Genomic DNA, 111,819 nt, shown 5'->3' with positions numbered 1-111,819 from the left:
AGCCTATTAGCATGTAATTAATGGTGAGTCCGAGGAGTGGTGTGTGTTCACACCCTTTGCTACCTGTGCAGGTTTGCCTCTGGGTTAACGCCACAGATGCACTTGTGTGGGGTCCACAGCTATCCCCCCAGGCAGTTTTTGGTCCAAGCAACCACATCCTTCTGCACTTTGCAGAAAGTAGCATGTGGGCATTGTCCATCATTTGGAAATGTGACCCTCAAGGGTAATCAGTTGGCCCTGATGAGGACCTCTTGCCAGCCAGGCACTGCTCGGCTGTCCAGAGCGATGGGCAGCATCACTGCCTGTTGTGCTCTCATTGCAGGGCATAGAGAAACCCTTCCCATGGGTTCTTACTGGGTTACAGGCTCATTTTATTAAACACCGCCATGAGAAACTGCCAGGTTCCCTCCCCTGAATGTCTCCTCAGCCCAGCCTTAGGGATAATTGTCTCCCACATTAGTTTTCATCAAATTAAATGTGGGAGGAGGATCTGAACAAGCAGGGGCTCCAGCCTGAGCACGGTGTGTACTTGCTGGCATGAGTGCAGCCCGTGGAGTCGGATTTTGCACCGGGAGTGTTTCAGGGGGGTAGTGTGGAATGTTGGAGCTGGGACAGCACCGTGTATCATCCCCAGGGCAGGCTGAGGGCCAAATTCTGTGCCTCCAGGCAGCCAGGCACTACCAAGCCTTCTTCTCAGAGTCCAGCTGCCCTGTTCTCGCATGTTCTGCTTCCCGCAGCTGCCGTTCATTAAAAGTTAATGCCTGGTTCTCAGTTGGTGCTGAGGTAATGCCATTCATCTGCTGACAAGCCTTTATAATTTATTGATGCCAACCCAGATGTGCCTCTGTGACCCATTGTCCTGCTCGCAAGTCCCACCGCCCTCAGCTGGGCTAATTCCAGCAGGTCACACTGGAGGAACGAGTGGGTGAACCATGTGTACCGAGCTTGGAAAGAGCAGTGGGACACCACGCACGTGTGTACGGCTGTCTGCGGCAGGAGGGCTGTTCTGCAGGGGCTGCCTGCTTCACTGACCACGATGGACCAACCTGAGCATCCATCCCAAGCTGGGAGCCCTCCTCTGCCTCCCCTTGAGTTCCCCTGGACCTCAGAGGAGCTCACCCAGCACAAGGATCAGCTGCTCCTTCCAGCAACACTTGAGTCCTGCTGCCCCCTCACTGCAGGCACAATCAGCCTGAGCAAACCAGGGATGTGGTATTGCATGCTTGTGTATGGTCCTCTCATCTCAAGTGGCTTCCTGATGCCTTTTGTAACCTGCTGAGGCCTCATTCCCCTGGTAACTGTCCTTTATTTATTGCTTCTTTCATGCTTAACAATATCTCAAGGGTGGGTGTCAAGAAGATGGGACCAGACACTGTTCAGTGGTGCCCAACGACAGGATGAGGGGCAATGGGCACAGACTGAAACACAGGAAGTTCCATCTGAATATGAGGAGAAACTTCTTCACAGTGAGGGTGACAGAGCACTGGAACAGGCTGCCCAGAGAGGTTGTGGAGTCTCCTTCTCTGGAGGCATTCAAACCCACCTGGATGCAATCTTGTGTGAGCTGCTCTGGTGAACCTGCTTTAGCAGGTGGGTTGGACTAGATGATCTCCAGAGGTCTCTTCCAACCCCAACCGTTCTGTAATTCTGTGATTTTTCAAAATTGCCTTTGTCCTGCCTTAACTCATCCCTCCCTGTGCTTGTGCTTTGTCTCTGCTCAGCCTTGGAAGACAGCAGGACTCCAGCTTTGCTTAACTTCTCCTCTACTACTGCCTGTCCTAACAGAGATGTCTTTGTTGAGAGGTAAAAGCATCTAAAGGGACTTTGGCTCTTTCCCGTGTAGAGCATCTTCACAGATTCCCACATCTGCTAGAAGCACACAAGGTGTTTCACGTCTCCTCACCCCCTCTCCACCACAGCCACTCTTCTACCAGCTTCCTTAGTGTGAAACCCCTGCTCAGAAATGTTAACGTGGCAGTTGCCTGCCCTACAGGGCTCCTTCCTGAACACCAGCAACCACCTAATGCTGGGAGGGTGAGGGGATGTCAACCGTCCTAGGGCTGTTGCCTCAAGCTGTTCAGCAGGGTCCATGTGACACAGCGGAGAGCCAACAGCCTGAGAAAGAAACAACTCCTGAAACAGTCACCACGGAGCAGGAGTGTATTCAAATGTATTCCTAAATAACTGGGTGCAAATTACAGATCTGAGCAGATTTAAATTGATGAGCTGAATTAGGCATCCCTTGAGCAGGAAGAATTAACATGATTTAGATCAATGCAACACTTTACTAGATTGTTTATTTTTCAAGCATTTTCTCCTAACTATTGAGGGATTTGTTAATTTAACAGCTAATGCTTCGCAGTTTACTGGGTGCAACTGTTGATCTCAAATTTGACTAGTGAAAAATCTGTTTTCTGAAACCTGCAGAGTAGGGCTGGCTGATGGGTCGAGGCTGGAACATGCAACTGGGGGTGTTCATCCAGATGGCCAGAGATCACAAAGCGCAGACCAGTCTCTGACACAAGACACTGACGTGAGATGGATTTCTTGGAAATATGCTCTTCCACACCTTAAAATAGCACAGGCTCCTCTGTTCCTTCCCCTCTGCTGCAGGGTGTCAGTGCAGAACTGCAAAACATTCTACATTTGGCTGGAGCTAATTTAGCCTTCATTTTACAAAAACCACGCTAATCCCTCCATTTTATAAAGAATACGCTGCCTGCTCAGTTAACTCTGCAGCAGAAGAAATTCTTCCTTTGTATTTTTAGCAGCAAATAGCAGCTACCAGGCACCAAAGTTTCGCGCCGCATTCTACACCGCTTTCCCAAAATGGGTAAGTCTCTTCACCCAGGATTGTGGGATAAAAGAACTGCAGCTCTATAGATCCAAACAAAGCAATCTCACCAATTAAGTGCTTTGGAAACAAAGCGCAGGGCAGCACGACACATCCCGAAGCGGCCAGGAGTAAAACAAAGTAAAAACCAGGCAGAATGAAAAAGGCTCATGTCTCAGGCTCCCCCCTTGAAGCTTTGTGTGGCTCTTCCACATACACAGCCTTCAGAGGTGCTCAAAGCCACCTTGGAAAATAGGTTTGAGTTGAGCTCTGTGCAAAAGCCCACTGGGAGTGGAACCTGCACAGAGGAATAATGACTGGTTTATGTTCTTTCTAGGCAATAGTGGAGGAGTGCAGGACAATGCATTTGATGACTCTCTCTAAACAGAACCCAGAAGTAAGCCCCAAAAATGAAAGAGGTTCCTCATGCACAATTTAGTTTGAATTTTTTTTTACTCTCAGTAACAATATAATTTATTTTTTAAAGTAAATTAATCCACCCTTCTTTAATTATGTAATGGTTCTAGCAAAGAAAAGCAGCAGGTACAGTTGGTAAAGTATTTTCATTTGAGCTGAATTTCACACAGTTCCATGCAGATACAGTGCCAGAAACTTCTTGAATGTGTCTGGCTGAAAGCCATATATTCCAGTGGGCTTCTGCAGAGAAAAAAAGACACGGATGCTCAGTTTGCAGTGAAGTGATTAATGTAGACAAACAACAGCTTTAAATACGCTTGAATAAGACTCCAGACATGGCAGCTTCCAAATCATGCTCTCCCTCCCCAGACAGGCTTGTGCGTGGGTACTTCCACTGGTGTAAATCTCAGATGGCAAAAAACCCCTTTGCCCATCAGACACCCTCCCAGCGTAACCACGGCTGACAGCGCTGTGCTCCTTATTTACTGACAGCTGCATGTAAGCGCTGCCTTCATCAGAGCATCAGTTGATTTTAAACAAGCGTATGATGAGCTGGTAGATTACAGACAGGGATATCTTTACATTGAAGCTCGTGTTAGGCTCGGCATGTGGTGTGCACACTATGCGGTACATCAGCGCTACAAATACTCCCCGTCAGTAACACCTGAAGTAAGAACAAGGCTGGTGCCTGTGTCAGGTTCCTTCAGCTGGTTTAAAACCCACGCTGCAGCTCTACGCCAGCTCCCAAACCTCCAGCAGAGGTGAAAGGGTTGGATTTCCAGGACAGTTTCCCAAGTTTCACTCTGGCTTGCTTACCGTAACGACTCTCTTCTTGACTTCTGGAACACACTGGGCTTTTTCATACAGGTTCTGATCAGAGTCAACCCAAACTAGATTTTTTATGCCATCATTAGAGACAAGGTCTGTTGTATTTAACTGGAACACCATGAACTGGAAGAGCTGACCATCTGTGCCAATGCTTTGCACCACTATTGGCTGCTCCAAAACCTTGGGATCATTCTAGGAAAGAAGCGGGGGGGAGGAGAACGTTTAAAAAGGCAGTTACTACATAAACGGTACGAGTACTTGCTGATTCTGCATCTTCTCCTTGGTTTAAAGCCAGGATTTTAATAAATGTATTGTTACCTTGCCCAGAAAATTACTCTAGTCAAACAAGTTCTGAATGTAGATTTTGTATTTTAATTAAAATTCCTCCTTCAGCCAGCAATGAAATATCAATTTACATACTGAGCTGTGGGGTGGGTTAGACTTTTACAGTTGAACCTGCTCCCTGGTTCCTACCCATTACCACTCCAATGCGTGTTACACCATGAACTCACTCACTACTGAGAGATCTCTTTCTGGATTAGCAGAACCATACCTGAAGGTCAGTTAGACCTCTGGAATGGGAAACTGAGGGTTGAAAACTACTGTAATATGCCACGTCAAGGGAATTTCAGGACTCTTTCCACTAGCTGCAGCTTTAAAGAGAGAACAAAGGCCCAGCAAGTCAGCAGCAGCCTCCCATACATACCCCGTACAGCACCTTGGCCTTTGCCAGCGCGTTGCCGAAGGCAAACATCAGCATTTTAGCACGAAGTTGTTCTGGTCTGAACCTGTCGGTACGAACGTTGGCCGATTCCAGGAAGAACAGAGTGTGAGGATGAGAGTACGGATAACCATCTCGAAAACCTAAATGGCAGATCATCATGCCAGGAATTGCTTGGTGAGAGACTACACAGCCAATGTTTTCTCCCACATTTTCAGGATCTGTTAATCTGCCAGGATTTCAGTTCTTCTCCACAGCCCTGCTTAGACCACAGTGTACTCACCACAGGTCTGGAGCGCTTGCACTGCCCATTGTGCCCAGCTCCCCTGTCCCCTCAGTCCCATCCACCCCCTCCCCACAGCTGTCTCGCAGAAGGGCAAGAACATCAACTTAACCCAAACACTTCGTCTGACAGAAAATTATTATCAACAGCTAGATGTACCTGTGTTGTTGAGCTCTTTGTACACATTCACTTCCTGAAGATCAATTGTAGGAGAAATGGGATAGAAGGTCTCCAGAACATGTGCTTCAGTGGCCAGTATCTCCTCCTTGGAGGCTACTGGTGGTATTGGGGCCATAGAGTTCATGAGTATTCCATTCAGGCCTCGGACCTGAAGGAGGATGGATTCTGGGGAGAGAAATCAGGCTGCATTCAAACATTGCTGAAGTAAGACCATGGAAAGATGTATGTTTCCTTTTGGGAAGCAGCATTCTAGCGAATCGTTGTTCTGCAAGGCTCACTCTCTACCCCTCACCTCCACACTCATCTTAAATAGTGGCTCAACTGAAGGTTCTTCTTTTAAAATAACAGTGTTATTTGCTGGGTTTAGTTTCTTAACTAAATGTACTTAGAAAAACAAGAGTAGAGATTTGGGACGCAAAAAAAAACCCAATGAGTTCTAAGACACTCTTACACGCTCTTGTCATCTTGTTTATATTGTCTAATACCCAATAATCTTTTCAGGGCAAGTACCCTGCCATCATGCAAGGCTGCCCATGCTTAGAGCGCTATTTAAAACTGAAAGAATTACTTGGTTCCAGAAACTGTTTCATTTTTTCCAGGTCTTCAGCCTTAAAGCCAGCGGCTTTGTTACCCCTCTTATGTTAATGAAAAGAGCTAAATGCTTCCACCACAGCAGCAACTAACCTCTTTCCCATGTAGCTGCTATCTTGTAGTTTCTAGACAACATTCTTTTCGTCAGAGAAGGATACTTCATGGACATTAACCGACATATATGTATCAAGTCTTCAAATAGTACTGGGCTTTAGAAGGAGGAAAAAAAAAAAGTTACATAAAAAATGTTATCGTAATGGGATGCAGATGGTTCTGGGTCATGAATACTGTTACGTTGCTACACATAAAACATATAATAGCACAACATTTCCAAACAGTTAACACAGATGTTGGATTAATATCCCACACGCCAGTCCTGTTGCAAGTTGGCAGAGGTAATGCTTACCATTAGTTGCTTAAAAAACTGACATTCTGCATCAGCTAGATCGCAGGTTGAAACACAAACCTGGGCCAGAAGAAGCTTTAATGTAGATGATGTGTTTACATTGGTGCTACTGTCAATATTTAGAATTGTGCTTTGTTTTGGTTGCTGTTGTTTGTTTTATATTACAAGTTGACAACCTGATACAAAGGGTCTAACTGTTTTGCACAGCAAGTGAATTTCTCAACAATAGACCTATGTATGTACTTTCTTTGCCCAACTCTGGATCTTAAGTTACCTCCTTGATGACCAGGCTATCCAGAAGCTGTAACAACGCAGGCGATCTTCCCTATGACCTAAGACTCACCAATAATGTTCTCTCCTGGGAGCAGGTTCTCTTGTGTCCCAGAGCCGTGCGTGTGAGATCGCCTGCTTCACCCTCTCCTCGTGCTCCTCCAGCCGGTGAGCCGGGTTGTCAATGATGCTGAGCACCGACGGGGGTAAACCTTCCACCAGCTTTGTCTTGGTGAGCCACTGCGCTTGCCGAACTCCTTGAAACAGGAAACAAGAACATGTATTTTTGAGGTTGTTGGTCAGGCTGCCAGCACAATAAGTTGGTTCACGAGGCGGGTGGGCTCCATGTTTTTATACAGTATGTGAGAGCCTTGGCTGGCGGTGAAGGGCAAGTGCTTGAAGATGCTGCGCAGTGCGGGGCAGCGCTGGAGGCAGCGCGGGGCGGCCGAGGAGGGGCAGGGGCTGCACACCGGTACCTCCGCAGAACCACAGACTGCCTGGTGTTGGAAGGGACCTCTGGAGATCATCCAGTCCAACCTACCTGCGAAAGCAGGTTCACCAGAGCAGATTGCACAGGATCACGTCCAGGGGGGTTCTGAATGTCTCCGGAGAAGGAGACTCCACAACCTCTCTGGGCAGCCTGTCCCAGGGCTCTGTCACCCCGGCAGTACAGAGGTTTCCCCTCAGACGGAGGCGGAACCCCGTGTTCGGCGGTACCTTCCAGCATGCGGACGCGCTGGTGGCAGATGAAGCAGCCGCGCTCCTTGCGCAGCGGCATCTCCTCGTACCGCGGGCCCGGCGAGTGCCACGGGTCCCGCCAGCCGCGCTCCCAGGGCGGGAAGCGCGGGTGGGCCAGGCCGGGCAGGAAGTGCTGCCGCCCGGCGTAGGTGATGGTGTCCAGCTCCACCTGCTCCCGCACCGGCCGCCGCTCCACCGCCCGGGCCAGCACCTCCGGCGGCGGCCCGCGGGTGGTCCATGGCGTGCGCGGCAGCGGCCCACGGGGACGAGGCGGCCCCGAGCGGGTGAGGATGCCGCGGGTGAGGGTGAGGCCGCAGCTCCGCGCTGCTGTCCCCGCCCGCCCCAGCGCCATCGGCCCCAGCGCCACCGGCCCCGCCGCCGCCGCCATCTTGGCGCGCGCGACCCGGCGGGAGCGCGGCGGGCGGGCTCACGCCCCCCATTGCTCCCTGCGCTGATTGACGGCGGTGGCAGCCAATAGCGCTAGGAACCGGGGATAAGGGAGGGTCGATAAATTGCTGGGAGGTGGTGGCGGACGAAGAGTGGATGCCATGTTGGTAAGTCAGGAGGCGGATGAGGGAAAGTGCTTCCCCTCTCCTCCCGGGGAGGCGGGGGGGGGCAGTTGAGAGACCGGCCCTTGGCGGGCGGGGGCTGCCGGGGCCTGCAGAGCCGCTGTGCGGAGCCTGGCCCAGGGCCGAGTCCCAGGAGCCGCTCCACGCTGAGCGGGGAGACTGGGCTGCTGGAGCCCCGGGCACGCACAGTAAGTGCTCGGAGCTCTCAATATGGTCAGCCCCGAGCCCGGGGGTCTGGGCTCCTCTCGCAGCCCTCGGGAGATGCTTTGGGGAGCAGAACCGCTCACCTTTTCGTTCCCTCTTCTCCCCCTATCTCCATCAGGATAACAGTGTTCGTGTTGCAGAGGTAAAGGCTGGCTAATTATTCACCTTGAAAATGAAGCTGGTCTAAGTGCTAAGTGTTCTCTTCTGCAGTGTCACCACCTGTGGCTCTGTAATTTCCTCTGGACCTCCTTTTGTTTAAATGCTACAGATACAAATGCGTTGGGACCAGCACTAAGTTAACTTGTGCAAAAGCAGCGGAGCCCCTGATCGATCAGCGTCCTGAGGGGTCTGAGCCCAGCTCTGGAGCCAGCTGCTGCAGGGGGATGAAAGTGACAGTGCTGGTCGTTCTAGCCCATTTCTGTGTGCCTGCGTTTAAAGCCAAACTCAAACCTGCTCATGAACAAACTGACTGTGCCTGCACCGTGTTCACCTTTCCTCTCTTGGCTCCAAGCCCCGCTTCCAGCTTGCTGCTTTTCCCCCGCTTTTAAAGCAGCGCTCGGGCGGGCCATGGCAGTTGGGGTTCGTTATCTGTTCTCCTGGACCAAGCTGCAGATTTTTAAGGTGTTTCTGTTCCAGGTGACCAGGCTGCTCTTTGGTTAGAAATCATTGCAGGAGCAGGAGTGAGGGTGTGCTGCAGCTACTGAGGCAGCTCTGTCTGGGCAGCCTGGTGTTTCTGCACCAGACAAGGCAGAACCAGCAAACACTTGAACAAAAATGGAGCGTTGCAACTGCCAGATTGGCTCACAGGTTTTCAGTTTCCTGAGTCCCTTGAGATACACGTGCAAGGTTCTCGAGAGAGGTTTCACAGTCCTTCTCCAAATAATGCTCCAGTGATGAGCACGTGCTGCTCTTCACCATGCTGGTTTTGATGTCGGGCTTGTGTTTTGCAGACAATGAGTGGAAATGAGGATGACTGGCTGGCTCTCAAACCCCAGGAACCTTCTCCATCCCAGTGCTGTGGCAGCGGCTGCAAACCCTGCATCTATGATGTGTACGAGAAGGAGCTTGCACAATGGGAAAGCGCCAAAGCAAAGCAAGACAAAAGCTTCTTCATGGAAAAAAAGGAGCAGGTCAATTTGTCACATCCTAGAGCTTTGATTGTGCGTGTTAGCATGTGGAGTTTTGGTGATGGGTCAGGGATGTGGCAGTAGATTAAAGCAGTGCCTTAAGAGAAGGCTGTAGAGGCCCCCCACACTCTGTGTTCACAGCTACCCTCCCCCTTGCCCGCTCTCGCCGTGCTGTAATGTGATTTTCCAAGTGTTGGGTTTTCCCTGGTGTTGAATTTCAGCCCGGGCTCTGCAGCTCCTCCTTGCTGGGGTACCCCAGCAGCCAGGGCCAGCCTCTCTGGGAAGTGGAAATAGGTGAAAGGTACAAAACATCACAATTTTCTCTGCTGCCAGATTCCTTGGAGAAGCTCCATTTCCCTGACCTTTTTCTTATTTTTCTGTTTCTTTTAGACTTGTGCTTTGAAGATGAAAAAAGTTGCATTGTCTGTGGTGGAGTTAGTTGTCTTCAGAGCATAATTTTAAGCTTGATAGGGCCCTTTTACATAAGATTAAATATGCTGGGTCGAGCAGAAATGATCAGTGTTGAAATAGCGAACAATATTTCCTGTTTGCAGTGGTCATCAATAGGTTTCAAAGTTGCCCCTAAAGCTGTACTCAGCTCTTTTAGCAGTATTATTTCTGTTTATTTCCAGAGAAAATTATTGCGGTGAGTCATAATACGATGACCTTGCTGTAAGGTGTAAAAATGTAATTTAAAAACAGAGGGAAGGAGGGGAAAATGCAAGATCCCAAAGTGCATGCTGTAGAACATGATAATGAATCAGCAGAGAGCTGAAATTTGCGCTGGGCCCCAGCATTTAATACGTGTTCTTCTGGAGTCCTGAGTATCTACAGCACTAAATTAGCGCACACGTTTGCTTCCAAGGAAAAATGAAGTAATAAAAGACACCATCTAACCAAGTAATTATTTATTGTTGTTCTTGCAGAGCAATAATTCAGAACTGAATCCAGATACATTTACTGCATTCAACATAAGCTCAGTGGAGCAGCTAACAGAGGACACCTACCAGTACAAATTTGAATTACCGGGAAATAGCAGGCTGCGATTGAGTTTAGGACAACATATCGTGTTAAGGTATTATTCTCTGAGCTAGTTAAACAGTCTGCATTATGTAACCTAATACGTAGCTTTTTGTCAACAGACAAAGGCTTCATACCATGCAAATCATAATTTCTATACTTCCAGAATGACACAGATGAAAGAATTTGTGAGCTCATTAGCTCTAATAATTTTATGGTAAAAGCCATTCCAAAGCTGTATTTTTCTGCAGCATTATCCTTGCATTGGTGGGTCAGAAAGAACTAAGTGTGATTAAGAGAATCCATTTGCAGAAAGACAGAGTCAAAGAGAAGATGTGACAACAGATAATTTCATAGAATCACAGAACGGTTTGTGTTGGAAGGGACCTTCACAGCTCATCCAGCGCCACCCCTGCCATGAGCAGGGACATCTTCACCCAGCTCACGTTGCTCAGAGCTTGTCCAGCCTGGCCTGGGATGTCTCCAGGGATGGGGCATCCACCGCCTCTCTGGGCAACTTGGGACACTCTCTCACCACCCTCATTGTAAAAAATTTCTTCTGCATGTCTGGCTTGAATCTCCCTTCTTTTAGTTTAAAACCAGTACCCCTTGTCCTGATTTAACATGCCCTTCTAAAAAGTCTCTCCCCATCTTTCTTCCATGCTCCTTTTAAGTACAGAAAGGCTCCCCAGAGCCTTTTCTTCCCCAGGCTGAACAAGCCCAACTCTCTCAGCCTGTCCTCACAGTAGAGCTGTTCCAGCCCTCTGATAATTTCTGGGGCTCCTCTGACCCCTCTCCAACAGGTCCATGTCTGTCCTGTGCTCAGAGCTCCAGAGCTGGACACAGAACTCCGGGTGGGGTCTCACAGAGCAGAGCGGCAGGATCACCCCTCTCCACCTGCTGCCCACACTCCTTCTGATGTAGCCCAAAATACAATTGGCCTTCTGGGCTGCAAGTGCACGTTGTTGTTGGTCACGTCCAATCTTTCATCCCTCATTACCCCCATGTCCTGCTCCATGGGGTTGCTCTCCATCCCTTCATCCCCAGCCTGGATTGATACTGGGGATTACCCTGATCCAGGTGCAGGACTTTATACTTGGCCATGTTGAACCTCATGAGGCCTGCTTCTTGAGCTTGTCCAGGTCCCTCTGGATGTCATCCTGTCCCTCAGGTGTGTTAGGGTGAAGACAATGAGCTATGTTTACCCCAGAGCTCAGTATTTTAGGCCATGTATCTTGGGGTAACTCAGCACCTAGGTTTTTTCCCCCCAGTGTCCAGGTACCCTCTGACTGATTTCTTGCAAAACAACCCTCCTGTGCGGTTTATTGCTTGCCAGAAAGGAGCCACTTGGGAAAAGTTTGTCTCTCTCAGCCATCTGTGGTGATCATTGCCAGACAGAAAAAGTCGTGTTATGATGCCATTGATCTGTATCTGTTGACGTTATTTGTACCTTAACAGCTGATGTGTACAGCTGGCTGGCTGCTGAAAGTACGCGCTTCTCCCTTCAGCCCTCTCATAATGCAGCAGAGGAGAAGGTTCAGTCACTTCAATCAATTACTGTAGTCAGTAGTAAAGAGTGGGGTGGATATATTCTGTGGAAAGAGAAGACTTACAGGAAAACACAGTGCATATTGACAAAACCTCAGGTAAAGGCTGTGCCCTGTCTTTATTTAATTACCAGATGCTGTCTGAACACAGAAAGGAAGGTAGAGCCCAGCCCAAAAAGTGATGGCAAACTTACATAGAATAATTTTAGATGGAAAAGACTCTCAAGATCAGAGTCCAACCATTAACCCAACACTGTCAGTAAACCATGTCCCTAAGAACCTCATCTCTGCATCTTTGAAACCCCTCCGGGGATGGTGACTCCATCACTGCCCTGGGCAGCCTGTTCCAATGCCTGACAAACCTTTCCAGGAAGAAATTTTCCTAATATCCAATCTAAACCTCCCCTGCTGCAACTTGAGGCCATTTCCTCTTGTCCTATTGCCTGTTTCTTGTGAGAAGAGATCAACACCCTCTGTGCTACAACCTCCTTTCAGGCGGTAGTACACAGCGATAAGGTCTCCCCTCAGCCTCCTTTTCTCCAGGCTACACACCCCCAGTTCCCTCAGCTGCTCCTCATCACACTTGTGCTCCAGACCCTCATGAAAGCATTTTCTCTCCCCTTCATGACTCTCGCATGTTTGGCCATTTCTCACAGCTCAAACACCCTTCAGGAATGTTCCCGTGACCCGAATATGTAGTACAACTGGGACCACCACTGGAAGGACAAAAGATACGTTTAGCCACTAATTTTTTCCCTGGATTTTTCCCTCTGGAAGAGAAACATGTTGCATCTGTGCGCAATCTGGGCTGTTGGGAAGAGAACCTGCTGCCTCCCTCTTCTTCCCAGAGAACTGCAGCAGTTTGGTAATACCAGTCAATGACCTAAGTCACAGTGGGTTCCTGTATTTCTCTCCTCAGAGGAGTGGTGAATGGTTTGGAGGTCCAGAGAGCCTACACTCCGATTAGCCCAGGGAATGCAGAAGGTTACTTTGAAGTTTTCATTAAAGTAAGTAAGCCTTGACAATATGGGTTAGAATCTAAGGTGCCAGGGACTGTTTTCTTTAGAAACCCAGCATGCTGTCAGCACTTCAGGTGAGACACTCAAATCCCTCATGGACTGTTCTGGTGTTGTTTTGAAGTAGTTGTGCTTTGCTGATAAAAATTGCAGTTTTTCCCACAAAATTGCAAACAGAAGAAGGTGACACACAAACAAGTGCTTTGCAGCATAAGCTCCGCTAATCACTTGAGAGAACCTCTTGAGGGGCCCTGTCATCACCAGTATGGAAAGAGCCTGTTCCACTTCCCCCATTTCATTTTGCCTTTTCAGTCTGTCTTGGAAATTGTGCCCAGTTGAACCCCCGATTTTGGGAAGTCTTCACCCAACCCTTATCCTACCCTCTGTATTTTGCTTTAAGAACACTCTTGAGAAAAATTCTTCATTTTGGTGAAAAATGTAGACAGAGAGCAGGCAGCTGTTTCTGGTTTGCAGGCAGGGCTTGGGAGCTGCCTGCAGTCTGAGAGGTTCCTGGTGACCCACGGGGCAGAGAGGGGACCCACTGGCACAGGCTGCAGCTGTTGGGGTGGATGGAGTGGCAGAGCTGAATTTTGAACAAGTGTCCTGGCCCTTCTGGAGACCATGACAATTAAATGGATTAGATGGGAGAATTTGGATGGAAATCTGTCTGAATAAAGTTTGAAGGGCCATTGGGAATGGTTACTTTGTGTGGAGAATATCATATTGAAGAAAAATTTTCTGAAACTGCATTTGTATGTCACTAGTGATTCCTCAGGGCAGACACAGACTTCAGTAGAGGTGTGAAATTCTGAGTGCTGGGTGTCCCAGGTGCCCTGCAGAGAGTGACCGCTTGTTATCTGCCTGTCTTCCAGGATTTCACATTTTGGGGGTTTATTTTACATTCAAACGCAAACCCTGCTCTTTAGAGAAGTGTACAGCTTCTATAGGATACCCGTGGGAGGGTCATTTCACCAGTCTTGTGGCAATTGGTGTGTGGTAGGGGAGAAAAATGTTGCATTTGAGCTGCTTTAATAGAATATGTTCACAGAATGACTGAAATTTCATGTATACTTGCTTATTGCTCACCGGTTTTGCATTTCAATAATAATAGTAATGATTGTAATGATACCTTTCCTTTATATAGAACCTTTCATCCCAAAGGGAGCTATAGTTATTCTCTGGCAGTGACAAAAGAGGTTGGTAACACCCAGTGCAAAGCAGCCATTTTTATAACTCACTCTGTAGGTTGTGGTATATTTCACACTATTCAGGCAATTTTTGAAAGTACTATATTATTATTATTATTATTACTATGCAATCCAAGCACTGTTCAAACCCTTCTGTCTCCTGTTATTACAGCATTGTACTTGTGATACTACAGTTAAGAGTGAGGGAGTTGCCATTTAGAGAGCATAACCCTCTTTTTGAGTGATTTTATAATGTTAGGGTTTCTCTCCATGTAAAACTGGGTGTAGAAGTTTTCCCCCAGGAGATAAGTATTTTTTTCTTTTTATTTAGAAAAAAATAATTTAAAACCCACTCAGTCACTTTTCACTTCAATTTTTGGAAATAATTCTGGTGAAAGAAGGGTTGCTTTAGTTTTCTTTACCGTGGTTCATTTGGAACAGGAGATAAGTGGGGCTGACTTTTCTGCTCTTGCCTTGGGTTTCCATATACGTTTGAAGAAAGCAGATACAAAATACTGCTGCTTTGACACAACTGCACATCCTCTGCGTGAGACCTGGTACTTGCCCAGAGCCCTCTGAACGTAAAATGTTTTCGATGGTAATTCAGAGCCTGGATGTCCATACATTATGCATTTACCTTTTGAATGTAACTACTGGTGCTAATAATTCTTAATACTTCAGGTATCTTCTTTAAGTGAGGTGGTTAGGAGGAGAGGAGCATCTGTGTTCTTTATTAGCTCACTCTGCTTCCAGGCACAAAAGCACACTCACTTTTTCTTGGTCTCTCTGTGATTCACAAACTTTGTTTGCCTGCAGTGCAGCTTGGTGGCCAGCCAAGGCACCGGGGTGTGGAGCTGGGCTTCTGTCCTGTGCGCGTGCAGAAAATACCCCAAAATAATCTGCTTTTGTATGGGCTGGTGTCTTTGAAGGCTTATATCACGTCTCATCTTTTGACCTCTGGTTGTGTTGCTCTTCCTTGGGCTTATCAGTGGCGCTGCCTCATGTGAGGCCAGTTCTCTGCTGCAGCTGTTGGGCTTATCTGCTCTTGCTGTTGGGAGCAGCCCTTGTTCTGCGGCCAGATCCCGTAGGCTGCAGCCATTCTTTTGCTCACGTTTGTTCTCATTAACTGTAAAGTGATCATACATATGGGATATACATCTAGCACACAGCAACAAGACTACTGGGATGAGCCCTTCCTTTTCCAGCCTCTCCTTCTGTGTTTCTAGCAAGCACCCACCCTTTCTCATCAGCCGTGACTGAGGTTAGCGTTCCTGCAGGAAAAAGCCTAGATGATATTCTATGTGCCTGGTAGAAAACAAGGCAGTTTTTTGCTAATGTTTTTCTTCCATGAGGGCCACGTTAACTTTTTTTAATGTGAAGGCATCCCTCAGCATCCATATGATCTTCTCTGAAAACAAGAGGTTTATTAAATGAGAAACCTGACTTTGGGTCACTAATTGTATCAACACAGCATCTGAGAGACTGAAATAAAACCAGAGCTGTGCAGTGTTTATAGAACTAGTGGTACCCAGAGGGTGTTTCCAGATCCCAAACCCTGAGATTTGGAGAACGTGTGAAGGCTTGGACTGTGCTTTGCATTCAAGACACCCTTCTCTGTGTGCTTTGTAAGCAAGAACTCTGATAAGCTTTTTCCAGTTTTGGAAATTCAGACTGCATGAGAGTGGGTTGTTTTTACATTATAGTCAAGCTGGAATGGATCCAATATGATTTAATTTAAATGTTTTGTTTTGGGTATAACTTTGAGTTATTTTTCAAGTAGAATGATCTTTCTTTCTTTTGAAACACATGAAATGTTGGTGGTTGTATTTTTTTTACCCCCTTTTTGTTTAAATGTAGATAAGTTTATAATTGACTTTAAGCTGGGAAACTTTCCAACAGAGTATAATTATTCTTTTCTTTTGTGCAATGTTTTCTTTATTAGTGCTATGAAGCTGGGCTAATGTCACAATACATAAAAACGTGGAAAAAAGGAGACACAGTCTTTTGGCGTGGGCCATTTGGAGGCTTCCCATATCAACCTAATAAGGTTTGTTCCCTGAGAGGCGGAGGATGTTTCGGGTTGTGGCAGCCAGCTTTGTTTAATATTCTAAAGGGAAGACATCAATTTGATTACCATTTTCATTATTATTTTAGGGACTTCCTGGGTTACTGTACAATGTTGCAGCCTTAGTAGTCAATTGGAGAAAGTACACCTTATTGAACTGCAGAATATTTAAGAAGGAAGAGAGGGAGGTGGATGGGAGACTGGAAAATACCAGCAAGACTCTTTGTTCATTGCTTGCATTAGAAGTTCCTCATGTGTGTAACAAAAGGAGCTTAACTTTGCCCCCACTGAGTGTGGCTGATTTTTTGCCTTGTTTGAACCACATTGTTGTTTTGTGACAAGCACAAGCGAAGGGGAGGTGTTGATCTTTTTCTCTCGTGGGTATTCCCTGAACTGTAGCAGCTCTAGTGAGGTGTCATGTCACCCAGCTACTCTGCAAACCTTGATCCCACCTGCTGATACCGGGCTTGCTGCAAAGAAAGGCAGATCCTGTGTCAGGGAAAGGCTTCTCACACATACTAATTTGATTACTTAATTCTGACCTTTCAAATGAGGAGCAAAATTGAAACAGTGGTCATTAAGATCCCAAGGCCTTTTTTTTTTGTGTTGTTTTTTTTGGGTTTTTGTTTGTGGTTTTTTTTTTTCCCATAACAAAAATAAGGCTGTAAAATCCCAGTGGCCAAGCTCTGTGCAGGGCAATTGTGTTCTGTTCCCTGGAATGCTCTCTCTGCTGTTTTAGGCTACTGTTCCATTTTGTTCTTAAAAGCTTCCTGATAATTTGGGACAGAACATGGCAATCGTTCCTACAAGTAGCTGCGTTCAGGGGCTGTTTGGGTGATCTGTGCACATGCAGTTTGCAAAGCACCTGGGTAATCTTTAAAACAACTTGCTATAGAAGAACTGTTTATTACAACAGAGGTCTCAAATATTAGTTTCATAGTAAAATCTTCCTTTATCGTCATTTGCTGCCAACAAAGTAGGATTCAGATTTGGGCTGATCAGATCCATTCACAATAAACTGCCTAGTTAAAATGGAGCGTGAACAGCCTCTGAGGGCTTAGTAGGGGCTTAAATCCCAGTTGTGGCACTGGAGCACTGGCTGGCGGCTGGAGAAAGTGCTGGGAACGTTCTGTCCCCTACACACCGCACCTTACTGCCTGGACATCTCTATTGTGAGCAGAGTGAATGTCCCCCCTTGCAGGCGGGAAGCATGATGGGCTGCTGGTAGCTCTTTGAGAAAAGTGAGGTAAGGCGCCAGGAAGATACGGATGGAGAAGAACCCATTTCCTCCAGAGAGCATTCAAGGTGGTACTTAGCAGCATGTGAGGTAAACACAGGGATAATTTCCAGTGGGAAAACAACACACAGTGTACCGCAGAATTGAAACTGAAATATAAATTAACTGAAATCAAGGCTAAAGTTAGAATAAATCATTATATTTGGGTAAAATCCAGTTTCATTAGATTTGATATATAAACCCTGAAAGTGCTATCTGTAATCCTTTGCAGAAAAATACATTCTGAGATTTGAATTTACCAGTTCATGACCATCTGACATGTCCTCTCTCAGGGGACCCTTTACCAGTGTGGCAGCGAGGAGGAACTGACCGTGAGCACATCTGTTTCCAGTCACCACAGCTCATTCCAAATTCTCTGTTTTGTTGTTAGCACGGAGAACTCCTCATGCTGGCATCTGGTACCGGCCTCGCACCGATGCTTCCCATCCTCCAGTCCATAACAGATGATGAAGAGGATGAAACCTTTGTAACTCTTGTTGGCTGCTTCCGTACCTTTGACAAAATTTATTTGAAATCTCTTCTCCAGGATCTGGCTCGATATTGGAACATCAGAATATTTTATGTCCTAAGCCAGGTAAATAAATGGATATGGAACATGTTTTGGAGGGTGCCGTGTGCTGGATGAGCCTCTGTCTCATCTGCTTTTCCATCAGTGGGATCTTGATTCTTTCCCAGTCATCAAGGGTATTTTGTGATGCAGTAGCTGCTGTTCTTAAATCTGTTTTATGTTCTCACACTGCTACCAATCTGGGGAATTTTGGGGAAGTGACCGTTGCTGCTTGTCCCTTTTTACCTCCTTGCTACCTGTTCTGTTGGGCTTGACCCACTGATTCGTAGTCAGTGTTGATCATTCCCCCCAAGTTTGGGCACTTGTTGCTGCACCTAAACATTTCTACAAAGAAAACTTGGCTCTGGGAGACTTACAGCAAATGAACTGTTTTTTCTTTCTTTCTTTATACCAATGCCTTAATCTGTGCTTATCTTCCATTCACTGCTCGTGGCTAGAGCTCTCTTCTTCAAGTACATCAGCACCGACTTCCCAGCAATTATTTTTCCCAGCTGACCCATTTTTAAACTTCTTAAAGTTGTTTCCCCTTCTGCAAAATTACTTTTTCTGCCAAATCCATGGGATGAGGGCATTCCTCTCAGTGGTCTTACATTTCGAGTAGTCTTTTTCATTTCCATTTGGTCCCATTTGCCTGTGTTCTGTGTGGATTTGGTGGCTGAAAATTATTTCCTTCAGAAATGAGGATTCATTGCAGGGAGGATATAGAAAGAATTATTTATGCTAAGGGAATGAATCCCACTGCATTTTTTTCGTTTCTCAGATGAATAATTTTCTTGTATTTCTCATGGTGGATCAGCCTCATCCATTATGTTCCAGATACGGCCTCGGCAGGTTGAGGCTGGGTACAGAGAAAAGTATGTGAGACTTAGGCACCCTCTCAGCTACTTTATAGGAGTGTAACCAGTGATTTTTCTTTGGTGTTGTAGCTTAAATATCCTTTTCAGGACATTGCTGTCTCCAGAGCATGAGGAGATCCTGAAATTCAATCAGTGAAGGGCAAGAAACCCACCTGGCCCCTGTCAACACTGTGTGTCCCATGTGTACATCTCTCCCTTTCTTCTCTTTGCACATTTGTTACAGTCCGACACTGACTTGTGCATCTTCCCTTTTAGGATGAAATATCTGTCTGTCTCACTACTTGGCTCTACTGCCTGTCACCATCTGAGCACCTTCGACTTCTAATTAATAGCAGTAGGGGAGTCCCTGCTGGATCTAGCACTGTGGAATGTAACATTTCTCATGGGATCAGAGCTGTTTTTGGAGCTGGGCTGGCTTCTTTCAGTTTTGGTCGAGGAGACTGAAAGAGACTTGGGAATGGGAGAGGCAATAGAGAGGAATAGACTTGGGACTTAGGAGTAGAAAAGGTGCACTGGGAAGTGGTTCTCTCCGGAGAAGGTTCTGCAGTATTTATTAGTGATAGTTCCGCCCTGGTTTTGTTCAGTCCCCTCTGAGTGGCCAGGTCCCGTGTCAGGGAGAGATTTGATCTGGTCTTTGGAAGAGAAATAGGCGTCTTGGGAAGGATCAGTTCTACCCAGATGGAGCCACAAGAGTGAAAAATGTCCAGTGTGGTACCCTGGGGGGAGGAGGGAAGTTCGGCATTAAACAATCAGTTGTCCTTTCTAACGTGGTTCATTGCAAACCTTTTGCCTTTTCAGGAAACTTCACTGGAAAAACTTCCTTGGAGCTATCAGAAAAACACATACATTGGTCGTCTAAATGAAGATTTGATGAAGACTATAATAAATTCCTGTCGAAGAAAGCCATTTGTATTAATCTGTGGCTCTTCTACATTTAATGAAGATATGAGTAGATATTTGAAAGCTGCAGGAATCAAAGAAAATTCCTGTTTTGTCTTTTAGCAGGATATTCCTGACCTGAGGAACCTTAAGCTGAGCCTTGGACATCCTTGTTTTTCCACAAACATTGCTCAAAAACAGTCATCTCAATAGACCGAGTTCCTTGTGCATATACTTTCAAAGGCCTTTGGATCAAATATTTCTCTCCAGTACGATTCTCACTCTTGAATGTGTTTAAAGGATTAGGTGCAATTCTGGAGTGGTTGCTACAATCACCCACACCTCAGGAAACAGCATGTTGATGTTAATGGGAGTCTTTACGTGCAATTTCAAGAGGCAGATCTCCTAAGGGTACTAAAAAGCATCCAAGCACACAGGTCTGCTGTGATACAAAGATGAGTGACTTGATTGTGTCCTGTGAGATATCCAGAGGAGGGGTTTAATCCTTGGGGAGAAGACTGCCTGGCCAAGGGAACAGCGGAGTGCTGGCCTGGCATTCTGGAGTCTGTGGGGTTCATTTCAGTTGTGTCATTATGTGACTGGGTGGTGCTAGATAAGTCACTTCAGCCTTTCCATGCCCCAGTTGCCCTGTCAGACACTAATCCAGAGGAGATGGTACCGATCTCTGGAAAGAACCTTTCCAGCCATGTAGGGAAAAGGCTGTACATGGGGGTGGAATTCTATGCTGCCCTTCTGCCCACCCTGATCCTCAACTGTTGAAATGTTGCCAGGTGAGAGAAAGAACATGTCCTAAAATTCTGTGTGGGAAAGCATCTGGGTTGTAGCTGCTGTCAGGGCAGATGATTGGTTTTTTTATCATGTCCCCTAAGTGTTGTATAATAGCCCTAGTTCATTAAATTGAACTTCTTTTCAAACAAACAGCTGTTCCTTTTTGTCACAGGACTCTCACAGGTGCCCAAGGAGTGACGTAAGCCACGAGAACACCACCTGAGGAGTGAAAGCATCATGGGGCTTTGCTGGACTGCTCCCTTGTGGGACAGGGGACAGAGCTGAGGGTCTGCCCTGGGAGGTGGCAGCCCCAGGACTGCCTGGCCCAGCATCCAGCCTGGGTGCCTCAGCCCTTTTCTGCTCTTTCAGTCCAGGATGCTGCTGCCTTTCCTCCAAGATACCTGCTGTCCACTCTTTTACCTTCTTAGACCATGGTGTTTACTAATTACACCAGGAGATAACAGCCTTTCTACACACCTTTGTGTTTTCCTGTTCATTTCCAGTTCATCCTGTTTTGGGGTTTTCCAGGCTGTGACAGATGATGTTTTTGTCTCATTTTGTCTCGTTTTGTCTTATGTTGTCTCGTAAGCTGTATCAAATAGTACTCCATGCACAAAGGAGATGTAGTTTGAAATTACTCAAAATAAGCAGTGCAAACTAAAGTGATGGCTGATTTACATGTTGGAAGGAAGCACAGGTTCATTTCACATCAGTGAGATTTGTCTCCCGTTACCAAATGCCTGGAATTAATCCCATGTAACTGCAGCTTGTATGTATCAGAGCAAGGGCTGACAAGAAAATGATCTTCCTAACCCTAGGGTTTTGGCTTTTAATGCAGAGAGGTCCAGGGAAGTTGTCCATGGTAGTTCTAAGAAATGCTCTCACCTCCCATCCAAACCATGTTTCAGCTGCCGTCAGCCACTGGCGTAGCGGAGATGCTTCTGCACAGCCCAGGGCTGATAATTAGTTGCTTTCTCTGGTCGCTCTCTCTACTTTATCTGTAGCTAGGAACATGGAGAAAATATTTTCCTCTGATATTACACACTCTGAAAACATTACTTATATGCCTCTTGCTTTAAATATTCTGCCTTTTTGAGATTTTTACAGAGGCCTGAAGTAAAACTTGACGCTCCCTTCGGAAAAAGTGACGACTTTCTGCACAAAAAGCCGAGACTGTTCCTTTAAATGCAACCCCAATATGTCTGGGTATTTCAGCACATATGGGCCACACTGGTTAAACCCTACCCAGCTGGTCCGGCCGTTCTGCCGCGAAGCCTCTCGTCTTTGTTCGCGGCTGAGAGGGAGGGTAGTGAGAGACGGAGCAAGCTGTGAGTGCTGCGGGTTGCAATCCTGCGGCGGCGGCTGCGGGCAGAGCGGGAGGAGGTGATGCAAGCGGATGGAGGGTCTCTGCGAGACATTCTCTGTGGGGGAGACCATGTCCTTGGAAGTATGGGCTCAGAAGGGGCCTTTAAACTGCCCATGGGCACTTTGTTTTCTATTTTCTGCCCTTCTCTCCCTTCCCCCTCCTGCCCTTTGTCGTTTCTCAGGCTGAGTCTCGCATGAGTCTCCACTTCCCAGCCCCTCAGCCCCTTTCAGAGGCTTGTGTGAGGCTCCTGCAAAGACAGGGACCTGGGGTAGAAAGGCTCTGGGGCAGGATTTTCCCTACCAAGGGAAAAGAGGAGGCTTCCTTCCCTTTGGAGGCCCAGGAACTACCCTGCGGTGGCAGATTTATAGGAAAATGGTGATGCTCTGGGTTATCAGGGCATCTGCGGGGCTGGAGGTGGTGGGGCTGCTGGCACCCTGTTTGGCTGGTGAGGTGCTCCGGTGCAATGGCCACCCCCTGGGAAGCCCTCGCTATCAGCACAGCGCTGTGCTGGGGAAAGGGGCTTTGCTTCCTTTCTTCATCTTCATGTGCAAACTAAATGCCTTCTTAATTTCATCTCATTATTTCCTGCCTAAATAATTCCTGTTTCTCCTGGGGACCGTGTTTAAACCTTTGATCTTCTCTGAAGTCTCACAGTCCTGATCACATCCTTTCTATTTAAATGAATCAAATGCCTTTTTTGCTCATGATTTATAAATTTGCTCACAGAGGAACAGAGGCAGCCCTGATACAGCACACCTTGAAGACAGAGCACCCCCAGCCAGACCTCAGTGTGGAAGGACCTGCCTGGCTCCTCTGCCCACTCCATGCCGCATCTCATCCTTCTCCTGCCCCTCTCCACCCTCCTCCCTGGCTGTGCCGCTGCCCAGCAGCATTGCCTGGGCTTGGTCTCTGCCAGGGATGGCCACTCCAGGTCAGGACAAAAGTGAATGTGCCAGCGGTTGATGGATGGGGTCTCCTGGGAGGGGGACACAGCTGCTGTGCTGCACAGCCCCAGCCCCCTGTCTCCTGGGGGTATCGCTGACACTCGACACAAAGCAGGACTGCAGAGCGCAGCTGGAGGGATGGAGAAGAGCCACCATGTAGGTACTGTGTCTCTGACACTGGCTCCATGCTGGCTGGGATGTGCCTTAGTGCTGAGGCTCGCAGTGGAAGGGCTTGGAGGATGGTGGGTGTTGCTGGAGATGGATGCAGAGATGGTGAATGTGTAGCGACGGAGAAGTGGTGCAGCATGTTGTCCCTAAGGCTACAGGATGGTGGCCAGGAGGGCTGAGCTCTTCTGGCTGAGCTGGAGCTGTGGTTATGGAAATATCCAGGAGAGGCCCCTGCAGCACAGGCCATGGGCCAGAGCTCTCCTGCTTCTTTGCTGTGGGCTCTGGCCCTGCATGTGGTGTACAAGGCACAGGGACAGACCTCCTCTCTAAGCGCATCAGGGCAGTGGCTGATTAAGCTCTGCAGTGTCCCTGGGAGGTCTGTAGGAGATGCACCAGCACCTCAGCCGTCTCCCAGAGCCTGCACTGGAGCAGAAACTTTGCACAGTGCCTGGGGACAGGGACAGCTGCCTGTCATTTCCTCACTCTAATGTGTACTTACTCCTGGTGCTAGTGGGGCGATGGAATGCCCAACACCCCAGGACAGGCACCCTGATGTCCCCCACTTCAGCTGGGCTTCTGGCTGGGATGCCCCAATGCTTCCACCAGCCCTCAGTGTAGCTCCAGCAAGGCTGGGCAGTGAGGAGAGAGCCTGTACAAATATTATTGTTGTTATTGTTACCCATAAATATATGCAGACACTTAATGACCTTGGCAGGGAGCATTTCCTGGGGATTCATGACCAGTTGGTGTTAATGGTCCTTAGCTGCACCTCAGGCCGTCAGCTCCTCCCAGCCCATCATTAATCCACAGGAAATGTCTTGGGCATCGATCCTGATTGTTTAATTAATAAAGGCAACTTGTCTCCCTGCCTGAGATTTACAGATATTCACTACTTCTTTCCCTGCAGCTTTGAAGGTGCCTTAAAAACGCCCAGATCCCTCACACCAGGACACCCTTGTGGACTTTTGTTTCCTGGCATTCATTTGGGTGTGGGTGATGGCAGCAGGAAGGTCTTTTCTCTCCTGGGTGGGAGGGAAGGAACTGAAATCTGCTGGGTTTGGGGTGTCTCCAGCTAACGCAGCACAGCTTCAGCTGAGTGCATCCAAGAGCCTGGGCAAGAAGGAGCATGAACCAACATGAAAGAACATGGTAATTCTCCAAGGCCTTAGCAGGTTCTGTAATAATCAATGGTTTTTGCCTGAGAGCCACAATTCATCTCTAATCTTCCTCGGGGGAGGCAGGATTTGCGATCTTTAGTGCTGGCGACTGCCGCTTTCCCAGGCTGCGCATCCCGCTGAGCCCAGGCACTCGCTGCGGGGATGCTGACCTGGCAGCGACGTGGAGACGCGGCGGCGTTTAAATCCTTTTTGCTGTTTCTTTAGCCTTTACTACTGGTTGGCTCTGTGCAGTGGATGCTGTAGTATAAATCATGTTAATTCTTGAGGTGTTTTTCTGTGGTAAGTCTGAAATTCTCATTTTGGTTCACTGACTTGCCTGGTGAACTAAATTATTTTCATAGCCCCTTAAGGGCATATTGTCAGCCCAGACTTAGTGCCGTTATACACCATATCTGAAACATTAATATCTCTTCTAAATATAGTGTATTGACAAGGTATCTGATATAGTGTAAATCCTTAGGATATTTGATCCAGATCATTAAAACCAAGTGAAGGAAGGGAGGAATAGATCAAGTTACCTTGCCGCTCTTAATTCAAACAAGCAATGAATTATTCATTCTGCTATTAATTCTACAGTCCTCCTGCTTTTTATTTATTTCTCTATTTATTTTTTTCCTCCTAGACAGACAGCTTCGAAAGGATGCTTGGGTGCTGGTGAGGGGAGATTTGCCTGGCAGAGGATGGAGTGCGCAGGGGCAGGATGCCTGGCAGTGCTGGCCGTGCTCTGCAGGGCTCTCGGGGATGCTCCCAGCAGAGGTAAGAGCCCGGTCTCAGCTCCCAGTGGGGACCCTGGGGCTGATGGGCATCCGTGGTCCATGGGGAGGAGAGGGCTGTTTGCAGGTGCTGTGCCTGCTCTGGGGTGCGAGCGGGTCCCAGCTCTCAGCCCGTGCAGGGACAGGGGCTTGCTTGGGGCACAGGCCACCCTGGGGAAAGGAGCTAGGATCTGCAGTCGCTACAAGTGTGGGACACCAGCGAGTGCTTGAGTTTCTGCTTCATGCTTATTTTACTGAAGACTGCAGGAAGGGATTGTCCTGTTTTGGTGAACAGGTGCTTTGCTGAAGGGTTAGTTAACTTCTGGAGTTGTGCATGCCTATATAAATATGTATATGCACACACATATATGTGAATTTATGTATGCGTGTGTGTGTTGCTGTGCATGTAATAAAATCTTCACCTTACGTGGATAAAACGCCCACAGGATGCAGGGCAGGGTTAGCAGACAACACAGTAATTTGGGGGACAAAGTAGGCCAGGTCAGCCTTGCAACTCAGCTGGTGAGTGATACCCCTTGCGCCAAATGGCAGGGCCATTCTCAGAAATCCAAACCCTTCCTTGGCCCTGGTGCAGGTGCTCCTGAGCGGCAAGCAGCCACCCTGTTTCCCGGTGCTGCCTGCTCACCCCTCTGCCTGCACCCATCTAGGCTTCCCAGAGCACCCTGAGGTTCCCAACCCTTCATCCATCTACCTGCCCTGGGGCTACTTACCCCTCCTACAGGCTCCCCTCTTGGATATTTATCTCAATAACATTATTCCTTTAGTACCAGCCTCCTATTACTTTATCCCTGGCAATTAGCAGGGTGATTTTTAGATCTGGCCAGCTTTGCTGCTTGTGGAAACACCCCCTCACACCCCTTACCCATTTGCTGAGGTGCTGCATCACACGCATCTGCAGGACCCCCCCATGGCCAGGAGGCCACCACACCAGCGGGTGTGATGAACAGCAATGCACGCTGGCTGACTATTGATTTGCAATATACTTGGCCCAGATTGATGGCAGTGAGCGCCCAGCCTTCCTTGTGCCCTGGAGGCTATGCAGGGTCTGTGTCCCCACCAGACATGATGTATGTGCCTGCTATATCAGCCTTTTCACCCCAACCCTAATCAGACTGAGGGGCAGGTGGCAGCGTCCCTCTTCCTCAGCCTTATTTTATAATAGCTATGTCTCAGTAGAAAGATTTCATTAGAAAATCGATCCCTACGTGTGTAACTCACTGTTGAGTGCTTTGAGCCTTTCACCCCCATTTCTCCCAGCTTGAATTCACCAATATCACCAGAACATCAGCAGCAGGAGGCACGAAGCTGAAGGGCTGGGTAGCTGTGACACCTGAAACTTGGTCCCTACTTTCTTGTTCGCAGCAATAAATAGAGGGAGACATGGTGCTGTTGCTGGTAGGATAATCTCCTGGGCACAGCTGAGCCCTGCTGCAACCAGACCATGGGGCGGTGTGGGGATGGTGTGGGGAGAAGTGGGTTACATGGAGGGATGAAAGGTGATGTGGGGGGGGACATGTGTCCTCTGGGGACAAAGGGTGGCCAAGCCCAATGGGCATCTACAGGGTGCTGGTGTTTCAGTAGTGCCAGTGGTGGGATGGAACTGGTGCTGTGCACCCTGTCTCCGTCCTTTTAGGCTGGAAAGGGGACATCACATCCACCTCTGTGTTCTCCAGGCATTAAATGTGGAGGGGTGCTCTCAGCACCCTCCGGCAATTTCTCCAGCCCCAACTTCCCAAGGCCGTACCCCTATGAGACGGAGTGCACATGGCTGATCGTGGTGGCTGAGGGCTCCTCTGTCCTGCTCTCCTTCAGCCACTTTGAGCTGGAGTACCATGCTGCCTGCGCCTATGACTACCTCCAGGTCTACAACGGGGCCACCCGGGACCAGGGCAACCTCCTGGGCACCTTCTGCGGCCGCAGCCCTCCCCCACCCTTCTCCTCTGCCTGGCACGTCATGGCTGTCATCTTCCACTCCGACCGACACGTGGCCAAGCGCGGTTTCACTGCCGCCTACCGCAAAGGTAGCAGGGAGGGGTGGCGATGGTGGAGCATCCATCTCTCCATACTCCCCCACCATCCTCATCACCCATGCCTCCTCGCAGATGCCTGTGGCGGGCAGCTGACGGGCCTGTCTGGGGAGATCACCAGCCCCCGCTACCCCGAGAGCTACCCTAATGATGCCGAGTGCCGCTGGACCATTGGGGTGACTGGTGGCAGCGGCCCCCTCACCCTGGTGTTCGCTGACTTCCAGGTGGAGGGTGGCCAGGGCTGTGGCTTCGACTATGTGGCCATTTTTGGCGGCCCCACCACCGCTGCCCCTGGCCTGGGACGCTATTGCGGCAGCGCCCGCCCACCCCGCACTGTCTCCTCTGCCCCACATCTCCTCGTTCTCTTCAAGTCGGACTTCAACATCGGTGGCAGGGGCTTCAAGGCCCATTTCTACTCAGGTGCGGGGTCTCAGGGTGGTGGGAAAGACATGGGGATGGGTCCCCAGGGTGGTGGTGGTGGTGGTGGTGATGCTCTCCCGCAGCAGCAAGTGGAGATGAGAGCAGAGGGGAGCCCTTTGGGGAAAGCTTCTGAGATGATGGTGGGAAGTGTAAATCACCACTCAATGCAAATGGCATTGTTGTGGCTATCCAAGGCTCCGGGTTGTCTTTCTCATGAACAAAAGCCGCCCTTGCTCTTGCTGTTCCCTGGGGATCTGAGTTTTTCCCATCTGTTCTTGTAGGACTTTGGCCAACTTGGGTGTTGCCATCTCTCAAAACCGATGGCTGTCCATCGGCAAAATGCAGGGCTGGGGAGCAGGGGAGTGGGGGGCAGAACATGCTTTAGCAATAAAACAAGTGATGGCTCAGCCACCAGCTTGTCCACATCCAGAGGGCTCTAGGTTTGGTTTAATTTTTTCCTTTCCCCTTTTCCCATGAGCAGGTGAGTGCCAGGAGGTGTTCACCACCATCAAAGGGAATTTCTCCAGCCCTCGGTACCCCAACTTCTACCCCAACAACCTCAAGTGCCAGTGGAGCATCCAGCTGCCGCTGGGCTACCAGATCAGGGTCTTCTTCTTGGACATGGAACTGGAGGGTCGGAGCAGCCTCACGGGCAGCTGTGATTATGACCACCTGGCCGCTTTTGATGGCAGCACCGAGAACGGGTCCCTTCTGGGGCGGTGGTGTGGGTGGGAGACCCCAGCACCCATCACCTCCCACAGCAACCAACTGCTGCTGGTCCTCCACACCGACCGCAACACGGCCAAGAGAGGCTTCTCCATCGCCTACGTGGGAGGTAAGATCTCATTTGGGTGCTCTACAGCATTTCATTTCCATTGGGACATGCCTGAGATTCTGTAATTTCCAAAGGACCGTGCAGTGAAGATACTTGTCTGCAGGAGCAAGTTCTGCAGCTCTTTGGGGATGGGGTGGATGAGATGTGGTGAGTGAGTCCCAGCTCTCTCAGGCTGCAAGATGTTCATGGTCCAGTTTGTGTTTACTATTTAAGAGATGCTTCCTGGCTTCTCCTCCTCACATCTTTGCCACTGCTGTGCTCTGCTCCTCTCTTAGGGTGTAAAAGAGACAAAACCCAGGGGTTTTTAGGGGATCAATGCCCCAGGGGAGGCGACCAGCTCAAGCATCGCAACCTAGCTCCCCAGGATGCTCCAGCCCTGCTGGCACATGAGCAAGCAGATATAAAACACGGAGTCTCCTCCACCACTGGATGGGCAGGACCCCCAGGACACAGCACTCCCAAACCCATGGCCAGCCCTGCCCAGCATCTGCCCCATGTCCCCACCAGTGCATCCATAGCTGGTGGGAGGAGCGGTGTGTAACCTCTTTCCTACATTTGCCAACCTTTGCACCTCAAAAGACACTGAATTTATGGTGTTCATTGTGTTTCAAGATAATTACATCTGAGCTGACCTGTGTGTCAGGGGTGATTCAGATGGGCAGCCTTGCCGGTGGCCTGCAGACAGAACAGGGATGCTTGACCAGCAGCACAGGAGCTGGGGGTGCCTGGCCCTGGATTTCTGAGCTTTTCTGCCTCAGTAGCAGAATCCCTCTTCATTTCCAGTGTAGCAGAAGGGATTTTTGGGGTACGTGGCTCTAGGAATAAGGAATGGGATAGATTTTTGTCCTGAGCCTCTGGAGGGAGGTTGTACCAGGCATCTAGAAGGGTTTTAGTGTGCGTGGCAGGGCTATCCCTGTCTGTATCCTGCTTATCTCTGTTTTACAGCAGCATACAGGGAGGGAAGTCTTGGCCTCACTGTGTCTGGTCATGGAGAAACCCTGTTCCTGATGGAAGAGATCTCCCAGTTGCCCAAGGCTCCTGCATCCCCCGGTACACACTGGTGGCTGTGTTGGGGGAGGACAAAAGCTGAAGGGTCTGGAGCACAAGTTTTATAAGGAGCAGCTGAGGGAACTGGGGGGTTCAGCCTGGAGAACAGGAGGCTGAGGGGAGACTTTATCGCTGTCTACAACTGCCTGAAAGGAGGTTGTAGCATGGAGGGTGTTGGTCTCTTGTCCCACGTAACAAGCGAGAGGAAGAGAAGAAATGGCCTCAAGTTGCGCCAGGGGAGGTTCAGATTGGATATCAGGAAACATTTTTTCACAGAAAGAGCTGTCAGGCATTGGAACAGGCTGCTCAGGGCAATGCTGGAGTCACCATCCCTGGAGAGGTTTAAAAGACGCATAGATTAGGTTCTTAGGGACATGATTTAGTGACAGTGTTGGGTTAATGGACTTGGTGATCTTGACAGTTTCTTCCAATCAAAATGATTCTATGATCTGGACACAAAACTGAGCCTCCCTCCATGATGCTAAGGCTGCACACTATGTTTTCCCAGTGATATGGGCATCTGTTTGCAATTAGCAGCCTGCGTGGCACATCCAGCACCTGCCAGGCTGCTCTCACTGGGCGCATCGGCCTTTCCCCGCCATCGGCTGCCTCAGGAGCCCTAGGTGGCAAAGGGGCACCTCAGCCTCCACATCCACCGCTCTTCAGCCATTCAGATATATTCCTTTTTGGCCCATGGAAGTGTGTGACTTGGGCTGGGTATGCGTGATTTATGGCCATTTGAATGAAAGCCTTCACACCAGCAGAGATGATCCATTTTCTCCTTCTCCTCCTCTTGATCTAATGCACTTTAGTTATTTGGTAAATCTTCTAATGGTTTTATAATGCACTAAGTGGAGCCAAGTGACACTATTTTTTTTTTTTAATCGATTTTATTGCCTCTTACCAGTTTCATAAGGCAAAGATTCAGAGGAAGCTGGAATAATTCAGTAATTCATACTGCCCAAGTGGTTGGTTCAAGCTGAGCAAGGATTAACTTTAAAGTTAGGAGGAGGGGACATTTTTCCTCCCTGCTTCTTTTCCTGCTTGGAGACTTTCTGCATTCAGAGGGGGCAAATACAGCATCAGAGGCAGAATGATGGAGAGAGGCTGGGTTCCCCATTGCCTTGCTCTTCATCTTGGTTTCATAGGCAGCTCGACAGCAACTCCAGCAACTCAGGAGGTTCCACTTAAATACGAGAAGAAACTTCTTCTCAGGGTAGGTGACAGAGCCTGGAACAGGCTGCCAAGGGAGGTTGTGGAGTCTCCTCTGGAGACATTCAAAACCCGCCTGGACACATTCCTGTGTGACCTCATCTGGGTGATCCTGCTCTGGCAGGGGGATTGGACTGGATGATCTTTTGAGGTGCCTTCCAATCCCTGACGTTCTGTGATTCCCTCCATGTACCAGCTCCCCATCAAAAATAACATCCTGGGGGTGGTGGAGGGCTGATGATGTTTGGGACAGGACCTGGGCTGGGCCAGGCCATGCCCAGGAGGGTGTCCCAGGGCTGGGACCTGGGTCACCCTTCTCCAGGGATCATGTGGCAGCCATGTGGCTGCATCACTCCAGGGTGGACAGGCGTGTGGTAACTCTGAAATACATCTCCTCCCTTTCAGTGCTGCCTCTTGCAGGGGTGTTGTAGCATGTTGGGAAGCTCTGTGCCCATATCAAGCCATCAGCAAAGCTTTCATGGTCTGATTCTGGGCAGCAACTCAAATGTTTTGCTGGCTTTGTACTGATGGAGAGTGGCAGAAAGCAGAGCAATGCCTGGGAGCCAATCATGTCTGACCTTGTCACACAGCAGGGCTAAAGTTAATATATAAAATAATGCATTCCACATTTCGGGTGTAGCTCCTTTTTGCCTGAAAACTCGTCTCATCACATAAGTCCAGGTATTGCAAGATGCACAGCAAACTCATGAGGCCAATGTCCCTGGTACTCTTAGCGCCATCAGTCGCCTTGCTCATGTGTGATGGGGACAGTGAGCTCGGAGAACAGCTGTGGCTCTGCCTGTAGCTCCAGCAGTCACTGCAGCCTGGGGAAACCCCCTCCCGATGAACCTTCACGTGGACCTTCTTTTCTATCCCAATAGTCGTGCCCATCAACATCAGCTGCACCCGGACAGACTTCCACATCCAGATCCCTGTGCAGTCCCTGGTCCAGCTGGAGAAGAACAGGATTTATTTGGGGACACCCTCCTGTGTGGCCCAGGTGGTTGGCAGCAACTTTAAAATACACACCAGGTTTGACACCTGTGGCACTGAATCCCAGGTACGTGGTGAGCAAACCTTCCTTTAAAGCAAGCGGAGTAGATGGTTAGCCCCATGCCTGTTGTACCAGCTGCAGAGAGGAGTTCCCACTCCCATCTTCCCAGTAGATGCTGGTCTAATCTGTGGGTGACTACCCTCCAGACCCCTGTGAAAATCAGCTGCACAAAGCCCTGATGAGCTGTGACCCTTGTCTTGCAGAAACGCAACAACACATCTGTCATCATCAGCACCCTCTACATCGATTTTTCAGCAGGTGACCAGGAGGACATCCACCAGTACGAGGTGCAGTGTGAGCCAAAGAGGAAGGAAGCCTCAGTGACTCTCATTGCCGGCCCCGACCTGTCCAGACTCAGACAGGCAGAAAACCTGGTGGATGCCCAGCAGCGGGAGGGGGAAGCGATGGACACCCGTGAAATCAAGAGCCAGGACACCAGCGACATTGTCTTCATCAGCATCTGCATCCTGGCTGGGCTTCTCATGGTCATTGCGGTGGTGGGGCTAGTGCTTCTGTAGGACGCTGCTCCCCACGTCACAGAGTCACTGAATGTCAGGGATTGGAAGGGACCTCAAAAGATCATCTAGTCCAATCCCCTCGCTGGAGCAGGAACACCCAGATGAGGTTACACAGGAATGTGTCCAGGCGGGTTTTGAATGTCTGCAGAGGAGACTCCACAACCGCCCTGGGCAGCCTGTTCCAGTGTTCTGTCACCCTCACTGAGAAGTTTCTTCTCATACTTAAGTGAAATCTCCTGTGTTCCAGTTTTCACCCATTGTCCCTTGTCATATTGTTGGTTGTCACTGAGAAGAGCCTGGCTCCATCCTTGTGACACTCACCCTTTATGTATTTATGAACATGAATGAGGTCACTCCTCAGTCTCCTCTTCTCCAAGCTAAAGAGACTCAGCTCCCTCAGCCTTTCCTCATAAGGGAGATGCTTAATCATCTTCATGGCTCTGCGCTGGACTCTCTCAAGCAGTTCCCCTTCCTCCTTGACAATTGCTTGCAATCCCCACCCTGCCCAGGGCGGAAATGCACCCCAAAATCCACCCTCACCCCAGACCGAGCTCTAACACAGCTGCTCAAATGGAGACACAGCTCTCAGGCCTCGAAACAGAGCCTGAACCCAACCTCCATCTCCTCCCAACGCCTGAAAAATCTGGGCAGTAGGCAGCTTTTTCCCTTCCCAATTTGTTTTCCTCTGTCTCAATCTGTCCATTTGGCTCGGGAACACAATTCTTGCGCTTCCTAACTCTTCCCACACCTGCTTCAATTTGTTTTCCCTCCAGTGCTGCTGCTTTTGGGAAAGTAATGTTGTTTGCTGATGGTTGCAAATCACCCTGTCGATTATTTCTAGCTGAATTCTTGAAGGTACAAACCATCCCCAAACACAGCAATATTCCCAAAAAATACTTTCCATGATCCCACCTGGGCTTGGGAGGGGGATGCTGTGGAGCTGTGTTATAGGTATCCTCACTTGTCAAGTATCGATTTAGCTCGGGTAGACATTCCTCGGAGGTGTTTCTGGATGTCCATGAGCCCTAGAGCTCCTTGTTTGATCTTCACACATTGTCTAACCCCCCTCTTCCTCGCAGGACTCACCTGAGCACTTCAGCCACCAGCAGCTGGAGGCAAGGAGAACCATCTCTCCTCTGTGTTTTCCTCCTTTCCAGAACATCCAGGTGTCTACCACTGTGCGCTCCATACCAGCATCACTTCTGGAGTCTAAAACCTTGGGAAAGTCCCAAAGAACCTCATCTACATGTCTTGTAAACACTTCCAGGGATGGTGACTCCAGATGTGTCCTCCTTGCCTCCATCTAGAGCAGGGGCATCAAACTCATTTTCATCAGGGGCCACATCAGCCTTGTGGTTGCCTTCAAAGGGCCAAATGTAATTTTAAGACTGTATAAATAAATAATAATAATAAATAAAATAATAATAAATAAATAAATAAAAATAATAATAATAAATAAAGTCCTACATTTATCCAGTCCTAGAATTACATTTGTCCCTTTGAAGGCAACTGCAAGGTTGATGTGACCCCAGTGAAAATGAGTTTGATATCCCTGATCTCGAGGCTATAAAGCTCCAGGGAAAACTCCTTCGGCTGCCTTGACTTGCCTCTTGTGCTATACCAATGAAAAGAAAATTCCTTTTCAGCATCACATGGGGGTGGCTATGGCAGACCAGCCTGTGTTTGTCCTGGCATGGGTCAGAGCCAGTGCATGGTGAAGCCAATGTGAAATCTTGCTGCAGCAGTGGGGTGAATGCAGCCCTGGGAGCCTGGCACAGAGGCCACCCACCCCAGCCTGTGTAAAACACACTGTGGTGCAGGGAGAAATCTTAAAATGTCCAAATGTCGTCATTCAAGGGCAAAAAAAAATGTAGCTAATCCAGGTGCGTGGTTTTTTGTTTTTTTTTTTTTTTTTTTAGTAGCACTATCTCCCAAGGGGAATCCATCCTACAGAAGGTACCAGCTGTCCCTGTGGCAGCATTGCCCCACACAGCAAACGCCTCTTGCTGTTGCATCCCCCCACGGCAGTTTTAGCAGGGGCTGACACGACAGTCCTGTAGGTGAGAGGCTTTCCTGACCAATGTCCTGCCTCCCACAGCCCCTGGGACAGGTTGTACCTGCTGCTGAGCATCAGAAGAATCAGTAAAGGAAAAGGAAGGTGATCAAGCAGCTTTTCCTCCTGGTTTGCACCAGCCTGTGGACACCTAAGAGGGTGTCTGGGAAGGGAAGAAAGCACAAATCTGCACATGCCTCCTAACAAGGAGCCTTCATTATTGGAGCCCTGATTGATTTGGTGTTTGTTGGTGCAACATGTTGTCAAATGCAAGATTCCTGAGTGAAATATTTGCCAGCACTGTTAGGCTCCATTAAGGCAACATGTTGAGAGCTTGTATGTAGAGGGGAAACAAGGCCAGATGCCCCTGCTGCCTGCAAAGCCTTGCTGCCACCTAATTGCCAGGTATATCACTGTCAGCTTCAGACAATAGTTACAAGAATTGACAATTGAAGAAACTGTAAGATATAACCAACCTTCCCAGCAGCCCAGATTTTGCTGAAACAGGTGAATGCTGCAGTGGCTCGTGCCTGACAGGGAGCCCGCAGTGCCCAGCAGCATCGTAGAACCATAGAATCATTTCACATCCAGCTCATCACCCACAGGATGGGCACATCCTTGCCTGGTTTGCAGGGAAAAAGATGCTTCACCTATCAGGAGCTCCAGTTTTGCACAAAACTGAGCTTTAATACACCCTACTCGAGGAAGAACCCAGTGAAACTGCAGCACAGAGACAGCAAACTCCTATTCAGGATCTCCACCAAAAGCTGTGGCAAGAGGAGAGCCCAGCCAAAATCATCTGCAGTGTGTGCCTTTGGACACATCAGTGTGTGCCTTTGACATCACCAGGACTCCCTCCCCTCTGCCATGCTCATGGTTCTCATGCATCAGGCCTCAGTTTCCCTCATTAGCATTTGCCCAGTACTTCCTGAGCAGGCAGGGAGAGCAGTGGACACAGGCAGCGCTCCTGTTACTCATCTGCTTAATTATTTAGAGCCTGATGATTTGATTGAAAGGGCTGAATGCAGCCGCCCCATCTCCTCACTTTGCTTATCGACGTGGAGTCGCGTCCCTCTGGAGCAGACAAAGGCTTTGCTGTTGTGCGCGAGCAAGAGCCTCTGTTATCTCCCTGCAAATGCCTGCAAGCAAATCTGATGAAGAATGGCCGGTGAAAATCATAGATCATAGAAAACAGGACTGGAAGAGCCCCCAGGAGATTCGTTGGTTTATTCCTTTCCCTCCCTGGGGGAATCGCTTCTACCAAAGAGAAGCTGGGCTAAAATATCCTAAAAATCCCAGCAAGCTCTGCATTTTCTCTATTTACTGGGAAGGTTTTCCTAATGTGTCACACTGGTATGATGTGCTGATGAGGGATGTGCTGATGGGCGCTGTGCTTTTGTGCTGCTGCACTGGGCAAACCTAACAATGGTGGAAGTGCCCCAAAATGAGCACTGCTGCCTGTGCAGGACCTTGCTCCCCCTGCCCCGAGGCACTGGGCAGAACAGGGCATCCCACTGGGGGTCCCAGCAAGCACACGTGTGGCTGAGTAATGATCTCATTGAGCCACAACATGAGGGTCTGGCAGCCTCAGAAAATCCCACCTGCACCCACAGCAGCCCCGCTCAGGTGCAGGCAGTCACTAAGTGTTGGCCATGAGCAGCATGGAGGAGACCCAGGGACGTGTACTCTGCTGAGGGTGAAACTGAACACAGCTGAACCTGGTGTCACACAAAGTCCCTCTAATGCCCATAAAGCTGTAGGGCTGGGAAGGAGTGTGGGGCAGGTGGGGTGACACCTTGCTTGAGCTGGCATTACCCTCTCCAGTCCCCTGGAGCAGAACGAAGGAGGCAAGAGGCTGAGCGGCACAGCAACTGGGTGAGCTCTGGGGATAACTTGGGGCTGGGTGGCTCCATGGTGGCCATGCTGGAGGCCCCCAGGGACACAGTGTCTCTCCCTGCAGTGTGGAGTAGAGCCTGGGCCTCTCTGGTTGCTCCTGCACCCTGGCTGCACGCATTGTGGTCTGCTGGTGTGGGGAGGGGAACAGGGCCCCTCTGGCTCTGGTGCTGTAATTAGGGAGCAGGTGTTTGATTCGCCACCCAAGCTCAGCACCCCAAGTCTGGCCCCGCTCCCATAGGCAGAATGATGCTGCGGATCAGGGGCTATAAACCCAGCTCTGAGGGGTCACTGCACAGGAGATAGCTGTTTGAGGGGCTTCTCCTTTCCAAAGCAATGCTTTGGCTGTGACATGTAGCTTGGGTCCCTCTCCTTCTAGGAATGCTTTATAAACCTCAGGTTTCCATGCCTGGAAAAAACAAAGGAGGTCCTGATGCTTCCTTAAGCAGAAGCATCACACGTTCCGCTTGCTTGTGATTTATGTGGCCTGAGGGGCACAGTGAGATTCTGCTGACTCACATCTTTCTCTCAAAATGAAAATAAAACGGTCAGTGTGTCACCTTGGTGGCTACAGAAAGAAAGAAAGAAAGAAAGAGAAAAGCTTCCTGAACACCAGCTGGGTGCTCATCCCTTACGAGGCAACTGCCCTTTGGTGGTTTATTCTATATAATGATCAGTGAAGTTATCTGAGGTGATGCCTGGGGTGGGAAGGGGAGCCAGAACTGGGGCTGTGGATTGTATGCTCTCACTGTGGGTGTCAGCCGTCCCTGAGCTCACACTGGTTTGGGAGCTCCCCTTGCTCCAGAAGCTGTTCCCCTCTACTCTTGCAGTGAACCATCAGGATGTGTCTTCAGCCTCATGTTGTAGATGTGGTAGCTGGTCTGTTCCCCCATGTCAGGCTCCTGCTGAGGAAAAGGGGGAAATGTATTTAAATGTCTCACTCAGCTCTCCTCTGGTGATTTCTTCCCTCCCCTCATATTCCTCTGCTCAGAGAGTTAGTTGTGTATTTTAAGTTTTTACACTCAAGTTCCACAGCCTGAGACTGGAGTGCAGAGAACTGGCACACTTGTGACACCTGGGGAGCCATGGAGTTATTTTCTTGAGCCAAGCGGGTTTTAGACCTTGCTCCTGGGATTTTTTCCTTCCCCATCAGCGACTCACACCCAGCATTCAGCCATTCAGTCTCCCTACAGTGTTCCTGCATGAGCTGAAGTCTCGTGATCTGAACCAGCAATATGGGAAACAGGACCTGCCACCCTCTTTGGCCTCAGCCACATGCAGACCCCACTCCCTAGCAAACCACAGCCCCTTTCCACGAAGGAGTGGCTAACCCTGCCTCCTTAGGTGGACAATGCCAACCTGCTGTGGGGCATCACTGCCTTGGGGACGCAGGTACCTGCTGGAGACCCCAGCTGTGGTGGCACAGCTGAGGAGGCTGTAGTCAAGCAGCCCTGCCATCTGGGGAAACAGAATGGATCAGGCATATGGACAATTAAAAATGCAATGACGGTGTTCACTGGGAGCTGTTTTCCCAGCTTATTTTAAACCCTGTTTCCTGGTTGTCACAGCCCCAGGGACAGCAGGTTTTCTTCCCCTGCCCACGGGGGGTTTGGTGTGTGGAGGCTGAACGTGGCATTTGCTCGATGATGCATGGGAGAGTTTACAGCTGGATTCTGAGCTTGCAGTCATGCCTCTGCAGCAGGTTTGGGGGTGTGTGGAGTTGACCATGCCTTCCCCTCTCCATCTGGCTCTGCACGTCGCAGCCCTCCTCCTCCTCCTCCTTCCCCGCTCCTCCCCGTCCTCCTCCTCCCCCTCCTCTTTCTTCTCCTCTCTCTGTCCAGGACAGGACTGCGCTGTTTGCAATTTGCATATTTCGTTTTAGGCAAAATGTTGGCCACAGCTTTGGCTTTTTGGTTTTTGCCATTGGGGCTGGCTGTACTGAAGCAACAGCATTTTTCCATTATAGAAGCAGCCTTTACAGGGATATAGCCACTTGCTATATAATAATGTAGAATTAACAAGGATTATCCCATAATCTAGTCTAATTGACAGAGACTGTGGATGTTGTTCAGTGGACTGCCAGCAGAAGAATTAGAGCATCATTAATTGCAGTGTAACCCTGGCATGGGCTTCCCTTTTCTGCACCCTGTGGCATGTCAGAGGCCCCTTGTGCCTCAGTTTCCCCTCCCATGAAATGCCAGTACATCCACCCGAATGGGGCATGGGATTTAACCTACAGTATCAGCACCTGTACGGAGGAGTGTTTAAACAAATGCAGGAGAGCTCTCCAGCTCTTGTGGTATCTGCCACAACACCAGCTCTGCTATAAGAGGGTTCACACATTAGCATTGAAAACACTTTAAAGTGCTGCAGCCATTTAAAGCAGCAAGGGAAGCTCAGTGCTGCTCGTGCTGCGCACTGCATGGACAAGCAAGGGTTTGTTGGCTGCGGGGCTGGGGAGCTCCTCGATGTGTTTTTCTCCCTCTTCTTTTCTGCTTTCCTCCATCCTCACTCTGCTCCAGACCCCAATTTCTGCTCCATCTGATGCTCCTGCCCCATGGTGTGTGAACATACCCTGGGAGGAAAGCTCCCGGAGCCTTGTTCAAATGATCTGGGCTCTCAAAGACATTTCTGGCTGCTCCTTGCCTTAGTGCCTCTTAATCCAGGGCCAGCCTAGCAAGCCCTTCATGTTATAGGTCTGCCAGGGAAGCAAATGAGATCTAAAAGTTTGGGTTCTTTTGTGGAGAAACCTTTGAACAGCCTCTTAAAAGATGAAAAAATGGTGAGCCGCTGTGCTCTTTCTTCTCTGCAGGACAGGGAGGGTCTTGTCTACTCCTGTCTCCTTTCGCCCAAGCAATTTGTGGCAGGACAAAGCTCTCCTGAGCTGTGCCTGCTGGTGGGGAACAGGGCAAGATGTCAGCTGGTGCCTTCCAAAAATTGCTCTTCAGAAGCCAGGGTCAGAAGTTTGCTCTGGCAGGGGTGAATTCCCCTTCCATCCCTCCTGGGGTGACTCTGAGCCCACCCTGTGTTCCCCCAGGGCCAACAGCTCACGTGGGAAGGACAGCAGATGTCCCTCAGCTCCAGAAGGTGCTTCCCTGCTTCCCTTGTCCCTTCGCTGGGTGCAGCAGGTCTCTTTCACCGAAAAAAAAAAAAAAAAATCTATGAGCTGGGCTTAATTTGGTAAGCAGGGGGGAAAAAACCCCTTTTCTCCAGGCTGGGAGGTTTCTTGATTTAATATTTCCCCTGTAAAAAGGGAACCAGCTATTTCAAAGGCACCATGCCAGAGACACCTCGCCCAAGGGAGCCACCGCTCAGCCCTTTCATCCTCCCTTTTAATCTAACAGGGTTTCCCCAGTGTGAAGACAGGAGCTTGTGGAGAGTCCCTGCCTTTGTAACGAGACTTGCTGATACCCTGTGGCTGGTCTGCACAGCAGCTGTCAAGTAAAACCAGAGGAGAAACAGCAGAATTTAGGAGAAATGCGTGCCTGGACCAGTGAGGTCAAATTTAGGATGCATGAGGGGCCCTTTTATCCCCGAACTGGACATGTAACCCATGTGGTGGGGAACCTGAGAAGGTGAAGGTCCTGCAGGACCCCCTGGGAGTAGGTTTGCCACAGGCAAACTGAAGCAGATCAGACATTTCAGAGCCAGGCTAGCCCTGGGAGAGGTGAGCTCTGTAGGGTTCAGGTGCCTGTGCCCTTCCTGACCCTCTATTTCAAGGGATTTCCAGAAATCACACCAGCTGGGAAACAGCCAGTGCTGGCCTCTTGCTTTATCCATGAGCTCCAGTCTCCCCACTGGCTGCACAAGTCAGGGAGGGAAGCGAGAAGGGGCTGAGCTCAGCTTTAGCTGGAGGAGGTGTGAACTGCTCCCTAGGCGCATGACTATGCGTAAATAAATGCAGTTGTATAGGTGAGGTTGCTCCAAGGGGGGAATCTGGTCTTTATAGCATAATTAAAAACTTGATTACTGTCAGGTATTGAGTATCTTCTTGTCACATTCAGCATTGCTCTTTGGGAAAATGAAACCCTGCTTTGGCCTGTTGCTTTTTTCTTTGTCTCTAGTTTTGTTATCCTTGCCCACCTTCCTTTCTGTTTTTGTCTTGAAACCATTCCCTTGTTCTCTGCATTTCACCCTGTGCTGCAGGTCTCAAGTCCAGCCCTCTTGGATCTTTTCCAGTTCCTCCAGACAGTCAGTTTTATGCAAAGCTGAGTCTCTGAATCTTCAGACCATAGGATACTGCCAGCTTTAACATCAAGTTGCAAGAGCTGGACCCAGCGCTATACACTTAGGTCCCTTGGAAAACAAACTGGGCTAAAATATTAGCCATAAAACGGAAGAAATTCACAGGAGAGTTTTCTCCCAGTGTGCACTAACTCTGTATCCCTGAAATTAATTCCCAAAAGAAAAATATTTGGCACGTATTGAGAATGAAGTTAAAAAAACCCCACCTCTGTGATGTGTACCTTGAAGAGCTGAAGGTATCCAAAGTAGATCAAACAAACAAAATCTCTGTTCCCTGAAGGCTGTTCAGAAAAGAAAGGTGTCACGGATGAGGAGAGGGCAGGGAAAAAGTGGCCTGGAAGAGATGGGCACAGCAGAGCTTTGCTTATATCCTAAAACAGAGCCGGATAGTATAAGACAGACTGAGCTTGTGGTTTGCGTGGAGCAGAAGAGCTCACGTGCATCTGAGCTGTTCCCGCTGTCTGCGGGCTCAGCAAGGCACTGGCTGTCCCACACTAACCCTGGGTGATGTTCATGCAGTCTGTAAGGCTACAGTGAATGGATCTCACGGGCCTGCTGACAGCGGCTGGTCTCTCTTTCAGCTTGCACCGCTTCAGATGGGATAAGATGTTGTCAGGTTGTAGTTTTGCTTTTTTCTGAATGCACCTTGAGCACAAGCTTCATGTTCCCTACCATCCTCCTATTCCCTACCATCCTCCTATTCCCTACCATCCTCCTATTCCCTACCATCCTCCTATTCCCTACCATCCTCCTATTCATCCACATATTGCAAACACCACAGGAACTCTCTGGGCCATGGCAGGTGCTTGTTTATATCTACACTGCTCTTGCTGTTAAATTTTACAGTGCTGTGTCATGAATTGGCATATCTTTCATGGGACTGTTTTAAAATTAGTTTAGGATTAGTTTTGGATTAGTCAGCTAATAAGAGGGGAAAGATTGACCCACATCACTTTCCCCTCTCTGAGTTGGTTCCCAGGGCTAAATTGTAAAAACAAAAGTGGATCTCGCTGAGTTGCTGTTTTCAGAATAGAGCTGCCATCACTGTTGAGAAGTTCAGACAGCAACTGTCCTCAGTCGTTACCTGCACTGAAAACAATTTGGGCGATTCCTAGACCTGTATTGCAAACCAGCGCACAGCATAAACTGGCCATGTGTTCAGAACAGCCAAAGTTCTCTGACTGTATCTGACCTGTGTAGGAAACTGCTCTGGCCTGGCTTTCACTAGAAACAGAAGTTCCTAATTTTCAGAATTTTTGCTTTTCACTCATTACCTAAAGAAATAAAACACGGCCCAGCACCAGGAAGAGAAAGATGGAAATAAATACTGCAGGTCTTGGCATTGCAGCTCTGGAAGCAAAACCTGGGTTGTTCATTGATCCCGACCCCCTTCCATGACAGTCCAGGACACATGAATTCAATTACAGCTGCGCAGTTTGAAGTTATTTAAGTGGGAAATAGAGCTGACTACTTGTAAGAAATAAACTGAGGGTTTTCACATCTCTTGCTACAGCCTGGTCAACAAGTGTTAAGTCTTTATTGACCTATTATCCATATAGTCACCACTCACCTGCCTACCAGTTTGTCTCATACTGTCTCCTAACCTCAATTTTCTACAAATGAAATGTCTGTATGCCAGAGCATCACTGTTGTCAGAGAAGCCAGCTGTGTACAGAAAGAAATGGTCTTGAACTGGCCTAAGCAAACAAAATGGGATTTAGATGTTAAGAGAACCTGCAATTATCTAATGAAATTTAGGGAGTTCAACACCTTAGGTAAGTTTTGAGGGTAGGTTTTTTTTTTTTTAGGTTTTAGTGTCCAGCGAAGAAAAAAGTATTTAGCAGGTCCACATGACACTCTGTGCTGTTTTACGGTGAAGATTAACTAGTAGTTTTGCCACTGCATTATTTGTCCTTAAGTGACTCTTCTGAAACAAGAGTGCTGCACACAACTGACCAAAAGACACTTCCTGATGGCAGGTAAGACCTTGATTCCCATGACTATGAAAAGACGGGTTTCACTCATCCCCGTATTTGGTTCTCCCTTCCCTGGTAACTCAGGAAATGGTTTGTGACCAGTTCCCTGTGTACGAACACACACACAGAACAGGGAGCACTTTATTACCTACCAGTAGAGAAACACTGTCTGTTGCAGCCTTAATAACAGCTTATGGAGAACAGGGTGACTTGAGGCACTAAAGAAATCAGAGCAAATATGAAAGGCAAGATTTCTAGATTTTAATAACTAGAAGGAATTAAAATAATTGTTGCTTAAATTTATTCACACACTCATTCTGAACCATGTTCTTTTTGGAGGGGGGAAAAAAAAGCCTTTAAAAGGAGTATTTTGGTTATAACCTGATTTTATTTAGAAAATTCATTTCAAGGTTTTTTCCACGTTACAGTAAGAACAAGCACCACATTTAAATCATGAGTGAGGTATGGAAGTCTGAGTGAGCTGCTCGTTAAACAGCAGAAGCATTAGATAGCACCTATACTCCAGGGCATTCTGTTTTTCACCCCAGAGCTTTAGAAAATGCCCCAAATTGCAGGCTGACTGAGCCTGTAGAATGGTGGATAGCAAGTTACGGAAACCCATTTTGCATCCAGCTCTGGAATGCAGCAAAGGCAAATCACCTGGCTTGGCAGAACAGCTAGCTCTGGCCACAGGCTGGGCCCAGCTGCAGCAGATGTGGCTGATTTACGGTTAACTAGATTTTGCAGTGGATAACTAGGAATCTCCCACTATGGACCAAATACCCTGAATTCCCAGTATTTCGTACCAGCACAGCACAGAGCTGTTCCTTTATGTCACTCAGCTGATAACACCTGAAGATCCACATCAGGGATGGAGCTAAATTGAGGCATGACAAACAGGCAGAAGACAGAAACAGCTAAGTCAGAGATCATTTTGTAGCGGGAAAATATACAGCAGAGTAGAAGAAATGTTTCTTGCAACCAGCCCACACAGATTTCCACCAAGTCAGATCTACAGCACCACTTTCATCATCAGTAGTTCTTGTCTTAGGCAGCCCTGCTCAGAATGGTGACACGAGAGACATGCAGTCAGCACTCCTGCACTCCCCTCCTGACAGAAAGGGCTCCCAGTTCCACAGAGACATGGGCACACAAAGTTCTCACTCAGGATCAAGCACGGCACCTCACTTTTTATGGCTCTGTACAAATGCAGGGACAGTGAGCACGCCAGTCTTGACTTCTGCTCGGATTTCAGGTTTGTGCTTTAATGAGAAGACAAGAGCTCGCACCATTCTGCGATACTGTGCGCTAATGAGACGGGAAGAGAGATGAAAAGCTTCTCGCTCAATATTTTCAGCCAGTGGGTGATCAATCTGAAAACAGCAAAGTATAAAATTAGATCTTTACATTTAATAAGGAGACCAACTGATTGAAATTGGAGTGTGGTGCTTTTCAGTGTTTCTTCATTAATCACCTTAGATTCAAGGAAATCTACTTCCCATCAGAAGTGTAACAGGAAGAGCAATTTAATTCCACCCCAGCAATTAAGGAACCAGGCAACGTGGTCAGTAGCAGGGAACATATCCACATCTCCAGCTGGGTGGCAGTACTTTGCCATCACAACAGGAAACTAATCTGCAACCAGCTTTGGGTATCAAGCTCAACTGCAATTATAAGGTACGTTGTAGTGTCTCCAGAAAGCTCACTTTTGATCTTGCTGATATAAGGTACCTTGGATACCATTTTAAACTTGATTCCAAAAGCAACTCTAAGACATGCCAAACACTTGGCAACTCTGCCTGGTGCTATAAAGGGAAATGTGGGCTCTCTGTGTGTAGAAGGTGGTGTAATTAAGAATGCAGAAAGGGATTTGCTAAATGTTAATTATGTAGTTATTGCTTCAACATGTGCCAAAACCTGTAATTTAGCACAGCTTATAAAAAAAAATCCCCCACCCATCAAGAAAGGGTTTTAATTTCACTTCTGCCTTTTGTGCTGGGGAATCTCCCATGCTTTGCATACAGGAGGCTCCAGTGTGCCAAGTAGTATTCCTCCAAGCCCTTTGCCCACTCTGGTTTTGCTACCTACCCCTAAATTGCCCCTTGGATCTGTTCAGCCCCACCTTCCCTTCTCCTTTTTGTCAGGCTCCCAGGTGTCCTCACTCTCCATTTGCAGGACCTCTGTAGCAAATTGCCTATCTATGTTGCTCATATGCTGCTGCAAGCTCTGTTGATGCAGACCATGGTAGCTGCAGGCCAGAAGAGTTATTTTTCCTTGCTGTGCTTCCAGGTGAGTCCTCTTAAAAGGTAATTCTGCTTTACCCAATATTACTTGTTTTAGGATGGTACCACAGCCTTTATGTCCTGTAGGCTGAGACTTTACTACCAGGCTTATCACCACACACTAATGTACTTTCCAAGAACTAAGCCTGAGACACCGGCCTGGCAAAGGTGAGCTCCCACCTCATTCTTCTGAGGTATTCCCACAGCAAACCATTCTTTTATGCTGCCTTGGTCCAGATGGACTGGAAATTGGAGAGGTTGTTCTCACAGCTAGCAAACACATAGCTTTGAAACTCTTGAGTGCTTATCACTTGACTTGCCATTTAAAGGATAATTAATGAATAAATTAAAAAGGATAATTATTATGGCATTTCATAGACCAAGCAAACTAGTCATTAAGCCTTGCAGCAAAGCCTTGTTCATTTACTTAAAGATACCTGAGGGATCTGGTATTTATCACCATTTTATATACTGTCAACCCTGCCTCTCTGTTTTTGCAATAGATTTAAATTTACAAATGTTTAACTACTTAAATATGAAACACGCAAAAGGTCCCAGTGTTGCTTTCACAGCTGTTAAGTAGAAGGAAAGACTTTCTGTTCTATTAACTTCCTCCTTCTCTTGTGCAGTCCAACTGCAGTAGATCCACAACTATTCTGTTGGCTAGTTATGTAAATGAGAGCAAATACACCTCACAATTAGCATGTTTTTGTGGTTAACAACCCTCCACAAAAAATCTACCTTAAAAACAAAGCTACTTTTAAATAGGGGCTTGCAGAGAATCACTGAAAATAGGAAGCGATCAGCTGGTCTTGTCCCCACCCTGCAGGCAAGACCAATTTTACAGTAGCTGTGCCTGAAAAAAGGTTGTTTAACTTGTTCCTACAAGAAGTAACTCTTTGAGGCAAAGACAAATGGATCTGAATGGTACCTCTAGATCCAGGGCTTCCCAAAGCAGCTTCCGTGCGTTCTTTCTGAAAGCCTCAGTCTTGGGATCGCTCCTGACCTCTATTGAGGGCTTGTTTGAATGGTCTCTGATGAAAGTTCGCCACTCCGTGTAAATATCTTTGGCGAGGCTGGCCACATCGTGATCTGAGTGCTTGCGCATCTTATTCACTGTGTGACCTGGAAAAGTGCAACAGCTTCTTCAGCTTTGGTAGGCGGACAGCATATAATGGACATGAATCAAGTCACATGGGTGCCAAAGCAGCCATACACATTTTTAATTCAAGCAGTGTCAGCAAGACAACCAGGGCATTGATACAAACATAAATATAAAATTAATAGGAATGAAACCTGGAGTTCTCACTCTTTGACTTCAGCAGTGATTTTTGCATGAATAAGTAGCAAGGAATTGACCTATATATATGAAAATTAACTTTTGCAAGTCACCGAGGTGTCAAGAGACATTTATGTAATGCAGGGTTATGTCAATTTTCTACACAGATAATACATCTGGCAAAAGTTTGTAAGATCGGCCTACAAATAACTCTGTTTTTAAACTGGAAACCATTTTAAAGCAGCAGATGGTGGTGATGGCTGTAGCACTGTCACATACAAACATCACAGTGACTTCAGGCAGAATTTTTCCAACCGACAGGGCCTGCAAAGAGGGTTTCCTCTGAGGGGAGACAAAAGGGACCTTCTTTCAGGGGGTATTTCTCTCTGACCACCAGGAGATGTCACTGTTAGGCTTTGGTGGCTCTTCCAGCCCAGCTGTGTTCGGGTAGGCAGTGCGAAGAAAAAATGTTGAGGAAAAGCCCAAATTAGTTGAACGTGGTAAATGAAATTACAATTTGGAAGTAAGGGGAAAGAGGCAGACCATGTCGTCTTTTTTAAGGCAAGAAGGGCTCTTTGAATAGAGAACCAGCTGCTCTAGTTGCAAACAAAGGCTGGCACGACCAGAAAAAGCAGGGATGTGTGGTCTTGCATTATCCCTCACCCAAGTCCTAAGGAAAAGAGTGAGGGCTGTGTCATTTGCACAGAGCTGCCCTCCTGCTGGGGATTTCTCAGTCTGAGGATGCGCTAAGTAGTTCTGGGCCAATCTGAGGAGATTTTTTTGCATGTTCAGAGGATTCAGCCAAGTCAAATAGCTGCGCCAGGTCTCAGATGGTAAGAGAGTGCTCTGCCGTGCCCGTGGAAGACAGCACGAGGAGGAATAAGGCACAGAGGTGCCCAAGAAGAGCTCTTAAAAAATTTGACCATAGAATCATAGACTAGACAGAGTGTTTGGTAATAAGCAGGCAATCTGGGAGGAATTAGAGGACAGCTGACTTTTTCAGTACAAGCTCTGAAAACTGCAGGCTGGATATCAACAATTTTTTATTGGCAGCTACGCTCATGTTTTTAAAAGTTTGCAAGCTACTTCACTTTTATAGTGACAAGCCAAGCAGACACAAGACAGCATAACATTCACAGTCTAGATCAGACACGATGTACCTATTTTTGTTGAAAGTAACACTTCCTTGGAAGGTATTTTCTTCTTTAGCTCTTCCAAAGCTTCAATCAGGTTCTCTTTTGGTTGCCCAGGAAGCTCAAGCATAGACTTCCACCGTTTTATGTCTTCCACAACCACAACTCTCTGGAAAACAGAAAAGCCATTAGGAAAGCAGAATATTCTTATCATAAATGAGGATACTGGCTTCATCTCAGTTAATAGGACTGTTATCAACACACGAATTATTGATTGAGACATTAACCAGGGTACAGAATACATAACAGCTCAGAATGATGGGTATTTGTTTGGGATTAGTGCCCTGCTGCAAATTAAGACAGGAGAAACCAGAAGGCAAAGTGAGATGCTTAACCTTCATCTGCCAAACTTAGGGCATGCAAAAGCAAATGTCTGCTGGAAGTGTTTTGAACTTAAGGAGTCCATTGTATAACTGTCTTTTAATAGAAAAAAGGGATAAGAGGGGGGCAGCTAATCATCTTCAGCAGCTTGACAGAATCCGAATCCTGCTCAGAATTGCTTTAAATTTAATATAATGACAGCAGAGAAAGAATTAGGGAGCACAAGCACAAACTCAGGCACACTGGATGTTTGCACGTTTTTCATCCAAACTGGTTTTGACACAGATGTTGACAGAATGGGCTGCAAAGAGCATAAGTCTCATGTTTCAGATGTGAAACATCTTGCGAAGTTTGAGCAACGGTCAGACAACTGGGGTGCTTTGTGCACCATTCTTTTGCTTTCTGCCTTATGTTACTAAGCTATTTGGTGCAACAAATGCTTTCTCACTCTGTTTCTACAAAGAGGTGGCAAAGAGGGGCTGAGCTGTTATGCAGGTCTCACACAGGATCACTGTGCAACCAACAGAAGGGCTCTCCTTGCTGGGGAGAGAAGCGAACCAGCTGCTGAACCCAAACTGTGTGCCCAACCTGATCCGTCTTGGTTGAGGAACCCCCTTTCAGTGCTGCAGGGCCCTCTACACCTTTCTAACTCCATTTCCTAGTGCACCCACCCTGCTCTTGGTGAAGATGCCATCTGAGCGCTGTGAAGATTTTGGTGAAGAACCAGAACCACAGGTGAACCCCTACTGCTGCTGGGATGGCATGCAGGGATTAACGTCTTCCCTGGCCACAGAAGGACATCAGTTTGGGTTTAATTTACCAAAAGTTCATCCCGCTGACAACCCCCAGGTCCGCGCAGAGGCTGGTGAAGGCCTGACCCCCTTTATAGAATGTCCTGAGTTGGCAGGGACACACAAGGATCATCGAGTCCAACTGCTGTCCCTGCACAGGACACCCCACAGCTCACACCTTGTGTCTGAGGGTGTTGTCCGGTCTCTTCTTGAACACTGTCAGGCTTGGGGCCGTGACACCTCCCTGGGGAGCCTGTTCCAGTGCTCCACCACTCTCTGGGTAAAGAACCTTTTCCTAATGTCCAACCTAAACCTCCCTTTCTTCAGCCCTAGGTGCCTTAGGCCCAGCCTGGCTTCTCCCGGGGTGCTCCCGCCACCCCTGCACCCCGCACCGGAGAAGGCCTCGCAGCAGCACCTCCCCTCAGGCTGAGGCGAGCCGTGCCCCACCACCCCCCGCCCAGTGACCTGCCTTGAGGGACTCAAGGGTGACCTGCCGGTAGGCGCGGGGCGCCGGCCCGGCCCGGCGGGGGCTCTCCGGACCGCGGGCCCTGCGCACCAGGAACCGCTCCATCCTCCCGCCCCGGAGCGGGGCCGCTCGCCCGACCTCCCGGAAGCCGCAGCCCCCTCCCTCGCGCCCGTGTAGTTCCCGCCGCTGGTGATGCCCTATGGGATGGCTGGGGCCGCCCCGCGGAGCGGACTACATCTCCCAGCAGGCACCGCGCGGGGCGGAGGGGGTTCATCTCGCGAGAGTCCCTCAGCACCCGCTCCCGGCAGTGGGGTCCTGCGGGAGGAGCAAGATGGCGGCGCGGCGGGGCGGTCCGCTCTGCCTCCCTCTGGCCCTGGTGCTCCTGGCGGGCAGCAGCGGTGTTTGGGCGGCCGCGCCGTTACCCGCCGCCTCGTCCGAGGCTTTTGACTCCGTGCTGGGCAACACGGCGTCGTGTCACCGCGCCTGCCAGCTGACCTACTCCCTGCACACCTACCCCAAGGTACGGGCGGGCCCCCGGCGGCGGCTGGGCCCTGCCCGGGCTCGGCCCCGCTCTCTCCTCCCTCCCCCGGGGCTGTGCTGGGGGCTGGCGGGCAGTAGGGCCTCGGGCTCCCCTTCCCCGGTCTCCAGCCGCCCCTGTGCCCCCGCAGCCCCATCTCCTGTTTTCTTCCTCCTTGTGCGCCGCACTGACAGGGCATGATAGTGTAAAATCGGCAGAGTAACGAGCTCTTAAACCCACGTTTTAGGGTTTTAAAAGTAGCATTTCTTTATTCAGCTCCGGGCTCGGACCGGGAGTGTCCCTCCATAGGTCTGCCGCTGACTAGTTGGTCATACATGGCTTATATTGACAGAAAAATTACATATTCATTACAATTCTTGACAACCATTGGCACATTCCACACCTGTTCTAACACAAGCTATCTGTTTAAGCGATGCTAAGTAACATTCGCATGTTTATCAGTTATTTCTCAGTTACCAGTTTTAAAAGAATATGTCATAAGTCTATGTCAGTTTTAAGAATAGGGTATGGTTACTAAGTACAAAGATTCTATGGTTGCAAGGTCTGCTTATACAAAGATTCTATGGTTACGAGGTTGGTTAATTTTTAAAGGTTGCTACCTTAATGTTCTCCTAAACTGAATTCTATAATTGCCTAAAATACAGTCTAGTAATTAGAAATACAGGTATCAGACATACCTAGGATTTTCTGTTTTTCAAGATATGTCCCTGTGCATGTTCTCTCAAGCAACACTGGATGTGCAGAAGCAAATATGAACACAAAAGGAGCTCATGCTCAAGCGCAGCCTGTGGCAGGGCTGCTGTGGTGTTGGCTTGTCTGGCTTAGATTGTCGTCTGATGAACGCAGGGAATGCAGTGGCTTCTCTAAAGATAGTTTTTTCGTTTTGAAAATAGGTGGTTAGGCTGTAGCTAGCCAAAGAAATGCTGCTTACAAAGTATAGCTTTCTTAGTCCTGGGTGCTTTTGTGGATTTTGGTTGGGGTTTTTTTTCCTGCCTTTTTTACTCCTGTTCCTAAAGAGGCAACTGTGGTTTGACTTAGGCTGTTCCAGAAGTTTTGGGCACTAAAGCTCTGCTGTGTTCATGACAGGCCAGAGATCCTGAGCCAGGACACCAGTGTGACACTTGGGTGTTAAAGGATGAAGTGTAAATGGTGATTAACAAATAGCTAGTCAGAATGTGCAAACTGTGTTTTGATACACGTGTATGGACTTTTTTTTTCATCTCATGATAAACTACTGAAATAGTGTCTGTTGGGAATCTAATTTCATAGTCCGGAGTTTGCTGTTGGTTCAAATCTTTGTAAACCTTTTCTGGTTTGAATTTGGAAAATTATAATCAAAAATCTCATCTTTCCTTGTCCTTCCTTGGCAATATGCTGCGTTATCAGCTGTAGCTCTGGAGCAGATTGAACTGTAAATGATGGGAGCTCTTACCCCCTTTTTGAGATTTCAGACGAGGGCAGCAGGCAAATGGGTGACAGTGTCGGGTCATAGGGCTTTGCTTTCATGTGGTACTTAAATCAGATTTTGTGACTTGAGCTGACACTGGTATCCCCACACAGAGAAGTACCAGGGAGTTACGTGGAATGCAAGTAAACGTATCTGTAGTCATGGCGTGTTTTGGGACCTACATGTGATGGGAGTGAGAAGAGCTAAAACTGAGAAATTAAGACTAAACATTATCCTAATATATTTCCATACTGTTGTGCCACAGTACTCTTGTTTCTCTTACAAGCTTCTTTCAAGTTCAGGGAAAGCTGATATTTCTGTGATCTTTACTGTATTTTTGAATTATTAGTTTGTGTTTTTGCAGCTGTCAAATAAAACAGCCATCTTCTCTTTTATTAATTTGGTATTTGTCCTGTTTATCACAAAATTACTGGTGGAATTGAAGGGAGCTGCTTTAGTTGTAATTGGAAAGTAAGACAAGCTTCAGTAAGATTTTTATGGAAGACTGTCATAGAAATCTGTCTGCTAAAGCTAATTCTATCTGGATATCAAATTACAACATGTGTTTTCTGCAACGCGTAACTATCTTGGCCACCTTGTCAGTGTTCTCAGAGCTAAGTTTTAATTTACACTCACACTTCTGTACTTTTGTGCCTTTAAAGCATGTGAATGTATGATGTCAGAGACAAACAACGGCCAGTTAATTTGCAGTAGGTTATACAGTAAGGTGTGGTATGTTTGTTTTATTTTTTTTCCTTTAATTAATTCCGAGCCCATTTTCCACTGGTACAGCAACTGGCTGCCGTCACTTGAGTGGGTACGTCACTGGTAGTTCCGATGGATCGATTCACGAGAGGGTGTGATGAGAAGCAGGAGCACTCATGTAATAGGGGCTTTAGTTCTGCAACACGGCGAGCACAGTGTGTGAAACGTACACATCCACCCCTTTGGGGCTGTGGACAGAAGAAATAGGAGATTTTCTGTATTTGCATAATTTGAATAGTAGTGGTGAGGAGGTGGTTTTCCCCTTTAGTCCAATGTAATAAATAAGAATGTAGGTTTGTGGAACAAGTTTGTCAAGCAGACAGTTGACCAGGTTACTCGGATAGTACACCAGAAGATAATATCTTATTTGGACCATTCTGTGGTAGTGCTGATTAGAGTTAGGTAGATACATTGTAATACATTGACAAAATCGATCTTTTTTTGTCTTCTCCTGCTGGGTTCTACAGTTTAAGTTCAGAGATGGAAGACTATTTACAGTTTGTAGGGTTAAATGTCAGTAAATCTTTTACACCTGTATGTCCTTTAAAAACCAATACTTTAAAAAAAAATGCAGTGCAACTTTGCTTGCAATTTGTAGGACTGGAATTGCAAAACAGAATTTGCTGTTCCAGGCCTGCCCCACCACAGAATAGAGAGCTCTGTTTGAAATAAATCAGTAGTTATGTCGGTGTTAAAGAGCTGTAGTTTGGCTTTATTCCAGATCATCCAGAGTGTCAGGTTTAGCTGGCTTGTAGGTCTACTGGAGGCATGGAGGATGTTTCTCTGGTGGATGGCTTTTTATAGCAGTTGCAAAAAAAAAGTTGTTTATTTTCTGACAATTTATTCTTGAATGGAGAAATGTAAGTCTTTTTTTTGTGCCTTCCCAGGAAGAGGAACTGTACGCGTGCCAGCGAGGCTGCAGACTGTTTTCCATTTGTCAGTTTGTGGACGACGGCATCGATTTGAATCGAACCAAACAGGAATGTGACTCTGGTAAGACGTCAGTACGTTTCAACAACGCTGTAGACACATAATGGAGGGAAGAGCAGGAACGTGTAAAAGGGTGTGCTTAAATTGGTGGGATTACTTCAGTTGCTTTCTGGAGGGTTTTTTTTAACAAATTCTTGAAGTTTATGTTCAGGATACAAAAAAAAAAAATCTCAGGGAAAGGATATCTGTTCTCTGTGAGTTTCTCCTTACCTGATACTTAGTGTTACTATTATCCTGAATTTCTTACGTATCACCTGTCATTGTAAATAGATTAGAAACACTTTATTTTACTATAAAGAGTTTGTCATGGAAAACACAAAATGGATGGGGAAAAATCCAGTCAAATTAACACTTTTCCTTTAATAATTCCATGTGACAATTGGTCACATTTACAATTCCTAACAAACTTGTGTGTAGAAGTGAAATGTTTAGCTGGAATAAGAGCACAGATCTTAATCTGCTCTCTGCCTTGTAACTTGTGGTCTGAGCCACATCCTGAGGTTTACCTACAGCTAAACTCTTGGGGATGAGGTGCATGTTTTGTTTGAGTTAGGCCAGTAAATACTTGTGACTAATTCTCTCAGGTTATCTGTGTTAGGGCAAACATTTCATAGTGGATCTGAGATATGTGTACTATAGGCCAATTAATACTATTTTTGGAATTTTGTAGAACTTTCATCTGAGAATATTGGATGTTATGTTAATTGGAAATTATTCAGAGAGTAAGTGGGACATAACCATCCGAAGCAGGAAAGGCGGAAGCTCTTAGTCTATAATTAAGCACCAAGGAAGCACTCAAAGGAGGCTTTTATCCTTTCAGTAGGTCATAAAAACAAGAGGCCCAGTGGCTAGCTAAGCGAGCTGATGGAAGGTAGGGAAGCAGAAAGCCTGACATGCAAAGGTGCCAACGTGATACAAAGCTGCATGAAATACTCTAGAAATGAGCTAATGCTCTAGTCTGTCATACACTGTATGTGGCTGTGATACAGCACGTCAATCGAGTTGTCAAACCACACAGGAAAGAGTGCCATAAAAAAGGGTAGTGTGGCAATAGACCACATGTAGAGGTAACTGAACAGTTGCTTACTTTCTGGTTTCACTCTCCTTCCCGAGGCTGTTGTCTTTTGCTGGCTTCTGTTCCATAATCTGTTACACTGCTTGGTGCCCTGACTAAGTGTTCTGTGCTTGGCAAGATACATCTTGGCTGATCTGCTGCATTCTGTCTTCTGATGCTTCTTTATTTCTACAAACAGTAGTTTGGTGGCAGTTTTACCATGGAATTGCTGTTCAGGTGCTGTGAGCTGCATACTCAGGTGTTTCAGTGTTGATGCTCTGTTCTTCTTAGCCTATATGATTGTTCATTTGTTCTTGGGGATAATTGGGAAAGCTACTGTCCTCTGTGTTGCTGCATGGTTTGAGTCTTATTTCAGGTAGTGCTGCACCATTGTCACAAACACTTTACTGTTTTGAAGAAGAGCTATGCCTATATGTTGTCTGCCCAATATCTCTATGGGCAGAATAATCTAAATTACTCAAAGAGAATAATTTCTTTGTCTTTATGGTCTCTAGTGAAAAATTAATAGAAATATTCCATAAAACAAAGAGGTGGCTTCATTTTTCATTAAAAAATATTCCATAATACTTTCAATGCAGTTTCTGTATTCCTTACAGTACCAGGAAAATGCTCCTTTGGTTTTCCTGTGACTTCTGCTGTTACCACTAAGGGATTTAATGGACTGATGGTCCCTCTCTTCTTTTTAGGATTCCAGCTCTGTTCTCAGAGATTAAAAAAAAAAAATCATGTTTGTGTGATGTGTGGAGGAAAAACTATAGCGGTAGTGGGAGGATCAGTGAAAACTTGCATCCTTGATTTTGTCCAGAGTAACATTTCTGATCGGTTGCACTCAGATTTCAGCTACCTCATCTGTCTGTGCTTGGAGTCCTTAAACTTCATTAGACGTCAGAGCAAATGGTACCCTTGGAGCCGTTGCCATCTCTTTCCCTACAAATGGGATTGTCAGTCTTTCAACTGCTGCTTTGTTTCTGGTCCAACTTATACTGAAAATGTTTTCTTAACTGAAATGCAGAATTTATCTTCTCATTTGGGGAACTTCTTCCCTGCAGCCTGTACTGAAGCATACTCCCAATCTGATGAACAATATGCTTGCCATCTTGGATGCCAGAACCAATTGCCATTTGCTGAGTTAAGGCAAGAGCAAGTAAGTAGTTGACATGTTTCTCAAATACCACCTACTTGTTTTCTGTTCAGCGGGTGTCTTCTTTAAATTTCTTCAAATGGAAAATAACTCTTCCTAAGGACTGAAATCTAGACAGGAGGTGAGGGGTTAGTGAAAACACAACTTCTGTCCTTTTAGTGTAAAAACAAACGGAAAACCAGTTAATGTTATATTTGCAGTTAATGTCCCTGATGCCAAGAATTCATCTCCTCTTTCCTCTGACACTGGTGAGATCATTCTGGAGTGACATGATGGATTCAGCTCAGAGCTTCATAACATCCTCATGGACTTTCTACCTTCAAGCAGATGATGGCAAAATTGTCATATTCCAGGTGCTTGACTTTTTTGTTGAGATTAAGGTGTCGTGGCTGCTAAATGTTCAACTCTGCTCCTTCCAGTCACAGAAAAGACTATGAGGCACTATCAGAGGTGTTTAGTTTTTTTATAGTATTTAACTGCCCTTATGGCCAGTGGAGGGGGGCGGAAATTAAACTTATGTGAATAGTGCATGTCTTAGGGTTAACTTTGTATTAGTTCTGAAAATGTAAACGATTACAATCAGTGGAAGCCAGATAGCAAGATCTCCTAACTCCTTATTTTGTTTTAGTCAAAGCCAGAAGTACAGTATGTTCCACAGCTTGATCAGGAAACTGGAGACACAAGAGGATCCTTGTCGCTGAGTAAAACAGCTTGTAAGTTGTTCTTTGTGCTTTGGAAGAGCAAACACAAATATTCCCTGTCACGAAAAAAAAAAAGTTGCAGGTGGCACATGGAAGTGAATTTTTAGAAAGCTGAAATATAATTGTTTGCACTGTAGACTGCACTGTGTACACTTAGCAAAGTCTGTGGTAGAAAGCAAGCTCTGCTGGAAATAGAAACATGCAAGGGCCACTTTAAAAGCTTCCTTTTATGCTCTGTATAGACAAACTGTGGTGTTTGGGTCTTCTCTCTCGTTGGTCTCCTGACCGCTCTTTCTGCTCTCATATTCCAGCAGACCTACGTCCAGGAAGTTCACAGACATACCGAGGACTTTTTGAAGAGCGAGAAAATGACAGCTTTTTCAAGTGTCTTTCTATGTATGTATATTCTAGAATGTCTGTACCTAGTAAGGGGATAATGGCCTTTCCTCTGTGTGTACAGGGACACTGTTACAAGATCTCAAAGTGCGCCAGGTCTGCTAGGTTCAGGGTGCATAGCAGTTAAAATTGTGTATCTGACTGTTATTGCTATTTTTTGGTGCTGGGCCCGTGTTATTTGCAGGCTTTTCTGCCAACTTTGATTCTCCTTTTCATTTCAACTGAACATATCAATAATTTCCTACACTGTTTTTTTGAGCGTGTTCTACAAACTGTTTAATCAATACTGTGTGTTGCCTGTTGTTTAGCTCTGAATATATTTCAGGGCAAAGCACTGGTTTGGAATTATCTGGTATGAAATAAGACACTTTTTTGTCTGATTTCCAGGCTGAAATATCCAGTGTATCTTTAAAACTTCGCTGAAGATCAGCATGATGGCTCTTCTTTCCCTTACTCTGATTTCTTTCTCTTTAAAATTTTACACATGAAGGATCAGTGAATTGCACCCCAAATGTGTTAACAGAAAAATCTGGTTTTAAAATTGTAAGTGGGAAGATGCTTAGCAAGTCTTGTGTCTTTCAAGTCGGGTAATAAATAGGCACTCGGATACCCAAGAGTCTGCAATGGGCCTTGTAGCTGGAACAGCTACGTGCATCAGCAGGAAATGCAGTCAAACTGAACTTTTTAGAGAGTCCATTGTCTTCTTTTCAGTGTGTGAAATCTAGTTATGTTCTTTTCGTTTCAGAAACTCCAGTTGGATTTTAACCACTACACTCGTCCTGTCAGTGTTTGTGCTGCTCTGGATTTGTTGTGCAACTGTAGCTACAGCTGTAGAGCAATATGTTCCATCTGAGGTAATTCTATTTTATAACTTCCAATATTTTGAATTTATTCATTATATTGCTTTTAGGTTACAGCTGTCTAGAGACTAAGAAACATTTAGGGGGACATGCAGCTAGAAAGAGGGGGTTTCCTATTTTGCTGATGTGGTTAGCAAACAAGATTTGTTATTTAAATGACAGTTTTATAGCTGAACAATTCTTGCCAGTTCCTGTGGCTGATCCTTACTCAGGCAACTCAGGTGTGATGTCATTTGGTTTGTCGCTCTCTCAACAAACTTCAGACTACTCTGAACAAATGGAGGCTGCTTCTAATTTCTCTGGGAATAAAGCTGTACTGAGGGGCGGATGGTGTAGGCGGAACCCCATATGGGTTTAATCCAGGAGGATCAATCAGCATGTTATTGGTGAGCACCAAGAGTCTGATCAGGGGGGGAACTGGCTGAACCAGCATCCTTTGTGCCTAGAGAGTTCCCCGCACTTCTGAAATCAGACTTACAGTATTTGCAAACTAAAGGAGCTGGTACACAGGAGCTGTATCTACTGTTGTTCTGGCAGATCTAATACATTTATTTTGGACTCAAATCTAATCCCAGCCATAGATTTCAGATGTTACAGATAGTCTGGGCTAACTCTTGGTGAAGGCTGCAGCTGTTGGAACCATGAATGTAGTTGGATAATGAAATGCATTTTATTCACAGTATGGAGAGTCTTTGTCTTAAAGTAAATTGTTTAAATATTTCAGAAGCTGAGCATCTATGGAGATTTGGAATACATGAACGAACAAAAACTGAACAGATATCCATCCTCTGCACTTGTTGTGGTCAGATGCAACACTGAGGAACATGAAGAAGCAGGACCTCTTCCTACAAAAGTCAATCTGGCTCAGTCAGCAATTTAAAAAGGCTCCATTTGATCCAATAGACTAATTCTAACAGAGCTAGCAACTCCTGATTGTTCGTGGTGGTTCTTCAGATAAGAAGCTTAGCAGCCAATGTTTAAATGCAAATAAAGTTACAGAATCAACAGATGTCATGGGATTTTGTTTTCAACCAGTAGTGAAGATTCAGTCATCTTGAATTTGTTTCCAGACCTAATCACTTTTCACTGGTGTTTGCTATGTGTCTTTTTGCTTATAAAAGCTGTAAGCTTGTTTTCCATACTTCTGCCGTGACACTTTCAAACTTATTTGTGTGTTATAGGATGTAATGTGTACATTCAGAGTTAGCTTTGTAAAGATATAAGAAATTTTAAGTAGGCAGGAGATGCCTTTTTAGTGTTGCACTTTCTGTTGTAGTTAAGAGAAAATATTATAAAATTATCTGCTGAATTTTTGTACTTGTTCATGTTCCATGCACAAACAACCCTGTCTCCAAACATAGAAATCTCTTTTTTTCTACAGCACGGCAATATCCAAGATGGAAAGCATTTGTGGGGTATTGTAGGCTAGAATTCAGGTTGTGAAAGATGGAAACTTTGTTAAAACTTATAGACATATCCCTGCACACACAGAACATAACATGGTCAATTATTCTGTCAAACTTTAGCCTTTAAGTCTTAAATTGCTTGTAAAGTTAGCACCTGTGTTTTCAGAAGAAATTCTACTTTCTAGATTAACTATTCTAGTCTTCTAAGTTTATTTACAGAAACAAGTTGATTCCTGAGAGATGCGAACAGACAAATAAAATTGACTGTATAGAAAATGTTGACTGTGTAGCTTTTGGTATGGTTAATTATTGACAAGAATATATTCGTTACGAAAACCTGTCTTGAGCGTTCCTCTCTTGGGCAGTGTGACCTGATTTTGCTGTATGAGTCACTAACAATGACAACTAACAATGTCCCTCATATTTCTAACTTATTTTTGCGCCTCTTTTCTTTGAGATGACTACATGCTGATGCCCATAGCATTGGCAAGCTGAGGATGTATGTGATTTATTTTAAGGGCTCTGGGTTTGAAAGTTGACTCAAATGCATGATCTCCAGCTCATTTTGTTGATTATACAGAACTCCCTTGAAAGTTTAAAAGGGAGACAGAACCAAACAACACCTCTTCAGGTTTCAAATTCTGGTGAGAACTGTAGCAGTGCTGGAGGATACAGTATGTGTTCCTTCACTGTTAAAACTGGTTCGATAGTTGTTCCTAACTTGGCTGTAACACTGGTGGTTGTGTAACTACAGATGATGGAGCTGCACAGGGGTCATTAAACAAGAATATGCATTAAGTGGTCCATACTTGCTGCTGAAAAGCTCAGTGTCGATGCACTCAAGCAGGTTTTCTGTCAATGAGGTTAAGGCCACTAAGAGATGTTTAAGCAGACTTGTATCAACATGCAGAAATTGCAAGTTGAAGTCTTAAATTAGTGGTACCTCTTCAGGCAAAATTCTTCAGTGGGACAACATGGTTGCCCAGAAATTTGAGAGCCAGCAGCCACTGGCAGGTACCTTTGTGTCAGTGGCATTATTGCAAAGGCCTCAGGCATGACTTACTGTGAAAATCCATGGTATGATGTTTTCAGAACAGTGTTCACATGTGCAATCAGGCGGGAAATCCCTCTGCAGTAGTGATTCCATTGAGGTGTGTGTTCCTGCTCATATAGAGCAAACCTCAATATCTCAATGCACAGCCCCATTTCAGTGCAGGATGCCAGTGTTGGGCTTCAGGAGGTATCAAATGTGATGCGTGCAACAGATATTTACATTTATTTTTAAGTATGAACTATACTTCAGTGATTATTGCCTGTCACCTTTGCACTGTTTTGTTTGGGGTTGCCTTTTCAGAAGTGATTTTAGAAATCACAGTTTTTCCAACTATTTAAATGTTTTCAAGTCTGTTAAAATGTTTTCCTGTACTATTGCATGTAACTGCAGAGTGTTACAGCTTCATGAAAACGTGGTGCTTTGCTGGTTTGAGGTGTATACAGCACAGCCTCTGTCATGTTGATGATTTCACAAAACTTTCTCTTCCAAAACATTTGACTTTGTTGCTCACATTCCTTGGTTTGAGTTAAACCACTTCTGCTTTCATTTGGTGTTTTATCTGTCTACAACAAAGGAAGAAAACTCAATAGAAGTTTTACATGGTTTGGTTTTTTTGTTTGCTGTTTAATGACGTTTGAGGTAAATAATTGTGCAGTGAAGCCAGTGATTTGATCATGTGCAGTTAGGTCACAGGACACTCTGCTGCTGGCAATCTGTCACTTGGCACTGCTGTTCCCAGAGTGAGCCGGAGGATGAAGAATTTGCTCAGTGCTGTACTTGTAAGCTCTTGTCAAAGGATCTTCCCTCAGTCAAATGAGAGGTTGGCTAGGCTACAGCAATTGAACCGTTTCTCAAGATTTCCAGTTTTAAATGGAATCTTGGTGTTTGACTTTACAGAATGTTGTGTTTGTTTTTTCTTTTTTAATGTTTGACTTCCTGGTATCTTCCTTCTCAGAAGCTGCAATTTGGGTTTGATCTCAGCCCAAGACCACCATTTAAATGAAGGGCCTTAAATTATTGAAACTGCAGGAGGAAAGCATTTTATATTCTCTTTAGGCATGTATTCAATTGAACTTGTATCTGATTTTAAATAGAATCATCTTAACACAAATGAGGCAACCCTCTCAAGTGTGAAAGTCACTGCTGGCAGAAATAACCGTGGTGCTTTTGGGGAGACATGAAGCTTTTTTCAGGTTCTAGAATTAACCAGTAGTCTCCCATCACATCAGGTATCTTCATTTGTGTTCCCTTAAACTTTATTTCTTTTACTTCAAAAAGGAGGGAGGAGGGCGATGGAGAGGGAAGGGGCCTTAACTGTTCCTCCGTGTCAGGTGTTATTTGGTGCTTTGAGTCAATTCACTTAAGGCAACTGTCTCAGAGCAAACTCAGAAGCAATGGAGCTGCCAAGGTCTCTGAAGCCCTGGTGAGCTGATCTTGCTGGTGCTTGGAGAGGAATCCTCATCTGTGGGCTGGCAACGATTTGCAGTTGTTTGTGTTTTATGGACCCTCCTGAAAGCAAGAAGAGGAATTTGTGCTCCTCAAGCACTTTATTCCAGTGCTTCTTGTCCCCCTACCCCGTGGCAAAGCAGCCTGCTCCTGCTATTTTATCCTTGAAGCTGTAAAACACTCTGTGCACTGTGCTGAAGCCTGCAGACAGTTTAGAAGGCGGCAACCTATTTGTAAGTTTGTGTTAGCTACAGGCTGAGCTGCTGAGACTTACTGCAGGTCTGGAAGTTCAAGTATGCAAGTAGAGGAGAGGAACCAGGAGGATTTGCTCTGCCTGTGCTCCTTGTCCAGGCAGGGAAGCTGTTCCAAACAGTTGTATCCTGCACAGCTCTGGGGGCATCTGATCGTCTCGCAGGAGTCTGTGTGGATGCTGCTACGAGGTCAGCATAAATGGGCCTGATGCTGCTGCGTTGTCAGCCCTGTTGTGGGAAGGAGGTGGGGAGAAGGGGTTGTGTGTGAAGATGATGACGCTCTCTTCCCTCAAGCTTTCCTCATGAAGCCAGGTTCTCCCTGACCAGGACCAGGGTGAATGCAACCAACATCAGCTGCAGGTGAGTGTTTATTTTCTGAACCAGTGTCAGGAGTGGCAACAGGGTTCTCAGCATCCAAAATCTCTGCTTGCTTTAGGATTTGCCTAATGCCCTGTTGTGAAACCAAGATTGAGCTAGGAGGAATCAGAAGCTGGAACAGGCTGCCCAGAAAAGTGGTGGAGTCACCATACCTCGAGGTGTTCAAAAGGTGTTTAACGAGGTTCTTAGGGACATGGTTTAGTGCTAGAGTTAAATTAGGTTACGGCTGGACTTGATGATCCTGAGGGTCTCTTCCAACTGAAATGATTCTATGATTCTAAGCAAACCAGAAACGTCGCTTCCAACCAGAGCTGGAGCATGGGCTCGGCGCTGCCTTCCCCATCGTCTCCTGCTCCCGTGCCTGGGCAGCAGCACGCTCCCCGCTCTCCTGCCTCTGTTGGGGTTTGTATCCTGGTAACATCACTCATGTGGAGGTGCAGAAAACTCCCTGCGGTCCTCTGAGCTGCTGCAAGGGCTGTCGCTCTGGGAAGGATGAACAAAATTCGCCCCCAGGTACAGCCCTTCTCTTCGGAAAAATCTTATGTGCAGCTGCTTCCTAAAGTACACGTGTTCTTGCTAGTGTTGTTTGAGCTCTTTATCTCTGGGTTCTGTAAGATTTGGAGTTGTTTCTTCTTAACCTAATTTGATACAAAAGGAAAGTACGGATATCAAATGTTGAACTTGCATTAGTGTTTGTTTTACAAATGTGTAACTAAGATTTAAAAGTTGATCTAATTGACCGCTCTGTGAATTAAATCTGGGCCACTTTTCCACTGAAGCAATTTTTGCTTGTATGGAAAATAATGCCATTCATTATATATTCCTGGGTAAGATGGTATGAGAACCAGAAAGGCCTAACTGCGTGGTTACTGCATGCTGCTTCTGTAATCAGTCTTTTATTCATTTCCTTCTAGAGAAACGGTGATGTAGCTACTTTTGATTCAACAAAGTCCTTCTCTGAAGAAAGAGGTAACAAATAAAATGCAGAGCTTAACATTGTTATTATTAAAGTATACATCAACTGAAATGATCTATGTAATGTAAAATACAAGTAGTATTTATGGTCTGTTGAGACTTGGGTTTTTTTCCCTCCTTCTGTGTAGTGAAATGTCCAGACTATAAAATTAATAATCTTAAGCTGTTCTTTGTTGTCCCGGAGTTGGCAGTCTTATGGTACAGCAGCATGATAAGCAGTCTTTGTCTGTCACAGAAGAGGTTCCTAATGAGCTTTCCATCAGCTTTCTATACATTCCTGATAGCCAAACTTCAGCAAATTTTGACCATTTTAAGAAGGAGAAGGCGAGATCAAACAGAATCAATAGCAAACCTGTAGATCGGGTTGCAGCAACATTTCATCACTGCCATCATTTTATACGCGTATCTGTTTGCAACTGTTGTGCTTTCTGGTCAAACGTGTTGTCTTGTAGACACAGACATGCTGTAATTCACCACTTTTCTTTCAAGCTGAAATGTTCTGTGTTTGATTCCCTCTCGGGCGTGACAGAGGGGCGGTAACTGTAACCTAGATCCCTTTGCTGTTGTTCCTTTACTTGGCGTTTGTACAACGCAATAACTAAGTAAATAGGGAACACAGCTAAGTCAAATTCTAAATTTTGATTAAACCTCTTTAAGTTCAGAAATACCAAAATCCAGTTATACAGGCAGGGTTGTGTTAAGTGACCGGTTATGTGTTTCTCAGATGACCATGTTAATATTTTTTTTTTTTCTGTTGGTCTGAAAATACAAAAGAATGCAAGAAAATACAGTGTTGGTTTAGAGACAAAGCACTGGTGCTGCAGGTCGCTGAGATGAGGGCAGTGGATCGGTATTGCTGTTACACAGGCTGTTCTTGTGCTGCGGTGACTGTGGGCTTGACATTTAGCTTCTGGATTTGGCTCGGTTTACATACATGACTTTCTGAAAGCTGGACTCCCTGGAAGGTTGCTGCCCTTTGTACCCTGGAAATGTCTTTGGGGAGGAAAAGGGCTGCTCTTCAGCCAGTTCTCACTATTTTGAGCTGATAATTCAGCCTTCTGTGGAAGTGTTAGAGTCCTGGTTGGGGCAGAAAGCCCAAAATGCTGTAAAGTGAAATTTTTATCTCTTGAGGAGTTTTGCAGTGGGCTGTGGGAGGGCACCTTTCCCAGCCTTCCAGTGACCTGCCTTGTGTTTTGATTGCTCTTGCCAGAAGCTTCTCCAACTTCTCCACCCCAGTGTGTTCAGTGAGCTCCGTCAGAGAAGTGTGTTTGTGCCATTCGGTCCTGGTGCTCCATAATGGCCTCACAGGCTCTTCCACACCGCAAGCAGAAAAATTCCTTACAAGGAGTTGTTTAACATGAGAATTTGGCTATTAAAACTCAACTATCAAGCCCCAAGCCCCAGTAACGCCCTGCCAGTCCCACATGCAGAGCCCCCCAAAACATCACCCTCACGGCTCTGTCCCGTTCCCCTCTGAAACACCTGCCAGACCCTTGCCCAGCCCCTCACCTCTGGCTCTGCCCTCCCAACAGGCTGCTGCCGGCCATGCAGCGCCCATGGGGGCTGCACACAGAGACGTGTCTGCATCTCTGCCGTGGCACTGCTCGTCCTCCTGGCTGCTGTGGGCTTGGCGGTGGCACTGGCACTCCTGCCACGTGCACCAGGTTTGTCTCCCAAGGATTTTTTTTCATTTCTTTTTAAATAAGAGTGGCAGAAAATGATGTTGCATGAGAAGAGCTTTCATGTCCATCACTGTGCATGAAGCGGCGCTTCCCAGTGCAGACCAGGGGGAAGGAAGGGGACTAGCAGAGTGATGTGGGGCTGGACCAGTTTTGGACAACCCAAGTCACCATGAGCTGTTCCTCAGCTCCAGAGTCCTGCTCCACAGGGCTGTGGTAACTCTGGGTGGTGTGATCATGATTCAAACTGCTGGTGCAGTCTTCAGACTCTGCCATGAACCCACCAGAGATTAATTCTTGGCCCTGGCTATTCCAGAGTAACAAATGCATTTCAGAAATCCCCTTTTCTTCCCTTTGATATGTCCTTCATACCATGAAAATGCTGGAAAATAAAGTATTTCTTGCTTTCCCTTCAGTGAACCGCTTCTGTGCAGCCTCCAATAACCGGACAGGCTTCTTGTGTGATGACAGAGCGACCTGCGTCCCAGCCAGTCAGGTCTGCAATGGAGTCAGCAACTGCAGGAATGGAGAGGATGAGCAGGAGGAGCTCTGTGGTGAGTGGTTTTTTTTGTCACTGTCCTCTCCATGCTGGTCTTCCTGCTGTGAGACTGAGCAGCCAGTGTCCCTCTAATCCTGCTTCACACTTCTGGACACATACAAGAGCAGATGAACCTGGTAGATCTTTTGTAGGGCAGATGCGGAGTGCATCTGTCAAAAACTGTCCAGTGCTGCCCAAAACCCAGTGGGAGTGCCAGGAATCAAAGACCCCAAGCTCCTCTGACTTTCCTTGGTTTATTTTTTTAAACCACAATGCTATATTCCTCCATTTTTTAACCTGCATGCCTATGGAGCTGATTTTTTGTCCACCTACCCTGGAAAAAACTCTTTAAAGCAGAAGCCCAGGGCACTCAGACTCTGCTCCTGTCTTAGCCATGAACGTCCCTGTTCCTCTCTAACTGCAGCTTCCCCATCTGCCCTGTGTTTTGTGCCCATACCATGTGGGGAATGACAGACTGACTGACTCCCCGTGACAGCAGCCTTTGGTAGCTGCCATCCCCATTTTGACCGGTGCGTCTGTGCCTGGTGGAGGTGAGCATGTCCTGCGTGTCTACCCTTGCAGGTGACGTGCCCCGCAGCGTCCCGGGATACCTGGTTTTCCGCTGCAGTAACCCCACATACTGGGTCTATGCTGATCAGAGGTGTGACGGGATGAACGACTGCGGAGACTGCTCGGACGAGATGGGGAGCTGTAAGTCTCTCTTTGGGCTACTTCTGGGCAAAAGGTCTTTTCTGCTGATGGATTTAAATAGGCTGTACAGGTGTGGTGCTCAGTGGTGCTGCTGGAAATGCCGGCAGACTGGCATCCACTGCGAAAACACAAAATAGATGGGATAGGGCATGAGTACGAACTGTGTGGGCTCCCTCCCATTAGCCGCCAGGGGTTCTGTGTCACAACCTGGTGGCAACTGTGAGAGGAAAGGCTCCATGCTTTTCTCCCAGCCCCAAAAGTTGTTCCTCCTCTGCAGCTTTGCTTAGTGTGGAGCAGTTTTGTTGGAATGTGTAGCTGCAGGCAGCAGCAATCATTCAAACTGGCCTCTGGTGGCTGGCCAGGAAACGGTATGTGTGCCTCAGCAGCTTCAAAGGCATCTAGATCCTTCTCTCACTAAAATGAGCAGCAGCTTTGCTAAGTCACCCCTGTGGTTCTGAATCTCGGGCAAGACCTGCCTATATCAGCAGCTTTCTGTAGAGCAGCTTGCTAAAAAAAAACAAATACAGCTAGTTGTTCCTCCCAGGATGGCAGGTCTGCCACAAAGGCCATTGCAATGCCACGCTCCATGGCTGTCTCCCACAAGCAGCATCAAGTGAGTGTCCTCTTTGATGGGTTCTGAGACTCAGGGTCATCACCAGTGGCTTTTCAGTAGCTGCCAGGGACAAAAGGGTAGCTACCTGTTTAAGAGAGGAGGGAAGGGGGTCAGGGCAGCAGAACCATTTCTCTTCCATGCTTTCCATCCCTTGCAGTGGCTGCCTGCCCCCCATGTGGGTCAGAGTGGTGGAGCTGCAGCCCCGTGCTCTACCAGTACTGTTCCTGCGTCCCCAGGAGGCTGTGCAGGGATGGCATCCAGCATTGCCTCAGCTGGTCCGATGAGTATGTCTGCAGACCTTGAAGTCTTGGCGCTCAGCAGCATTGGAGACCACAGGGTACTTCCTGCTTTGTCACCTTTAAGCCTTGGTGTCCTCCTGCTCTGCCACCCACTTGGGGAGCTCCAACCCAAGCAAATCCTCAGCAGCAGCACACTGACCGGCACGCAGTGACACCGAACAGGGATGAAGTGCATATGGCAGCCCATGCTGAAGGCTGGACACTGGCTGTGGGACACCTTTAAGGGTTCTCCTGTCATGCAAGGGTGAGTCATTTCTACGTGGGCAGAGCACTCTCTTGCAGCATTGACTCGATGGGTTGTGTGCAGACTGCTGGAGACTGTTTCCCAGCTGGTGCCAATACAGACACCATGTTTTCCAAACCCTTGGCAAGGGATTTCTGCTGTATGGACATGCTGGTGCCTTTGCAGGCAGCCAGATGAAGGTACATTGAGGACTACCCTAAAGACCAGGAGCTGAGTGAGGTGAGCCTTTGTAGCCCTTGGGTTAGCATTTCTCTCTGACGTGTCCTCACGCTCCTGATCCTCACAGGCAGGAGAAGCCTGTGTTTGTGTTCAAAGCACATCTGTGGGTGTTTCAGCAGCAGTTTTGAAAGTTCTGTGTTGATGCTCCCAGGACAGTTTCTTGGGAACGCTGTGCTACAGGTGACACAATGGGGAGCTGCTGTATGGGCCACCTCCTACACTCTTCTCAAATCATGAAGGCCAACACAGAGAGTGTAACGGCAAGGAAGTCTGAAGTGAGTGTTTGTGGGGACAAGTTACTGTGTCCCTGTGACCATATACATGTCTCTGTGTGCCAGGGCAGGGAACTGACGTGTGTATAAAATGTACTTCTCTCAGGGCTGTGCAGTTCTGGAGCAGCAGCTTAGCAGGTTGAGAACAGCCGTGGGGCTGGAATGTGTTTGCACTGAAGTTGGCAAAGAAAGGAGAAAAATAAGTTGCAGCCTCAGAGCAGGGAGCAACAGAAAACCAAGTGCCACTCCCAGGGCGACATGGGATGACAGAGGGTCTGTTCACTGCTCGTTTCACTCCTCTGACAGCAAAGCAGGATCAGGCAGCTAAACCTTCAAAGCAGTCCTCAGGATACAGATACAGACATGCCACTGAAGTTTAAGAAAGATGCAGTTTTTCTATGTTCCTTTGAAAAATCTCATATGTGTCTAACACATCTGAGAAAAAGCCGCATTTACAGGGTGTGCATTTACTTTTCTAAGCCCAAAATAAACATCAGGTGACTCTCTTCCCAACACCATCCCAGGTCATAGATCTTTAAAAATAAAACCCTGTTCACTCATTTCCTCTCTGTTCTGTGATCTGCAACTCTGCCTGTCACCATGACTTGTATCAACAGTGAAAGTTTCTCCTAATTTGTAGCTGGGATACAGCTATAGATCCGTGAGATCTTTTTAAAATAGCTTTACAGTATTCTGACTCATACTTCACCTGGAATGAGGTGGCAAAACTCTGCATAATGGAACCAGTACTACAGGAAACCACATTTAATAACCTGTCCCTCTCCATGCCTGGCTGGGATGGATGGCTCGTATCTCTGTGTCTGTAAAACATTACAGCAGTGCACTCAGTGCTGCAGCTCAGAAGAGAGGTTAGGAGTTTTCTAGGTAAACATTTCTCACTTGCAAGCTTCTAGCCTCAATCAAAACCTGAAATCGAGATGCACATTTTTACTGGAGAGTCACAGACATCTAACGCTTCAACAAGGCTGAGCTGGAGTTGGTAAATAGAAACCTTATTGTGGTTGCTGTTGTTACTCAAAGTATGTTCTGGGGCAACCAGCAAGGCAGTCTTGCAGCATTTCTTAAGATGAGCTCAAGGAAGGATGGTTAAGAGGCAGCGCTACTGGGTCAGCCTCTCCTTCCTGGGGAAGAAGAGCTCCTTTCCAATGCAGATTGGGTTCAGTCAGGGATTGTTTGCCTGTTCCTTGGCTTTGAAAAGGATGTGCAACAAGCTCTCTGCGTCGGGAGGGGGCAGGTGGGCTATGGCTGCTGCATGATTCTATGGGGCAGCAGTCAAAGGAAGGCGGATGAGGAAACAGAGGCAGGCTCAGGGTGCATGGAAGGTGTCTCTGGCTGCAAAGGGGAAAGCAAATGCAGTCTTCCTCTCCCTTTCTTCCATCTCTCGGCTTTGTAGTTGAGCTGAACCACAAAGAAATGGGGTTAGGAATGTGATCTCTGCACTGGAGGAGCTGGCCCATCCAGTACCTGCAGGGCAGAGCCTCAGGGTTGCTCTCCAGCTGATGTCCTTGCATCAGTTCCCAGCCAGTGCTCCTTGGAGGCCAGAGCTGTGATTAATGGCCTTGGGTTAGGAGGGGGGAACTGGGGACTCATCCTGCTCTGGATTTACACCTGTGAAGAGACTAACCAAGAGAGACATGCAAAGCAGCAGTCCACAGGCAGCAAGACCCAGAAGCCAGCCTGGAAACAACCAGGGACGTGGCAGGCACTTGGCTGAGCCGCTCTATTTCAGGGTGAGACTCCTGTAATTTTCTTTCTTACTGCTTTGTTCCTGGTCAGCAGAGGCTGTGTGCCTTACAGAGAACAATAAACAGAGATTAGTGGGTTGAGGACATAGTGATGTGTCTTAAGTCTTCCTAGGGAAAAACTTACACAGTACTGTGTTTAAAAGTCTGCTGGTCAGCAAGAAACCTAAGAAAAGGGGTAATTGTACCAGAGATGGAGAGTGTAAGAAACACAGTACTCTAAAACACCTCTTCTGGAGAGGAAAGCTGTACTGTATTATTTTACTAACAAGCCTGTGACCTAGGGCAGACTGTTGATGTCAAATCAAGATGTGCCTATTTTCCAGCTCAAGGCATCAGCTCCCAGCTGCTTTACTGATGTGAAATGGAGTATATGATCCTCTGGGATGTGTGTGTCTCCACAGTCAGATTAGCAGATCTCCACGGTGGTGGAAGGGCTAGCGAAAGAAATCCCTGGTGGCCATTGAACCAGTGGCAGGAGGAGGATTATACTTGAGCGTCACAGTTTACTTGCTCCCTGTTGAGACGCTGTTTTGCTCAGTTACTCTTTGTGCTGTTATTTGTCTCTGCAGAGGCCTGATGTAGTTGTCAGTGGAAGCTATTAATAGCCTTGATTTTCTGGGAAAAAATGTAGGGCTTGAATCCAAGTATGCTTGTTTTGGTCTGCAGTCCTTTTGGGGGGGGAAACAAAATCAGCAATAAAAGAACAAAGAAAGAAAAGGGGTTTAGCTCTGTATGCATTTTTGAGGTGAAGTTCCTTTTCTTGGCCTCTTCATGATTCCCAAGGATGTGATGCTTTTCTTGTCACTGAATTATGGTAAGCAACAGTGCAAAAGGCAGATTTCTTCTACTAGTGCTTATTTAGAGGATACCTGTAGTAAATTCTTGGTCTTAGGCGTGAGAGCACACTGATGGTCGCATGGCCCAACTCACAGGCACTGTGTACCTTGGTCAATTTTGATATAATAGAAGCACTCAGGGCAGGAATTCAATGATTAACAGACCTGCAGCATTTCAGCTGTGCTCCTGTCTTCAGACAGACCAACGCAAGAGTCTGAGTGTCAAGGGTTTTTTTTACAGCAAATATGTTTAATTCATATTTCAATAAAAAATTCCCTGTTTTTAGATGGGGAAGTACCCAAGCATGCACAGATGCTGAGAATGGGTTTTAAACCCCAGAATGCTCTCAAATGCAGTGAACTTGCTTATAAGGGAGAATATAGTACAGCTGCAGTCTAATTCCTACAGTAACCCAGTTTCAGCTTCTATTTCCTGGGCTAAAATGAGAGATGAGGGACTTGTGTTCTACTTTAGCTTTCTGCAATACCTGTTAGCAAAGGGTTACTGTCTCTCTGCCTTCCTGCCCTGAGGCTTGTGCTTCTCCTTTTCGCTTCCTCCTGTTGTCAGAGCTCTGTCAGCCCAGCCTGGTGCTTCCAGCCTGAGGTTTATGTTCTGCCGACACGATTCACGTCCCAAGGCACTTGACAAGCACAGTGCAGCTTCATTTCAGATGAGCTGCAGTGATTTGTCTTTCTGCCTCTCAAGGGGCAAGAGAGGAGGAGGGATAGCACCTGCTATTTTTGTGAATTCTATCTATTGTCAGAAGAATTAGTTAAGGATGACAACAAAAACTTTATTTGAAAAAATTATTGTGTATTGAAAATATACAGTAGTATCATCAACCTTCTCCTTGACTCTGTCCCTCCCCAGGCATATCACAGCAAACAGATTTGACAGTACTGGTCTCCTTTGTTACTTCCTCTCAATATGTTTAAATTCTGTCATCAGCAAGAAAACAACAAACAAAGGACCCAGTTCTTTCTGACTCAGTAGGTGTTTAATAAATCCCAGTCCTCCACAGTGAGGCACAGATGCTTCTGTTTGGAAGTCCTTTCTCTCTCTTGTTCAGCCAAAGGTCTTTTTTTATTGTTCTTTAATTCGTGGCTGCCTGCAACCTCCTTTTTCAAAGGTAAATGGCAATTCTGAACCTTTTCCTTATAAAACTGCAAGTTTCCAGATGCATTTGTTTCTGCCTCCACCAGCTTGCATTTGACTACTTCCTTTATTTTGTGTGTCTTGCCATCTACAGGGAAAAAAAAAATCAAGTTTAGATTTTGGGAAAACAGAATTATGCCATAAAATGCACACTTGTGTTGCAAATTGTTTTGGCCAAGCCAACCTGGAATACTGGCTGCTTTGCTGAAATGTGCATAGGGAAAAATAGTTCAGAATTTTCAAGAGAAAACTCAGTTATTATATGTTCTCCTAAGCGTGCTGCCATGCCCTACTTTTAAGAGTTATGCAGTAGTCTAACAAATGAAAACCTCAAACACAGTGTAATGCAGTTACACAAATGGCTGAAACTGCACACCTGAGATGCTATTTGTACATATATATATATTCCTTCTAGAAAAGAAAACAAACTATGTGGTCTTTATGCAGTTACGTACAGAAGTGCAGAGCTGCTGTTCTGGATCTCAAGTTGTCTTGTGGCTTGATGGCCTCCATAACTGCCTGCTCCCACTGCAAAATTGTCTGAAATAACATTTGAAGCAGTTAATATACTTCTTGAAATATCACTGGAAACAACTCTATCCCTTATTCTCTCCAATTCAGTGATTTAATACTCCGTAAGGACAATTTCTAGAGAATAAAAGACTTAAAACCCCATACCTGTTCTGCCCATCCCTCTGTTTTGCAGTTACTATGGTCAAATTCTTTCAGAGGCACTTTTGAGTGAACCAGGCCTATCTGCGTTTGGATCTGCTTAATGACGGCATTAACATCCTAAGGAAAAGGGAAATAAAACAGTCAGAGGAGAACATTCAATTATTCTCATGCAGTAAACTTAGGTACTTTTTTTACCTTGAGACCTGTCCCAGAAATGTCCAAACAATTCAATTTCTTGAAGGAAAGAAGGTATCTGATTCCAGCATCTGTGATTTTAGGATTACCTGTAAGATCAAGTAAAGTTAATGAAAATGCAAGATATGGAAAAAAGTGATCAGAATACCAAGAAACTATTTGTTCCAAAAGCTAGTACTGGAACAAGGTGGTTTGGGCCTTTTTTTGTAGTATGTTTCATGTTTTGAAAGTGAGTCAAAACTGACTTTTGCCCTCTAATGATCAAAATACAAGTATTTACAATACCAATTCTCAAACTATCAAAAATATTTATGGTAAGTAGCAAGTGGCTGAGACTACAAGTATGATCTGTGCCTTCTGGAAAGTTGCTGGTGAAATTTGGGGTTGAGTATCATGGAAATCATCAAATTAATTGTATTCCTTCAATATTAAGGAAGATAAATTCTCTATTAGAAGGGATACAATTTGCTTCTAATATTAAACCATGAAGTACTTACAAGATAAGTCTAATACCAAAAGATTCTCAAGTCCCTTTTTCAATACTCGTACTGGTGCTGTCATTCTGCGAAGGCCTGCATCTGATAAAGAGTTGTCTTTCAGGAGAAGCCGTTTTACGCTGCGAAGAGACATACAAATGCATAGTTTACAGTCATTATTTTAGACAGTTTTGCAAAATGTCCTAAACCTCTGTGTCAGAAGGCTGGGGTCTTCCTCTGCCAAGAAAACATGTTACTTTGTTAACATTAGTAAAAAAATAGCAAGAAAGATGCCTGGGTTCATAGGACCAACAAATATTTTTGTATTGCCTCTGCTAGCTCAAGAATTAAGGGCTTACTTGACCAGCTATTCCCAGAGCTGCAGTGACAAACTGATCCTAGAGCACAAGTGTTTGCTAACAAAGACAATAAGGTTCTTTATACACTGAAGTTCTTTAAACCAAGGCTGCCAATCTCAAATCCACTTGGAACTAAAAAGAGAAAAATGCTTGGCAAAATGGGAGAGAGGGAAATTTGGTAAGAGATACAGCAATGATTTTAAGTAAACAATGAGATATTATAACATAGATGAACAAAACTCAGGGAAAAACATTACACTGAAACATTCTCCAGAGCACTTAAAGACAACACTTTGATGCAAAATGTACAAAAATCTTATCGTCAAATGAAAGTGTAAAACTGTTCCAATGCTTAAGATGAAGTTTTTACTTGGCCAATGAAAATCATAAGAAGTTGATTTAAAAACATGAGACATCTTGCAGATTTGTAGGACCTCTTATGATTCAGTATGTGCTTTGGATCATGTGCTTTGTGCACAATAAATTCTGTATTTTATTTATCTCAAGAACAAGTTTTATGAACAACCAAAATCTTCAAACTTAGCATTGCTGCCTGTGAAACTTTCCTTCAAAGTCACAACTCGATTCTTTGAAACACTTAGTGAAAGGAAACTAAAGTGTCATTTTTAGCTACATGTCAAGAAATCTGTACCTAGACAGAGCCTCTTTGGTGAGGTGTTCCAGCAGCTCATGTTCATCTCCGAGTTTACAACAGGAGAGATCCAAACACGTCAGCTCCCGGAAAGACTTAATTTCTTCTAGCTTTGCAGAGATAACCAGGTATCTGCAAAGAGAAAAAAGAAAAGATATCAGTGTTCAGGCACACCAAAAGGCACCTCTATGCTCAAGTGTCACAAGCACAATGCAGTTGTTTCTTTTAAGTACCTACAAGAAAATTAACATAAATAAGCCAGCTGTCCTAATGACCGTTTTATGTGCAGCCTGCACACAACACATCTGAGTTCACAGTCTTCTCCTTGAACAAATGTCATAGTTTTGCTTTGATCCAAAATATTGCACAAAGACTTAAGACTTTAAAACTAGCAAACATCACAACTAGGGACTTCTTTACAGATTATTATTGTACTATTTCAGAATAATGCATAATATACATTCCAGTTTACCATAAATCAACTTCAGTTGATTTATCCTCAGTATCTAGGAAGAGTGTAGACAAACCCACATCCATCCAGGTTTAAAGTCCACTTCAAATTTATGAGGATAGCTTGCCAAATGGCAAAAATTTACTTTTTGTATACATAAATAAAATACTTCTCTAGAGATGTAAGTCCTATAGGACATCTGCAGGACTCCAACTAGAGCTTTGAGTACACCCCAGGCAGTAGCTCCTCAGTGGGTTATTTTTTTAGCTGTCTTGGTTCCCTGATCTGATTCACTCTGCAACCATGCAAACATCTGTGCAGGAACTATTCAGTAGGAGGTTTAGAGACAGGAATAAACCACTGAAGAATGGCATGCATGAATATGCAGTAATGAGCACATCGCAGTTACTACCTCACCGATCTTCCCTGCATTTACTTTTTATTGTCCCCGTGGCAAGATAAGCCCCAAATTCCCTACTCTCTCCTGAATTTACCTTATATTCCCTATGGCAAGACAAACCCTGAGGTCAGCATCTTTGCTGCTGAAATGAGGGGCGCTTGCTAATTTGATCCCTCAAGGAACACCTCTTTGGCCAAGCAAATAAAGGGACCTTAATATCCTCCCACTGTGAGTATACCTGTCAAACTACCCTGCCAAATCGCTTTGCTGTGCAGTTCAGCTATGCAAAGGCAGTACGTGTAGTCAAAGCGCAAGCCAGCTCTCGAGAGACACCACTAGCTCAGGGAGGTCGTGAAGAGAAGAGCAGGCTCTTTTGGAAATAAGATTCATCAGAAAATGCCTTTATATCTTCCTGGATTTCAAAGACTTGATACTTAACTTAGATTTCTGTAATGGCAGAAGATGCCAGAGGTAACTTCATTTCTGAATTAAGCCCATAAAAAGTATCTGTACTAGAGATAAAAAGGGAGTGGGTTTAAAGGATAAAACAAAGGATAATTGACCTCTGCTCAAAGATTCCTACTGTGCTCAAAACACCCTCGGCACTTCAGATGAATGTGCCTGTACTTTGATTTTAAACTGGATAAAACATCCCCCTTTTTCAAGTGCACAGATGGAATATAGACTGGTTATATTACCGGAGAAGACTTCAGTAGGCACAAGGCTTTAAAAACATAACCCAGTTTTAAGCTTGGCAAGACTCTCTTTTAGTGAAAGACAACATCGACATTGAGTAGATGAAAAGACTGGCTCTGGACTCCCATCAGAACCTCCTTAAAGCACATTCAGTGTGATAGGAACCACAATAAACTAGTGTAAAACCTGGACAACTTCCAAGCTTGTAACTTTTCTACAAGACTGAGTCTTCTTCTGATCCCTCAAAATTAAATAGGACAGCAAGCTTACAGCAAATAAACCCAGGCCAGTTTGCAAGGGTGTACTATGCAAGTGCTGATTATTATTGTTAAAAAATAGTTGTAGGTTAAATCCTTCACATAAAATCACCTGTTAGTTAACATGGATGTAGTCTGTTACCTGTATTATGTTTTGTATCTTAGAATGAAACCAGCAGCTGCACTTGTAGGAAAGAAATGGGGCAAAAGGAAGCAAGAAGAGTGACATAAGGCTCAGGTCATTTCATTAAAACATAAGCCCAAGAGATTAATTTTTTTAATTATTTTCGGATTAAAATAATTTAAGAAAAACTTCAAATGTGCTAGCAAAAAGCACTAGCAGACAACGATATTTGTTACTGAAGACACTTACCTATTTCGCAAGCATAATGAACATAGCACCAAACTGCCATATGCTTCAGTAAACTTTTGTAGAGCTCTCAGTCCCGTTACTGGTTCTGTGAACTTTTGCCTTGCTTCTGCGGCTGAAAAGAGCTTTTCAGCAATCTGCTCAGGGAAACCAATCAATGAGTCAATGTGATCAACATTGTCAGAAATGTAACTCAGCACTAGGCTGAAGAGAGACTTGGCCGAGTACCGGAGGTTCCCCTCCTTAGTGTACGTGAAGATGAAATGATCAGTCCTCTGCCTCCTTGCTCTATTGTCCTCCCTGTTCATACAAAGCTCCACCGAAAATCCTCTGGAAAAAAGCCTAAAAGGTCTTGTATTCTGTATGCCACGTGTACCCTGATTTACCATGTGCAGCTTCCCATTTTCACGCACGTATATTGGCCCAGTATCCAAGTGGCTTTCTGAGTGGAGACAGTAAGACATTCCCTTCATCCAGTTCTGCAAAAAAAACCCAAACGATAGATAGGTGAAGAATAATCACAGAGAAAAACACTACACAGCCCCCAGACCCTGGCAGCTCTCAGTGCCCCGAGCATGGTGAAATAACCCTGCAGTGAGAATTCCAGGCTGCACAGAGCAGGGGTGTGTGCTGTCTGCCATCAAACCGCCAACACCACTCATGTGGTGACTGAACCCAGGCTGGGGGGCAGTGGCCGGGACTGGATGCCCATCGACCCTGGGCAGCGGGAGCGGGTCCGGGCGCTGTGCGGGAGGTGAACCCCACAGCTGGGCCCGGCTCCGGGGCAGGCGGGGGGAGGAGGAGGGTACATGGCTGACTGCAGCAGGGCAGGGCAGCCTGCTGGGGAATCCCCCCCGGGAGAGTGGGCAGGCTCCTGGTGCCCCTTTCCCAGCCCAGCCGGTGCCGGGGGGCTCTGGTCTGTGAGCGGGGGTCGTGGTGGGCGGCTGGAGGGCGCAAACCCACCCATGGCAGGATCTGACGAGGGATGGGGTCGTGTCAGCTCCTGCCCTGAGGGATTGGGGGCTCAGGTCCTGCGGGGCAGGAGGGGATCGTGCCCTGCCCGGCGTGGGGAAGGGGGTGCTGAAGGGATCGGGCGCTGCCCGGGGGCGGGGGGCGCGAGGGGATCGGGCCCTTCCAGGGGTGGGTCTGTGAAGGGATCGGGTCCTGCCCGGGGTGAGTGTGCCGGGGCCGGGCGCAGCCCCGACGGGCGCAAGGAGAAAGGTCCCCGCCCCGCCGGGCCGGGAGGTCTGGGGCAGGGAGGCGAGCGACCCCCGTCCCGCTCCCCGCCGGCTCGGCCCCCACCTACCTGCCCCGGGAGGGGCCGCCCCGACGCGCCGTCAGCCGCAGCGCGGCTCGGAGCTCCCGCCGCCCATCCCGGAGCGCTCGCGGGCGGAGCCGCGCCGGGGGCGGGCGGCGCGGGGCACGCCGGGAGCGGGGCTGAAGGGGGTGGGTGCGGCGGGAAGCCGTCCGCCTACCTCAGCGCTCCCAAACCTCCCACCTCCGCGGCGGCAGCCGCACCGCCATCCCTCCGCGCGGGGCCCGGGGCGTGAGGCTCCTGGGAGGCCACGGCACCGGCGGGGAGCCGGGAAAGGGGGCGCCGCGGCTGTGAGGGGCTATGGCTGCTCCGCACTTGCGAGGCTCTTAGTGTGAAGCGACGGATCCCGCAGGAGCCCGCGAAGCGCCGCGCAGCTCCCGCCGGCGGAAGGGCTGGCGTGGGCCGTTGCCTGGTAGCGGCGGGGCCGGCCTTGCCCTCCCCGCTGCCCCGGGATGAGGGCAGCCGACTGGTGCCTGAGCTCGGCGGGGGCTGCCCTGGTCCTGGCCACCTCCAGCGACGAGCACCACCCCGCCGAGAACATGGTGGACGGGTGAGGGGGCGCTGAGGGGCTGTGAGGGGACGCGGGTCCGGGCGGGAAGCGGCTCCTCCGGGGCGGGCGATCCCCCCAGGGATCCCGCCCGGTGCTGCCGCCACCGGAGCCTCTCACCGCCAGGCTCAGTGTTTTGCTTACCCGCGCGTGTTGGCACATAATTTAACTTCTTTTTTGAAGGACCCCCGCCCGCCATTCGTGGGCCTTTTTTGTGGTGCAGAGCCTGAACGTGGAGGTATTAATACTTCCAGAGAGCGTCATCATTTTCATACTGGTGTTTGGTCAAAATACCCCAAATAAAAACTGGCTTTGCACGTTGGTTGTAGCTGGAAAGCCACAGGTGGGGGGTTTTGTCCTGTTCTCTCCACAGAAGTTCAGAAACGTTCTGGACGACGACGGGCATGTTCCCACAGGAATTCATTATTGGTTTTCCCAAATGTGTAAAAATCAGCAAAGTCACAATCCAGTGTTACTTGGGTAAGACTTGATGCATTGCAGTTGGTAATATATGCGATGTTAAAATGTGTCTGTGCCTGTGTGTAAACTCTCAGTGTTGTATTCTGTAAGTAGCCACTTTTAACAGATTCATAAAGATTTAACTCCACAAAGCAATTGTCCTTGAAGTCCAAAGTTTTTCATAAATCAGGAAAAGATGGAAAATCTACCTTACCTGCACTTACTTTGTTCTTACAACATCTTGCATTGAGCTTATAATTAACTCTTCTGTTGCATAGTGATGGCTGTTGTAGTTTAATGGACAGGACTACTATTTAACTATTTATTTTGAATATTGATTATTATAATTTCTTAGACAGAACAGTCTTAGTCTTTTTAAAATAATGTGAAGGAAAATGTGAGTTCTAAACCAGAAGGGACTATTACAGAGTCAGAGCCTGGAGACAGGAGCTTGACCATTAGCAAGGGTTACAGAAAAGACACAAAAATTTATTGTTTGTTCAACTTGGACCACGAGGATGGTGGTTGTATTACAGTCCTGCCCCATAAGAATGGATTAGTTAATGCTTTTGAAGTGCTTTGTAGCTGAAAAGTGATGGAATAAATATCAATAAAGAATCAGAACTTGTTGATATTTTAAATGTGTCTGTATTTTAGTGCGGACCTTAAGGATTGAAAGAAGCGTATCTGAAGACCCTATAGGTTTTGAACAGTGTGTTGAAAAAGGTAAGAGTCTGAACCTGAAGCAGTGGGGATTTTGTGGGAATAACATTGATCTTTTTCTGTTAAACCAATGTCTATTTGTTGAGTAGTCAAGTGTGGCTTGATGATTATTTTATTATTTATTAATGTAATAGTCACATTTAAATGAAGTTTATGAACTTTACTGGTCTCTGGAGCAGTTTGGAGATGTAAAATGCTGTGTAAGGGCTGAAAGCACTGCTTGTGCACTCACTTTTATATTCCAAAAATTAAAACCAGGCTTGCATAGTATAATAGAGTATAATAGAGTGGCATTTCCTGGATTGTTTGGGTTTTGTTGTTGTTTGTTTGTTTTTGTTTTTTTAATGCCTCTTGGGTGACATTTTATAGAACAGTGTAATGAATAGGATATATATATGTACCCACTAGGATGTTGCAAACAGTATTTGTTCTCTTAAATCACCTTGTAAAAAATATAAGAACAATTTCTATATAGGATGTAAGTTTATGGTCCTTAAGGTTTCTTGAGCTCTGATGTCCAGTGAATACTTTTCACAGCATTGCATATTATTATTCATTATTTGCTTTAACCTGTATTTTCTAGATTTGCAACACACAGAAGGGGAGCTTCAAATGGAAGAATTTCCAGTGAGTATTTCCAGTGTACATAAGTAGCGCTTGATGGGACAGGATGTCTAAACTAACTGGGGAGAAACTTTTGAAAACCAAAACATGTCCTTACTTACAATTGCTGTTCAGCTGGTGTTAGATGTAGGAATTTGTAGATCATGGTATGAAATTGCACATCCTGACTGCGCCTTTGTAGATTATGGTATGAAATTGCACCTGTGTACTTCTCTGAACTATGTGAAATAGCTCTTTCCAGAAGCGTGGCAATCTTTCTTCTCTCTGTTGTTGCCTTTAAGGCTGCAGTATTTGGGAGGGATGGGACTTTTTTGAATTGTTGTCATCTAAAGAAGCTCTGAGGCTGGCTAGATGTATTAAAAGAGCTTGATTTTTCCGCAGTTTGGAAACAGATACAAATATCTAGATCCTTCTGTCTAACAAATGTCTGCAAATGTTGTTTGATAGTTATGTCACTACAGAGAATGCAATAACCTTTTTTTCCTTCCACAGCTTCCTGATTTCCAAGCCACTTACTTGCGTTTCATCATCAAATCTGCCTTTGATCATTTTGTGTCAGTGTACAGGGTGATGGCAGAGGCCACACCAGAAAACACTTAAGTCCAACTTAAATTTGTACTTCAAATTTTTTTATAAAGAAGTTATATTTTGACATCGTTGGCACAGAGAATATTTATTATTAAAACCTTGCATTAAAGTGGTTTTTGAAGGTACGGATGTAGTATGTATTCCTCACCAGTTCAATGTATGTAATGCAGTACTCTTGTTAATTGTAGTAACAGCTTTCTAGTTTTGTAACCTAGACTGTTGCTGTAGAACACTTGAACATATCTGAGTCAATTTAAATTAGTATGTTTATATCAGACTTTCTTAATATATTAATTAAAACTCTATTTCCCGTAAAATGTTTCCCTTGCACTCTGAGTTAAATAGAAAAAAAAGTGTGGAATACTTAAATGGGAGGTCGTCCTACTGTCAAATAAGTCCTTCAAAAGTTCTTAAATTGGTAACTTTCTTATCGACTCAAACTGTTCAGGATTAATAGGGTGACTATAAACGTCTACTAATGCTTAGAAATAACTGGGGTGGGAAGGGAAATAATCTGAAGCCATATGAAGTGGTCTGATAGATTTTTAATAATTGCCGGTCAGTCCCTTGTTTCTATAAATATTTTCTACCATCAGGTCACAGCTGCCTGTGCTTTATGCCATGACCATCATAACAAATACTAATAGAAACAAATGCTGATAGAGCTTCTGTTCTTCAGAAGCATTCTGTAGTCAGTGAAAGGGAACATTTATGAAAATTGTACGTATACAAGAGAATCTTAGTCATGCAAAATGGTTTGTTTTGCATGCCAGTCGACTTTTGCAAATGTCACCACTCCTGAAGTTTTTTTGCCCAAACGTAAATGTTGGTATCCAGCCCTGGCAGTAAGATACTACAAAGCAGTAGTTGGGGTTGTAGTGATGAGACTTGAAAACCTCCAGACAAACACATGATGAACCACATTACAGATGTGTTTTAGATGTTAATACTACGCTATTCTTGTTGTCTCTATTGTTATTTTTAAATTCCTTTTTTTTCTTCTTACATGGATGAAAACCTATTTATTTAGCTTCTTGATTGAGATAGTCTTTATTCCAAAGTCCTCTTCTTTTTCTATTTCATTTTTTCCAGGATGGCGCGTATTTCCTGGGGGTGGTAATTCCAAGGTCCCGCTCCTCCCTGCAAAGGCAATAAAATAATGGAGCCATGTTCAAATAGCCAGAGCAGAAGCCATGCAGAGCACAGCAGTTGCCCCAGGACTGCGGGCAGGGATGCTTGGGCCTCCTGTGGGAGATGCTGCATGCACAGGTTACGCCTGCTGTGTAACTGGGACAGGGCCAAGGTCCGGACCCTGGAGCTGGGAAGCATTCCTGGATCTCACAGCTTACATATACCTAGGGTTTCCTCATGAGCCAAAAGATAAATATTTGAGCAAGACTGAGGTGTACATCAAATATGTACATTATAAGGGCCCAGACTGGTTTTGCTGCCAGTGCTTGTCTTGCAGTTACAGTGAATTGTGAATTTTTTAGCTCTGAAACAGAATGAAATACTGACTGTTGAATGTAAAGCATTCTCAAATTACTTCGAAATTTAAAAATCTCAATATATTGTGCTCATTATTATAGTTGGTCTTTTTTTACCTTATAGATGACCTTCCCTCCTTGAAGTAGATACAGTCGTTCTGGCATTGCAGCGTATTTTGAGCTGCTAAGGTTTTCCATAGTGTCTAAAACCACTGGACATAAAGGATTTTTTTTCTGAAGAAGTTGTGCTGCTATTTTTCGATCTTCAAGGCTTCTGTGATTTTTAATAACAATATTGTTTTTAAAAGCCCATCCATCTAAAACAAATGAGAAAGGGATTTAGCAAGGCACATTTTAAGTAGGTGTTAAGGGTGTAGATGTACTATGTGTCATATCCCAAAATTGGGTTAAAAGAACACTGCAATTTACTCCCAACACTAAAACTTACCATGAAACGAAAGCTGCTCCCTTAGAGTTTAAGAGCACCACAGATTTTCAAATAAATGGAGCCAAGATTTTTCTTTAATTTGGGAAAACCATATTTTCCCCTTGCCATGGATTTGGTAATATTTGATGTATTTTAGCTGAAATTTTCCCACATAAATCAACAGTAGGAAGATACCAGGTGGGGGAGATAGATCCTATTTGAGTAAGGTTTGACAAAATTATTGGCACAGGGGATGAGATTTTAAAATGGTGAGTAGTTCTATCAGCTGACACCTGCTCAATTGGCACAGCCTCAGCAATTCTGTTTGATTCTACTCAGGAGGCTATAAAAATAAATTCAGGTTTGAGAACTGAAACATATTTTAGCCAGGGCACACCTTTTTCAGAAATATGCAAACACACTTGCACACAGTTCCTAGTCAATGAGAAAGTAGTAAAAGTTTTTGATGACTGACTTGAATATTATGTGTTTCTTAACTACTGACAGTGAGGTGGTGTTAGAAAACTTGAAAACTGTAAATCTTACATTTTAGAAAACTACCTTAGCTCTGGGATAAAATTGGTGCCACTGTGTTACTTCAGAGTCTAGTGTAGATAAAAGAGGGGGTACAGTTTGTTTCTATATTTTTCAAATTAGAGTCTGCAGGCTGTTCTTGAGACATGATAAAAAATATTTTTACTAATTATACTTCTTTTTTTTTCTTTTTTAAATACATAACATGCTGGCATCACACGCTTCACCTTTGTTCTACGAAACGCCTTTTTTTTTTTTCCCAAAAGGAGCTGTGCTAACACTGAGAGGAAGTTTAGTAAAGATACACCTCTGTGCTTCACTTCACTGAGATGAGCGTCTTCAGCAGGAGCACCTTGGTGTAAAGTCAGCTGTGTGAGTAAAATCTTTGGCTTAATAGGGACACAAACCAGTGTCTAGATTTGGTATTGCCCCTTTTGATGTGAGGGAGTTTTCTTTCCCGTTTGCAGCTCCCTCCTTTCTTAACATCTTTTCCTTGCAGGAATGACACAGGTCTGAAGTTTCGGTAGGCATCACTGTGATGTTTGTACTGTACCTACTGCGTGAGCTTCTTCGATGTAGATGATAAGGAAATCTGCTATAGGGCTGAAATCTTTGATGAGCTTGTTAAACTCATCAAATTGTAACATAAATGAAGGTCAGGTGCAACTTCCAAAATTCAGGATTAAGGGTCGGTTATCTGGGAAAAAAAAGGAGACAGTTTGTAGTTAAATCAGTGGAAAGAAGGACAGAATCAGATTAATGCACTGAGTTGTTTCCTGGGCAGCAGTGGGCAAGTCACTTAACCCACAACTTTTTGGACATTAAAATCAGTAGCAGAACATCTACATCTATGCAAAACAGGCATGAAAATGCTTTTTTTTCCCCTAGCCTGGCTCTGACCTGAGCTGGATCCAGCAATGAGTGAACCCAGGGGGACCCTTTCCTCTGGAAAGCCCTGTAAAGGCAGTCACTTCTTGTGTCCTCATCACAACAGCAAATTCTCAAGTTACCAACATTTTGGGATGGGGAGCTGATCTAAAATGGATATATAGCATGTCGGACCTCACAGCCTCCCCAAGATACTTATTACAAAGGAACTCAAAAAGCACTAAACATGATAATCTGCAAGGTTTTTTCCCAGGACAGTGGTTCAGAGTTGTCTTAATACTGTTTGGTGAACCTATTGGACATGATTTTTTTCAGAGGTGTTCGTTTGAGCTGAGCTGAGTAGAAGCTGCAGACTTTTCAGTCGTGCATTGCAGGCTTTCATGCTTTCCATGTATTTCTGCAATTTCTGGTCCAAACAGAACACTTGTTATATATTATTATTTATTAAACTGATGTTACACAAGCCACCAGCAAAAAGTATTTATACAGTTGCTTACAGATTAACACAGTACGTGCCCACAGGTGTTAGCATCTGTTTGCAAGCCCTCAATTAAAGAGAATCTGCACGATTTTTAAGCATGTCTGTGGCCATGCTAAATTATCTGAAATTTGTTCAAGATCTTCCTTCTGGCTGGGCTTATCTTCAAAAACTGCTGCTAACATAGATCCACATCCTAAAGAATCTAATAAAGGGGGTATGTTCTTTCAGATACTGTGTATCTCTTTTCCAAATTTCCATCCTATTTTCTACATAAGTATATATATCTATATATACTTAGAAAAGCGGAGTTAGAGAAGGATGTAATGCTTCCCATGGGGATTCAGACTGCAGCTTAATGATTAATTCCACGGTCTACAGAGATCTCAGTGGGAGGCAGCGGACAAAGTACAAAGCAAATTCTATTTCTTCTGCTTTATTTCCAGACACTTTGAATCTGGAAAAAAACCCACCATGTGTTTTCTGGGCTTTAGGCTGGTGAAGGGAGCTGGTGTGGGACTTCCTGTACATACAGGGAATGACAGCCAACAGTTGTGAATCACTGCACGCCGTTCCAATTCTGGGTCTTCTCTCCCTAAAATAAATTATCTTGCCTTTCAGTGAAGAGGTATTTCCAGGCAGAGCCAGCTTTTGCAAGAGATTCCTTAACTTAGGGGCATGAAGGGGTGTTGTAGCCAGGATTATAAATACAGCTTGTTTTTGAAAATCCTGAAGTTTTTCCATCAAATGAACACTGATGGCCTGGCCTGCCATGTCGTGCACTCTCACACCAGCTGCCTGTCCCTGTGCCCTCAGCAGCCTCTTCTCATTTATCCTCTTGCCAAACCCAACCCAGCTGCACGGTGGATTTACTGACCTTGCATGAAATCGGAGAGGTAACGAGCTTCTCCGTTGAGAGTCATCACCGGTGTGTTGGGAGCAGGATGTCCTTCGTAGGCTTCGTCCTCCAGCCTCTTCCACTTCACCTTCAGCACAAAGAGCAGATACTTGAAGCTGAAAAAAGTTGGACCCCAGTTTTCGTAGCTAAACTTCGGATACTCATTCATTCTGCTCTTTTCGCCCAGTTTTAGGATGTATCTTTTCATGGCCTTAGGGAACAGAATCATCAGTGTTTTGCCAATGATGGTGCTTGTAGTTACATGCAGAAGAATCAGTAATTTTTGTAGGAAAACCCTGACTCTGAACATTGCGGTGGAGGAGTTCTGAGCGCTTCTGACGGGAACACGGCGCAGCGGTGGGGGCAAAGGTAGAGAGTGAGGGGGAGGAAAAATGTCCACGTGTTTGAGCAAATTCCTGCTTGTCTCATGCACCATTACCTTTCTGTGAACTTCAGCATCTGTGAGAGCGAGGACCCTGCCAGCTGCGCTGCCTCCACCCGCACCAAAGGTGTTCATTACAGTGACCGTAGATTTGCAGTGCTAACTGCACAGCTACAAGGCTTATTCACAAATATGTGGTGTATTTTACTAATGGGAGGAGCTGAATCAGGATATTTTCTCTGAACCATAGACTAAAAGGTAAGAGTTACGTTAGCGGTACCCGAGGGTCTGATCCTGCATGCACAGGGCTCAGGGCTGCACATTTTCGTACAAAACTGTTGGTGTTGACACTGGGCCTTTGGATTGATGCAGTCATTTGCATTTTGTGTGTCCCATTCCTACAGCTCTGCATCTTAGTGCTCTGCTCCACACCCGTAGTTGTTACTTTGGGCTGGAAGGATACCCCAAAATATATATATATGTAGATATATATAAAAAAATCAATATATATAATATACATTTATTATAGACTATGAAAACCTGTATCTATATATATAATGTAAATGTGTTATGTATGTATATATGGAGCGGCCGTTGCCCGTTCCTGGAACCCCCGCCCCGTGCGGCTCAGGACGCCGGGACGGCGCAGTCCCAGGGCCTCCCCGGGCGCCGCGGGCCCTTTAAGGAGGCGGGCAGAGACGGACGAGGAAGCGCCGCGTGGCCTCTGATTGGCTGGCGCGCCGAGTGTCGCCCGTATGATTCTGAGGGCGGGGGAGGAGAGGGGAGTAGCGGAGCCGCTGATTGGCTGTCGCCGCGCAGCGCCTGCGGTCCCTTTAAGGGAGCGAAGCGGCCACTACCGGGAGCGGTTGGGCTGTGGAGCCCGGAGGTTCTGGAGCTCCTCCGGGTCTGGGGCAGCTGGGACGGGACCAGCCGGTCTGTGTCAGGAGGGTCAAGGCCTCGGGGACGTGCTCCTCGACCCAGCGGGTGAATGGCGGCTGCGGATGACCTCAAATTTCAAGGTAAACGTGAGGTTTGGGGCCCAGCTGATGGAGTGGTCAAACTCTTAGAGGCTTGGAAGCGTTTCTGAGCTTTGCTTTGGGTTCCTCCCAATAAAAGCTTCCGTGAAGCTTTGCCGCAGTGGCAGGAATATCTCCGGTTTCCTGTGATAGGGTTGTGCTGTTGGTGAAATAAAATGTGTTACCTGTGTTGACTGAAACCCTTTCTGACGGGAAGGTAAAGCTGAAAGCAGGCAGAGCACCTAACGTGTTATGGACTGTAGTTTCAGACTCACTTAAGCATAATTATTGATAAATTTAGGCTTGAAAAAAAAAAACCCAAACAGATTTATGAGAGGGTTAATATTACCCATGTCTGCATCTGGGGCTGATGCAGGAGATGCAGGCTCCATCGCACAAGGCAGATTAGCAGGAAAGGCCTCACATTGTTAACTAAGTAAACATTCAGCTTGATCTGTGTCAGTCTGGGCTTTAACAAACACATCGCATTTGATGTACCCAAACTGGTGATTTATCCTTTCCTGGGCTGTGTAGGGGTCTTAAAGTAGTTTTTTTTGCACAGAGTCACAGAATGTCAGGGATTGGAAGGGACCTCGAAAGATCATCCAGTCCAATCCCCCCACTGGAGCAGGAACACCCAGATGAGGTTACATAGGAAGGTGTCCAGGCGGGTTTTGAATTTGTCCAGGGAAGGAGACTCCACAACCTCCCTGGGCAGCCTGTTCCAGGCTCTGTCACCCTCACTGTGAAGAAGTTTCTTCTCATGTTTAAGTGGAACCTCCTGTGTTCCAGTTTATACCTGTTGCCCTTTGTCTTATCATTGGTTGTCACTGGAGCCTGGCTCCATCCTCGTGACACACACCCATTATACATTTATAAACAGGAATGAGGTCACCCCTCAGTCTCCTCTTCTCCAAGCTAAAGAGACCCAACTCCTTCATCCTTTCCTCATAAGGGAGATGCTCCACTCCCTTAATCATCCTTGTGGCTCTGTGCTGGACTCTTTTGAGCCACAAAAGCAAAAAACTTTGTTAGCTTGATCAATGCCTCTCTTGTAATGTACTTATTTGCAGAATTTGACGATGCAGCTAATTTGCTTGCAGCAAATCCTGGCGCTACCACAATAAGCATCGATGAGCCAGTTCAAATCCCGAAGAACCAGCGTAGCCGTCTGCAAGAGCCAGGGAGAGAAGAGGATGATGAGTTACTGGGGACCGATGACTCTGATAAAACGGAGGTAATACTCTTACACTTCCCATGCCTCTATCAGCACGTACGCAAATGGTGCTGACAACACTGAGGTATTTCTAGAGGACACCAAGGATTCATGCTGGGTGACTTAAAACTCTGCTTCTTCCCTGTCACAGGTTACTTTCTCAATAGCAGAACTGGCAGAAGCAAATGTGCATTGGTTCTTCAGCTGTTGTGGTTTGCAACCTAGGAAATGGAATTGAGATGGTGGCTATTTAAGCAAAGCAAACATGCTAGGAGATAAGCACAGCAGCAGCTGAAAAGCCAGCACTGTGTTTGTTTCTGTCAGTTCTGCTGTGGGGCTGGTGACTGTCAGGAGAGCAAGAGCCTTGGGAATGGGCAAGGCTTGTCTGGAGGGTTCAGCTAATGCAGCTGTTGGCAATCACACTGGTGATGCTGATGAAGGCATGTGGTAGGATCTCATAGAATCGTTTCGGTTGGAAGAGACCCTTGAGGTCATGAATTCCAACCATAACCTAACCTAACTCTAGTACTAAACCATGTTCCTAAGAACCTCATCTATATGCCTTTTGAACACCTCCAAGGATCGTGATTCTGCTCCTTAGAACCCCAGGCCACTATTCTGCTTGCAGGGAGATCAAAGACTAGCTACCGCTAACAAATATTAGATGAGGAAAGGGAAGTGGCCCAATAATGAAGTGTTGCCCTGTTAGGCTTTTTTTTTTTTCCCTGTCTGGGTACAGAAATAATTTAACTAGTGTGTTAATGAACTAGTAATACATAAATTGCATGCTTGTAATATTTTTCATGTTGCTTTTCCCCCCATACAGCTGCTTGCAGGACAGAAGAAAAGTGCCCCTTTCTGGACATTTGACTACTACCAGACATTCTTTGATGTGGACACGTACCAGGTTAATTCTCCATTCCAGAGAACTGTTGGCTGAACTGTGCCTTATCCAGACATTGGGGTTTTTTCCATTTTGCATCTTCAGTCAGACAAATCTGTATGCTTCCATAGGTCCTGGACAGAATCAAAGGTTCGGTTTTCCCAGTACCAGGGAAGAACTTTGTGAGGCTGTATATCCGCAGCAATCCTGACCTTTACGGTAGGTACGCGGTGTGAGAAGTTCTCTTCTGCACCAAATGTTATGAGTTTGTATTACCTTTTACTTGCTAACCTTAAAAAACAAGAGGGCGGAGGAGTTGTTATTAAACTTGTTTTGTTTGTTTGTTTGTTTTTAAGGTCCCTTTTGGATATGTGCCACACTCGTCTTTACCATTGCAGTTAGTGGCAATCTCTCTAATTTCTTCATCCATCTGGGCAAACCAACATACCACTATGTGCCCGAGTTCAGGAAAGGTTTGTAAATAGTTGCTACAGTCCTGAGTGTTGGTTTTGTTGGCGTTTGTTTGGTTTTTAATGCACTAGGGAAGTAGTGTAAGAACAGGTCACAGCTTTGATTTAGCAGAGTCTTTCGATTGCTTTATTTAAACTTTTAGAGATGTGAAACGAGTCCTTAAAGTGGGCTGTAACTGGCAGAGCTGTACTTCTCCAGAGCATAAAATAGCTACAGGGTTTTAGTAGAGCAGGCAGGAGTAATTAGAGCAGTTATTTTTCCAGCCTCAGTGAAAGCCCCTATGTATGGAGAGGGAAGGCCCAGCAGTGGCCACTGTGCTGCTTTTGTAGGTGCCTCGTAGGAGCCTGCAGACCTCAGCCAGACAATATCTGAATTAGAGTATTACTTGTATCACCTACTGAGGGCTGGAAGTTGTTACCTTCTGGCAAACTCGAAAATAAGCAAAAGATTCTCAGCTGATATATTCCTCAAAGAACTTGGAGTGTGGAGCCAATAGTCTGTACTTGTCCTTGTAGTTTGAAGGGACCGCTGTCGCTGCAGAGGAATGTGGCTGCTGTGTGTTGGAAGAACACTGCCATTTGGGAATCCAGTCACTTGAATAATTTCAAATTTGACATTTGTGTCTGCATTCTGTTCTCATTTTTCAGTAGCTGTTAGTAGCTGATTTTTTATTTTTAGCCAAGTTTTTCTTTCCTCTATGGTTCTTCCTTTCACACTGAAACTGACAGCATTTTGTACACCGGTGTAATAATGAAATTTAAAATGTCAAGATAATACTTTCAGGAGTCTTTACTTTTAAACTTTTGTCATATTTCCAGTGTCCATAGCAGCAACAACGATTTATGCATACGCTTGGCTCGTTCCCCTTGCTCTCTGGGGATTCCTGATGTGGAGGAACAGTAAAGTTATGAACATTGTGTCCTACTCGTTCTTGGAGATAGTGTGTGTATATGGCTACTCCCTCTTTGTCTACATCCCCACAGCGGTACGTATGGCCTAAAGAGTGCACCCCTACTAAATGCCCTGCAAAAAGGTCCTGGTTCAGAAACTTTGCTATTTCTTGTAATGTCATTCCTATTAGTCAAAATCTTGGGGACTGGGCACATCATCTTGTCACGTCTAGGAGGGAAGCTCATCCCTGCTATTGCTGTTATTCTTTCCTCAAATAACAGAAACATATCAGATAAGGTGTGAGTTAATTTGTGTGCAAATTGGCTGGAAGTGATGAAATGTCACAGAACAGTGCATTAAATAAATGAATCATTGTTTCACACCATCTCTTTCCTCCTTTTTACAGATGTTATGGATCATTCCAGAAAGGGTGGTACGCTGGGTCCTGATGATGTTCTCCCTGTGCCTTTCGGGCTCTGTTTTGGTGATGACCTTTTGGCCCGCTGTCCGAGATGACAACCGGAGGATCGCGCTGGCGACCGTGGGGACCATCATTCTGCTCCATGCCCTGCTGTCTGTCGGCTGTTTGGTACGATGCTGCCTTGACTTGGCACTGGTGACTTGTTATGGAGCGGGGAAGGAGGTGTTGGCTGGTTGCTGGGAAATCTTTCTGAAGAAGGAAAGAAACAGTACTTCTGAAAACTCCAAAGCAGAAGTTCCAATTATTTCAAACGTGGCAAAAATTGCTCCCAATCTAACAGCACAAGTAACAAACTCAATAATTAATGTCTTTAGTGCAAAATCACTCACAGAACAGTCTTTAATTCATCTGGAATTCATCATAGTATCAGCAGTATATCCCAATGAGTACTGTGCTTAGTTAATCCTTTAAAATGATTAAATGTTCAATATATAGTGTGTGCTCATGAGTGTTATGTATGAAATTTAAACCTGCTACAACTTAGCAAAATATCAGCATTATGAAAACAGAAGACCCTCACTCTACTGAAATACTGAAATAGTTTTTGCCTCTGTGTTACGGTAGGTAGAATGATATAATCCAGGCTCCAGAGTAGATGGATTTGGTTCCATGCAGCTCTGCATGCAGGGGGGTGAAGGCAACACGCAGCTCTTGTGTCAGCAGGAGATGTGCAGCTGACTGCAGCGAGGCTTCCAGCACTGGAGGGGGCCTGGAGCTTCAGCAGTTAAAGTCAGATACATGTCTGCAATCCAGTCCTTTCCAGCACAGGTCTTTTTCAAAGGCCCATGGTGCCGCTGTATTTAAAAGTGCAGTTTAGGGTGCTATTTTAATTGTTTCTAGTCTAGTAAACCCAGAAAATATCCAAATTCGCCATTTCAGTGCTGTGTTTGTACCTTGTGAACGGTGGGTGTAGCAAGAAGGAGCTGAGGCAGAACGGTTTGTTTCTCTCTGAACAGTTTTTTTCTCCTCTGTAATAATGTAGGCGTACTTTTTTGATGCCCCTGAAGTGGATTTTCCTGCACCTATTATCCCTCCTCACAATGGAACAACAGTAATAACAAAGTCAGTAAGTAAGGTAAGAAGCCAATCTAAACTTTCTTCTGTAATCATCACAGACATCTTCAGACTTTTCCCCATCACTATGGTGAGTGGAAAAGGGTTTAACAGACCAATTTTTGCCAAGTGCCACCTATATATAAATACAATTTATTAACTTTCCTTACAGTTGTGAGTTTTAAGTATAGCCATAAAAGCATAAAAGACTCTGAGGAACAAACACATATTAACTTTCTTTTCTTTGAGGTTTACTCTTGGTGATGCAACACACATATACTCTGCCAGTACACCAACCCCCAATGTGCATGTGGCGATCAGAGTATTTACTGACTAGAAGTTATATTTGATTTTAAAAAGAAAAAAAAAAGCCCTAGTATGCTTAGCAATAAAGATGGTAAGAACTTACTGGTTGTGACACAACTGAATCATGCAGATCAATTTTAGAAGCTTTCCTCCTGCAAAATCAGTTTCTTGTCCCAGGTGCCTATTAATATTCAATATGATAGTAATGAATTTTAGTACTTAGATAGAAATATGTGCCCTGTTTCATTCTCTGGTGGCAGTGAGGAGCCATAATACTCAAAGGAGTTATTTGTCTCTTTCAGGTTACAATGCCTGTTTCTCCATCTGTACAGTAATTGCGTTTTAGATTCTTTTTTCACTGAAGAACATGGGAGCTGCAAGAACAGGGGTAGTTTTTTGTAGAAGAAAGGACAGCGATGTCCCATTGGAGTCTGACTGGTTCCAGCAGGAGAATGAACTGTTGATCCCTAATCCTTTGCAGCTATTTTTGTTTTTTAAATTTCGTCTATGCTCACCACACTACTTTGCTTCTGAATAAAGTATTCTGAAAGTGATCTGAGATTTTTTTGGTTTGTGCATGGAACGTCCAATTCTCTTTCAAGGCTGCCGAGGGGGTTTGGTAAGAGCTGTGAAGCCAGCGGGAAGTGAGACAGGATTGTTTTGGGTTTACAGTTGAACCACCTCCATGCCAACCCCCCCAACCCCCCCTCAAGGCCGCGTCCTTCCCCCTCAGCAGCGCTCGCCCGCCCGTGGGGCTGCGTCACGTCTCCGGGGCGCGGTGGTGAGGCCGGGGCGCGCGGTTGTTCAGGGCCGCGCTCAGGCCGCCATGGCGGGGCGCGGGGCACGCCGGGACTTGTAGTCACTCCACTCAGGGGGGCGGGGCAAGTGTGTCTAGCGCTCCTCCTATTGGCTACTGACCGCCCGACGGAAGTAGCGTGAGGCCGGCGGAGGTGGCCGGCGGGCGGCGGAGACTTTGAACGGCGGCGGCCGCGGCCATGGAGGCGGCGGGGGCGGCCCCGCAGCGGGTGCTGCTCCGCCAGGTGAGTGCGGGGCCTCTTGGAGGCGGCGGGTCCCGGTTCTCCCCGTCGCCCGCGGCCTCTCACGCTGCGCTTCCCGCAGGTGCTGGGCTGGAGGGTGGCGGCCGCCGTGGCCTGGTCCGTGCTGCTGCTGCCCGTCTGCACCGCGGCCTTCGTCGTGCTGAGCGGCCTGGACCCCTTCCACCCGCTGCGCTGGATCTCCAGTAGGTGCTCCGGCCTTCCCCCCGCCATCACGGCAGAGATTTAAGTGCTTTGTTACAGCAAGTGACCCGATATTAATACTTAGTTCCGTTTATAACTTGACAAGTTGTTATTTTAAAAGGTGTATTTTGATTTCTTTTTTTTTTTTTTTGGTAATTTTACAGTCACGTGTTTGTATTTGGGGTTTTTCCCTTACCTGTGGCTTTGGGCTCCGTTTCAGATAATGGGAACTGACTATGGCATTGAGTTAGGGTTCTACTTTGTGTGTTTCTGAATGGTCTTTAGGCTTTAAAATATAAGTTTTCCTCTTACTTATGACCATAGTAGCCATAATGCGATGCCATAGTGCTAAGCCACAATGCCCTCAGATACATGGTGTGAACTGTGAGGTTGTCCTGTGCATGGATAGGAGATGGGCTTGATGATGCTGGTGGGTCCCTTCCAACACAGGACATTCTATGACTCTATGAATGCTCTCTAGGTGGAAATAACTGTTGCAAGTTCATGTAAGTGTATCCTTCAGGGAAAAAAATAGGTTAAGTGACTTAGTTGTCTGACACTTGTCACTGTCCTAGTGTGTGAGCACTTGGACACATTTCCACTTTCCGCCCTGTGCAGCTGCTGTTTGCATAACGAACTCAAGTTTCCTCTGACTTTGGTGCATTGAATCACAAGTGAAGTTCCTGAAACAGCTGCTCTGCGTGGTGAGAATAACTTCCCTTCAAGTGCACACACAGAAAATTGGAAGATGTTTGAATGGAAGCTTGATACCTGTGACTGTGTAGCTGCTCTGGGCAGAGAGACTTGATTTCTTTCCCCCTTTGAAAATATAAAAGCCCAAAAGAATCAATTGAAAGCAATTCACTCCATAAGGAATTTTTTACTTTTTAAATGTGGCTGTATGGTTACAGCTTTCCTTAAGTGAAAGAAAGCTGTGTTAGTTCAGCCATAGTGTAATTGTTCAAATCACTTGTGAGAAAACCACTTATAAGAGTGTAAAGTATTGTCTATGAAATTTAAAGAAGCTTTTATGCAGAAAAGTTGTGCAGCTGAGCAGATCCAGTGTGAGATTACAAAGTCCATTGAACGCGATTCCCCTTTATGCACTTAGTGGATTATTGCGAACTGCTTAAGTGTTCTTTTCTGTTACTTAATGTGTCACTGTTGTGCAGTCTTGAAACAATAATATTATTTTTTAAATTTTAGATTCTTTGAATGATTTATATACTTCCTATGTCATCTTTTGTATCCTCCTTATGTCTGTGGTGATACTAGTAATAAGCATCTTCAACGCCGAATTTTATGCAGGTGAGTTATGTGAATTGCTGTGATACTTGAATTAAATAGGAAGACCATTTAAAGAGATTTGTATTCACATTCAGTGTGCTGAACATTGATAGATTTTCTTCTAAATTAACATAGACAATACACAAAGCTTGTTTTCAAGGAAATCACTCCAGGTTCCTGCTTACCTCGTGGCTGAGATGCTCTTAGCTGAGCCGCTTCATTGGTTTCTTGATCACTCTGTGACTGATTCCAACTATGAAAAGTTCTTTGGTGACAATGGCTTTTTTTTTTTTTTTCTAATGGAGGATTTTATTAATAAGAAATGAACTTTCACTTTTGGCTTTTATTTACAGTTGTGCCATCAATACCATGCTCTCGATTAGCACTGATAGGAAAAATATTTCACCCTCAGCAAGTTATCCATTCAGTTGTCCATGCTGTAATGGGAATGTTGGTTGCTTGGTGCGCTGCAGTTATGACAAAAGGGAAGTTCCAGTTTCTTGCTGTGCCCTGCATGCCTTCAGAAAGGTAATTATTTGTTTGTATTAAAGATAAATTATGCAAAGAACTTCTGTTGCTAAATTTATTTACTGATGGCTTCTTTCAAACAAAAAACCTAAAATCTGAGCACTATTAAAAAAAAGTTGATATCCTTTATTAAGGGATAGGAAATACCCTCCTTTTAAATGTTACAATGCACAGAGAAATAACTGGGCCAGAAAAACTAGATTGCCATAATTCTTAATGGCAAGTTGAATGATGGCAAATTGGTTGTCACTTGAAATAAGTCTTGGTCTTGGGGTTAATGTGACACACTTCATAAATAGTGGAAGCATCCTCTTGCCTAAATCACAAAAATAGGTGGTGGGACTCCTACTTTAGAAAAACTTATTGAGAAATCATAATGTGTACTGATCAGGAAAATAAAATCAAGCTTTTGATTTAAACCTCCTAAGGCTAGAATGATTTTTTTTTTTTAAACTCAGAATTAATTCTAAGCTTTCTATTTTAGCCTAGATGATGCTGTTCCTCAGATGTGCCTAAATGAATATCACCTCTTTTTTCTTCTCTGTGGAGCTTTCATGGGATACAGTTACAGTCTTTTGTATCTTATTAACAATATGAATTATTTGCCATTTCCAATCATACAGGTAAGTGGTTTAAACACCTTTGCAGATAGACATGTCTAAGTAAACAAAAAAAAGTGCCTTGATTGTTTATATTTTTGAATATGCCAGTAGCAGCTGTCTGTTGGCAGGCTTTCCTTAGTAGATGAAGTGTACAATCTGCTTTAAATGCCCAGAGAGTTCATCTTCCTCCTTCCTGCTTTGAAATGAACACAGAAATCTGGGATGCTCTGACTATACAATTTATGCTCCACTGATGCATATTAAAAGCCGGCTGAGCTGGGCTGTTGCAGGAAATGAACTGTATAAACTGAATATTAACCTCAGGAACTGACAACAAGGGTCACCTAAAAGTTGAGAAACCTGAGAAGCAGCATATTATCAGTTGTAACTGGGTACCAGGTAATTTAAAGTCTAAATAGCACATTAAATCATGTGTAAAGCTCAACATCCAAAGCCTGTTCATGTGTGTAGTGCTATGAAAACTGAAATTCTGTCAGTTTCCGTGGAGGGGAGTCCAGCAGTTCTACAGAAATCTGTACCGATGGTGAGGGGCAGCTTGTGAAATATTGTCTTGCAAATATTTCCTGTGTTGCTGTAGCCTCGCAGCAGCCATCAGCTTTGTCTGATTCTCAGATTTATAAAGTCCAACCAATTTGGCAAAAGGTAACTTTAGCCAAAATTATTTGTATTAGTGGAAAACATTTTAAGTCATGACCATTTAGTTTGTCAGCAAACGAAGCATCATTTTGGCAATGCTGTAGTTATAGTATTTTAAAAAATTCTATTATTTGAATACTGTTAATTCCTCCTTCCCCCATTTTTTTAATGCCATTTAGTCAAGTAAAAAATTAAATTATTTTGGTTTCATTTGCATGTAGTGTCACATGGGTCGCTTTGGTTATTTGGAAAGATATGTAATTTGAATGGAGAAGGGTGTCAGTTTTACACTGATTTTGCTGCCTGGAGGATTATTGACCCTGCAACACATGCTTGTCTGAATTTTCCCTATTTTAATGGAACGCTTGTAATCTAAATGAAATCTAGAAGATTAAATATGCCTTTTTTATTGTTTATTTTGCATTAGACAGCATTCTCCTAGTTTGTTCCCCTGTCTATAGAGTCAATTTATCCCACTCTCCATTTTCATACTGTCACAAGTAGGAAGAGGGATGAGAACTAGAGGTGATTATGAAATGACAGAAAAAATAGTAGCTGTAACACTTTGGAATTGCCTTAAACTATTTTCTTTTTAATTCGTCTAGACTTCAGGTTTTCAAGTACCTTTTTTTTTCTTTTCCATTTTATTAAGTTGTTCTTGAATGTGAAATACTAAACTGTTTTTGGTTTTAGCAATACAAGTACTTGCGTTTCAGAAGATCTTTGCCTCTCCTGGTTAAACACAGTTGCGTGGAGTCACTGTATTTCGTTAGAAACTTCTGTGCCACGTATTACTTTTTTGGTAAGGGTTCCTGAAATTCTCCTTTTTTAATTCCTGTATTTTGAAAACTATCTTTAATCAGCCTGTTATGCTATTTTTCAGCCTTCCAGGCAACTTACGTAGACTTGTTTAAACAAATAAAGAGATCTCGCACCTCTCTAAAACAGTAAGAAAAGGTACAAGGTTTGTACAGTGATATTTATATGGTGTTAATGTGATGGCAATTCTTACAGCCTCACAGAAGCTCATTTAGCATGTGAGAAATGTCTTTTCTCCAAAGGATTAACATCTTCTATAGGAATTTATTGTCTAGCTGGTAACGTTCTAAGAAGACGGATTCTAAAGAGAAGGGAGTGGGGAATAATAGTTTCTAACTTGGTCTGTATTAAATATTCCCAAGTACTTTTAACATGGATAAACATCTCATGCCTTGGACTGTTCCGTTGCCTGGTATTGGAAATAAAATGTCATGAAGCTGAATTTGACATACCAGCAGTGGCCATGACTTCACCATATGTAATATTGCTATATTTTCACTGTTTTTAAAGTAAAAATTAGCACTTTGGCTTGATTCGCAAGTGTCCTTTATATTATTTGGAGAAAGCTGGAGGGACAAAGGCAGTATGGCTCCCTGCCATAAGAAAATGAAGTTTGGCCTTTAAAACTATGGTAAAATGAAAATCTGTGCTGATGGAGGTGATTGCACTGAACTTCCTGAAAATCAGGATTTTTTTTAACATTATGGTTGTAGTTATCCGCCTAAATGATGTCAAAATATGCCAGATTATTTCCACTTCCTTAGCATTAGGGGATAAGTTAGAAGTGTGGTGGTTCTATATCAGTTTCCATTAAGTCTTTAAAAGCACACTCTGCTGCCTGAGCTGTAGTGAGATTGAACATTAAATGACTATTAACCCTCTTTTATAAGTGAGGAAGCACAAATGACTCGATGCTGAGAAGCTGGCAATAAAAGATAAGGTTTGCATCTCTCACATCTCTCAGTGTGTAGTTGCTGGCCTGAAGCCTTTTTTTCATTCTCTTGTTTATATTTCTTAAAAAACAAAACAAAAACAAAAAACCCCAACAACAACAACAACAAAAGACAAAACAAATGCAGGTTTTTTTCCCAGTGTATGGATGTTACAAGCCCAGTCTCCTCTCTATACATGCATTGTACTTTTGTCATCTTTTTGGTCTATTATGATGTGTTTTGCAGTGTTGTATTTTTCAGTGTTTCTTTTTTATGCCCTAGGTTATATCCCAAAGATGTGGATAAGCACCACGATGGATCTTCATCCAGACAGGTGGGTTGTGCTGAAACCTCGCAGGAGAGTACTGCTGACAGCTCCCTGGGCTGCAGAAGTCCAGTTTAGCTGGTGGTTCTTTGGTTCCTCACCTCCCTCATAGAATTTGGGGACCGTTGGGTTCTTCTGAAACGGATCCAAACAGACCCAGCCTCCCCTTGTAGACAGTCATTAAGAAATCCTCTCAGTTTCCTTCATCTCTCTAAGTCCTAAAAGTATTACGAAGGCTGATCTCTCCAAATCACATACGTGAGTTTTCTGTGTTTTAGAGGGGCATATCTTTGTTTTTATATGGCTGCCATTTGTTTTTAAATAGGGAAATTGGACCCTTAATATCTTAATCGACTAAAACTGTATTTCGTATTTCTTTTCCTAAATTTCATTATTTATTTTTCTTCACTTCATCACAATTACTGAAAAATTAAAGAAATGGTATCTCAAACATATTTAAGAAACTGGTTTTGCAAAGAATGCAATTTTATTCTTGAAATTTTTGCTACTCTAACAGCTTGCTATAGACATTTTTCATAATAATAATACTCATGTCTTCTTTTATTTTGCAGTAAATTGCATCCTCTTGACACCCTGACTGGCTTATTGGATCTCTCCTTGTTTTACCATGCCTGGTTATGTGGTGTATTTCTTCTGATTACCTGGTACATTGCGTGGTCACTCTTCAGAATCTATGCTACAGAGGTTAGTACTCAGTGGTGGCGCTAAAGGTGTAACATCAGTGTTTCATAGATAATTCTTACTTTTCAAAAGCAGTTTTACTAGGAAGTAACTTACTATGAATTCTTGAATTTTTAAAGCATAACATCACAGATAATAGGCCTGGGCGTTAACTGACCTTCAGTTTCCCTATAACACAAACCAATGCTGTTTACAAAATTAACAGGTTTACAGCAATGTTCCTTTCCTTACTCCTCTACTTCTGTTTCCATGTCCCCCTTCTCCTCTTTATGTTTGATGCTAAATCCTTGCAGATGCTGTTGGGGCCACCATAACACAACCACGTTGTGTTTCTTGACATCTGTACCATGTTCATTGATCTCGTCTGGTGTAAAGACAGATGAGCCAGTGCAGGGTCTGTTTGTGTCTGGCAGAATTTACTGATTTGGTGTCTGTATGTGTTTCCAAGCAATGATTTTGAATTTGAGTATGAGACTAGCTGAAGACTTGTGACAAACAGCCACAGGTTACGTGGGAAGATAATATCCAGAAACCATATAGCTCCCAATCCAACTTCACAATAGGAAAGAGAACAAAATACTGTAAATTTTCTGTCAGCTGAGTTCTAGAAATCTCAAACTTGAGCAAACCAAAGTACACGGTTCTCCAAAGCTGAGACATGTTAATTTAATTCAGGCTGCAGTATTAATATGGACTTCAAGCAATCTTAAGAATTAAGACACTTGTGCTTTTTCCTTCAGTTGTAAAGTCACAAATTGATATGGCTAAAAAAGGCTGTTTAAATATGTAATGAATTGTATTAGAATAAATGTGAGACCATGACTGAAGAGGAGAATAAAAGTCTTGCCAACAAAGAATTTGGGAAGACTTGATCTTTGTTGACTGATCCAGATATTTCTTGTAAGAACAGAGGAAAAAGCTCGTTCATCTAACGTGATGGTTTTTTCTTTTTTAAAACATGACTAGACTGCAGATTAGTAGGAAAAAAAATGAGGTTTAAATCCTGGCAAAACACTCTTAGGGGATGAAATGGCATAGAGTGCTTGTTGGAGTGTTAGCTTTAATTAAAAAGGTCTAGTTGTTGTGGCTGTGTGGAGAAGAGGTTAATAATGAATCAAGTGTAACTGATGTAAGGATGCATCAGAATCTACCAACAGCAGCTCTGAAGTGGGAACAACCTTTTTCAAAGGATAATATTAATACCTGAAGCACTAGTGAACACTATGTGTCAAGGTCTGTAATTATTGTACTGCTTGTAAAGCTATGGAAGGCAAATGTCCAGCTCTGAAGGTATAAAATGGACCTTGCCATTTTGACTGTTGAACAGAAGGTTGGTTTATCCACATAATTATTTTTTTAATGAGCTACAAAACTTCCAAAGCTGTTGGTAAATATCTGTATAGTGTTAGTAGCTGGTACTAAATCTTTTATTATTTGGTAAAAGAACCCCAAGTTATTCACTGGAGTGGCTAAAGATGACATTACAGCTTTGATTTCTGTCTTGTTTCTGGATGGCGTCACTAGGTTTTTCCCTGGGTATGTGGTTAGAGAAATTTATTTTCTTTATGATAGGATGCCCCAGCTGTGAATTATATGGGTACATGGAAGGCATTTGAAGATAAAGATAGATGGATTTTCTAAGATTTCTCAATTTTAAACATAAGAAGTAAAGCCTTTTTTGTTTCTGTGTTAGAAATTCCAAGCCTGTTTAGAGTAACTTGAAGTGATGGGGTATGTGCTTTTGTAGTTCATAATTCATCTGACAAATAACAGCTCAGGTGGAGTCTTTCATAAGGTTTTACAGTATTTTGCTCTGTATAACACAACTTCTGATGTTTGTATTTAGACGCATCATTTTCCTATCCAGCCAACTTTTGCTGAGGAGACAGACCAGTGCCTGCCTAAAATTTTAAACAGCAACCCTCCCCTCATTATAAAGGTAATTGCATTCTCACCATCTTACCAGCCAGGTGTGTGCTGAGGAGTTGTTTCTCAAAGCCTGCAATCAGATCCTCAAGGTTCCGGTTATTTTAGCTGAGGTGATAGTTCTTTAAAAAGCTGCTTCAGAGAACTGAAAGAGGCAGTTATGGTTCATGGTGAAAATTTGTTGAGTAGTGACATCTGCTGGTGCTCAGCACAGCGTTACTTTGAGCTGAAAATAGATTCATTTAGTTCGAGGTAAGATCTATTTGTCTGCAGCATAAGTGTATTAGTCTGTACTCTGCAAAACCAACAGGTTAGTGACATTCATTTTTTTTTTTAACTCATTCAAGTCTTGTCAGATAAGCAGGTGTTTTATCAAACCTTTGTACACTATTAACACTTTGGCCCCTGCCACTTATATTTGAGTTCTTATCTGTGTGTTCTCTCTTGAACTTAAATTGTTTCCACATGCATGTTGGAAGTTGAATTTCTTTTTTAAAAAACACAATAGCAAAAAGCTACTTAAAATCTGTGAGAAGAGTAATTTTGGTCTGACTATGGTAATCATTAATGGGATTTACTGATTATAATACTTAGAAATTGGAGACCCCATAGAATTATTATGTACATAAAGATAAGAATAGTCTTCTGCGCATGCAAAATCCGCATTTATTGACTTTACAGATCTCTGATAGGACTGGAGATATAACAGGCTGCAATCCATTTGAATCCTTTTTTAAGCTTTGCTGCATTTTCAAAGAATGGATGGGGAAGAGTTGAGCACAGCACAGTTAGAGGTAGATGAAGTCTGATTTGTAATCTCAGTTGTTACTAAAGTGTCTAATTTATAATTGGGTCTTGTATAGTTTGAGAAATCTGGTTATTTTTGGTTTGCCACATTGAACAACTGAATTGCATGAAACAGCAGTATTAGGTCCAGTACCGTATGGCATACTGTGTAGTTGAGCTCTGGCTTGTAAGAAGAATTCCTTCCTTAGACTTTTTTGCTTCTTAGGTTCTTTCTATCAGAACTGTTAGTTGTTAAGATAAAAATGGTGTTAGGTCGTCTTTAAGTCCGAAGAAACAACTTATCAGTCAATTTCTCTGAAGCTCTTAGTAACTCAGCAGCCCCATGCGGAGTGGGCTTAGGGATGTCTGCAGTCATTTGTCTTCTTTCTTCTTCTGTTACATGGCTGCTTTTAGTCTGTGTGAACTCAGTCTTTGTTAGGGATTGCTTTTGTATGGATAACTACCTTTTGTAAAAAAATCCATTAGACTTTGCATTTACTAAAGCATTTTCCTTTTTTCCTAGTTTTTAGCCTTACAAGACTTGATGTTACTTTCCCAGTATTCTCCTGTTCGACGACAGGAAGTCTTTAGCCTTAGTCAACCAGGTAACTATAGAAACTATCTTGTCTTGATATATTTTTTTTAAAGTGTTAATCAAATGGTTTTACAAGTTATTTAATACTCTGATGCATGCTACATAAGCCAGAAGGCCTCATATGTGAAAGTATCCCTATGATGCCTTTTCCAAGAGGATGCTCAATTATCTATATTTGTATAGTTTCATCTACTAAACTCAACAAATTCTGGTGCCTGTTGTTTGATTTAAATGACAGCCATGAGGGAACACAGGTCTTGGGGTACTGAAAGCAGGGTCCTCTTGACATCACCAGTCAAATAGTCACAACTGAATAATCCAACAGATGGGTTTGAAAACCTGGCTTTCCGATGTGAGGTGAAATCAAGCATAAATAGTGAGTCACCACTAGAGCTGTGAAAGCAAACAGTGGTTCTAATTTTAATTAGCATTCAAGGCTTTTGCTATGTACAAAGATATGGCAGAGAAAGTAAATTAAAACTGCTTAAAAGCCTCCAGGAACTTTTTGTTACACCTCATCAGGAATTCTAGCATTTGTACTACTTCAAAACTGTTTACTGTCACCATTTATATTACTTTTTTCATTTTAGTTTTTCAGTGATTTCAGATTTGCTGGGCTGAACTACCTGTTTTTCTTACTTGCTTAGCAAGTCTTTTTAGAGTTATCCATTGACAGGAGGATAGAATCTGTCCATGTTTTCATCTTCCTCACAGTACAAATAAACTGTCATGGTGCAAATACACTGTATGTATTTTTAGAAATGAAGTGGTACTATAATTTTTGAAGCTTATACAGAGACCACATGGGCACTGGCAGAATAGATACAAGAGTGAGCAGCTGGGTTGTACGTATGTACTACATTTCCTTTTTGTTTGCATATTGCTAGGTGGGCACCCGCACAACTGGACTGCGATATCAAGGGAGTGTTTGAGTCTTCTGAGCGATCTGACCCAGAGGCTGGTGGCACAGCAGGAAGCTGCAGCGGCAAATGGGAGAGCAAAGCAGCCAGCAGGAGAGCTGAAAGTAGCTCCACAGACTCCAGGTATGCGAGGAAATGCTCGTAATAGTTTGTGAACCATGAAAGTGCTGATACATTACACAGGTACATTAGTCTCAATTAAGTTGTAGGAGGAAAATGAGTCACAGGGTTTTCTGTGAATAAAAACATCTCTCCCCCAGTTTCATTTTAGGTATTCTTATTGAAATAATCCCAAAGTAACTAGAAAACTTGGAAAGATCATGTTTACTCGGTTTGTTTACTTTGCATGATGTTATGTTCAATACGGTGGTTTTTTTCACACTTGCATGAATTAAGTCTAAATATTACAGTATTAGTAAGTGGTTGAACCTAGTTACAGGGAGAATGTAAGTCTTGCCAAGAGATACTTTGTGATTCGTGTAGTTGCTCTTATGATTAGTTGAAGATGGTAAAGTTATTGTTTTGTTGTTGTGGGGACATCGAATATGTTTGTGTGATTTGGTGATACCACTGTAGGATAAGAAAAGCCGATCTGACTGTTGAGCTGTGTGCAGCCTGCAAGCATTTCAGGTGTTTTACACACCAGACTTGGGCATCATTCCTGGCAGCAGCGCTGCATTGGCACACAAGGTGCCAGGTAATGGAACCCCTTAGCAGCCAGTGCCCAGGATACAAGTGTCCTGGGAACAGCAGGGGACTGTTCGTACATCAGAGGTTAATTTCTTCTAGTGCTGCAGCTACTTGGATTTTGCGACTGTTATGTCTTGTCTTACATACCCAGCAGGACCAGAAAGAATTGCCGTTCTTCTGTCATTAAATTTTTTTCTAATACTTTATCCGAAAAGCACACTTTATGTAGATATATAGTAGGGTGTAGTAGTGCCAGCTAGCAAAAGGAGAAAAATAAATCCACAGGCATCCTTCTTATCACTTGCTATTCTCAAACTGATGAACTTTGAAAACACTCCATGCTCATGCTGATGTTTACTTCTTTGCAAGACCACAGTGGAAACAATGTATTTTAATAAAACATCTAATGATAGAGAGGTTGTTGAAACAGCAGTCAAATAACAAACCCCTCTCTTATTTCATGTGTGCTATACTGTTTATCTTCATGCAGTGTGTTCTTTGTCCTTAGGAGGCGTTGTGACAGAAGATCTGTCTTTCCAGTCACAGAGGTCTAATATCCTTCCCAGAGCCTCCATGTCTTCACTGGTTAAATCATCTGTAATGCATCCAAAGGCATCACCTGGGTCTGATGTTGGTTCACCTTTCAGCTCACCTGCTTTAAATTGCAAGACGGGAATGTTGGATGTAAACTCTCCCTGGCATGGATCAGTCCAAAGTCCTCACCTCAGGAGAGGGGGACCGAAGCTGTGGACATTGGGTTCAGGTAGAGATTTTCCCCCAGCACTGGTTTTAGCCTTGTAGTCATGAGTGTAGTAGCTGTGTCAACAGAAATGTGTATCTTAAGGATTAAAGTGCCAGCAACCAGAGTTTTCCTGAAGATATTGTATTTTTCTTGTAGAGCTGCAAATGAATGGTTCCCACCATGAATCCTTCCCAATGCTCTCTGCTGCAAGAACTGGCAGTAAGGTGGTACAGCCAAGCTTTGTTTACACGTGGCTTCAGAACAAGCAAGAACAGGTAGAGTAAAAGTTGCAGTACAGATAGGTGTTCTCACTTCTGAAAGAACTTACCGTTTTTGGTAATTAATACTTCGTTCTCCAATTAGCTTACATAACAAAAATCCTTCCCCCCAGCCCTCAATCCCTTTACACTGTGGGAATGGTTGAGGAGGGCCAACTGTGCATACCTTCAGATAAATACAGATTATATTTAATCTTTTGTTTCGTTCCAGATAAAAACCTTCTTGTCAAAACGAGCGCTGATAATGTATTTCTTCAGCAAGGTAATCCTGATCTTATATTTTGTGACTGAGCAACATGGACTGTAAATGCATGAGCATATGGGTTTTGCTGTGACGCTATATACCTTTTGCATATAGTAACAGTTCTAAAACCTTTCTTTTAATCTAAGGTTTTCCATAAGTGCAACATTGTACAAACTGTGAGTTTAATAGAGAATTATTCCATACCTGCATAAAAAAGAATAATACTACTACTTTAAACTTGCCTGATTATAAACTGTGTTTTGTTTGAAGTGTCATATACTAGTAAAATGAAACTGAGAACTTAAATGCAATTGTCTTAGTATAGTAATTCCAAGATGGCACAGCTTCTAGTTCATTTTATAATTCAGTTAACTGCTTTTTGTTAGGCCACTGTACCAAATAAATTATTTATAGTTTTCCATTGTGGGAGAAGCAGCAGCTAGAATGTAGGGAATTTCTCCTTAGGAAATACTGGTGATATTTCATGTTACTACTACTTTCCAGGTAAACTCAAAAACTTAAACTAAATTTGCGTAGTGTTTACACAGAAAAACAACTGTGTATTTCTTTTAGCATAATTGAACAGTAACTCAGTTACATTTTACAGAAGCATCCCCCTCTACTTTAGGTCTTTGGTTTTCAGGGATTTAAATGTTTCTTGCAAGTAGAGATCATATTTTTATATGCAGATCTTTTCTGTGTATGTGATAATGGTTTATGCTTCAACTTACAGCAGTGTTTTCTGATCAGTTATAGTCTGGAGCAGAGACTGAGGCAAGCAAGACCATGAAATAGGTGTAGGGGAATAGTGTTGTTCATTTAGCCATTGAAAGCTAGTTATTAGCTAATATACTTCATTTTCTTCAAGTCCTAACTGTAGCTATAGCCTTGTGGGCAGCTCCTGTCCAAAAAGAATTTTAGTTTCTTAAAAGATCAAATTTTTCTGGATATTGCCTGAGATCTGTCAGCCTCAAAGGTGTTTTTGGAGGGAAGGGATATGACCCTGTCAAATGTGTGATACCGTAATTGAAACCTGCAATTTTGGTGATATTATTTATAAAGTGAACTTGGAATGCTTTGATTTCTTCTCAGCACCCAGAAGCCTCCATCCAAGCTGTCTTCTCTGATGGCCAAATGCACATCTGGGCTTTGGAAGGTGAGCAGTTTCTATTCCCAGGTGATCTGCTCTGGCTCATGAAACTACAAATAAAAGGATCCAATTCCAGGTTTCTGGGGCTCTGTCCTTTATAAATGTAATGGAAAAAAAATCTTTGAATCTGTTTTGACAAAAACTGCATTTCAGATACCAACATCCATAAAGGTCTAATACACTCATTAGTTTTGAGATTCCATGTGAGATCTCTTGGTTTATGTTCTGCAGACACTTGGTAGAGATTCCTAAACCTGATTTCTGTTGCTTCTCTCCCACGTGTATCACTTTTACATTTTTTTATTTTTCAGTAATAGATTTATGATGTCTCTTTGCAACAGTTTTTCTGACTAAAGGCTCTGAGTCCTTCTTTGTTAATCACAAAGAGTTGAGGGAAGGAGGCACTCGGGTAGGGACTTAACAAATAAATGGAAAAAGGTGGTCTGCAGAAAACTAAAAGAACAATGACAGTATGTGGTTGTGCTACAGGATTTTCTTGTTTGTTTCAAAGTAATGAGCAAATACCAGTGCTGATAGAACCTTTTATTAGATTTGTCTGTGCAAAAGGTCATCTTTCTTCCTAGATTATATGTTTTATGGGCAGATATGCCAGGCTGTGTCAGATTGAAGGGATGCGTTGGGATGTACAGAGTCAGGAGAGGGGATTCACAATTTACAGAAAAGCAAAAGATACCATTTGTGTTTTAACTAAGGGCAGAGGGCTAGGCTGTAATTTTTTAAAATATGATAAGTAATCTGAGAAGGGCTTCAAAACTAAACTAAGATTTCCTGCAAAAGTAGAGCTCTCCTCATAAAAGCTGAACAAAGAAAGTTAAGTGATCTGGAAATGTTTGTGTATGACCAGAAGAATTGTGAAATAGGTGTTGTCTTTTGGTTGATGTCAGGTACACCTCTGATCAGAGCAGTGGAAAAAGGGGTTTATATGTGATCTCTCTTACCTTACCAACTTCAAACTATTGTACATCTGTCAAACCAGTGACCGGTTTAGTCCTGAAGCAAGCCAAAGCTGAGCTCACTGCCTGCAGCAAGTCCTGAAGAATTCTACCACACCAGTAGAATATTCAGGCAAAACCATGATCTTTGTTAACACTTCAGAAGTTGAGAATTCAGTAATTACAGCAAACTTATTTTTTTTAAAGGTCTGTCACACTTGGTAGCAGCCTCCTTTACTGAAGACCACTTTGGAGTTGTCCAAACCGCCCTGCCAGCTATCCTCAATACTTTACTGACTCTTCAGGAGGTAAAAACTGTTACATTTTCCTTATTGCAGAACAACTTTAAGAGAAGAGGAGGCGTTTTGTTCATGTTATATTTTGACCTTGCTGACTAGTCAAAACATTCAAGCTGCTACCACTGTACATGGCTTCTCCTCTGCAGTTAATCTAAATAAAACAGTTGCCACTATGTGAGTTAAGAAAAAGCAAATAAAAACTAAGTTAGGTTTTTAAAATGTAGGAGTAGAAAGCATGGTTTTAATTGAATGCTTAATTAAAAAAAAAAAAGGTACTATGTGCTCAGTTACAAGACCTTATTTCAGGGATGCAGCAATTATAATACTGTATTTTATGCGTACTTAGGACTTAATATTTATTTGGCTGTACACAATTCCTAATGCAACCTGGAGCACTTGGAGATATTGCAAGTCACAGCAGATGTTATCTGTGTGGTGTTTGTCTCCTAAGACATCACTCTCAAATTACTGATGTTCGTGTAATATGGATTATTTTTTTTTAAATCCAGATTTGTTTCCAATGCTTTGCATGTCCTATTGCCATAATCATTTTACACTGCCTTAATGGAGATTCTTGGAAAGAATTTAGAGGTTATTAAAGTTCTTCATTGTAAGTAATCTATTCCAATAACAGGCACCAGGCGGGGGGTAGGGGAGGAAGAAAAACGAAACGATACCCTCGGGACAGAATTGTATTCCTGCTGCAGTGTGTGCTGTGCTTAGCATATAAGACTCATTAACAGAGAATCTTATTTCACAGAACTTGGTTCTGCGTTCAGTTGATGGCCAGGAAATGCAAGGTTAAGCTCAGTTACCAAAACATTTTTGTGCGTCTTGTTGGCATTTCTGAACTTGCACTTTCTTTTTGCTTTATTTGACATAAGCATGTTGCTAGTTACACTATGTAGTAATTGAACAAATGAAACAAGTTCGTTTATGTTTCTCCTCAATCAGGTTGTAGACAGACATTTCAAACTGCCTCATGTTTCTAGCAAACCCCCCAGGATTTCGGGAAGTCTGGTGGACACATCCTACAAAACACTGCGATTTGCACTTAGAGCATCTCTGAAAACAGCACTGTACCGCATAACTACTGTCTTTGGAGAACACTTAAAGTAAGAACTTTTTCATGATTGATTGCTTGCTAAATTTAGTTTTGATTAACGTTATTGTAGGACCTGTGAAGAAGGAAGTTTGTGAAAAAATCCCTTCAGGTCATTATTCTAACATGGTCTCTTAGTATTATTTGATTTGTGGAACCTTAAAAAAATCCTTATGTAGATATATGGTCCCCCTTAGAAACTTATTATTCATAGATTTCTGAGCAACTTTTCTTAGTGACTTTTCATGAACTCTTAAGCAGTCCATGAATAACCCTTGTTTAATAAATCTTAGCTGTTGAAAAGAAAGTAAATCAACTAGAGACAATTGTCTGTTCTGTAGGGAGAGAATGCTGAGAATCCTATGAAGACTCCAAATAATCAAATTCCCTCGCTGCTTGGTTGTCTGGTGGCTCTTGCTCAGCCACTGCTGCAGCAAGCAGGCTTTCATACTTGGCCTCTAAGTATGTGGGACTGAAACTTCTGCAGTATCAGCCCATCTCTCTCTATGGAGATAAAATGTTACTCAGTTTGGAAACGCTGGTTACAAGGAGAGAGCCTTTTGAGAGATTCTTTCTTACTTAAGTCAGTCTTGCAAGTTAAAAAATTGCTTGTGTGTGTTTAAAGGTAAGGAAATAAACCAGGTTTCTTGAGACTGGTGTCTTTTAGTAGTAGAAGCTGTTGAAGGTAAGAACTGACAGTTTTAAGAGTTAATATACCTTTTTTTTGTCTTTTTCTTGGAATATAGGTTTTTCATACATCTGGGTTTTCTAAAATTTAGCTTCAGTGCAGTTGTTGATTTCAATTTATACTTAATTTTGGCATGAGGCTTTATTTTTGTGGTGTATTGCATTTAATGTAAAATCTTATGTTCTGCATTTGTTGTTTTTAGTGCAGTGCAAGTGTCTGCAGAACATAAGAAAAGACTTCAGCAATTCTTGGAATACAAAGAATAAATAACAGATTTTGATGGAGCTACATTTGGTTTTCTCAACACCCCTGGTAAGAAGAAAGTGGGAGTAGTGAGCCTTTTTATCTTGGCTTTTTGGAAAAGCATATGGAAGTACAAGTCACAGAACAAAACTCAGAGCTGTAGAAGGGCTCTTCTGGGTTTGGATCTTCTTTTGTATAATAAAACTTTTCTAAAAATTCATCTTGCATTCTTTTAATATCATTTACAAATGAGAAAGTGTCAGTTCTTATTTTCCATAAGACCGTGGTATTTGAGATTATCAGAGTTATTTTGCCACTCAGATCTGTCACTATTTTTTACTATGTATTCCTTTCCTACCCTTTTCTGTTAAAGGGCCAAGTAGAGATTTCTGTAGATACTTAGTGTGCCTCAGTGTTTCATAAATTTAATTGATAACACTTTTAGTGCAGATGAAGCGAGTGCTTTAAGAGTAGGAAACAGATGTGCCCAGGAATAAAACATGCTATTCTTCTGTATGATGGAGATGTTCCTTCAGAGTGAAATGGGTGTGCAGAAAGGCATTGTTAAGGCACAAATACTGCTTGAAAAGCCCAGCGGCTTGGGTTTTATCGTTAAGGTGACCTAGGAAACTAAGTTCTGATCTACGCTGAAGCATACAGGAAACACTACTGCATTTGATAAAACTCCAGGTTATGGTATTGTGAATTAAAGCTTATGTCAATAGCTTTCTGTTAACGGGGATAGGAAGGACGTTTGCAGTATATCCAGCTCTTTTAAAATAATATACATTATGTGTAGCTTCTGGTGAAAAACATGACTTTTTAAAAGCATTTTTTTAAGCTTTTTATCTGGAAGTGAACCTTTCCAAATTGTTTAAAAATTAACTACTGAATTTTTAAACTAACTCAAATTCTTGTGATGTCTACACTAGAAAACATGTTTGAAGAGCTTAGATGTAGCTGCAGTACCTTACTGTAATTTCCTCGCAAATGAATTTAGTATGTTAAGGGGTTACAAAAATTTAGAGAATTTTCTTTCCTTTCTCTTCAGTGCTGTTAGTCCTATGGGATTTTGGTTGGGTTTTTTTTGCTAGGAGACCTAAGATCTGAGGATGGTCATGGTGTCAGTTATGTTGGTGTGGTGAAATGATCAGCTGATGGTGGGTGGTTGTGTAGTAATAATTCTTAGGGGGCCTGTAAGGTTTGGGTAAAAGCAACTCCCAAACCTACAAGGAGACCTGCCCATTGCTTTCGTCAGGACAAAAGACACATAGTTTCCTTGTAACGCAGGCATTGCAAATGTTAGATGTGATAGCAGAAATTAGAACTCTATTTTTCCTTTTGCATTGAGGTGGCTTACAGCAAATGCCTTTCAATATATTTAAAGGTTAAGCACAAAGTCTTTTACGTTTCCCCGGCTTAACTTCTACCACAGGTTTGACTATTATGTCAAAGCCCCGTGCCTGTCTGGCTTACTAAGTAACTTAATTTGCTTGTTTTCTGGTATTGCAATGTGCACCTGGAATTAAAATGGTCCTTTAGCTGGTATCTTGGGTGTAACTGTCGGCGCAAATGCTTCAGCTGAAGTTTCAAATAATTTTTTCATGCATTTCAACAGGTGCAGAATATATATTTATTGCACTGGTATTTCTGCAACGCTTCCACAACTATAAGCTGTAAGTTATAATAGTGTTATGGCTGTCAGCAGCAGGCATAAATGTGACTTCTTTTTGATGCCAAAGTGCTTGAGGTCTGTCCTTGTGTTGCAGTGGAGATTCGCACGCGACATCTGCTAATGTGCCTGTGATTCAGAGCATTCTCAGTGTATGACTGAAGACCTTTCAAAAGCTGATTGCTTTGTGATTTCTTTAAAAGCTCTAATTCTTTTTTAAACCTTTACTTAAAAATGCATCTTTAACAGTATCTCACACTTATGTATATAAGTGTACAAGAATATAAAGTGTACATTGGGTTCCTTCTGGAGATGCAGTAACTGGCTCACACAACTCAAACAGTGATAATATCTTACACTAGTTTTGGCTTTGGGAATAATTATATTCCTCTGGCAAACTGTGCTGGTGTTTCAAATCCTTTTATATACTTCTGTCTTAACATAAAAATAATCAGTCTGTGAAGCTTCTGTGAGGTATGGGAAGAGTCTCTCTCTTTCTTTTCTGCATTCTGGGTAGTAAGGAAAAAAATAAAGCCTTTTTACAGTTGGTTTCTTTGTAACTGCAGTTCAGTTGGATCCCTCAAGCCTGATAATATTTCTCATCTGTTTAATAATCTCAAAGCTGAGCTGTGTCTTGCTGGATTGCATAACAAATGCACAAGTGAAACCGATAGCATTTGGTTTGATGGCTGTTCTGGTAAACTCGTGAACTACCTGCCTCTCCCTCCAGGTTGCTGTAGACAAGAGTATCTGAAATTATTTCACCGGCAGCTGTGGAGAGAGTACGTAGTTGATTGTTCAGATATGTTTTCCTGTTACAATGAAGTAATAAAATAGAGGCTTTAGCTCTTAAACAGCTCCTTATAAATCTGGAAAAAAGCCTGTCCTGCTATATGTTCTGCAATACAAATTTGGAAATTCAGACTGTAGGTGGACAAATGCAGTGGCCCTAGTCCTCGAAACGATTGTATGCTGCTGTCTCTGAGGGAGCTGGGCAGGACTTGCTCACGCAACAGAAGCACTTTGCCTCTTTGGAGAATTGTCCCGATGCCAACTACAGCTCAGGGCCTGAATGCACCCTTGAAATGAAGTGGTTTCGATTCTGTTGCTGCTTGCTTTGAACAGAGGCTGTATTGTATGTGCTGTGCTCGGTGTCTTAAGGCCCTAAGCAGCCATCTTCCCACCTCCTGAGACACACGTGTGGCTCCGAGGACAAGGTGAGCACCCCTGTGGATCTGTCTGCCTGCAGCTATGGAAACATTGGTCCCTTCCTGATGAATTTGCTGTTTCCTGTTCGCTTCCAGGCAAGTCATGCAGTCTGTGGGCTGTGTGCTCACCTGACCCCCTTCCAGCTGCTGGAACTGGCCATGAGCAGGATCTGCCTTGGGAGGGGAGAGGGAGGGGGGGTGTGGTGTGTGTGAATCCCTATGAGGTAGCCCTAGGAGCACCCTTAGCTGTGGAGGTGCTTCTCGCCATGTACAGTGCTGTCCCCTTTCCACAGGGATGGATGGTGGCAGCTTGCGGGGCTTTGCATGTTCAGGCAGGTATTTGATAGCTGGGGGCTTCACTGCTGAAGGCAGCCGTGCCCCCACCCCTCCCGTCACCACCCTGCCTCAAAGGTGCAATAAGAAGATGAAGGTCTGGGTGGAATCATCACAGATGCTGCAAGTTAAGGACCCTCCATACTACTCACACACCATATTTCCCATCACTGGTACTGTGTTAACATATTTACTATGTGGATCAAATGCATTTTGGGGGCTGGGGAGATATCTGGAGTCTGGTTTGCCAAGCTCTTGTGTTGTAAGGGGATGTTCTTGCACCAGAATATTACTTCCCCTTGCTGCAGACTCATGGTAGAGATCTGCATGTGGCCTATCATCATTGGACAAACCTGTGGTACAAACAAACTGTACAGCTTTCTTGTGTCTGAGAAAACAGCCTGAGAGAGCAAAACCTACAGTGTACTCTTGATTTCAGAAGACAAACAATAAACTACAGAGGATCTCACCTTTCTGCCCTTGCAAAAATGTTGGTACTACAGTAGAGCTAGT

The 111,819-nt window shown here is 44.8% G+C and overlaps 11 protein-coding genes across 15 annotated transcripts; 7 read left to right on the top strand and 4 right to left on the bottom strand.

Moving 5' to 3' along the window:
* Window positions 1-3,353: 3,353 nt before the first annotated feature.
* MRPL37 (mitochondrial ribosomal protein L37) lies at window positions 3,354-7,655 on the bottom strand (the record flags this gene model as incomplete). Its single annotated transcript, XM_080349080.1, has 7 exons — window positions 3,354-3,490; window positions 4,067-4,270; window positions 4,785-4,942; window positions 5,242-5,427; window positions 5,947-6,062; window positions 6,603-6,786; window positions 7,247-7,655. 7 exons carry the CDS (start codon window positions 7,653-7,655, stop codon window positions 3,413-3,415), a joined length of 1,335 nt encoding a protein of 444 aa, XP_080205206.1. The 3' UTR covers window positions 3,354-3,412.
* Window positions 7,656-7,728: 73 nt separating this feature from the next.
* On the top strand, window positions 7,729-20,301 carry CYB5RL (cytochrome b5 reductase like). Its single transcript, XM_080348518.1, has 7 exons — window positions 7,729-7,821; window positions 8,991-9,170; window positions 10,094-10,242; window positions 12,654-12,741; window positions 15,880-15,984; window positions 17,670-17,873; window positions 19,523-20,301. The coding sequence occupies exons 1-7, from the start codon at window positions 7,816-7,818 to the stop codon at window positions 19,724-19,726; spliced, it is 936 nt and encodes a 311-aa protein (XP_080204644.1). The 5' UTR covers window positions 7,729-7,815; the 3' UTR covers window positions 19,727-20,301.
* A 4,427-nt stretch (window positions 20,302-24,728) lies between these two features.
* Window positions 24,729-31,934, top strand: CDCP2 (CUB domain containing protein 2; the record flags this gene model as incomplete). Its single annotated transcript, XM_080349038.1, has 6 exons — window positions 24,729-24,804; window positions 26,495-26,842; window positions 26,924-27,268; window positions 27,750-28,103; window positions 31,244-31,422; window positions 31,620-31,934. 6 exons carry the CDS (start codon window positions 24,729-24,731, stop codon window positions 31,932-31,934), a joined length of 1,617 nt encoding a protein of 538 aa, XP_080205164.1.
* A 4,691-nt stretch (window positions 31,935-36,625) lies between these two features.
* Window positions 36,626-48,557, bottom strand: TCEANC2 (transcription elongation factor A N-terminal and central domain containing 2). Of its 3 annotated transcripts, none has more exons than XM_080348901.1 (6): window positions 48,433-48,557; window positions 46,823-46,960; window positions 45,315-45,508; window positions 43,290-43,474; window positions 42,254-42,319; window positions 36,626-36,785 (listed from the first exon to the last, which is right to left on the bottom strand). In XM_080348901.1, the coding sequence occupies exons 1-6, from the start codon at window positions 48,536-48,538 to the stop codon at window positions 36,737-36,739; spliced, it is 738 nt and encodes a 245-aa protein (XP_080205027.1). In that variant the 5' UTR covers window positions 48,539-48,557; the 3' UTR covers window positions 36,626-36,736. The 3 variants fall into 3 exon arrangements, with proteins under 3 accessions (XP_080205027.1, XP_080205029.1, XP_080205028.1); XM_080348903.1 differs by lacking the exon at window positions 48,433-48,557 and adding an exon at window positions 47,848-47,948 and having other exon boundaries at window positions 46,823-46,964; XM_080348902.1 differs by lacking the exons at window positions 36,626-36,785; window positions 42,254-42,319 and having other exon boundaries at window positions 42,542-43,474.
* A 188-nt stretch (window positions 48,558-48,745) lies between these two features.
* TMEM59 (transmembrane protein 59) lies at window positions 48,746-58,283 on the top strand. 2 transcript variants are annotated; one of them, XM_080348655.1, is made up of 8 exons: window positions 48,746-48,953; window positions 52,071-52,176; window positions 54,298-54,392; window positions 54,590-54,742; window positions 55,018-55,102; window positions 55,405-55,486; window positions 56,232-56,340; window positions 57,071-58,283. In XM_080348655.1, exons 1-8 carry the CDS (start codon window positions 48,765-48,767, stop codon window positions 57,224-57,226), a joined length of 975 nt encoding a protein of 324 aa, XP_080204781.1. In that variant the 5' UTR covers window positions 48,746-48,764; the 3' UTR covers window positions 57,227-58,283. The 2 variants fall into 2 exon arrangements, with proteins under 2 accessions (XP_080204781.1, XP_080204780.1); XM_080348654.1 differs by having other exon boundaries at window positions 55,402-55,486; window positions 57,071-58,267.
* Window positions 58,284-61,373: 3,090 nt separating this feature from the next.
* On the top strand, window positions 61,374-65,700 carry LDLRAD1 (low density lipoprotein receptor class A domain containing 1; the record flags this gene model as incomplete). Its single annotated transcript, XM_080349224.1, has 6 exons — window positions 61,374-61,394; window positions 61,796-61,850; window positions 63,389-63,520; window positions 63,952-64,089; window positions 64,656-64,784; window positions 65,555-65,700. The coding sequence occupies 6 exons, from the start codon at window positions 61,374-61,376 to the stop codon at window positions 65,698-65,700; spliced, it is 621 nt and encodes a 206-aa protein (XP_080205350.1).
* Window positions 65,701-69,906: 4,206 nt separating this feature from the next.
* LRRC42 (leucine rich repeat containing 42) lies at window positions 69,907-76,107 on the bottom strand. Its single transcript, XM_080349158.1, has 8 exons — window positions 76,027-76,107; window positions 74,724-75,199; window positions 72,547-72,678; window positions 71,557-71,675; window positions 71,060-71,148; window positions 70,868-70,981; window positions 70,645-70,729; window positions 69,907-70,277 (listed from the first exon to the last, which is right to left on the bottom strand). The coding sequence occupies exons 2-8, from the start codon at window positions 75,191-75,193 to the stop codon at window positions 70,021-70,023; spliced, it is 1,266 nt and encodes a 421-aa protein (XP_080205284.1). The 5' UTR covers window positions 75,194-75,199; window positions 76,027-76,107; the 3' UTR covers window positions 69,907-70,020.
* Window positions 76,094-79,247, top strand: IFT25 (intraflagellar transport 25). Its single transcript, XM_080349159.1, has 5 exons — window positions 76,094-76,585; window positions 76,956-77,062; window positions 77,699-77,767; window positions 78,348-78,391; window positions 78,881-79,247. The coding sequence occupies exons 1-5, from the start codon at window positions 76,488-76,490 to the stop codon at window positions 78,986-78,988; spliced, it is 426 nt and encodes a 141-aa protein (XP_080205285.1). The 5' UTR covers window positions 76,094-76,487; the 3' UTR covers window positions 78,989-79,247.
* Window positions 79,248-79,867: 620 nt separating this feature from the next.
* On the bottom strand, window positions 79,868-83,998 carry DIO1 (iodothyronine deiodinase 1; the record flags this gene model as incomplete). Its single annotated transcript, XM_080348996.1, has 4 exons — window positions 79,868-80,116; window positions 80,581-80,780; window positions 81,978-82,121; window positions 83,668-83,998. 4 exons carry the CDS (start codon window positions 83,996-83,998, stop codon window positions 80,051-80,053), a joined length of 741 nt encoding a protein of 246 aa, XP_080205122.1. The 3' UTR covers window positions 79,868-80,050.
* A 924-nt stretch (window positions 83,999-84,922) lies between these two features.
* Window positions 84,923-90,946, top strand: YIPF1 (Yip1 domain family member 1). Of its 2 annotated transcripts, none has more exons than XM_080348945.1 (9): window positions 84,923-85,089; window positions 86,190-86,323; window positions 87,129-87,209; window positions 87,317-87,404; window positions 87,542-87,658; window positions 88,475-88,641; window positions 88,954-89,136; window positions 90,011-90,103; window positions 90,690-90,946. In XM_080348945.1, the coding sequence occupies exons 1-9, from the start codon at window positions 85,059-85,061 to the stop codon at window positions 90,720-90,722; spliced, it is 927 nt and encodes a 308-aa protein (XP_080205071.1). In that variant the 5' UTR covers window positions 84,923-85,058; the 3' UTR covers window positions 90,723-90,946. The 2 variants fall into 2 exon arrangements, with proteins under 2 accessions (XP_080205071.1, XP_080205070.1); XM_080348944.1 differs by having other exon boundaries at window positions 86,160-86,323.
* A 153-nt stretch (window positions 90,947-91,099) lies between these two features.
* NDC1 (NDC1 transmembrane nucleoporin) lies at window positions 91,100-109,806 on the top strand. Its single transcript, XM_080348900.1, has 19 exons — window positions 91,100-91,427; window positions 91,507-91,627; window positions 92,832-92,933; window positions 93,266-93,440; window positions 93,925-94,063; window positions 95,393-95,501; window positions 96,733-96,784; window positions 97,348-97,480; window positions 99,324-99,416; window positions 100,713-100,794; window positions 101,672-101,827; window positions 102,903-103,157; window positions 103,293-103,411; window positions 103,626-103,676; window positions 104,751-104,814; window positions 105,969-106,069; window positions 107,015-107,175; window positions 108,053-108,162; window positions 109,712-109,806. Exons 1-18 carry the CDS (start codon window positions 91,383-91,385, stop codon window positions 108,114-108,116), a joined length of 2,022 nt encoding a protein of 673 aa, XP_080205026.1. The 5' UTR covers window positions 91,100-91,382; the 3' UTR covers window positions 108,117-108,162; window positions 109,712-109,806.
* The last annotated feature ends 2,013 nt before the right edge of the window (window positions 109,807-111,819 follow it).

This window comes from Nesoenas mayeri, assembly GCF_963082525.1.
Source record: "Nesoenas mayeri genome assembly, chromosome: 8".
NCBI classification, from domain to species: Eukaryota; Metazoa; Chordata; class Aves; order Columbiformes; family Columbidae; genus Nesoenas; species Nesoenas mayeri.
This window is presented reverse-complemented; position numbering and strand designations above follow the sequence as displayed.

Bases quoted from the DNA above. Each gene is read 5' to 3' on its own strand.
- CYB5RL (XM_080348518.1), top strand. The intron at 9,171-10,093 runs GTCAATTTGTCA...TTGTTCTTGCAG, and splicing joins TCATGGAAAAAAAGGAGCAG to AGCAATAATTCAGAACTGAA. The intron at 12,742-15,879 runs GTAAGTAAGCCT...TTTCTTTATTAG, and splicing joins ACTTTGAAGTTTTCATTAAA to TGCTATGAAGCTGGGCTAAT.
- TCEANC2 (XM_080348901.1), bottom strand. From the start codon at position 48,538: ATGGAGCGGTTCCTGGTGCGCAGGGCCCGCGGTCCGGAGAGCCCCCGC. The intron at 46,961-48,432 runs GTCACTGGGCGG...TTTTCCAGAGAG, and splicing joins CCTTGAGTCCCTCAAGGCAG to TTGTGGTTGTGGAAGACATA. The intron at 43,475-45,314 runs GTACCATTCAGA...TGCTGTTTTCAG, and splicing joins GGGAAGCCCTGGATCTAGAG to ATTGATCACCCACTGGCTGA.
- TMEM59 (XM_080348654.1), top strand. From the start codon at position 48,765: ATGGCGGCGCGGCGGGGCGGTCCGCTCTGCCTCCCTCTGGCCCTGGTG. The intron at 55,103-55,401 runs GTAAGTTGTTCT...CTCATATTCCAG, and splicing joins GTCGCTGAGTAAAACAGCTT to CAGACCTACGTCCAGGAAGT. The intron at 56,341-57,070 runs GTAATTCTATTT...TAAATATTTCAG, and splicing joins AGCAATATGTTCCATCTGAG to AAGCTGAGCATCTATGGAGA.
- LRRC42 (XM_080349158.1), bottom strand. From the start codon at position 75,193: ATGAAGGGAATGTCTTACTGTCTCCACTCAGAAAGCCACTTGGATACT. The intron at 71,676-72,546 runs GTACAGATTTCT...GTCTCTTCGCAG, and splicing joins ACCAAAGAGGCTCTGTCTAG to CGTAAAACGGCTTCTCCTGA. The intron at 70,982-71,059 runs GTAAAAAAAGTA...CCTTTTCCTTAG, and splicing joins TTTCTGGGACAGGTCTCAAG to GATGTTAATGCCGTCATTAA.
- IFT25 (XM_080349159.1), top strand. From the start codon at position 76,488: ATGAGGGCAGCCGACTGGTGCCTGAGCTCGGCGGGGGCTGCCCTGGTC. The intron at 76,586-76,955 runs GTGAGGGGGCGC...TTCTCTCCACAG, and splicing joins GCCGAGAACATGGTGGACGG to AAGTTCAGAAACGTTCTGGA. The intron at 77,768-78,347 runs GTAAGAGTCTGA...TGTATTTTCTAG, and splicing joins TGAACAGTGTGTTGAAAAAG to ATTTGCAACACACAGAAGGG.
- YIPF1 (XM_080348944.1), top strand. From the start codon at position 85,059: ATGGCGGCTGCGGATGACCTCAAATTTCAAG. The intron at 87,210-87,316 runs GTTAATTCTCCA...ATGCTTCCATAG, and splicing joins TTGATGTGGACACGTACCAG to GTCCTGGACAGAATCAAAGG. The intron at 88,642-88,953 runs GTACGTATGGCC...TCCTTTTTACAG, and splicing joins TTGTCTACATCCCCACAGCG to ATGTTATGGATCATTCCAGA.
- NDC1 (XM_080348900.1), top strand. From the start codon at position 91,383: ATGGAGGCGGCGGGGGCGGCCCCGCAGCGGGTGCTGCTCCGCCAG. The intron at 91,628-92,831 runs GTAGGTGCTCCG...TTTAAATTTTAG, and splicing joins CCCGCTGCGCTGGATCTCCA to ATTCTTTGAATGATTTATAT. The intron at 107,176-108,052 runs GTAAGAACTTTT...TGTTGTTTTTAG, and splicing joins GTCTTTGGAGAACACTTAAA to TGCAGTGCAAGTGTCTGCAG.